The 120,456-nt window shown below is 45.7% G+C and overlaps 1 protein-coding gene across 1 annotated transcript; it reads left to right on the top strand.

Annotated features, from left to right (window-relative positions):
- The first annotated feature begins 7,589 nt into the window (after positions 1 to 7,589).
- Positions 7,590 to 119,333, top strand: Add2 (adducin 2). The gene is made up of 16 exons (XM_047523100.1): positions 7,590 to 7,891; positions 69,259 to 69,376; positions 75,164 to 75,380; positions 77,003 to 77,141; positions 83,431 to 83,582; positions 83,924 to 84,004; positions 87,524 to 87,673; positions 89,000 to 89,143; positions 91,029 to 91,127; positions 95,675 to 95,851; positions 100,009 to 100,266; positions 101,049 to 101,168; positions 102,370 to 102,459; positions 104,575 to 104,722; positions 105,968 to 106,093; positions 112,953 to 119,333. Exons 3-16 carry the CDS (start codon positions 75,198 to 75,200, stop codon positions 113,258 to 113,260), a joined length of 2,175 nt encoding a protein of 724 aa, XP_047379056.1. The 5' UTR covers positions 7,590 to 7,891; positions 69,259 to 69,376; positions 75,164 to 75,197; the 3' UTR covers positions 113,261 to 119,333.
- The last annotated feature ends 1,123 nt before the right edge of the window (positions 119,334 to 120,456 follow it).

Here is a 120,456-nt window from a genome sequence, read left to right as displayed (position 1 = left end):
TTAGTTGTACACATTATTGGAGTTCACTGTGATATCTCCACACATACACATAGTGTGCACTGATTAAACCACCTTGCCCCTTGCACCCTCCCAATCCCTAGTAATTGCTTTCAGGTTGACTTGTTTATTTCATTTCCATGTATGAGAGAGAAAATATGGTACTTGTCTGTTTATTTCACTTAGCACAATGTTCTCTGGTTCCATTCATTTTTCTGCAAATGACAGTATTTCATTCTTTATGACTGAATAATACTCCACTGTGTACATTTACATTTTCTTTTTTCATCTGTTGATAGGCACCACGACTGACTCCGTATCTTAGCTATTGTGAATAGTGCCACAAACACGTGAACATTTGGGTATCACTTTGGTATGTTGATTTCATTTCCTTTGGATATATACCAAGAAGTGGAATAGTAGGGTCATATGGTAGATCTATTTTTAGTTTTTTTGAGGTACCTTCATATTGTTCTCCATGTGGCTATACTAATTTGTTTCTACCAACAGTGTTTAATGGTTCCTTTTTCTCCACATCCTGACCAGCATTTATTTACAATAGCCCTTCTAACTGGGGTGAAATGATATCTCTTTGTAGTTCTAATTTGTATTTCTCTGAAAGCTAAGGATACTGACCATTTTTTGCCATTTTTTTCTTTTAAGAAGTATCTATTCCTATCAATTGCCCATTTTAAAATTTGATTATTTCATATATCCTGGAATAATTGCTCTGTTAGATGAAGAGTTGACAAATTTTTCTTTCTGTAGATTGTTTGTCTTCACCTGGTGGTTTTCTTTGCTGTGCAGAAGTGTTTTACTTTGATGTCCCATATGTCAATGTCTACTTTGTTTCTGGACTTCTATTCAGAAAATTAATGCTTATACCAATGTTTTAACGTGTTTCCCCTAGTGTTTTCTTCTAGTAGTTTCAGTTCTTCTTTTCCCTTTTTCTTGGGCAGTCCTGGGTATTAAACTTCGGGTTGCTCTACCACTGAGCTTTATCTCCAGCCCTTTTTATTTTTTATTTTGAGACGGGACCTCACCAATTTGCTTAGGGCCTTACTAAATTGCTGAGTCAGGCCTTGAACTTGTGATCCTCTTGACTCGACCTCCTGAGTTGCTTGGATTACACGTGTGCACCACTGTGCCTGGCTAGTTTGTTGTTCTATTTAGGCCTTTGATCATTTTAAGTTGATTTTTGTTCAGGGTGAAAGAGGTCAATATGTGAATATCCAGTTTCCCCAGCACCATTTGCTAAGAGGCTGTCCTTCTGCAGTGTTTGTTTTGATTCTTTTGTTGAGAATCAGACATGTGACAGGTTTATTTCAGGGACCTCTGTAGGTTCATGTGTCTGTGTATGCCAATCCCATGCTGTTTCGATTGCCAAGGCTTGGTTGAATGTCTTAATAGATGTTGTGGTGCTCCAGCTTTGTTCTCTTTGCTCAAGTTTCCTTTGGCTATTCTGGGTCTGTCATGCTTCCGTATGAATTTTAGGAATTTCTTTCTAGTTCTTTGAAGAATGTTTAGTTTTTTGGTGGGGATTGCATTGGATCTGTAGATCATTTTGGGTGGTCTGAACATTTTAACAACATTCTTCCCATCCATGAATGTGGGAGGTCTTTTCATTTTTTGTCTTCAATTTCTATCTTCAGTGTTTTGTAATTTTTTTATAGAGGTATTTTGTTTCTAGATATTTTTTGTTCTTGTCACTACTGTGAATGGGTTTGCTTCATGATTTCTTAACAAGTTCATTACTGTACAGAAAAATTAATATTTGTATATCACTGATATTCTGGTACTTTATTGAATTTGTTTATAGTCTTGGTTTTTCTATGTATGGAATCATCACTTGCAAAGAGATAATTTTACTTTCTCCCTTTCTACTTATATGCCTTTTATTTCTTTTTCTTGCCTAATTGCTCTGGCTAAAGTTTTTAGTGCATTAAATAGGTGTGATGAGAGTGAATACTCTTGTCTTGCTCTTGATCTTAGAGGAAATGCTTTCTGCTTTTCCCTATTCAACGTGATGTAGGTTTTAGACTCATCATATGTAGCCTCTATTATGTTGAGGTACAATCTTTCTATACCTATTCTGTTTAGGGGCTTTTTTTATGAGCATATGTTGATTTTTATCAGAAGCTTTTCTTGTACCTATTGAGATGGTGTTATTTTTATCCTTTACTACATTGTGGTTCCTGAGATGAAACCAACTTTGATGAATGATCTTAATATGCCTTAAATTTGATTTGTTAGTATTTTGTTGAGAATTTTTTCCTCTCTATTAATCAGGGATTTTGTCCGTAATTTTCTTTTTTGTCATGTCCTTTGATTTTGGTGACAGGGTAGTGATAACCTCTTTAAGTTTGGAAGGATTCTTTTTCCTTTAATCTATGGAATTGTTTAAGAAACATTGGTGTTCTTCTTTAAAGGTTTAGAAAAATTCAGCAGTGAAGTCACCTGGTCCTGAGCTTTTCTTTTTGGGAGACTTTTTTCCCTTACTGATCAGTGTCATTACTTGTTATTGGTCTGTTCGGTTTTCTTTTTAATGTCTTTATGGTTCAGTTTTCTAAGTTATGTGTGTTCATATAGATTAGTGTTCAGAAATTAGTTCATTTCTTCTAGGAGTTCCAATTTGTTAGCATGAGGTTCATAATAACCCCTAATGAGCCTTTGTATTTCCGTGGTATTGATTGTTGTGTCTCCCTTTTCATCTCTTATTTTTTTGGGCCTTCTCTTACCCCTCCCCAAACCCCTGCCTTGATTAGTCTAGTTAAAGATTTTATCTATCTTTTCATAAGAACCAACACTTTGTTTCATTGATCTTTTAGGACGACCTTTTTTTTTTTTTTTTGCGGTGCTGGAGATTGAACCCAGGGCCTTGTGGTTGCAAGGCAAGCACTCTACCAACTGAGCTATATCCCCAGCCCTCATTGATCTTTTTATACTGATTTTTGTTCTCTATTTGTTTATTTCTGCTGACTTTTGTTATTTCCTTCTACTAATTTTGGACTTGGTTTGGTTTGTTATGGCTTATTTAAGTCCCTGAGATGCATCATTAGGTTTGAATTTTTTATTTTAAATGAGTGGGCATTCATCGCTGTTAACCGCTTTCTTAGTACTACTTTTGATGCCTCTCACAAATTTTGGTATGTTTCCATTTGTTTCCATTTTCATTTATTTGGAGAAAATTTTTAATTTCCCTCCTGACTTCCTTGATGACCTACAGTTCACTCAAAAGGGCTTTTTTTTAATGCCTTCATGCATTTGTATAATTTCTAAAATTTCTTTTGTGTTGACTTCTAGTTTTAGTCCACTGTAGTCAGAAAAGATACAGGATTTGATCTTGGTGTTTTAAAATTTGAGTTGTTTTGTGGCCTAATATATGATCTCTTCTAGAAAGTTCCATGCACTGGAAAAAAAAAAGTGTATTCTGCAGCAGAATGTTTTGTAAACATTTGTTAAGTTCATTTGATCTACATCATAGTTTCACTCTTTTTTTTTTTTTTTTTTAAGTAGCAGGGGGTGTCTGGATGATCTGTGCCCTGGTGAAAGTGGGGTGTTGAAATTCCCCATTGTTAGTATATTAGAGCCCCTCACTTTAGGCCTAACAGTGTTTTATAAAATTGGATGCTCTGACATTAGATTTACAATTGTTGCAGTTTCATATAATTTTACAGTTGTTATAGCTTGCTAAATTGGTATCTTTAGTATTATATAGTGACCTTTGTATTTTTTTCACATTTTTTAATCGGTGCATTGTAGTTGTACATAATAGGATTTGTTGGGGCTGGGGAGATAGCTCAACTGATAGAGTGCTTGCCTTGCAAGCACAAGGTCCTGAGTTCGATCCCCAGTACAGCAAAAAAAAAAAAAAAAAAAAAAAAAGGATTTGCTACATATTTACACTAGTACCTCTTGCTCTTACAGATTTTCTTAGCCAATTTCATCAGGTGTAAGTATAGCTAATCCTCTCACTTTAGGTTTCTATATGCTTGGAATATAGTTTTCATCCTTTCAGCTTGGGTCTTTATTGGTGAAATAAGTTTCTTCTTTTTTCCTTTTGTGGCATTGGGATTGAACTCAGAGGCACTTTACCGCTGAGCTACATCCCTAGCCCTTTTTATATTTTGTTGTGAGTCAGGGTCTCACTAAGTTGCTGAGTCTGGCCTTCATTTGAACTTGTGATCCTCTTGCCTAAGCCTCCGAGTTGCTAGGATAAGAAATGTGCACCTCCTCACCTGGTAAAGTGAATTTTTTACTTGTGGCATCTTGTTGTTTTTTAAAAATCCATTCAGCCTGCTGTATCTTCTAATTAGGGAATTTAATTCATTCACAATCAAGGTTCTTATTGATAGGTAAGGACTTACTCCTGTTGTATTGTTTTCTTCTAACTTGTTTTGAATATTCGTGGTTGTTTTCTTCCCCTCTTGTTCATCTTTAATTTTTGATGGCTTGCTGTATTAATATTTGATTCTTTTCTGTTTTTCTTTTGAGGATCTGCTCTTCTAGCAGGCCTTATATTTTTACATGCTTTCATAATGGTAGTTATCTTTTTTCCACTTTTGGGTGTAACAATCTCTTAAACATCCTCTGTAAGTCTGATCTAGTGGTCATGAATTCCTTCAGTTCTTGTTTGTCTTTATTTTTTCATTTCTGAAGGGCAGCTTTGCTAGCTATGTAATCTTGATTGACAGTTGTTTTCTTTTAGGACTTGGAATATGTCTTTCCATTTTCTTCTTATCTGTAGGATTATTGCCAGCAATCTGCTGTTCATCTAGTGGGATACCCTTAAATATGACTTGGCACTTTTCTCTTGCTAATTTAAAAATTATTTCTTTGTCTTGTCACTAAGTTGCTTAGGGCCTTGCCAAGTTTCTGAGGCTGACTTTGAACTCGCAATCCTCCTGCCTCAACCTCCTGAGTCTCTGGGATAATGTTCATTTTTCTATCAATATTCTGTTCATGATTATTTGTGTATTTTTTAAGAAGATGGAAGCTCTTTAAGTCTCCTCTTTTCCTTTTGAATGCTTTGCAGAATTCAATTTTAACATGTTTCTACCAATAGTCCCTTGATGTCAATCTAAGCTTCTTCTAGTTTGTACCTAAGAACTCTTTCAGCCTCTACCCATTACTTGGTTCCAAAGCCACTTCCACTTGATATTTCCTGCAGCAGCACTCCACTCTCTGTACCCAAATCTGTATTAGTTCAAGTTCTCCAAAGAAACAGAACCAATAGGAGATTATGCAAATGTGGTGCTCCCAAGCCTGACCTGGGATCTCCTATGCTTTCCTGGTCCTCCTTAAGGACTGGGCCTCTTAGGCTTGCTGCGGTGAGAACGCTGAAGTCCTGAGGTCTTCCAGCGATAGTTGGGGCCAATAGCATGCTTCCTTTTCTTGGCTATCGGAGTTTGGGATTGAGAGTTGTTGGAACCTTGACGAAAATTTTGATATAGGCTGTTAATGTGGAACTTAATTGAAGTCATCTTTCCTTTCTGACATTTGAGCAATTCTTAAAGCCATACCGACACCACTATTCTCAGAACTCATATTCAGATCAAGTCTGGGAGAAGCAGAACATATTTTCTTTTATAAATTTCATGATACTTAGAGGGGCAGAATCTCTTCTTTAGGAAAAGGAGAGTGTATCTACCTTACCAGTGTCTTGTCCCATCATGCTTTTAAAATCTCTGGTCCCTTCTAAGAGGTCAAGCAGCATTGTAGTTAGGGCCCATAAGCTCTGGAGTCATAGGGCTTGAGTTTGGATCCTGGCTCAGCTGTCTACTAGGTGTGCAGCCTCAAATAAATTACCTAATCTCTGTGCCTTAGGTTTTTTTTTGTTTTGTTTTTTAAATCTGTAAAATGAGGATAATACTTCTACCACCCTCATAGAGGGAGGTCTTGTGAGGATTGAGTAAGTATAAATACAAAGCCTTTGGAACAGTACCAGGAGTCAACAAGAGTTTGCTGTTACTAGTTTGAGAAAACTAACACACTAGGAAAAAAAAAATTGATAGAGATGACTTAAGAGGATTTATGAAACCTGTTTTTTTGACAAAATTTCTGCTACCTTTTGGAGTTCTTTGATGAATAGAGCCCACCTTACCTGTGATTTCCATGTGCTGGAGAAGGGGTTCCTGGCTCCCCAGATCTAATCACTATTGGCACCAACAGTGACAGCCACCAGGAGCATCTCAATAACCATGTGACTTCCAGCGGTTCCTGGGCCAGCAGACCTTAGGTCCTGCAGGGTGGGAAGAGGGATGGGAGTTTACCTTGCGTGGCCGAGTCTGTAATTCTTCTTGCAGTTTTGCACAAGAGGATGAGGAGAGGGTTTGTGGACTCTGTGCTTCTGGGAGGCTGCAGGACCAAGGGTGCATGGGGGCCGGGGGGTGGGGGTTAAAGGGAGCTAAAGCAGGAAGACGGAAGTTACCCTGGCCTCTGGAATGGAATGCCTGCCAACTGCTTTAGGGTTATTGTGATGGGCATTTTCTCTTTGCTAAATCAGTAGTAGCTGGCATAGAGTGGCAATTCTTAAATGCTATCTTGCAGAGGGATCACTAGGGGGTACCTGTTAAAAATGCTGATGCCTGGGCCCACCTGCAGAGATTCTGCATTCCACTATGGTATGGTCCAGTGGTTTTGGGGAGATGTCTGAGAGCTTTGGTGCTCCAGATCCTAGAATGAGCAGAGATGCCTATAACATGGTTTGGGATCCATGGTCAGAGGCTTTTCTGGAAGCTGGATATTTTTTCCAAGCACATTTTTAAAAGCACCAAGTGTTGATTTAGGTGAGCTTTGGGGGAACTGGTGGAGATTGTGGAGGTGTACAGTCCCATGCTACCCCTTGCCATCCCTACTGAGTGCCAGACCTTGAGAAACACTGTCGGATAGTACTAGAAACCACCCAGGGGAACCTTACCCTGTCATCTTTGAGTGGAAGACAAAAAGACCCTGAGAGGTTAAGTGGCTTCATCGAGGCTACACAGCTGGCTAATGCCAGGTCCGAGATTGCAACCAACTGCGTGGGTTCTCATTTAGCTTCCCGCTCACTACACACTTGTTTCCTCTGGGATGGGAGATTGGGGAGGGGAAGGGGTGAAGGAGAATGTCCTACAAGTTGGAGCTGGGCCCATAGCCTGGGAGGGCAGGGCAACAAAAATTTTGTCCTAGTGGAAAATGAAGTCAGAATAAGTAATTTTGATTTGGAATTCAAACAATTGCTATTAACATCACTAATAGTCATCTTCCAAAGGCAGGATGTTCTCCTCCCCCTCGCCCAACTCGAGCATGGGTAAGACTTTTTTTTTTTCCTCCCAAACCCAGGGAGGAGCCGCTGCTTCAGTGTTCCTCCTAGTAACTAGGTCCTCATGCTGGCGCTGCACTGTCTGGGACAGTGAGCGGTGCTGAGCACAGTGGACGTGGGCAGAGCTGCGGGGTCTGCGGCAGCGGGCGGTGGCACTGCGGGCGCGGGCGGGGACACTGCAGCACGGCGGCCCTGGGTCGGCCGGCAGAGGCCCGCTGGAGGGGGCGCTGTGGGCACGGCGAGGCGGCCTTTTGTCAGCGCGCACGGCCGAGAGCTCTCATTTCCTCCCAGCCTCCTGCGGGAAATGGATTTAATTCTGACCGTAGGGCCGTAAGGGACGTGCGCGGGAAGGAGAGCCTTTTGTCAAGGAGTGGCAGCCTTGGTGCTCTGTCATTGGCACCAACGCGGAGAAGTTGCACAGCTGGTGGGATCGCCTGCTGCTCTGACCAGCGCGGGCTGCAGGATGGGTGGAAAACGCTGCTCTGCAGAGTAGCTGCATGGATTTATGAAGCGCATCCAAAAACATCCCGCAGAAAAACCCGAACCAACCCACGGTGGCAGGCCCGAGATGCGTCCGATACTGTGCCGAAGGTAAGACCTTCGGGCAGGGGCACGGTGGGCTCGCCTTGGTGGAGCTAGTTTTAACAGCATTTGGGACCCCTAAGCATCCTGCCACCGTGCAGGAGCTGGCTGGTCCCCCTAGGTGAGCCGCTATTTGCGCTGTGTTGGTGGAGCTCGGTTGCAGGTGTATCTTACGCCCATAGGTTTTTGGTGACGGTGTAATCTTTGGAAACCGGGTTGCAAGCACCGGCCCCCACATGTCGATGGTGGGACGCTTGTTTGGAGCGTATAACCTGGCCTGACCGGTGTGGCTTTTTCTCTGTCTGGGTCTGCCTCGCCGGGTGGGCTGCCCCTCCTTCTCCTCCCTTCCCTTCCCGCTCCGCCGGCCGCCGCCCTCCTGGCGAGCAGTGGCGGCTCCCGGGTTCCTCAGGGCCTGGCGCTCCGCAGCGGGGGCGCGCTGAGCAGGTGCGGCGCCTGCAGCTGGCCGCCTTTGAATTGGGGTAATCCGCACGTGAGCGGGACCTGTGGGGTTGGATTTCTACATGACTCCACCACTTGGGAGGGAAAAAAGGCCGCTGTCCCCACGAAGGTGTTCCCAGTCGGTTGATCTTTAGCTTCCATCTTCTCTTCCCTCTCTTTCAGCGTCTCCTCTCCTCCTGCAACCCTGGAGGAGGCCACCCTCGGTCCAGCTGGTAGGAGGAGTCAGCATAGGATTGTTTTGAAATGCGACCACAGCCTACCTGGCACTGGGGGGAAAGGCGGGAGGGGCACGCTGCTTTAGGATGCGGATCAGGCGCTGGAGTCTGGCCTATTGTCTCGCCTTTCTCTTCCCTTTCTCATCCCTAATCTGTCCCCCACCAAAAATATATAAAATAAAAAGCAATGCCCAGCCCACACCCTATCAAATTCTTTTTAAAATGTCATTAATCTATGACACACAATTATTACCCATCTGTTTCTTTACACCCACTCTTCCCTCCTCTGGCAGTTTGTCATCTAAAATTCAAGTGACTCAAATGAGCCTCATAAATAATAGAAATCAAACCTCAGTTTCCTATGCAGAGGGTTCTGACTAACCCCTACGGAGGGAATTGGCTTGGAGCAAAGGAACTGGAGAGGGTAGATGGGTTCAGCTCTTTACACAGTTGGGATTCCTGGGATGCTCAGCTTGTTCAGTGAGGTGTTTTTGCATTAATGGAATTTGACGTGAGGGGACTTTAAATGAATATAACCAGATAACTATGAAATTTTAGGCTTGCAAGTAACACCTTCCATTTACATACAATGTCAGATTTTGAAAGGGGGATTACAGCATTTAATATTTTTACTAATGTTCTGCCTGCCTTCTGTAGAGTGAACAGATTTTTCTCAATGCCTTTGAACCAGGACCTTGTCCAGTCCCTTTTCTTTCCCCACATAGGGCACAAGTAAAAGCAAACTTTTTCATGTGGCATCCATGCACTTTTTGAGAACCCACTAAAGATGAATTATTCTTTTGACTCCAAATCCATAACAATTTTGTAGTTAGCCCTACGTTCTTCTCCACCAAATTGCCCTAGCCCTATTAATACGTGCTTGTCCCTCCACAGTACTCAGTGTGTCTGAACCAAAATAACACCTGTGGTTACTGGGCTCGGATTGGATTTTGCTTTGAATATTAGTACAGTGCTGGAGTTAGCAAACCTCAGCTATTCTTAAGGTTTACTGATGATCAGATGTGTTTGTTGGCAGAGGGTTGGTATTGAGGTTTTAAATATATGTAAAAAAGATTTTGGAAAATATATTTATCTCTCCTACCTTGTTCCACAAGGGGTAACCAGACAGTTTACAGGGATTCTTAAAATATAATCCTGCCTAACTTAGAAAGGAAATAAAAAGGGAAACTCAGTGTAGAGACACTGGTTAGGGCAGGAAACAAATCTTGTTCTAAACCTTGTTAGCAACTCATACAAAAAGGTAATTGATCAGCCCATGGTACCTATGTTTTATTTAACTCGTTCACTCAACAAACATTCAGTGAGAACTTAAGTGCCAGGTTCTGTGAGAAGTACTAGAAAAAAAGGATGACACAGACATGGTCTCTGTCCTGATGGCACTTAAAGGCAAGAAATGAACATTCAGCATTAAATCTCTCAGATGAAGATATGATTACAAATTGTGCTAAGAGCTGTGCAGGAAAAATACAAAACATTACATGTTCAGAATAGAAAAACTTAAGCACAATTCTTTTTTCTGCAAAGAAACATGATTTTATTTAAATTTTTCTTTTGATTCCTTGTACACAAATGGGGTATAATTGTTTCTCTGGTTGTACACGAAGTAGTCGCACCATTTGCATAATCATACATGTACATAGGGTAATGTTTGTCTCATTCTACTTTCTCTCCTTCCCCCCACCCCACCCCTCATTTTTCTCCGTACAATCCATCCTTCCCACCCCCCATTATGTCTCATCCACTTATCAGAGAAATCCATTCGGCCTTTGGTTTTTTGAGATTGGCTTATTTCACTTAGCATGATATTCTCCAACTCCATCCATTTACCTGCAAATGCCATAATATTCTTTGTGACTGGATAATATTCCATTGTGTATACATACCACAGTTTCTTTATCCATCTATTAAAGGGCATCTAGGTTGGTTAATTCTTGATTCTAAGATCAGAAAGGAACTTTTCCCCAAAATGCTGCCATGTTTGGGATGATGTCTTCAGGCATCTCCTTATCAGACACAGGAGTCTCACGTACTTTTTCCCCCCCACCCCCAGTACTGGGGATCAAATTGAGGGCCATGGGCATGCCAACAAGCACTGTGTTGCTGAGCTACACCTACAGCCCTTTTAATTTTTTGAGATAGGGAGGCTGGAAGCGACTTGGTGAGACCCTAAGTTACTGAGCCTGGCCTTCAATTTGTAATTTTCCTGCTTCAGCCTCCCAAGATGCTGAGATTACAGGTGTGTGCTACCACATCTGGCTCAAAATACTTGATTTTTTTTTTGCAATGTCCCTCAATCTGAGCTAAAAATATCTCACCACAGTTCTCTCAGAACCCTGGTGTTCTGAGAATATATGTATTTTGAGGACTCTATATTCTTTATCATTGGAGTATAGTTATGAATTTTAATCTGAATAAAATTGTTTTCTGGATCATATTAATGGCAAGCCCAAGCAGACACTGGTGCCTATGTTAGCGTCTGTGTATTCCATTTGAACAAGGGGCAGGCTTGATGGGTTGGGTTACAGCTCCAAGGCAGGCAGGGGAGTTTGAGTATTGGAGAGAGGTTAGTCTGCACAGGGTGTGGCTTGCCAAGTTCAGAAGAACAGCTCCGGGTGACCACTGCTGTGTTGGCAAAGAGTGAAGATCTCATGCCAGTTCCACCTTCCTGAGGACAAAGCTGCAGCAATTTATGAGCTGCAGGTGTTGTAGTAAAAAGGCAATGAAAAAGTTGCCGTGGTTGGCCTTTGCAGTAATTGGATTAGCTCTCCATTTAACGTGGGTCAAGTAACTCCCCCATAAGTACCCTACATCCGAGGCAGGTGAGGTGGAGCCAGATTGTCCGACCTCAAATCCATGATGTTCTGCTTTATCAGCTGTGAGTTTTAGCCAGTTAATCGACACCTCTGTTTAGTGTCCTCTTAGGATGACATGGGGATAAACATGTGATATTGATTTCACAGTGATTTTGAGAGGATAAGTTATTACGTGTGAGACGCTTGGAGCGTAGACTTTTTGTTAGAATGAAATGACAGTTCATTTATGTAGGCGTTTCAGGATGGTTTGAAAGCAGAATGTTAAATTATCTGGTTATCTTCAAGTAGCAGACCTGGTTCTGAGGTGGTTAGTGGTGTGTGGCCCTCCATGCTCTGGGGCACTCCTCGCGTTAGTAGTATTGAAGTCAAAATTTTTAAAAAATGACAATATGTAGAAACCAGACCTGAAGCTATCCCTTTCTATTATTAAACCCTAAATGGTGTTTTAGTTTCAGCAAGACGATATAACCCGTTGTAGTAAGTCCGTTTTATTGGTTTGACATTTTAAAGTTTGACAGATGCATTTATTTTGATGTCTGAGTAATGTGAAATTGGTAAAGCACAGGTACTTTGAACTGGTCTTTGTGAATATACACATTTAAATAGTACTGGCGATTGAACCCAAGGTTTCTTGCATGCTAGGCAAGCACTCTACTGTTGAGGTACATCCCCAGCCCTTATTGAAGATTTTATTTTGAGACAGGGTCTCACTAAGTTACCTAGGCTGCCCTGCCCTTGAACTTGTGATCCTTCTGTCTCCACCTCCTGAGTTGTTGGGATTACAGGTCCTCAACCAGTTTTTAAAACCCTAGAGTCCATGAGGAACTTTTTTTCTTTCAAAAGGGATCTTCATCTGGTTTAAGTGTTTTCAATTACCTACAAGGGCATAACAGGGAGTCCTGAAGGGTAGAATTTTACATCTCTAGTAAAGAGATTGCAGCCCCAGTGTTGGACTTGGCTACCAAAATTTTAGCCTGAAAGAATTTTAAGGCAGTAACACTGAAAACTACTTCTGTTTTCAGCCACCACCAAATCCTCCAAACTTGAAGTACCCATGGAATGGCAAAGCTTTGTAGCAAAGATTCAGACTGGCCTCTTTCCTAAGACAAATTGCAAATGAAAGTTTGCCAGTGTTACTGAATGAAGTGAAAAGAAATTCTATTCTCTGTGGTGTGCAAGGTTTAATTATATCAATTAAAACAAATTTGTCATCTTATTAAAGTCTATTTAAAATAATTATACAAATTTACAGGGTACAGGGTACTAATTTAATACATATATACAGTATTTAATGATCAAATCAGGGTAGCTAACATCTAAATTGCAAACATTAAAACTTTCATTTTTTTAAAACATTTTTTGCAGACTGCATTTTGATTCATTGTACACAAATGGGGGTACATAATTTCGTTTCTATGGTTGTGCACGATGTAGATTCATACCATTCGTGTAATCATGCATGTACATAGGGTAATGTCTGTCTCATTCCACCATTTTTCATTCCCCCCGTTTTCATTTCCTTCTGCATAATCTAAAGTTCACATTAAAACTTTTTGATTAACATTATTATACTTCTATATGGGGTCCTGTGTGATATTTCAATATATATAATATATACTAATCAAATCAGGGTAATTAGCATTTCCATCCCCTTACCATTACTGTGTTGTTTGGAGCCTTTGAATGCCTTTTAGCTACTCATAAAATATATAATAGGTTATAGTGAACTACAGTCCCCAACCCCAACACCATGCTGTAGAACACTAACACTTATTCTATCTAACCTTATTTGGGTATCCATTATCCAACATTCCTTAATCCCCCCTCTTCCCCACCCTCCTTAACCTCTAAAAACCACTGTTATACATTCCAATTAACTTTCTTAATATCTACAAGAGACCATATGGTATTTGTACATCTGACTTATTTCACTTAATGAAATTTCCTCCAGTTCCACCCATTCTGCTGCAAGTGATAATTCTTTTTATGGTTGAATAATATTCCGTTGTGTATCTACAATATCATATGTACATAATATTTCATTGTGTACATATACCACATTTTCTTCATTCACCTATGGGCGGGCAGCTTGGCTGATTTCGTATCTTAGCTGTTGTGAACTGTGCAACAAACAGTCATGTAGTTGTCTCTTCAATACGTGGATATTATTTCCTTTGGATACATATACCCAGAAGTGGGATAGTTGGATCATACAGTAGAGTTGCAATTTTATTCATCAAATATTTTCCATCTGAGGTTGGTTGACTCTTGTTGTGGAGCCCACAGATAGAGAGGCCTGACTGGACAGTCTTTGATTAGAGATACACACACACAGTTGTATCTGCTGCTTGATCACTTAGGGCCCTGACTCTCCAGACCTGGTGGTTTTCCTGGATGGGGATCTCAGTTCTTAAGCCAGGACAGTGCCGGGCAAACAGTGGTGGTTGGTCATCCTATTTGACATAATCGCTTGTGACTCTTGAATCTCCATTATGGAATAAATATTTCAGATCTCTTTCATTGTATGTTTTAATTTTTACTGTGATGATAAAACTGAAATCCTGCTCTCTATTTAAAAATTTCATTTCCCTGTCATGCTCATTTTTAAAAAATTAAATTTCTTCCATGTCATTTTTATTTGTTTTTAATTTTTTGGGGTGTGTGTGTTGGGGGGTGCTTGGGAGCTGCAACCCCAGACTTTTTAAACAAGTTCACATTGATTACATATGATATATTTGATCTTGTAAAATTTTCTTTTGAAAAATAATTCCAGGCTATTTCTTCATACCCTCCCTTTTTTTAAAACTTAAATGTAGGCTAAGATTTCCTTGTTCTTGAGATAAAAGGGAAATTTTTTCAAATAGTCCTCATTAACATTAAAAAATAGTTGTCTATTATCACCAAAACAAGAGAATGAATATACTTTAATTTCTTACCTGTCTCCCCCATTCTTACTTTTGAAAAATATCTTTAGTTAAGAACCGAGTTTTTTTTTTTAAGAAAAGACAATGCATACTTTTGTTTTCCAGAATTATTTATTTATTTATTTATTTTAAATTTATTTTTATTGTAAACAAGTGGGATACATTTTGTTTCTCTTTGTACATGGAGTAACAGCATACCGTTTGCGTAATCATACATTTACGTAGGCTAATGATGTTTGATTCATTCTGTTATTTTTTCCTTCCCCCCACCCCTCCCACCTGTCTTTTCCCTCTATACAGTCCCTCCTTCCTCCATTCTTGCCCCCCTCCCACCCCCCATTATGTGTCATCATCCAGTTATCAGTGAGATCATTCATCTTTTGGATTTTTGAGATTGGCTTATCTCACTTAGCATGATCTTCTCCAATTTCATCCATTTGCCTGCAAATGCCATAATTTTATTATTTATAGGTGAGTAATATTCCATTGTATATGTATACCACAGTTTCTTTATCCATTCCTCAATTGAAGGACATCTAGGTTGGTTCCACTGTCTGGCTATTGTGAATTGAGCAGCTATGAACATTGATGTGACTGTATCTCTGTAGTATACTGATTTTAAGTCCTTTGGGTATAAACCAAGGAGTGGGATAGATGGGTCAAATGGTGGGTCCATTCCAAGTTTTCTAAGGAATCTCCACACTGCTTTCCAGAGTGGCTGCACTAATTTGCAGTTCCAGAATTATTTTTGTTGTTTGTTTGATAGCCATATTAATGGTTGCTGTTTAGACTGAGTCATGTCAGTGACCATGTGCAATCTTTTTTTATTATTTTTTTGGGGGTACTAGGGATTGAACTCAGGGGGCACTCGACCACTGAGCCACAGTCCCAGCTCTATTTTGCATCTTATTTAGAGACAGGGTCTTACTGAGTTGCTTAGTGCCTCACTTCTGCTGAGGCTGGCTTTGAACTTGTGATCCTCTTGCCTCAGCCTCCAGAGCCCCTGTTATTACAGGTATACACCACCATGCCTGACTCCTCTCTGATAAGATACAAACAGAAAACCAGATCTATTTTGTTTTAGAGAATAAAGACTATAAACCATGAGCCTAGATTCTCTTAGGATTCTACAGAAGACATGGTTCAGATAGTGCCAACCAATATCAACCAGTTCAATATCAACCCCTCCTGAGAAGAGGCAGGTGTGCCCTGGTTGAGTTCTGGAGTAATATAATCTGGTTCAATACCAAAGGGCTGGATGTGCTGTTGTATGAGCAATGGGGTGAGGGTGGGAGCTCCAAAACTCTACCAGCACTTCCATGTTGCATGGTGGACCTCCAATCTTGACGTGCTGAGAGAACTCCCAGGGACATGGAACTATAACATATCCAACTTCAAACAAAGCCAAGTCTGATCACCCAACAGATGCAGCTAAAAATAAAAACACATAAGTGTGTAATAAATACTGTTTGCCTCAGGAGTAAATACCCCTAACATATTTGATCTGACACGGGCTTCACCAGAGAAGGACCTAGAGGCCAGTGCATTCAGGAGGTGGTTCCCAAAGCAAATTTCCATGTTCCATTTGAGATCTAGAATGGTCTTCCCTTGCCCAGCCTTGAAGGGACTGAGAAAATCTTATCAGGACAGGAAGCAGATCCCTCTGGTTTCTCTGTGACTGCTCTGTTATTTGACACCCTTTAATCCATCTCTTATGCTTGTAGTTATTTGGACCTGGCATGGGCCTGTGAGGACTTGGACCCTCAGTGGTCACATGAGGCCACGACTAAAGAGAAGAGTTTGGATGAGAAGACAAGCCCCCATAGAGCATGGAGCACAGCCATAATCCCAGACACTTGGGAGGATGAGGCAGGGGAATTGCAAGTCCAGCCTGGGCAAGTTAGACTGTCTCAAAAATGGGCTGGGATGTAGCTCAGTGGTAGCACTTGCCTAGCCTGCTGAGGTTTGGGGCTCAAACCCCAGCAACCCCTCCCCCCCACACACACCAAAAAAAAAAAAAAAAAAATTAGACATGGAAGAAGTCATGGATCTTTCCTCCATTCTACTTGATGGCTATCTAGAGAGGAATTCGCATGGCTCCCTGAATTGACTGCAGTTCTAGCAGCTTGTATGAGACCCCACTGGACTTGGTTCCCATGTCAACAAGCCTACCCCTCCATTCTACCTGGGTTAGTTTGCTCAGGTTGCCGTGTCATTCAGCCACCTGGCTCTTGACTGCAACCAGGATTATTGGAGTACCCCACCTCTCCTCCGTGCTTCCAGCCTGATCTCCCTCCTTCCACAGTTGAGCTTACCATTCCTCTGCCCTCAGGATGTAGCCCCAACTGCCTTCCCTCTTCCTCCTTCGCACTCCATCCACCCCTGGGGAGGTAGAACCACTCCAACCTTCAGAACGGCTTCCTCACTGTCCTGCCTCAGTTCCTACACCTTTCATGGCCCATTCCTCCTCCTCATGTGTCTCCCTCTTTTGTCTAGTTCTGTTAGAAAGCCAGGAAAATAGACACATTTTGCAGGACTAAGAGAAAAAAAATGCCATAAATCTGGAAACAACATATGGAACAAAAGGATAAAAGATTTAAAATCATAGGAACACTGCCTTATTGAATCCTAACTTGTGAGGCTCTGGATGAAATGGGCAATTTTTCACAGAAAACATGAACGAACAATATTTACTCAAGAAATGGAAGGCCATGTTCCTGGATGGGAGGAACCAGGGTGCAAAGATGTAGATCCCCCACGGTTCCTGCCTCAGGGTGGCAGCTTCCTGGTAACCAGCAGCGGTGCAGATTTGTTCCTATTTTTACATTCTTTGGTAAATTTTGGTGGCATTTTGAAAGTAGTTAAGGACTTGTGCTCAGTTGTGAATCATTTTCTTGAAGGGAAAATCCATACAAGTGCATTTGAATGTCATTGAGAAATTACTTGAACAAATGAAGCTACTAAACTTGGAATTGCATCGGGACTTTATGAAGACAGGATTTTTTCACAGTGGACATGATTTTCCACCTGTGTCATTTCACTGGGTGTGGATGTCATCATGTTTGCTTGCTTTACTTGGCATGGAGTCCCCATCAGGATCTTACTTTAAAAAAAAAAAAAAAAAGGCTCCAGTGAAAAGGCACAGGAAGAGTGAGGGCGGGCTCGGTTCTTTCCTCTTCACTGTGTCAGATGGCAGAGCAGCCATACTGATTATCTCAGCAACCCTTTATTTAGAATTGATTCCCCTTCCCTCTTAACACCACGTACTCTTAGCTCTTTCCAACACCCTCATTTCTGTCCTAAATTAGCTGCATCTGTTACCATAGTTATGCAGACTCCAGCTTTACCATCCCATGCTTGTGCTGTGTGAGACTTCCTTTCTCTTATTTTATAAAATAGACTTATTTTTCTTTTTTTTCCCTTTGCCAAAATTTTTAATTTTCAGGGCAATGCATGCCCCCTAGTTCATAAATCAAATAGGTTCTAGCATCAAACAATTCCTGCCCCACCCCAAACCCCTTCTCCCAGGCAAACCTCTTGAGCTGTGTTTTTCATTTTGTTGTACTTACTTCCATTTGAAAATAATATGCATATACTGCTGTTTCCGAGTCTCTCTACTTCTGTCATCGTCTAGTGACTGCCATGAAAGTCAAGAAGGTAGCTTATTTGCAACACACCTGCACCGCCTTACTGCCCTTCTCCTGGTCATCCCTGCAACTCCAGACAAAGGATTTCTTAAAACTACATTTCTCACTCCATCTGCTGTTGATCGTGTGACTTGATTGTGCTCTGAAAGATGAGGCTCCTGCCACTGCATCTTCCTCCTTCCCGCTAGCTCTAAATTTACTTTTGCATTATCAAAGGGGATAAAATATTCATTCTGTTGCATATTCATCATTGGTCTCTCTGACTTGTCCATAAGGATTTTGTCAAAGCTGAAAACTCTTGGAGTGTCACCTGACTGGGTTGGTATTGTTCACTGTGCAGTAAGTAGCAGGATCCATGTCCTTCTCAGGGGCTCTAATAACCCTGGGGCCACTAAGTGGAAAGTGTTCAAAGGGTGAAGTTCAAATGGATTCTGTTTTCTGGGGCCCCCTAGGCAGCTCCCGAGAAGGACTCTCCTTTGTGGGGGTACCACACCATCACAGCCACCCTGGCTCTCCCTTGCATTGTGTGCAGTGGCCCTGAGACCCATCCTGTGATTGGAGTTGGTGAATTGAGAAACAGCAGTATATGCAGGCTATTTTGAGATAAAGAGGTAAATGACAGCTCAGTCCTGGGCGGTGGGCTGCTTTGTGTGCAGGTTGGGGGCTGGGCATGGTCTGCTGCTCTGTAGAGAGACCTGTAATTTGTGTTCAGCCTCTGATTTTTCGATCCCTGCTTCCGGTAGTACTGAGCATCTCATCTCCGAGTCCAGGCTCTGCCACACAGATTGGCTCTTGCTCTAGTCTCCTATGCCTGAAATCAAAACCACGGTTTCTTTCTCCTTCAGACATAAATCACCAGTGCTCCATCTGCTTTTTGTCTTCCAGGAATCTGTTGAAGTCTCTCCTCTGGTTGTGACCCACTTTTTTTTTTTTTTTTTTTTTTTTTTTTTTGCCATTATGGGTTTATGTCTTTATTCCCTTATGATCAATGTAAGGGGGTCCAAGCAGAGAGAGAAGCATAGGGATATGTGGGATAGGCCTACCATCTTGAATTTAAAAGCCAGAGGTGTGAATTTTCAATCAAATCATACACAACTTAAATTCAAGCCCTTGTGAAGTTGTCTGTCTTTGTTATAGAGATGCCCTCACACAGTCGTCATACCTCTTAATTCAGTCCCAGTATCTTTTCCCATCTAGAACAGTCCAGAAACGTTGAAAAATTCTTCCACCCCACTCAAGATGATTGACTTTTGTTTACATATAGTTCTGACAAGCATTGCCTAGTTCGCGTCAGAAACCTCAGAAAGTTGGAGGGGCAAATTAGAAGAATCTGAATAATAGTCTAAAAGGAATTGGAATAAAAATGAGGTTAAAAAGAAGCTTAATACTTTTAGGAATGGGGTGGGGGGCAGTTATTACTCAAGTGCCATGGACAATCATTTGTCAGGGTTGATTTAGACACAGAAAGTAAGAAATGAAGAGAAAATAAGGGAGCTGGCAGAGTGGATCCTCACAAGAGAGGGGATGCTGGCTTTTTCACCTGGATGAGAAAGAAGGATTTGGGGGAATCAAAGATTCTTTGTTCAGTAAATATGGAGTTATACTTTACAAAAAAAAAACTCTGTTGTCTCCATGTATCCTTCTCTGGTTGTCTCATTTTTCTGCTTCAGCTATGATCATTAAGACAATTTTTAAAATCCTGCCATAGAGCTGAACTCTTCATGCTCTAGGTTGTTTTATAAAATAGTTATTTTTCTTTGTTTCCTATGCCTAAATTTTTTATTTTTAAGGCAATACATGCACCCTAGTATGTAAATCAAACAGGTTCTAGCATAAAACAATTCCTGCCCCACCCCAAATCCCTTCTCCCAGGGAGAAGCTTTAGCTGGTTAGTTTTGAAGCTTATGTTTATTAGGTTTAGTTTCAAACTAAAGGCATCTCAAACTTAAGGGCATCAAAGAATTAAAATCTCCTCTTAAAACATATTTTAAAATACATGTTATATTATGAAGTAGTATAAGGTGTAGGATTTGTCTGAAAATGATCTTTTGTATGGAGGGATAAGTGGGGTTGAGATGGACTGTTCATCAGTTGATAATTGTGGAAGCTGAGTAAAATCTACCTAAAGTGGCACGCTCCGTAGGGTGAAGGGAGGGGCTATGCATAATTACATTGGAACAGAAGGCACAGCCTGGATCTCCTGGGCAAACTGCAGTCTACCATGAAGATACTAAGTGATGAGTCCTTGGGATTGATCAGAGCATGCTCTTTACTTTTGTAGATTTTAAAATTTTTCCATAAGTAAAAATATCTACTGCTTTGTACTGTTACTATTTCATTAAAATTGGAGATTTTCATCTTAAACCAGGATGCTAAACATGAGTCAACTTCAAAGACAAAATGAAAATAGAATATTGTCAAAGGATAAATCTATTAAGCTGATGTATAATAATGAGATAAAAATCCTAGATTCTGCAACTGGGACACCCAGCAAGCAATACTTAATTAAGTCGACAATGTTGTGAAACACATCTGTAGCTTTAGTTTATTCCTTCCATTTCTGTTGTGAATGGGGATCCTCAGGATGTTAAGGATGGGTGGAAGCATCCTTAGAAAGAGCAAGTTTGCTGGGAAATGAGGAGCAGGACCGAGAAAATGGGGTTTCTTGCTTGAGGAGCAAGTCCATGTGCCCATCTGAAATTATCTTAGTGCTTCTCAGGTTCTCCATGACCTCCACCTGCACAAATATACTTTTAAAGTGTGTCTGATTTTGAAAGCAAAGGTTTCTATTCATGCTTTGTAATTCCCATGGAATAGTCATCATGGGCTTAGTAATGTTTTCTTTCTTTCTGCTGCTCTACCTGTAGGATGGAGTTGGGGAGGGGGGAGCGCTTGGACAAGGCTGCAGGGCGGGGTTGGCCTTTCAGATGCCAGTCATTTTGAATCAGAGGTGGTGGTGGATTTAGAATGAGGTCCTTTGTGCCCTGTTTAAGGTGGGGCTGAGATGGATGACTGCCCAGCTCCCATATGGCAGGCAGCAAGAGGGCACCTTGAAGCCAACCTGGGTTGCCAGGCCAGGTACCACATCATTATGCGGGTTCTTTCAAGGCTACTGTAGATCAGATACTGGTTCTCTGAAGATGATTTGTTCTGATGCTCTGCTACTGCTATGATTTATTCCCATGTTCCCCTCTCTATTATACAGAAGGTTGCTTTTAAATTTATTTACCTGCGTTTTTTTAAAGAGTCAAGCTTATTGATATCTACTATTCACATGGTAAAGTTTATCTTCCTTAGATGTATAGTTCTGTGAATTCTGCACATATAAACAGTCATGTAACCACCACTCCAATCCAGATTGAAAAAGTTTCCTCATGTCCCTTTGTGTGACTCACAGGCCCTGGCAGCCACCCACCTGGTTTTGCCTTTAGTTCTGCCTTTTGCAGAATGCCACGTGATGGAGTCCTAGAGTGTAGCCTTTTGCATTCGACTTTCTCCACGCTGGGTAATGTTTTTGAGGTTCATCTGTGTTGTTACAAATATTAATAGTTCCTTTGGAATAGTGATTCGCATGCCTTTAGATGGATGTACTCCGGTTTGTTTAGCTGTGGGACTTTGGGTTGTTACCAGTTTGGGGTGATTATAAATAAAGTTGTATACATCGGCATACAGGTTTTTGTGTGAACGTAAGATTTTAAGTACTTTTGGGTAAATATGCAGGAGTGGGATGGCAGTGGAGTGTGGCGTGTGCTTAACTTGATAAGCAACAGTTTTATGCCAAACAGTTTTCACAATGACGGTGCCATTTTGCTTCCCACCAGCGACGCATAAGAGCTTTAATTACTCTACCCTTGGCTTTATTAATTTTTTTTAATTTTTAATTTTAGCCATCATAGCAGACATAGCATAGTAGATGGCTTCCATTTGTGTTTCTCTAATGATCAATGGAGCCGAGCATCTTTTCAGATGCTTAAATGCCACCGCCTCTCTTTTTTGGTCGTTTGCTTGTCTTTTAAATGTCAGCAAGGCTCTCCCATTTGCAGGCAAACAGGGCTGGGGTTTCCTTTAATCTCAAAGAGGGAGCAGAAGCATAATGGAGCCCTATTGGGACTCTATGGGAGGGTATGGGGTTGTTGCCTAAGAGGAAAGTGACATTCAGGGGATGAAGTCAGAAGCTGGGGGATCTCTTGCCTCCTGCACAGGCTGCCTCTAGAGTTCTCCCCTGAAGGATTTTGTGGTTTGCATCATGAGGGGCTGTTTGTTCCATTAGGAAGAGTAGGCAGGAGGGAGGGAGGAACATAAGCTGTAGTATTGATTCCATTTTGCTTTATTTGCTTACTCCAAGTTCTGCTTTTTTTTTTTTTTTTTTTTTTTTTTAAATCTTTAGTTCAGTAAATACCTTTTTAAAATAGGTAAGTGTGGCTCAGATTGCAGGCCTACTGTTAAGTTTTGCAGGGAGGAGAAAGGGATAAATGGAAAAGTTCAGTAAAATATACGTGTAAGATTGCTTGGGGTCTTCTAGCAGCAATGACGGAAGGAGACACAGAAGCCCACCATGCAAACAAACGAGTAAGCAGCCTGAGCCTGGCACCTGCTCCGCAGCAGGGACGTCAGCAACCCCTGGAGAGTGACAGGAGGAGGCCGTGGGAAGCGTGCCAGGGAAGGTCCCGCAGGGAAGCGGCCTGAGCTGGCTCAGGGGTTAGTGGGGGATGGAGGATGAGGAGCGCTGGCGGCTGGCAGGCATTCTCATTATGCCATCAGAGGTGACCGCGCTGACTGAGGGTGGAGTGAAGAGGGTGTGATGGGCATTTGAGAGAGAGACGGGCAGGTGGGAAACGAGCCTTTAGAATGATGCCAGGGGAGGGTGATGGCCTCGTAATGGGAAGATAGTCAACAGGGAGCCTCTTTAGTGCAGGAGAAGGTCGGGGTCAGCTGCTCCGGTACTGTCCAGGAAGGAAGTCGCAGGGTTTAAGCAAGGGCGGGGCTCTGTCAGCTGAGAGAGAGGGAGGGAGGAGGAGTTAGAGGTGTTTTGCACCGGACTGATTTACCCATCTGGAATAATTTGCGCTGAATACGGAGAGAAGGGAAGAGTGGAGATGGGGGGCGGGGGACAGTGAAAAAGTGAATAGGAGGTCCTGGGGGTGTTGGCTAATTGCTAGGTGGGCTGGAAAAGGACATGGAGGAGGAGGGTATTGCCATCCGATGCTGGAGGTGGGGCTCTTACTGGTGATGGCAAGATCTAGGGTATGACCGTGGGAGGAGGTGGCTGAGGCTGGGGCGGAAGGAGAGGTGGCTGGTGCACAGGCTGTGGAGATGTGAGGCTGGTGTGGGGCGGATGACCGTGTGGCCACTGAAGTCATCGGCAATGAGTGAGGGTAGTGATGAGAGGAAGATGGGACGCCAGGAGTAACACCATCGGAGAACAAGAGGAGTGACCAGAAGAAGGGTAGAGGAGAGTCACGGGAGGGATGATGGGATGTCAATCAGAAGATGCGCACTTCCAAGGCCAGGGGAGTTTGGGAGGGGTAGACGTAGGTGGAGACGGCTGCAGGGCACAGGAGGGATTTATACTGCACCCAGGTGGGCCCTCCGTGTGTGGGATGAGGAGGGTGCGGTGGGGCAGCATGTGCTCAGAGGAAAGCCAGGCTTTGCTGCAGCTGTTGCTTTTAAAAAACTGGTTCTTTTTAGTTGTGCGTGACAGTAGAATTCATTTGAATATAATTGTGCAAGCAAGGAATCTGTTAGTCTAGTTAGACCCCATTCTTATGGGTGTACACTATAGTAAGATTCACTATGGTGTATTCATATATGTACATAGGGATATTATTTTGGATTCATTCCACTGTCCTGTCCTTCCCTTCATTCCCCTTTGTCTAATCTACTGAATATCTATTCTTCCCCCCTCCCCTCTTACTATGGTTAGCTTTCACATATCAGTGAAAGCATTCACTTTGGCTTTTTGGGACTGGTTTATTTCACTTAGCATGATTTTCTCCAGATCCATCCATTTATTGGCAAATGTCATAAAGTCATTCTTCTTCATGGCTGAGTAATACTTCATTCTGTACATATACCACATTTTCTTTATCCATTCATCTGTTGAAGGGCACAGGCTTTGCTTCTCGATTTGTGTATCACAAATCAAACTGGGTTAGGGAGTGCTATAAAGCATTATGTTATTGTTCAATTTGTTTGGTTTCTAAGCAGGAAGGAAAGTAACCGAGGAGGCATTATTGACTTTGGGATGCTTCAAAACTCGATTAAAAACAATTAATAATATCTGGTGCTGTTTACCAAAGTTGTTGTCCCATGAGGGATCTCCTAGAAGTTCTTGTGAATTGTAAGAACAGAAGGAAAAGCTCCCTCCCTGGAGGCCTCTTGTGTTTTCCTGTCTTTAATTCCTGTATCACCCTCAGCCATAAATCTCCTGCAGGGGACAGAAGGCTCCTGTCCTTTTGTATCATCGTCTTGTCCTGCTCTGACTCCCTTGTCTAGCCTTGCTCTGCTGATGGTGACCTTTACCGTAATAAAATACTTACAGGAATAAGGAGAATTGATGGGAAGGATGCACTTTCTCATGATTCATGCCTCTGTGCATTGGTATAGGACTTTTTTTTTTTTTTTTTTTTTGAGGAATGAAGATGACTGTAGGAGAGTGTGGCTTTTTAAAATATGTACGGCCCAAAGTCTCAACAAAGTACCCTGGCCTACCCAGCGAGGCAATTACTTTCCAACTTCCCCAATGGCTGACTGACTCTTTTCTCTCTTTCCCGTCCCACCCCACTCGAACTTCACTGAGAAACAAGATGTGTGAGCTGGGCGCCCCCCATCTTCCCACCACGCAGCCTGCCTCCCTGCCTGCTCTGCTGGGCGGGCCTGTGTCCAGAGGGGGCTGATCTTCCTCCACGCCTGCAGGCCCCTTCTCCAGCACACCCCTGCAGCCCCGGCCTCGCTCTTCTCTGCATCAGCGGCTCTGCCTCTGCTGCCGTCCGCCTCCTGGTTGTAGGCCTCCCCAGCTGGCGGGCGCTCTTGTTTGCCCCACCCAGCCATCTCCAGCTGCTGCCCCGTTTCTCTCTCAGCTTCTTGGCTAAGAGAGAAACTCTCACTCCTTGAGTGATCTGCCTTTGCTCCCTGCCTCACTTCCTGTCCCCGCCTCCCGCCAAGTCCCCTGTGTGCACTGGGCTTCTGTCCTTCCTATGCCACCGAAGCTGCTCTCACCAAGGCACTGTGGCTCCCGGCGATGATGTACTGGCAGATCTAACCGACCGTCTGTTCTCCTGCTCCACCATTAAACTTGTTGGACCACTTAAGAACAAAGTGGCCACATGGAACATCTCGCGCTCCTGGTTTCCCTTTGCCTCCCTGGCTGTTCCTCCTCTTCCTCTATCAGACCTCTGGGTGTGTGAGGGCCCACACTCTGCCCGGGGACATTGGTCTCTCTTATGCACACTCCCTCCACCAGCTCATTCAGACCTTGATATTAGGCTCCACTTAGATGCAGTTGAGTCTAAAGTTTGTTTCCTCAGAGCTCTAGCTCCGTGTTTCTCAGGTTTTAGTGTCCACACAGATCACCTGGGGAACCTCGTTAGTGGTTGATTCCAGTCCCACAGGTCTGGGGTGGGGCCTGAGGGGGTGTGTGCCCAACTAGCTCCCTGGTGGGATCATGCTGACGCTGCCACATGGCTTAGTGTTGAGCAGTGAGGCTGCAGACAATGGATCAACTGCTTCCTTGCATTTTCTACCTGGGTGCCCTACGGTACTGGGCATCTCAGACGGAGCCTAAAGTGGCACTGTTAGAGCTCTTGATTTCTTTTGAATATTCCTTATATCATCTTCCCGGTTGTTCAAGCCAAACATGTTGGCGTTGTCCTTGGTTTCTGTCTTTCCTTCACACGCTCATCCAATCCATTAGCAAATTCTGTTGGCTCAGTGTTCCAAAATGTATCCCATCTTTCCACTTGGCTCTGTAATAATTGTAGGAGCTCATATTTATTCAGTACTTCCTACGTGTCAGGCTGTGGTAATGATAAATATTTATATGTATGTATATTTACAGTCTAATTATCATGACCACCTTACAGGGTAGATGATATTATTAATCTTATTTTTTTTTTAATGAGAAAAAGCAGATCCATAATAGGCAATAAATCTCTATAGACTGGGTATATGAATACACTGTATAACTTACAACTAGGTAACAATAATAGACCTATGGTATATGATTTTTAAAAACACAGTTTATTTTTCTCCTTTATTGTAAATTTAGTAGTAAATAGTCTATTGATATGCTTAGAGAATTGAGGAGACAGTATCTTATTTTAGGGTTTTTATGTCCTTGCCAGTCACAAATTATATCACAAATGTCCAAGGAGTTTGAGTATTGCAGAATTTATAGTCTGTTTGGCTTCATCAAACCATCTTTGACAGGGGATGTATGAATTTAAGGCACTGAAACTATTTATGTCAGATAATTACAATATCATGGTGCACCTTACTCAGATATTGTATCTAGTGTGTCCTTGAGAGCAGCAAAGATTCTTTGATTTCTCATTACATGACTGCATTTTCTGTAACCTGTGGGGAATACTGGCAAAATGACATCTGAACTCCAGGATACATTTTTTCCTAAGTTTCCATTGCGTTGACCAATTTTGAGAATATTGTCCTCTGTGTTGGCCAGGACACTTATAAAGCATGATGAGCAATGGTGGCATTCAGGAAAAAGCAGCCTACGTGGTCACATGGCAGACACCAGTCCGTGTGATGAAATGAATCTAAAGGACCTCGTGTTATTTAGACCAGAGAAGAGCAGGTTAAGCAACTTCTTTTGTATAGCATTTATTTGAAAGGAAATCCTTAGTCACCTTTTTCATAAAGTCATCTTTGGTAATGTGAATAATTTACCTACTTTTACCAGTGTAAATTTCTCTTAAGAATGGGCAAGGAAGATACACTCTTTTTTTTTTTTTTTTTTTCCTAGTAATTTCAATTATAGCCTTTTCTAAAGAATCAGTCTACTCTTAGGTGTTTCTGGGCAAACCTAACCCTAAACATAGCACCGCATTCCCTCTTGTAGTTCCATTGTAAGAGCTACCTAAGGGCTAGGGAGATAGCTCAGTTGGTAGAGTACTTGCCTTATAAGCACAAGGCCCTGGGTTCGATCCCCAGCACGGGAAAAAAAAAAAAAAAAAAAAAAAAAAAAGCTACCTAAGAAGGGAGGTTCTTCTGTACCACTGGCCTCGATGTCCCGTGTGATAGGTTGACTTGTGACTTTTTTCTGTTTAGGAGGCTGTGAAAGCCATACACATTTGGTAGAAGCTTGCTTTGAATTTTGATCTCTTCCCAGCTGAGGGATGTGTGGCAGGATACTCTCTTGAGATGCTGGGTGGCGATGGCAGGGTACCCCCGCTCCTCCTCCAACCATGTGCTCATGGCAGTCAACAACCAGAGCTCTGCAGGGGGCTGTGTTCTAGAGACTGCAGTAGCTAATCAACACTGCAGCACACACAGGCTGTGCTAGATGATTTTACCCAGCCGTAGGTCATGTAAGTGCTCTGAGCATGTTGAAGGCAGCCTGGGCTGAGCCATGCTTTTGATAGGCTATGTATGTTAGGTGCATTTTTCAACTTGATATCCTAAAATTATGATGAGTCTTTCATCAGGACGTGGCCCCATCCTGGCAGAGGAGCATCTATAAGAGTGAACTGGGAAAAGCTCAAAAGGTGCACTGAGCCTTAGCAGGACCAGACTCTGACTTCTCATCTCAAGCAGCCTGCCCGTCCTTGTGTTTCTAAGTACAAGGGTCAGAAGTCACACATGCAACATTCCCACTGGAATTCCAGGTACCAAAGCGGAAGTGCCATAGAAACGTGCCAGTCCAACCCCTTAGTTATGGAGATGAGACAAATGAAGCAAGAAGGGAGAAGGCACTGACCCCAGGTGAGGAAGCTAATTAATGGCAAATCCAGGGTTCCTGTGAAGTTGTTCTTTAGGGCATTTCTATTTAAAGTCAACTTTCCTTTTTTTTTTAATGTCAGAGTTTTCAAGATGCTCTTTGATCTCAAGGAAACATGACAGGAAGAATATATATTCCTTTCAAGAATCTAAAATGTGGGGCAGGGTGGGAAGAGGCGGTTTCTCTTGATGTCTGGGCTTCAATGTTGACCCTTAATTCTCCTCCCAGGACATGGAAAAAATTATAATTCAGATTTTGTAACTATATAACAAAATATGCTAGTTTCCCAGAACTGCTTTAAGGAAGTACCACAAACCGGATGGCTCAAAACAACAGAAATCTGTTCTCTCTCACTGTTCTAAAGACTGCAGGTCTGAAATCAAGGTGTTGGCAGAGCCATGCTCCCTTTGGGGACTGCAAGGGAGAATCCTTCCCTGGCTCTTCCTTCTTTTGGGTGGTAGCCAGCAATTCTTGGCATTCCTTGACTTCCAATTTCTGCCTCTGTTGTCACATCACCTTCCCCTTGTGTGTCTCTCTCCTCTCTGGCCTAGGATGCCCACATCTCTCTCTTCTTATAGGATGCTTACCATTGGATTGAACATTCACTCTAATCCACTCGGACCTCATACTAACTTGATTGCATCTACACACACCCTATTTCTAAATAAGGACACATTCATGGGTTTCATATGGACATAGATTTTTGGTAGATGCTCTTCAACCCAGTATGCACGGTTACAATGCTTATGTTTCCCTTTTTTTTTTTTTTTTTTTTTTTTTTTTTTTTTTTTTTTTTGTGGTGCAAGGCATGTTTCCTTGGTAAGGGGGGGGGAGAGAGAGAGAGAGAGAGAACACACCCGGAGCACGCTTTCCCAAGGTATATTTGGTGGAACACTGTTCCCAAGAGATGTAACATGAAATAAAAGTTTCCATGGTGAACAGCACTTGAGAGACACTGCCTCCACCCTTTTCTTGGAGCATCATCAGGCAGCTTGGATATGAGAGGATCAGAAAGGTCTATAACAAGGACCTGTGTTTACCCTTCTGATTCTAAAGCTTGTTGGACAGGGAACTCTTTTGTCTGTGTAACACTTTAAATTGGCTAAGAATTGCCTCCAGCTGCATGAAGCAGAAACCCAGCCACAGTGGCTTAGCCAAGTGGGGGTTCATCTCCCTCACCTAGGAAGTCGGCAGCTGGCACAGCAGCTCGTGACTGACACGCAGGGCTGCTGTCTCTGCTCTGTCATGATCAGCAGGTGGTGTTTCTTTCTCTTGGAAGTTTGCAAACTACCTACTCCATTTCCAGGCGCCTGTCTACCTTCCAGACTGGGAGAAGGAGGAGGACATGGTGAGGGAGAAGAGATAGTATTTCCATCAGGAAATTAGACTTTCTCAGAAATTCCCAGCAGATTTCTGCTTGTACTTTATTGAACCAGGACTGTATCAGATGGTTGCTTCTAGCTTCAAGGAAGGCTAGGAAATACATTTTTTTTTAAGTGGTCTTATTATTTCCTGGACAAAATCAAGGTTCTGTTAGGGAGGAAGAAGGGGAGGTGAATATTGCCAGGCATCTGGTCTTAGTGGCCAGGAGCTTACCCCTGTTAAACTCTTGACCTGACCATCCCTCATGAGGGTGCTTTCTATCAAATTCTAGTTCTCTAGCATCAGCCTCCAGTTTAATCCTGCCAAACATTTCAGCCGAGTACAACTCAAGCAGTTTCAGCGTGCCTGTGTTCCTATGGACCCATGCTATACTAAGAGCTCTTTAAATTATTTAATGGCTTGATGTATGTTCGCACTCCTAAGCCAATTTTATTTTCTTTAATGTGCTTTAATGGAATTTGGAATTCACCTCTCTACAATCTTCCCAAATCTCTTAACCTAGTGCTGCCACGTTTCAAATAATGTACTCAGAATGCATTACAGAGGCAACACTGTTTCTTCTGACTGACATTTAAAGCAGCCAAGAAGGAAGCTTCCACCTGCCCAGACAATGGATGCCTTCAGAGTGCCTCAGGAGACCTCATCAGTGGCACAGTCTTCAGCGATCACTTCTGAGGTCACACATTCTCATTACCAGGGAAGCCAAAGTGCCAGCCTCCATTCCCAGACGGGAAGCGCCTGTTTCAGGTCTAAAATGGACCCTCAGCAAACTCCCTTTTCTTTTGCTTCTCCTCCATTTCTTTTATTTATTAATTTATTTAACTTTGTGTAGTCAGGGAGCCACACAAGACCAAGAGGAAGGAAACTAGTTCCTGCAGCAGAACTTAGCTAACCCTGACAGACAGTGATGCCCAAATGATAGAGGCACGGATTGCTAAAAAGGCTTCCTGTATTTAAATAGGTGCCATTTCCCATATTGTCTCTGGAGACTTGGGGTGGAAAGGAGGGCAGAATCCATAATCATATTATTAAATTCAAGGATAGGAATGTTCTTCCCCAGTCAGAGCGTGGTGTCCTTGGAAAAGTCTCAAGGGATCATGCCATTCCCCATAGGAGGCTGTGGACCACAAGCTTGCTCCGTAGTTCTGGGTGGAGATAATAACCTATCAAGGAGGACAATACCCCTGTTTCTCCTATCAGCAATACCATGTTAGATTTTCTTTTAAAGCCATTAAAATGTCATATTATTACAAATTTCTAAGAAAACTCAGGTCACCGCAGCTTCATATCCAAATGTGGTAGGTGAAAGAAGCAAATAAATGTCTTTTATCACTTTGATAGTTGACTTACTATGCAAAAATTTTGAATTTCAAATGGTAACCTCACTGAGCATCAGGGAAACACTTTGTTTATCGCTCAGTTAGAGTGTAGAATGGTCAGTCTGATAACCTAAGTGGTTCCCAAGCCTCTGACGCATAGACAGATACAGTCCCTGGAACACAAAATGAGCGTAGAAGATATATATATTTAAGAAAGGGTAATGTGGCAGAAGACGGAAAGATGTTCTCTTGTCTGTCTATGCTGTGGCATGGCGGGAGAGCGCATGGCGAGATGGGAGAGCATTGATCTGTGTTGTCACCTTGAGGCTCAGGGCTTCCTGTTTGAAAATTCCACTGTTGGAATTTTAGCTCTTGAAGTACCAGAGCCATTTGCTAAGTCTTAGCCCAGAGCCTCATTTGGTCTTAAAAACTCTGAGGTGAGTAAAGACACTAGGAAAGCAATGATGCCCAAGTAAATCCATCCAAAAACATCTAATCTCATCAAAAGCATTTAACTCAAATGCTAATCAGGCAGCCCCAGGCTGTGGGTCAGTAGTAGGAAGCCCAGGAAGGGAGTACCATTGTTTGACCAGCACGTGTGGATGAGATCTGGCAGGGAAATCCCAGAGACCAGGGGTTTTGGTGAACATCCCACGACTACATAGCTTAAATAAACTGCCAACTAGACTTGACTCCAGGTATTTTGCCACTTAGGCTGGTGTTTTCCCATCCTACCCATCTGGAAGGTGGCAGAGTCAGGCGGGCTCAGTTAGAATCCTGATTGCCTCCAATTACTAGTGGTGGACTTTGGACTTGCCTTCTCCCCGACTTGCTCTTTCCCCTTCTTGCTGTGGTCCTACTTCACCAAGGTGACTGAGAACTAGCACGGTTAGAGGTTGGCGTGCACGCCTGGTCCTGTGAGCTGGCACCTGGGTGCCAGCAGCTGCAAGCCCTACTAGGGCTGGTGCTTTCTGCATCTGCCTCTCCTTTAAAGCTCCCGAATGAAAAGGAAGTTGAGTGGCGTGCTAGGTACTGTAATCAAAGACGACCATCTGACCATCGGAGAGATTTACCATGATAAATAATTCCCACAGACGAGGGCCCTAAGAGCTCAGAGAGGCTTATTAATTCTGCTCCAAAGATCAGAGCAGACTTCACAAAGGGGTTGACATTTGAGCCCAGCCTTACAAAGCAAGATGGACTCTTCCTGCTCTGTTCGATTCTTTTCTGGAAGAATCCTTTTAAGTGCAAACATGATTTTATTTATCGGGGGTGATTTTGCAAGTGATAATCACGACTGCAGACTCACTAGTGCATTATTATTTGGCTTCTGAAAAGAGTCTGTCTATTCTTTACAGATTTTTCCTGTCATTTACATAACCCTGTAGGTTTGTTTCACAATGAATTTAGGTTAAAATTGTCCTTATTTTGGCCATAATCTGCAATGAGATTCTTACGTAATATATACAGTTAATTTGTTTCTTCATTGGTTACAGGGGTTGGATTCAATTTATCTCCTCTCTTCAGGGTCTTTGGTTGTCCTTGGATACTCACCTCACATATGTCCCCGAGTGTATTGCAACTGATTAATCATAAAAATGGTGACATTCCTTGGGGTAATTGGACATTATATAAAAAGCATCTGCTGTGCTTTCCCAAGAAAGGGACAGGCAATCTACCAGTTAGCACAGACAGCTGCTCTCCTGGGAGGATTTGTGGTGAGCACCGTCTGCCTTTGGATGGGATCTGGTCCCCCCAACCACCCCTCCCTAGCACATGGCACTTTCCTGCTTTGTGCTGGGATGTTAGACACATTGTGCTAACCTCAGCGTTGTGGCTTGCGCCTCAGGTGACCAGCCATTTCACATCTAAGGATGATTTCCACACTCCAGAGGCCCCTCCCACGGCATGCATGCACACACACAGTCTCTGGTTTTTGAGCCCCTGCTCAGAAAGGAGTAAGGGAAGAAGAAAGAGTAGAAGCAACCCTAGCACAGGATGGGTAGCAGTATTTGATAGTTCACCTTGAACTCTTAGACCCAGTTCTATTAATGGATCCAGAGCTTGGAAGAAGAGAACCATAGAGCACATCCAGGTCACCACCAGGTCACCACCAAGTCCTGTCGGAATTTTTGTCTCCTAAATATCCCTGACCCATTCCCCATGCCCTCAGTCAAGGCCCATGGTCCCACCTGAACATCTGCCGCCTCTAACTGACCTCCCTCAGGCCCACTTGGCCCCAGTGTGAGCTTTCAATATGCTAATCGGACCTTGCCATCCTCCTTCTCAAAGCCATTAGTGCTTCCTGTTATTCAAAGGAAAAGAGGCAAAATTCCTCTCTGCTCAAAGCCCATAGCACTTAGCTCTTTGTCCACTGGGCTTCAGCCATGCTGGACTTCCTTCTACTCCTTCAACCCACCAAGTGCTTTCTGGCCTCAGGGCCTTTGTACTAGTTGTGCAAATGCTTTTTCATGGGTTCTTCCTTGCGAGTTCCTTCTTATCCTTTGTATCTCGACCTCACTTTTACCTCTTCAGAGGGCTTTTTCTCTCTTATTGCGTACATACACACATCTGTACGTAGGCACACACACAACATTTTCTGAACTGTTTAATAAAACGCCAGTATTAATACTGCCCATTTACCTTGAAAGACTTCAGTGTGTTTCCTAAAGACAAAGATATTCTTATATAAGCAAATACAATTCTTGATAATTGCAAACCAGGCAATTAACATTGGTACAATCCCATTATTTAATCTACGGACTATAAAATAATATAAAATGATTTTTTTTCCTGGTCCAGGATTTGATCAGGGATCAGTTCTCTTTGGAATCCTTGAGCCTGGAACCATTCCTTGGTCTTCCTTTATGTTTAGTAATCTTGACACTTTTTAAGGGTCCCGGACAGTTCTGCAATTTGGGTTTGATGGATTCTTAGGATCCAGGTTCAGATTATGCATTCTGGGAAGAAATGCCAGGGAGGGGCTGCTGTTCTCTTCTCCATGTGTCCCATCAGGTGGCACATGTTGACTTCACTTGGTTAAGATGGTGTCTGCCTAGACTTCTCTACTGTAGAGTTACTGTTTATCTCTTGGAATTACTAAATATCTCTTGTGGAGATACTTTGAGATGGTATAATCGTGCATAGTTTCTGCGTTGGGTGATATTTATTGTTTGAAACCATTGGTATCCTAAATGGTGAACACATTAGCCTCCTTTAATGCCCTTCATAGTTCTTATCCTGGGAACTTTAAAAAGTCTGATGCTGATTGTCCATCTAGAGTGTAAACTCTGGAAAACAGATAAAACAGTCCCCTAGTATCTGGAGCAGCATCTCACACTATTTTAGTCAGGTTTTTGCTGCTGTGACTAAAGGAATCTGACAAGCATAATTATAGAAAAGGAAAAGTGTTTTTGAGGACTCCTGGTTTCAGAGGTCCTCGTCCATAGAAGGCCGGCTCCATTCTTAGGGACTCCAGCTGAGGCTGAACATCATGGCGGAAGAGTGCGGCTGAGAGAAATAGCTCACATGTTGATCAGGAAGCAGAATGAGAGACTCCACTCTTCAGGTACAAAACATATACCCCACAACCATTCCCCCAATGAACACTTTCTCCAGCCATACCACCCCCGCCTCTACCGCCAGTTACCACTCAGTTAATCCCATCAGGGATGAATTTACTGATTAGGTTGAGACTCTCACAACCCAATTATTTCTCCTCTGAACCTTTTTGCATTTTCTCACATGTGAGCTTTTGGGGGATGCCTCACATCCAAACCATAACACACACATAAAAGTTTTGTCAGTAAATATTTAATTAATGAATAAGTGGTTGAATGAATGAATATGACCCAACATAGTTTGGCTCCCACTTGTTACTCCCACTGATCACTCTAGGCTCCTTAGCTCTGCTCTGGTCATAGTAGTCTTCCTTTGATTCTTTATGCTCAGCATGCTCTGGTCAACCACAGGACTTTTGCACATGTAAGGGCCCTGGCATCCTGGAACACTTTTTTTCTTCCTGTTTCGTTGTTGACTCTTATTCTTCCCTGCTACATCAACTGGAATGTCCCCTCCTCAGGGAAGCTGTCTCTGACCTTGTTGTAGTCAGCTTTTTGCTGCTGTGACTAAAAGACCCGTCAAGAACAATTAGAGGAGGAAAAGTTTATTTGGGGGCTCATGATTTTAGAGGTTTCAGTCCATGGATGGCCAACTCCATTCCCTGGGGCTTGATGTGAGGCAGTGATTTAAAAGCAGTAAGAATACAGACTTCTCCTGGGAGGGAGAAGGGGGCCATAACTGATGTTCTAGAATCCCAAGTGAGCACGCCCTACATCTTTTATAGGTTAAGGTCTCTTTTGTTCTCCAGTTCTCTTCCCCCTTATCTCTCCTTCCTGCCTACGTGGCTAGGCCTGGTTTTGCAGGTGAGATGGGCAGGGAGAGGGCCAAAGTGATTCAGCCAGGTAAGGGCCCAGGGGACCTTAATTAGCAACTCTCTGCCTGTAGTCCCTAACAAGCACAGGTAAATTTGGTAATCAGTGGGCTCCCGAGATCCTTGACATTCCTTCTCCCAGGGGCAGTCTCCAACTTCCAGAGGCAGATGGCTTTCGTGGCCTCCATTTCCTTGTTTTGACCCAATCCCCTATTTCTACACTAACTGCCTGTCCCCATTTCTGGCTTCAGCAGGACATCATGGTAGAAGGGTGTGGCAGAGGAAGGTGGCTCGGGACATCACATCAGGAAGCAGAGACTCCTCTCACCAGAAACAAAGTATATACCCCCAAGTTACAACCCCAGTGACCTACCTCCCCCATCCACACCCTACCCACCTTCAGTTATCACTCAGTTAATTCCCATCGGGATTAATTCACTGATGGGTTAATGCTCTCATTACTCAATCATTTCACTTCTAAGCCTTCTTGCATTGTCTCACACATGAACCTTTGGGGGACACCTGCTGTCTAAACCATAATGGACCTCCTTAACTAGGAGGATACGTTCTCCAATGACAGTGTAACAACCTATCAGCTGACAATCGAGGTGTGTGGAAGGCCATACTAAGTTTGTGTACTTACATGCTATGATGTTTGTACAATGACAAACATTTCTCAGAATCCATCCCCGTTAGGAGGCGCGTAACTGTATGGGCATCCTGGCTGCTTTGCCCTGTCCAAACCCTAACCCCTGCTTGCTGCGTGTTTCCTGGTTTCGCTACCCATTATACTTATACATAGTATTCACCAAATGCTTTTTTCCTGAGAAAAATCACTGGGAACATCTGATAACACCATTCATTTCTTTTATGCGAGTGTTCAATTTGGATACAGTTGATTGAATGAGGTTCTCAGACAATTAAATCATCAATGTTTGGCAGAAAATTCTTTTCCGGGTGATTTTAATACCATGAGATGCTCAACAAGGCTACTCAATTTCCCCTTAGCCTTTACTTCTGTCAGAGATTTACTCACACTTTTGTAATAATAAAATGTAATTTATTTGGAATGTTTGGTCTGAATGTTTTTATTGTCAATACTACAGGAATTTTTAAGCAGGTAATATTATGACCCTTAATTGCCAAATTAAGCTCATTTACTATATTAAAAATAGCAATAAGATATATAAGTGAGGACATTCTTGCTATGTTTTAGCAATGTTCAGTAAGAACTTCTTATCAGGAAAATAATATCAGAATAACCTCTGTCTCATTTGAAACACTTCAACCAACTCCTTGCCTTGGGACAGGCAGTAAATTTGCAATGAGAAACAGATATTCTGAAATTCACTGCCTGGAGTAGTACAAATAATTCTAAGAAGCAAGTCATTTAAAGACAGTGTCTTAACTTGCCTGGAAAATTAAAACCTTGGTATTTAAGTCAGGTTTTTCATCACTGACCAAAAGACTTGACAAGAACAATGTAGAGGAGGAAAAGTTTATTCGGGGCTCACAGTTTCAGAGGTTCAGTCTATTGTTGGCTGACTCCATAGCTCTGGGCCCAAGATGAGACAGAACAACTTGTTGGAAGGGGGAGGAAAGCAACTCAGGACATGGCAACAGGAAGCAGAGAGAGCTTTGCTCACCAGGGACAGACTATAAACCCCCCCAAATATGCCCCCAGTGACAGATTTCCTCCAGCCACACCTTACCTGTTTATGGTTATCACCCAGTTAATCCATATCAGTGGATCAATTAATTGGTTAGGTTAAAGATCTCATTTCACTTCTGAAAATTCTTGCATTGTCTCACACATGAACTTTTGGGGACCATCTTGTATCTAAACCATAACATTTGATTTGAAAGATACTGCCACATTTTAATAGCTTGTTCTTATCTTGATTATTCATTTTATTTTTTCAGTGCTGGGGGTGGAACCCAGGAGTGCTCTACCACTGAGCTATATCCCCAACCCTCATTATTTTTAATTTTGAGACAGGGTCTCAAATTTTGAGACAGTTGCTGAGGGTCTTGCTAAATTGCTGAGGGTGGCCTCAAACTTGCGACCCTCCTGCCTCAGCCTCCAGAGTCCCTGGAGTTACGGGTGTGCGCCACCATACCCGGTTTGTGTTTGTCTTTAAACATGATGCAGCTGCAGCTCCCAGGAAGCTGCCACTCCGAGTTTATTTAAAAGTCAACCAACGCATCTTTCCAAATTATAAGCTAATTTGAAATTTTACACCCTTACGAGGGAGGAAACATTTTCTCAAACACTGTTAAGTATTTTGAAGCAAGTATTCTCCCTTATAAATGGTTGATCATAAATACAAAACCGCAGCTTAGAACCACAAGATATCACGAACAGTTCCTGCAGAGCAGAGGTGCCTTATGCTCACATTCATCTCATGGTGATCCAACTCCCAGGGAAACGAGTGAAGGTACAGCCAAACCCTATTTTGCACTTATCTTTTTACACGTCAGATGTTAAGTACATGTTATGTAATTACACATGCACATGACTCTGTGGGTGAAACATGCAAACCATACTCCATTCTTCATGACTCTCAAGGAGATGTTTGAGTCTAATTCTGACTACAGTCATTTTTGACCTGGTTGACGGACTGGACTCTAACCCATCATAAGATGTGACTTTGCTGTGATACTTTTGACTTCTTTGGCTAATTCATTAGACACACAGTCTTGGATCTCATGTGGGTGGTATTTGAAAGCAGTACCGTTAGTTTCAAAGCAATTTTCTCACTTAACATGTGTATAACAAGGTCCACAGGATAGGATTTAATAAGCTTTTCAAAGAGAACCTGTGTTTTCCCCTATTGGGCCAAGTTAAACATACATTGGCAAATTTAAATACTGTAACTTAAAAAAACATGCAGATGCTTGTTTTAGAAGTGGTGTAGCCCAGGAACTCATTTTTAGACTCTTAGGGTGCTGTTCAAGTGATGCTCGATGGCAGGGAATGTAGCATGGGTTTACCACGTTTCTTTACACAGAGCATCTCAAGGGCTTAAGTGGATTTTATTGCCCTAAAGAGAGAGCCCCAAAGATACACCAGGGCTGCTGTGTTTTCTTGTCTTTGAGTTTTTATAGCATTCTCCTCCTTTGGTTCACTGTTGTTCTGTAGCCAGTAAGAGTTGCAGAATCTGTAGGTGCCACTGGGATCGAACTTGACATTTCCTCTTGAGCTTGACCACTTTGATCACGGGCATCATCATATTCTCTCTTAAAATTCCCTCTCTTCTCACTATGAACACACAAAAAAGATTTCCCTCTCTTCAACCAGCATCTGTTCCTCTTTTTAAGGATGATTTCAGCTGGGCGGCATACACATATAATCCCAGTGGCTCTGGAGGCTGAGGCGGGAGGATCACAAGTTCAAAGCCAGCTTCAGCAATTTTAGTGAGGCTCTGTCTCAAAATTTAAAAAAAAAGAGTTGGGAATGTGACTCAGTGGTTAAGTGCCCCGGGATTAACCTCTAATTTAAAAAAAAAAAAAAAAAAAAAAAAAAGAGGATGATTATTTCACTTCACCTGAAAGAAACTGTATGTTATGGTTTGGATGTGAGGTGTCCCCCAAAAGTTCACGTGTGAGACAATGCAAGAAGGTTCAGAGGAGAAATGATTGGGCTATACCTTAACCTAATCAGGGAATTAATCCCTGGTGGGATTAACTGGAGGCAGGTGGGGTGCAGCTGGAGGAAGTAGTTCATTGGGGGCATGGCTATGGGGGTATATGTTTTGTATCTGCAGAGTGGAGTCTCTCTCTCTCTGTGCTTCTTAGTCATCATGTGGGCTGCTTCCCTCCACCACTCTCCCGCCGTGATGTTCGGCCTCACCTGGAGCCCCAAAGAATGGAGCCGGCCTTTAGTGAACTAAGGCCTCTGAAACCTAAGCCCTCAAATAAACCTTTCCTCCTCTATAGTTGGGCCGGTTGGTCTTTAATCACAGCAGTGAAAAAGCCGACTAAAACACCGTATCTATAAATATTAAAAGTTAGGTAAGCCAGGGGCAGTGGCACTTGCCTATAATCCCAGGGGCTCAGGAGGCTGAGGCAGGAGGATGGCAAGGTCAAAACCAACCTCAGCAACTCAGTGAGACCCTGTCTCTAAGTAAGATATAAACAAGGACTGGGGATGTGGCTCAGTGGATAAGTGCCTCTGGGTTCAATCCCTGGTACCAAAAAAAAAAAAAAAAAAAAAAAAAGTAATACCCAAAACTTTGTTCTCCTCTCTGAAGAGCTTGCTTTGAGTTGATGTGGCTCAGCTGATGGGTGTCACTGGGCCTGTGCTTGTGTTCTCGGGTGGGGTGCTTGATCGTCTGTTTGCATGTGAGCAGAGCGAGCAGATAAAAACAGACTTTACTCTCCATGAAACCGATTTAGAGGATTTTCAAGGCTCTCAAATCTGCAGGGTGAGGCAGTGTCATGAGCAGTGAGTAAGAGAGGAATCAAGTTTGGTTCCAACAGGTGGATTTTATTCATGCAGCGCATACTCAACACTCCTAATAATAACAAGTCACATATACACTGAAGATTCACTCCCTTGTTCACCTAGAGTCCAATCCCCATGGACTTACTCAATGCAACGTCTCTTAGTCAAGAAGTCAGTCAGCAAGACCGAGGGGATTCTTCTCAGCCGTAGCCTCTCTCAGTTCCTCAGATGTCTTTGGATGTCCTCGGGTGTCCGATAAGCTGGAGGCTGGGTGGCAGCTGTTGCCTCTGGAGAGGTGATCAGTCGTCTGGCCTTGGTGACGATGGTCGATCAGTAATCAGTGATGGAGTGGACAGCAGACGGGGCAGTCAAGAGACAGAGCGACGTGGAGTCCTCTGGTCGCGGTGCTGCTGACAGTTTGTCCAGAAGTCCAGGGGTTTAAGTGGTGATCTTCAGCCCAGTCATGCTCGGGTCTTCACTGACAAAGGCCAGAACACGACTAGACTAGGAGCCCCCACTCAGGTCATCGATAAAGGTTCATGTCGGCATGGTTCAGGAGTGTCATCCTGCCGCACAGCAGGTTTGTCACCAGGCGCCTTTATTTTAGTTTTACAAGTCCAGGCAAATACCAAATACAGCTTATTATTACTGCATAACACACAACTATAGCAATTCCTGTTATTTCCTTGTCTCATTACAGGCAGGGAAGCTTCCCCCCCACACCCCCTTAAAAGAAGAATTAGCACAAGGGATTGCTGGTTTCCATGTATCTGAAATGGTAAATTAAAGGTGTGGCTTATTATGGTCTCTCAAATAGTTAGAACATGTTGATCCGAGTGCTTACAGATCCTATGTGCACTTCTTTGGAACCTTCAAGGTTCTCGAGACACAGTTTAGAAACTTCCAATCCAGTCTGACGTCTGTTGCGTTGCCAACTAGAGAGATCTCAAAATTTGTTAAAGGAGCGTCTGTGGGAGCCATGTGACTGGGTGGGACGTGAGTGAATGGAGCTGTAATTATGATCCTGGTCTCTGGACTCCAGCGTGGTTAGGAATAGTATGATGCGCAAGGGAAGCGAGAGAGTACGGGAGAGAGGAAGTGAAGAGAGGAGTGGTGGGTAGGAGGAAGAGAAAGATGTGAAATAAATGCCGAGGGAGGGCCAGGAATTGCAGTTCTTTAGCTGGAGTTGCAAATGACGTTTACTAGTTAGATTTTACATGCGGGTTCAAGTTGGGAGAAGGGGCTTGACCTGACCCTAGAAGGACTGAGGCCTGGATACTGACCACCGCAGAGGGTTGGCACGTCCCTGTCGTACCACATCTTGAGGCAGGTTGTTGCCAGGTGGCCTGTGGCTCCCTGCTCCCTCTCCAGTAATTAGAGGTACTTTGTAAACCAGTTTTGAGAGAGGAGACCATCCTGGTCGAAGCCAGAGGGAAGCATGATGAACCGCTCATGATGTTTATTTCCTGCCCAACAAGTGCAAAGCCCAAACTGGGTTCTTTCCGAGGTTTAGAATTTTATTCCTTGGAGGTTCATTATGTATGGGGTTATAGAAGATCTGACTCTCCAGAAGTCGCCAGTTTAAATGTTAACAACCAGTGCATTTCTCTTTTTTCTTTTCTTGTTTTAGTACCAGGGATTGAACACAGGGGCACTCAACCACTGAGCCACGTCCCCAGCCCTTTTCGAATTTTATTTAGATGGGTCTCACTGAGTTGCTTAGGGCCTCACTAAGTTGCTAAGGCTGGCTTTGAACTTGTGATCCTCCTGCCTCAGTCTCCCAACCTGCTGGGATTACAGGCCTGTGCCACCGCCCCGGCCTAAGTGCATTTTTCTAAAGCATTGCCTAGTAACATGTGCAGTTGCAGGTGGTCTCCTCCTGTTCCCTATTCTCACCCCCTGTAGCCCTCATAGATGTTTGTTTTATCTATGAATATTGATATATTCCTGTGTTCCCATTCCACTTTATACATTTGCTACTTTATTGAGTTGCTAAGAATGTTTCCTTCTATTTATAACCAGCTCTGAGATTTATTAATCAATTTTCTGTTTTGGTTTTTCATTAATTAAAAATAGTTAATTCCTTTCCTCTTTCCTTAGGTTCGTTCTAAGTCTTTTTAACTTTTAAAGTTGAATGGATATTTTATTTTTATTGCTGTTAATAAAAAGTATTAAATGTTCTAAGTTTGTTTCTAAATATGACGCTGGCTCTGGTCCCTAATTATTGAAATATGGTGACCTTTGTTTTTTTCTAAATAATATGACTTTGCAAAGTTAGATCTGCTTTCTGAACAAACATTACAATCGAGGGTCAAGTTTTAAGATGTTTAGGTGGCAGGCTTTTTGTTCTAGATAAAACTTATTAACTAGTTTCAGTGTGTTGCAGTGAGAGAATATGTCTTTCTCAATTTGGGGGATTTATTGGAAGTTCCTTTGTTGCCTAATTTGTAATAATCTTCAGAAGTGCTCCATTACTGTATAATCCATTCATCTCTAAGATCTCCAACTTGTTTTTAATAGGTAGTTTGCCTTTTATGTTAACATGCAACTAAAATGACTCAATCCCCACTTCTGTAAACCGTGGGCAGGCCAGTGCCTATGGGAGTTTCTTCTCGTTTACAGTGGAGGGCTGGTGCTTCTCCATCTACCTGTTTGCTTTTGAGATGGGGCCTCACTGTGTTGTTCACACTGGCCTGAGACCTAGGGGCTCCGGTGATCTTCCGTCCCAGCCTCCCAAGTAGCTGGGACTCCAGGTGTGTGTGTCGCCACGCCCATCTGTACCCCTTGCTCTGTTGCTGCAGCTAACCATGAGATCTGTTTGGCTGTTGGTCATGACAGGCTGGGTATAGTGTACTCTGATCTCCGTGGCCGAACACACCAGAGATTTCTCGCTCGCTCTCACTGCCCATCTGTGAGTTTTGGTAGCGAGTCCTGCCCCAGGTTTTCTTTACTGAGACGAAGCTGACCGAATTGTCACCATGGAAGAGGATGGGGAAACATCCTCCTTTTCTACAGGAGAAGGTGGAGAGGAAACAGATATGGCGGACAACCGCGACCCTCATGCTGGAGAGCCAGCCTCCCAGAGGGGCTGCCCTCTTTGTGAACACATCTGCCCTCACTAAACACTGTCCCTTCTGCTTCCTCCTCCCAAAGCCAGGCTCTTCTGCATGTCAGACTCGCAATCGCAGGGTTGGGCATATCACAAGGTAATTATAGTACAGGGCCAGAAACATTCAGATTGAGTGCCAGGTATCAGTGGCTCTCCAAATTTATTGGTTATTCTCCATCACAGGAAATTTCTCACTGGTGTTCCTTTCTCTAGGTCTCTGAGTTTTGCAACATTCATGTCTTGGTGCCCTTACATCCTACCTCTCCCATTGTTTTCCTGCTTGCTGCTGATTTTTGTTTTTGGGGGTGCTTTCTCTGAAGGGCGGGTAATCCCTTTGTTTGATCCTCCTCTGCACATTGAGGCTGGTGAGGGTTGGCATGGGAGCCAGGAACTCACTGTTTGTTAAAACAAAGCAAACAAAACAACAGCAAGAAAACAAAAACAAGGCAACCCCACCATCGCTCTCTGGACAGCTGATGCCTTTTCCAGAATGAAGAGATGTTTTGCTGAAGTGTTTGCTTTTTCAACTGGCATTTCACCCAGTTCTAGATGCTTGTGGTGAAATTGCTTACTCTAATGTAAATGCTCAATGTACACTTTGCTGCCTCAGTCTGTTGGGTTCCTGATTCATTGTGGTGAGAATGTGTATAAAGAGGAGTACTTTTAAATCTAATTAACCAGCCTGTTCAGATTCTCTATACCCTTCCCTCCTTTAAGTCTCTTTAATCTGTCAAGGACTAAGTTGTATAATAATATGACGCATTATTGTGGGGATTCTGCTATTTTTTCACTGATTTGCTAGAGTTTTTGCTTTACATTTAATACAGTCTATATGAGTGAGTAATTATTTAATTAGGTAATTATTGTATCTAGTTATGTGACTATATAATTATTCAATATGATAGTTTCATTGTGGGGTTTACTATTTTTTTAAAGCATAGTCTTTGAGAGCTGCTTTTTTACCTTGAATTTCATTGTCTCTGATTAACGCTATAACTCAATGTGTTTAGCTGCACATTTTTCCACTGATTATTTTTAATCATATTATATGATTTATCACATTATATGATTTATGATTTTTAATCATATTATATGATTTATCTTCATTAGTACTTAGAGGTGGATCTTGTCTGACTCTCATACCCATTCTGGCACAGCCAGGTCTTATTTGTGTCTTCAAATCTCTGGCCGTGACACAGCATCAGAGCCCTGGTCTGTCCCTGGCCATGTCGCATGACTGACACTGTGATCGTGGTACCGATGAAGCATGACAGATGTGCACAGAGGTGATATTGGTGCCAAATGGTCTGGTCTTGCAAGGAGCATCCTTTAGCATCCTGGTGAGCAGGTGACGAGGGTCCTGGAGCTACAGACCTGAGCCAGGAGGCAGCCGTGCAGAACATCTTCACCTTCCAGCCGCTGAGCTCAGCCCTGCACATGGGGAAACAAGCTCTGCTTCGGTCACCATCCACACCTCCGCTGTCAGCCTCATGGGTCTTGTGATGAGTCACACTGTTCATCCATCATCTGGTTCCAAGACAATGACCAGCTGACATTTTTGGAGCTCTTATGACCTCTGCTTTGATTTTGTGTGCCAGTCAACATGGGTTTTTAGTGAAGAGTGGGAGGGTAAGTCATGACTTGCCAGTCAGACACCAGGCTGAACTGGAATTTCTTGTGATGCTTATGATCATTTCAAAGGACTCTGGCCTTTCCTCACTGAATTTTTGCTTTTGTTTATAGATGTCTCCTGAGTAGTGTTTTAACTTATTTTAAAAATTAAACAAGCTTTATAGAAACATCTGGAGGCCTCATAGGGGATGGCTTTGAAATCAAAGGTACCCAGGTCCACTTATGAGCTGTGTGTTCCTGAGCAGGTTCCTGGAACTCTGTGGGTGGGTCTCAGCTTCCCTTCCTATAAAATTCGGATAATAATTTCCACTCTAAAGGACAGCAGTGAAGTGTAGAGGCAATCTGAGCTGTGTTAGCCAGGACTTGCTGTGGCTTTTGCCTGACAGAGATGTGAGAAGCCAAATCACAATCAGGAATTCTTAAGAGAGAGATGGAATCAGGCTGGGGATCTTGGATGAATGAGTGTCTCACAGCAGTGTCAGGGCTGTGTGTAATAGGGTGACCTCTCTCCCGAATTGTGCTTTTTTGAGATCCAGGGGGGAGCGAATGATTCCGATGGCTTCAAGCTGATATTATTTAAGTATTCACTCACTTTTTTTTTTAAAGGAGGAGTGTGGAGAAATAGATTTTCTTGGTGTCTAAAAATAAGGAAAGCATTAATAAGATTTTCTGAACTGGGTAACTTCTTGAAAGGCATATGAGAAGTTCTAGAAGTTATATAATAGGCTAAATAACTTATCTCATTACACAGAACTGCATCAAGTCTTAATCTGGTTTAGAAGTGTCAACTGAATGTGGTGACAGTCTTCAGGGGACTGTCATGCTTATACCAGGAAACCTGGAGGGGCCCTTTGCAAAAATACCTAAAAATTCTAGGTCAGCACAGGCCAGGAGCCTGTCTTCTGTCTCCTCAATGAGAGCAGATGCAGTTTAGATCTCGCAGATGCAGTTTAGATCTCCTGAGGAGGGAGTCAGGAGAGGGTCCTGCGCTAACTGGAGCTGTGTTCTCATACCAGTGATATGTTAATGCTGCTCCATGATCAGAATCTCAGGCCTCTGCCCGGCTGGCTCCCACTTTTAATCCAGCTCCATCCACCCTCGGCCCCTCGGCCTGCCTTTATGTTTTCATGCTGGTCCCATTCTCCTTTCTCTTGACATAGTCTTTATGTGGGAGGACAAAAGTCATTACCATCTATCTCATTGTCGTCTGCCTTTCAAGTCCCCTGGCAGACTTGGGTTTTGTGTCCTGTGGCTGCAACTTCCCTGCTTGTCCTACCCTCTCAAAGTGGGAGAGGCTTGTCTGCCTGTGTGATGGGAAGTGGGGAGAATAAATGGGGCTTGGAAGGAGAGGTGGGCAGGGTGGGGGAGGAGGGAGAGATTGAAGGGGCTTTCACATTTGCATAGCAATGTCAAGGTTGTCTGTGAAAGTGAGGGAGAAGGGAAATGGGAATCAGGCAGAGCAGCCTGGGGCAGAGTTTTGGGGGAGGGAGGGTGAGGCTGGAGGGAAGGGCCCCTGGGTGACTGTGTATGGTGTGCAGAGAACAAAGAGAACAAAGCGGGGGGGGGGGGGGGGGGGGGGGGCGGCTTTAAGAAGCACCACTGGGAGGATCACAAGTTCAAGGCCAGACTCAGCTACTTAGCAAGACCCTCAGCAACTTAGATCCTATTTCAAAACAAAAAAATAAGAAGGGCTGGGGATGTAGCTCAGTGGTAACGCGAACCTGGGTTCAGTCCTCAGTACCAATAAATGAATAAACACACACACCCACACAGACACACACACACACACACACACACACGAAACAAAAAATGAAAAGCATTGCTGACATTCTCTATTCTTCATGGCATTTGAGAAATTCTAGCAAAGGACTTGAGATATTTTGGATTTCAGATTGCATGAATGGCATCTCCATGACAGTCACAGCCCTCAGAACTGACCCAGGTGTGAGTGTGTCTAATTAAGGCCCAGTCCCACTGGCCAAGCAGTCGTTTTTTCTCTTCATTTAATTGTTATGCAAATCTCTGCCCCAAGCATCCTGTGTGCTGGCAGGGCTTCAGAGGGCTCCCTCAGTCCCCTCATTTCTCTGTTCAGGTGTCTCACCGTACGTCTCTGTGCTGACAAAAGTGTTCACTGTCAGCTTTAATAATAGTGATGACAAAAGGCAATCTCAGTCATTGGGACAGTTGGGTAAAGCACCAGTAGAAATGAAAACCCGGCTCACTCTGTTTGAAATTCTAGAGGTGAAAAATCTTCAAATTCTTTCTCATAATTACTTCACAATTCTGAACACTTTCTCTAGGTGATTTCGCAGCTTCTAAATGAGACTTCATCCTTTCAGGAAAACTCGAGAAACCTTCATCAGCCCTAGCATGGTGCAAGCTGTTCTTCCGGGCCGTGGAGGTGGGTCGCACGTGACTCCTTAGGGTTCTTGGTTTGAAAAGACTTTAGGTAAAACACGTATCCAAGTAGGTATATGCAAGGTTAGGGGTGTGTGACAGGGCACGGAAACCCACTGCCCTGGAGTTCAGAGGACTGGGTGCAGAGTCGGTGCTTAGCAATGGGACGTGTTCTGAGAAATGCACTGAGTTGATTTGGTCTTGGCGGAGGAGGGGTGGCGGATGCACACCCACCCGGCTGGTCTAGCCTGCTACACCCCAGGCTGCAAGGTGCCGCCTGTTGCTCCCAGGCCGTAAACCTCTACAGCATGTGATCGTGTTGAACCCTGTAGCCAGCTGGACTGTAGTGGACAGTATACATCAGAGATGTATCTGAACATCTCTACACATAGAAAAGGTCCAGTAAAGCTGCTGGGTGACAGGAATTTTCCAGCTGCATTTCAACCTTATATACCTGGGTACATACCTGGGTATATGTGGTTTGTTGTTGATGGCAATGTCCTTCTGTGGAGCATGGTGACACGTGAATTTGGAGTTTGGGTATCAAGTCCATGGGTTGCTTTTTAGGCAAAACTGATCTTTAACAGGTATCATTTCAGTGCCTCCTTTCATTTATTCCCTGTCTGCCGATTCCGCAGAGAAGATCTGCCCCAAAATACTGTCGCCCTCTCTCGCCTCCTGCCAGCAACTGGTTCACTCCTCTGTCCCGTACTGTTTCCGTCCTGACTCTTCCTTGTGGGTAGTGACATTGGGGTCCTCTCTCCTCTCCTCCCAGATCCTTGTGTAATCCTGACTCTCTGAATACCCCTCCTTCAGGGAAGCATTTTGATCCCAAAGGCTTCCCTGGGCCACACTCCCTGCCTCTGCTCAGGCACCAGGTTTGGCTCATTGGTGGATGCCTGTGGTTTAAGGCTGCCATTTGGAGAAATGAGGGGGCAGATGTTTTGGAGAGAGAAAATGCTAGGCCAGCACTGGGTGGCCAGTCCCACCTCTCTAAGCCGCTGCTGATAACACAGATCGCTCCATCACTTGGGACTTCCCAATGCCCCCACCAGTTGTTCTTTTCCTTTCTGTGTAAACTCATTTCTTCCCATGGATTCCTGTGGCCTGTTTCCCTGCTTGCTGGTTGGTTTGGCCTGTGAATGGAGCCACTATTTTCTTGGTGTACTAGAGATTTTGCTAGAGAAAGGGTCTGGGGGCATCCCAGGGTGTGTGTGGGGTGGGAGAGAGATGGCAGGCTCCATCAGGAGGGGTGGGCGGAAGGCACTGTGGGGGCCAGGCCCAGCCTTTCTATTCTAGAGCTAAGAACAGACTGGTTTCCTTGACAACAGAGATGAAGTCTGCTCATCTGCTGCTCGGGGTAGGCTTTTGTGTGTCTGTGGAAAGCTCTGGGACTTGGGGACAAGAAAGGCAATCCTTTCTTTATCATCGGTGCAGCAAGCCATTTCTGAAGATGTGCCAGCCCTTACTGTATTATTAACAATATTAAAACCTTCCTCAGTGTCACAGTGATATCAGTTATGTAACCTGCAAATTTGGAGTCCAGATATAGAATCTTCCTTCCGCTGCATCCTTGATGTATTTTGCCAGACCCACAACACCCTTTTTGATAACATGTTTTAAAACGTCAGTCAAATATATACTCACCTCTGCTGCTCTGGAAGGCTGAATCAAAAGCATTTCTTCCTTCAGCTAGTAAGGATTTGTGTGGCCAGGCTGCTAGGAGGAGATTAAAATTAGCACTTGACAAGCTGACGTTGGCTCAAACCTGCACTTGTCAGATGGCATCCTTAGAAAAGGTTTTGGGATCCAAATCTCCATGCTTGATGCAGACCAGAAGACTCCAGCTAAAAGCTGGCCCTTTCGCCATCACCACCAGCCTTGATTTCAAGGCAGCGGGTCTTGGTGTCGTGGCTTGGTGCTTTATTCCTGCAGCACCTTCCCTTACTATGCATTATTAAAGCCTCCTTAAAAAGCAGCCTGGGGATCACTGGGGAGAAGACAAGCTAGCAGTGATTTCAGTCTCCCTTCAAGAAGCAGCATCCACTGCCGGAAAAACTCAGAAGATTCTGCAAAATTGTAGCCTATGGCAAATCTAAAGAAGATGGCCCTTGGACCTTGGTCTTATAAAAGTAGCTAATTTGATCAGACATGTCTTTTTGTGTGTATGTCTATGTCAGTGTACCGACTTCTTGAATGCTGAATTATACAGATGGGACACTGTGAGCAGGGTGTAGGTGCTGCGAGTGACCGTGACGGTTTGGGGGAGTAATTAGCAGGGGAAGGTGGATCCAGACAGATGTATGAATGAACAGATGGTGGCCAGGACCTGGTACCTTTTTCTTCAGGCATTTTCGCACTTCTTTTTCTTGTGATATTCAACAGGGATTCAAATTTAGCTCTGGCATATTCCTCTGTCCCCAGTAAACAGGGGTGAGCTGTGACATTATAGAGCAGTTCCTTTGTTTCCTTCATGTCCCCAGAGGAGAGCCACTGACTTCCCCAGGCAAACAGTGGGCTCAGCTTAGAGGTGGCTTCAGTCTACTGAGCTCTTTGTCTGGAGCCACCTCCCTGCCCTCGGGATTTTGCTACTGTGTCTCTAGATGACAGGATCCTCCTCTCTCCATCCCACCTCCCTCACACAGCAGAGCCATCTGAAGATGGCTGGGTAGATCCAGGACCAGACTGCGGCCTGGTGCTTTTTATTTGCCATGACGCAGTCCCCAGAGTGCCAGCTTTGTGGTCTGGCTTCTTTGTATGACGTGTGGTGTGAGGGACGGGGCCTTGGCCTGTACCATCCTATTCATGGAGCTGATTCTTACTGAGATATGGTGATGACAATGTCACATGAGTCTGCCCTCTTGGAACTTGCAGTTTAGCAACAGTGACAGCCTATTCTAGTTCTTTGCTATTTTTAGAATTTCAGTAAAGAAGTTTCTATACAGTAAACTTTTCCCCAGTTACACATGGTCTTTGCAGTTAACTTTTACCCCCTGACTTCGCATTGGCCTTATTGCTTGTATCTCCTTCCCCATGAAGAGGAGGCAGTCCCACATTGGTAACAGGTGTGGGTGGTGCCACCTGTACAGGCAGGTCATTCATAGCAGACCCTGGGGTAGCAGGTGTTTTCTTTCCCTCCTTCTTTGGTGTCCATCAGCTTCTAAGGACCCTGGTCCCCCAACTGCCTGGGGACTGAGGCCCCCTTGTTACACTAAAGACAGGCATTCTTCACACTCTTGGTGTCTCCCTCACTGTTCTATGTTCTTTTGGGTCCTCCTGCCTGTCACCCTCACCAGGAGGAACACTGTCTTATTGGATCACACCGATGTGGGAAGGATTAACAAATATCAACTCTTCCAGGAGTGCTGGCTTTGAGAAAAGAGAAGACATATTAACCAGATAAATTTCCAAATGCTCCAAGTTGAGGCAAAGAGGAATGGGGCAGAGGGCCCCCGCTCACACTCCATACCCATGGTCCACTTGCCTGGCCCTGCAGGTTCACACAGACCGTGGCCATCTTGCCCTCCACATGCAGTGCATGTATGTGTGCATGTGTGTGTCCATATCTTCTTATTAAGTAACTTTAACTTACACGTATCCTTTTAACTAATCTTGACCCACAGGCCCATGGTGGGGTTGTCTGCCTTTGAAGGGCATTCTCACACGTCCCCACGCTGACCCCAGGGAGCCACACCTGACATCTTTCCCCACTCCACTCACACGGAGGGGGAGAGTTGTGATATTTCACATATACTATCCCAGAGCTGCTATTTGGGAAAGAAATAGGATTCATTTTCTTGCCACTATCTTTCACCACTTACAAATGGTAACAATTGCCTATGGGACTCTTGAGAAATTATGAAGTGTTAATTAGCAGAAGCACTGTGTATTTAAAATATATGGCATATTTAAATAACTATGAAATCAAACCTACTTTGCAAAGTTGCAAGACCATCTGGTCCAAAAATCTGAGGACTTGAATTTTTCTGCATATATTAAGAGACATTTTTAAACGCTTCTGGAAATGGTGATTTCACATTAATTTTGTTTCCTTAGATATTGAAACTGGGGCCTGGAGCAGGGTGTGACCTTGTTATGGTCATCCCCTGGGATCTCTAATTTCTCCTAATGTCCAAAGGGCCTGTTTAGAGAGTGAAAGGACTATAATGGTGGCTGTGGTTGGTTTTCAAATTCACACATTTCCAAATGACTTGATGGTTGATTCCAATGACTCTTGACTCTTCTAGACTAAAAATAAAGAGGAAGCATTTCTTGCCAAATTTTGCAGAAGTGTGGAGGGTAGAAAGCATGAAACCCAGTCTAGCTAGCAACAACTAAATGATATTTGTTTTTTTTTTGGACAAATAACATCCCCTTTGGTCTTAAGGAAGCAGGCAGGGGAGTGTGTATCAGTCAGGATCTAACAAGGGAAATAGGAACTTCAAGTATCTCAGCAGAGGGAATTTAATGCAGGAAATGTGCCCAGGTAAAGTAGGGGTTGAAAACAAACCAAAAAACAGGGTATGGTGGGATGGCCCAGAGATTTGTCCCAGCAGGATACACTCTCCCTTCCCACTCCCACCTCTACCTTGAAGCTGGTGGGGGGGGGGGGGCAAGTAGTGTCACCCAGCCCAGGGTCCCTCAGTGGAAGCTAGAGCACGGTGGGCCTCTGTGGTAGGAGCGGGACTGTGGAGGAGAGGCCACTTGAGCCAGAGCAGCACGAGAGGAGATGCCCTGGCCTCTCCCCCATGCTGGGGTCAGTGCCTCCACTGCCCTCAACCTAGCGGGAAGCAGCTAACATGGGCAGCAGGGAAGGCTGAGGAGTGGTCAGGCCAATATAGGCCCAAGCTAGGTGGCTACTGAAGTCCTGTGACTGATATTCAGTGAGTTAGATGCTCAACATGTCTTTGAGGGTTTGCCAATGGGAAAACCGTGCCAATAGGATCCCGTGGTCTTTAATGAGGCTCCCCTTCTCCCGCTGTCCGAAACGAACATTCCCAAGGTGCACCTGCCTTTCTCTGCATTGGACTTGCCTGTTTGGAGGAAGGCAAACCTTCAGGGAAGTGTCTCTGTGGGGGACGGAGGGGAATAGACGGGGTGGGGAGAAGATGGGAGAAACACTACATGAGGGCCCAAAGGCCAGAGGTCAGAAGGCTTCATGCATGACTGGGGATGGTTACTGTCGGCCAAAGGGTACTTCTCACCATAAGATAACTCACAACAGGGCAGTGTGCCCAGCAGTATCTTTCTAGATTATTTCACATATTTTCACACAAAGTATCTTTTTCATAGAGTGTCTGCAATAATACCTGTCAAACTAGATTTGATAACCTGGAGATGATATTTGATATACCTCCTCCCACAGGAGGGCAAATGGGATTAGCAGTCACACTCTGACCAACTCCTTAGGCAGGTGTTTCAGCCCCAGGGGAATTTGAAGTGGTAACTGATTCTTCTTCTTGGGTTTTGGGGATGAATATACTTTAAGGGCCTTCCCAATTCTGTCACTCTGCAACCCACCTAGACCCTGGCAGACAGATATAGGAAATGGCCCTTAAAATCATGTCAAGAAGAAAATGCACGAAGGGTTAACATAATGCTTACACATAAGACCACACCACGAGAGGTTCCGACCAAGAGCAGTGCTGCGGCCTCAGGAATGGTGTTATGGGTTGGGTATGAAGCATCCTCCCAAAGCCCCTGTGTTAGACCACGCAGCAACATTCAGAGGCAGAAGATGGGATTGTGAGAGCTGTAGCCTCATCAGTGGATTTATCCATTTGATGGATTAATAATTTCAGTGGACTACTGAGTAGCGACTGTAGGCAGATGGGTGTGGCTGGAGGAAGTAGGTCACTGGGGACATGGTCTTGGACTATATTTGTTTCTGGCCCTTTGCTCGCTCACTCTCTGCTTCTTGCCTGCCATAAGCTGAGCAGCTTTCCTGTGCACACCCTTCAACCATGATGTTCTGGGCTGGGGATGCAGTTCAGTGGTAGAGTTTTTTTTAGCACACACAAGACCCTGTGTTTGATCCTGAGCACCACCCAAAATGAACAGAAAAACAAAAACAAAAACAAAAAACAAAGAAACCTCCAAAAAAACTAACCATGAAGTTCTGCTTTACCTCAAACCCTGAGCAATGGAGTCAACCAATCAAGGATGGAGACCTCTGAAACTGTGAGCCCAAAATAAACTTTTCCTCCTCTAAGTTATTATCTAGCGTCTTGCTCACAGTGACACAAAGCGGACTAACACAGATGGACTTCAGTGACCAGCAGAGGCTCTTAGTAATAACTTGAGGTCTTTACTTGCTTTTCTTGAGTGTGAAATGGGGAGTACATAGACGGCAGCATTATTTCTCATAAATCCACTTTTCTTTGCCATCTACTGGCCTCAAACCTCACAAAGCTGCTGCTCTCTCAACACAAGGACCCTGAAAAACCCCACATTTCTTCGAAGATATGATCCTCTTGCTCTTTCCCCATCTCCCTTCCCTGTCAACTCTGCATTAGACCAAAAAAGCCAGGGAGGCGCAGCAGGCTTTTCCTGGAGTTAAGGAAGGCTGTGTGAGTATAGTTTCTGCTGCTGTAACAGGATGCCACAGACTGGGTAAATTATAAACAATAGAAGTGTAGTTGGCTCTCAGTTCTTCCCAGTCTCCAAAATTAAGTGATCCCTTCTGTTGAGGGCCTTTGTGCTGCACAGTAACCTGGCAGGAGGCATTGCATGGTGAGAGCACAATACAGAGAAGAGTTGGCAGGCTGGGTGTGGTTCAGCTGTAGACTGCTTGGTGTGCATAAAGCCCTGGGTTCAATCCCCAGCACCTAAAAAAAAAAAAAAAAAAAATCAGGTAGAACATATCCTTTCTATTCCTTCCTTTTCTCTTTTTCACTTCTCTTTCCTTCTCTTCTTTCCTCTTTCTTTTTAACAAATGGAGTTTTGCTGTGTTGTCCATGCTGACCCCAAACTCCTGGACTCGAGTGATACTCCTGCCTCAGCCTCCCAAGTAGCTGGAACTACAGCCACATGTGACTGAAAACATCCTTTCTTAGGAGAGGATTAGTTTCTGAGACTGGAGTCCTCAATGACCTAATGGCTTCTTAAAGATCCACATCTTGATACTGTCACAGTAGATGTGAAATTTCAAACTGAGGTTTTTTTTTTTTTTTTCCTAATTTTTAAATTTTGAGACAGGGTCTTGATAAATTGCCTGGACTAGCCTCCAACTTGTGATCTCCTGTGTCAATGTCCTGAATAGCTGGGATATAATCTTGCGCCACTGTGCCCAGCTTCAATATAAGTTTCAGAGAGGACCTTCAAATCATGGCAGAGGAGAAGGGTCTCAAGGGAGTGGAAAAGCTAGGAAAGCGCATCCATTAATCCTCTTTGTTCTGACTCACAGAGATGAGTAACAGCATGAAAAGAAGGCAGCAGGGTGATGAATGGGAGATCGCAGCCTGAGGAGAGGAGAGAGAATTAGGCATGAGAGATCGGAGCGACCTTGACCAGGGGAAGAAGGAAGGTCAGGTCTCCGCCAAGCCCCAGAGGCAGCGTAGTCACGAGCTGTGGAGTGTGGGTGTTGGTGTGGGCTGGAGAAGGCAGTCCCCTTAGTCTGGAGGAGAAGAGTGGGAGGTTGTTTCGGAAGAAAGAACCTAAGTAAACTCTCTAGCTTCACTTGTACCCCCGTACCCCTCAGTACTGGGGCTTGAACCCAGGGGTGCTCTACCACTGAGCCACATCCCCACCCTATCTATCTATCTACCTACCTACCTACCTACCTACCTAAGTCTCTATCTATCTTATTTATTTTGAGATAGGGTCTTGCTAAGTTACCCAGGGTGGCGTTGAATTTGTGATCCTCTGCCTCAGCCTCTTCTGAGTCTCTGGGAGACTCCAGGCCATCATGCCAAGAGATTCCACTTGCTTTTACTTGACTTAGAAATGATTAATTTTGGAGGTCACACGCCTGGGTGATACATTATGAGTCCTCCACTGGCTTTGCTCTAGATCACACCTCTTGACTTATGAGTTGCAATGGTAATGTTTGTCTAGGTCACTCTTTGGAGACTTGAAGGCCTCTTTTGCCAAAAAGCTCTCTTCCCTTGGGCCTGCAGATGTCCAAGGGATGACTGGAACAGGATGACATGCTTGACCTCGACCTTCATACTCTCCCTCTGTGTTGCCCTAATGGTGGCTCAGGTTCTACTCGGCACTGCACCTAGGCTTGCTGATCATTTGAGACACAGTATGTTCATCTGAAACGATGATATAGGGTTAATTTGACCATGTTGACCATGACCAGAAACACCAGACCATGAGAGGAATGACAAAAGATGACATCTGAGTTCCTGGAAGATCTCCACCCATTTCCAGAAGACATACATTTTCCTCCCATTTATTAGCTCATTATTCCTGTCTTATATCTGTAACCCCTTAACCCCTGGACTTGAGAAACTGATTTGTGAGCAAAACTTGCTCTCCTTCATTCTTTGGCCACTGAATAAAGCCCATCTTTCTCCCCAAGGCTCTCTTTTGGACTCTGGATTTCCATGGATAAGCCTCTGGACCTGGGTTCAGTAATGAGATGACACCTGCATGGACACATGAGGAGACTGAGAGTCAAGATGACTTCCCTCTCCTCCAGAAAGAAATGGCACTTTGCCACTTACCCTGCCCTGAGCCCCGGGCAAATCCTGGAAATCAATCCCAACATTCTTCCTGATTAGCACAGCAAAGGGCTCAATCTCCTTAAGGGAGTTGCTAGCAATCAGACTGGGGTCAGTGCGTGATATAAGGCCTTGGGACCATCTTGGCCATGAACAACAACGAGTCATGGCTGATGTGGGGGGAAGCATTTTAGAAATATAATTGTGTAGGGGATGGATAGGTGAGGGTGGTGCTGCTGCAGAGCATCCAGTGGGAAGCACAGTGAGGACCGAGGCGGAGCAACGCCTGCCTCTTCTCCCTCCTCCTGCACTGGCTGCAGGGGACCAACACTTTCTTTTTTCTTTTTTCTAAAACATAGGCTCCGTTGGTGTGTGGAGTTACTGCCATCCTGGGGCATGTCTGCCTGAGGCCTCTCCTCTTTTCCATCAAGCTGAGCTTCTCAATGCCTAATCGTGGGAGGGCCTAAGCCATGTTAGAAGCAAATTCTTATCTCCTTTTAAAATCAAGTGTTTTTTTTTTTACCCCATAAAAACATTAATTCAAAGATAATCATTCATAGTTTCTATCAAGTTCATTGAAATTAAGATTCTACCAACAAAGTTTCTGTTTTCCTAGGTATTGTCCTGGCTTACAGAGGCCAGGATGAGGACATCTTTTTTTTTCCCCCCTCTGTCAAAAAGAACACAAGACCGTTCTTGGTTGACCCTGTTAGAGGGTGATGAACTGGAGCAGTCAGAACCCATTAGCACTGCCTGGATGAGCTGCTGTTCAATTCAGAAGCATCGATTGAGCCCAGGGACAAGTGCCACCAAAGGTCAATGACTTGCATCCACCCTTTATGCTACAGCTAAAAGCTGAGCTTCTAGCCGCTGTCACAGGGGTGCAGCATTCTGGCTGCTTGGCTCTAGAACCTCTACTGCTTCGTTCCTACAGTCTTCCCTCATCATGAGGCTCCTGGTGGCAGTATGTCCAGATGGGAGTGTGATGTGACCTGCACAGCAGCATCCCTGAGAGCCTTTGAGGAATGCAGAATCTCAGGCCTCACCCGGACTTATCGGATCAGAATCTGCAGTCAGCAAGATCCTCAGGGGATCTGGGGAAGCACCGCGACTGTCCTGGAGGCTAGCCGCCTGGAATCACGGTGTGGCCAGGGCGGTGCTCCCTCCGGTGGGAGGGCCCTCCCTACCTCTTCCAACTTCTGGCCACTCCAGGGGTTCCTTGGCTTGTGGCCGCATCGCTCCAGGCTCTGCCTCCACATATAGCCATCCCCTCTGTATCTGTCTCACCAGGATGCACGGGGAGGGATTTCAGGCTCATACGGAGAATCCAGGATGGTTTTTGCCTGAGATTAATTACATCTGTAAAGGTCAATTTCCTAAGTAAGGTCATTCTCAATGATTCTGGGAGTGAGGACATGGACACATTGTGTGTGTGTGTGGGGGGGGTGGGTATCACAATGTAGCCCATCACAGATCCCCTTGGATTGTCCCCAGATGGTGCTCATCCTCTTCAGCTCTTGCCACCATTTCCCAATTCACCCACACTTGCAGAAAACTGCCAAGCAAGGCCAGCGTTGCTGAGTGCTGCTTCTGTGACAGGCATCATCCTACATGTTTGACATGGATGAACCCATTTGTTTGCAACAGCCCCTGGGGGTAGCCAGAATTACCATCCCTACTTTATCGATGAGGAAACTGAGGCACAGTGAGCTTCGGTGACTTGGGTTCCGTCTCCAGCTGGTGGAGGTGAACCTGGGCTGTAACCCGGGCAGTCTGCCGGAGTCTTCATTCTTCACCGTCAGGTAATAATGCTTTTGAAATTTGAAAGGTTCAAAAGGTTATCCTCCAGACAGGGAGGAGAAGAGGCGGAGGAGAGAAATGACCTAAGAGGCCTTTGTCCCACTTCCCAGGGAGGCGTGGGCACAAAGAGGTCAAGATCCAGGGTGATCAGCTTTCCTGTCCATACCCAGCACTCCCCAGAGGTTGGGTGGCTCCCTGGCTTTTGGCACCTGGAGGATGCAGAGCACATCTCACCCACAGGGGAGTGGCTAGCACCTAGCATGGTGCCTTGCATTTGTGTCAAAGGGGCACATGCTGGGTTAGGAGCTGGCAGGGGACTCTCTCCACCACTTTGCCAAGGGGGGATGCTTGGATCTTCTGAGGGTACAAAGCTAAGTCCTGAGAGAGGGTCCAAGTCAAGGAAACCTGAAAGGTAAGACAGCCCAGCAGTGGGGCCAAAGGGAGATGACACCAGGCCTCCTTCCAAGGTGCCTGGGTGAGCAGCCGGGGGACCACACAACCTGGCTTGAGCCGAGGAGTGCCGTGTGGGTGTTAGAGTGGAGGTGGGGGACAGAGAAATACGTGATGGAACAGGGGCCCGGCTTCACTGGGAAGCCGGCAGTCAAGCTAAGTTCTGAATCCCTGGTGAAGAGGCCACCCAGAAACAGGTGAGACACTTCTCATGAGAGAGGATCTGCCATAGCTGCCGTGTAGAAATGAGGCACATGGTGGTGGAAGGACTTGCCCAGGGTCACACACAGTTGTCCCTCCCCCCACAGCACAAAGTGGGTTCCGGAATGGCAGGCGTATGGCAGGACAGTCCCTAGCATGGTGCCTGGACATAGCAGGCACTTGAAAGTCTATGTAATGATTCTGCCCCAACAGCTCTTTCATTAAAAATCACGTAGATTCATATTTCCCCACAATTGCATTTAATAGATGAAGGCCACCTGGGTGTTCTTCATCAAAGACAGTTGCTAGGTGAGTGATGTGCCTGTCACTCAGTGATCTTGGTCTCTGCAATGCCTTGGCCTAACACATTCCATTTGTTTACTAACCAGTATGTGAGGCCTCTGAAATTTCCTTGAGATGCCCACCCCGCCACCCCTGCTTTTTTCGCATGGTGAGAGGTGGGGTCCTCCTTGCATTTACCCTCCTCATACCCTTCATGTACTGCAGCCTGGGTTTGCAGTCCTTTGCTGCTTTTATTTTTCCCAGATTAAAAGTCTCACCCGGAGTCTTAAATTCCAAGCTTGACTTCTGGAAAAGCCTGCAGCCCAATCCAGGTGTTCTCACCGTGGTGCAGGCAGCGTCGCAGCCAGCATGGCAGGCTCTAGATCACCTGCTGTCTTTGTTCATTTTCTGCTGCTATGAAGAATACCGGAGACCAGGTCATTTATAAAGAACAGAGGTTGATTTAGCTTATAGTCTGGGAGGTCCAAGGGCATGGTGCTGGCATCTGGTGAGGGCCTCGCTGCTGCTCCATAGAGGGCACCGCCTGGCAAGGAAGCACAAGCAAGACAGAACCAGCCAAACTCATCCTTTTGTCTAGAGCCCACTCCCCAGACAACCCATGCAGTGCCCTCGGGCCCAGTCACCTCTCAAAGGTTCTCCCTCTTCATACTGTTACAATGACAATTAAATTTCAACAGGAGGAGGAGGGATCTTTCAAACAATAGGGAATGCCCAGAAGGAAAAGTGGAGCGAACCATTTAAAATGCTAATTCGTCAAAAATCTATCAGTGTATTTAGTACAGAAATCCAGCAGCAGACATAACCTGCCTGACTCTGTCATGCTCAGTCTCGTAGATTCATTGACATTCCCTTGAGAACACTTGATGGGAGAGGCAGCCAAATGCAGGCTTTCTGGTAGGATGGAATTCCGAATTCAGTAGTGGTGTTTTTCTTTTCTTTTTTAATTGTTACCATGTCAATAAAACAGGTGAGGAGTGATTTAATAGTAGCATCCATCATCTGTGGAGTCCTTACTATTTTTCAGGCCCTGTGCAAAGCCTGTGCTTTCATATATTATCCCACATAATCCTCAGGAAGCACTGTTCCTCTCCACATTGCACAAATGAAGAAGTCAAGGTTTAGAAAAAGTAATTTACCCAAGGTCATAACTAAAAAGATGCAAAGCTGGGATTCAATCCTTGACCTTTAATGCCTGGATTCTTGGCCATGATGCTCTATGATAGACCCAATTCCCTGGATCCATAATGTACAAAGATAGTTTTGTACTCCTGTTGAGAATCCAAAACTATTGCAGAAGTCCAAAACTATACTGCCCTCCACAGTTCTTAATTTTGTTTGCTGTCTCTAGTCCCCACTTTGGGGAAATACAGGGCAGAACTGAATGGCAGATCTGGGAGGGTTTAGGGAGAGACTGTGTAGGGGATGGGATGTTGAGCATCTACCATGTGCTAGTCCCTCTGGAGAACATTCTACCCATCGTGTTTTTTATTGGCTCAGTAAATTAGAAATCCAGGTAGTGGATGCATCTCCATTTTGAGCTCGTCTTTTCAGCTTTGGGCTTCTCATGCCCGTCTAGTCTTGCCTTATGACACACTCCTGTTTCACAGAGGAGGAAGAGGGCTCCTCATCAGAATGTGGATGTACACTGAGAGAAAACCTGTTTGAAAGCTGCTCACATCTGTCTGCCTATTGTTCTGAATGTCAGGACACGGTGCTGGGCAGAAGTAGAGATGGACAGCCAGCACACCTTGTCTTCTGACACCATTGCCTGTTCCTCCTGTGTCCCCTTGGCTCCTTGACCCAGGGGATGGCATGCTACCCACTAGGTGAAGCCGATGTCCCTAACTTCTCACCTGGGTTCCTGTACCTCACCAATTCCAAGACACAGTTCCCCCACATTTCAGTGTCTCTGCTATTGGGATGCGCGCTTCAATCAGTGATGACTTATAACTGGCAGTTTTTTCTTTCTTAGTAATAAATAGTGGTATATCAATCAATCAGTGTATCTTAGATTTGAAGAAACATGTTGATGCCAATATTTATTTTTATCCCTCACTGTCAAATCAATTCCTGACTTGATGCCTTTTCCCCCACTTCTGAGACCAGTCTTAAAGGTCTTCCTTGTGCTCGCCTGTGTGACTCACTCACCTGCATTGTGCAGCTGACTTGAGCCACAGAGATTCGATAGCCCTAATCGTTATAATGACATTGATCCCTCCACCTCTGTCTTATCAGTAGTTTTACAGCTTCTCGAGAAGTTGTGAATTGGAAGATCATATTTTAAGATTTGTGGGTTCACTTTTTATTTCCTTGAATCTGATATTAATAGCCCAATAACTCCATCTTCTCGAAGTGAGTTTGGTTGAACTTTATTGAGTTTACTTTAGAAGAAGTACCCATTTTCTAATTTGGACGTGGGAGTGGGCTAGCTTCCTTGATAGTAGCCTTTTCATGTCTCTGATGTTAGTTGGGCTAATCAATGAGGTGATTACTGTGGCTGTGTTGATGCAGAAATTTCCTGGAGGCATTAAAAGTCACCACTAATTATATGTGTACTACACTTCATTCCCAGAAAACATGTGACTTCCTGATCATCTTTTGCTAGAAACTTTTTTTTGAACCCAGGGTTCAATGGCTTTACTATTGAGATACATCCCCATCCCTTTTTAGATTTTTAAATTCTAGATAGGTCTTGCTAAGTTGCCCGGGCTGGCGTCAAACTTTTTGATTCTCCTTCCTCAGCTTCCCGATGATAGGTGTGGGCCACCATGCCTACCTTAGAAGCTGTTTTCCCTGAAAGTCATATTTAAGGGTCTTAATTTCCCCTTTTCTGAGAATTAAGTAAAGTAAAAATGATTAGAAATGTCTTGAGAAAAGACACTTCAGAGGAAAATAAACCATCTGGAAAACTCAAAAGAATCACCTCTTACATTTTGCTACAGCAAACAGAAGAAAAATGTCAGAAAATTATTTGGTGTATTTAATATAGTCAAAAAATGCATGTGTCATAGAGAGGAAATAGAATAAGACAAAAAGTTCTGAGGTAAAGATAAAGTAAGCAAAGTACTCAAAGAGATAAAATATTAAATATCAGAATTAAAATCCATATTAATTTTGCTAAATTAAAATCATTGAAGTGGAGCAAACTATCAGAAGGCAAGGAAAATGTCCTTAATACTAGTGAGAGGAAAAGTGACAAATTTAGAGGACAGAGATTCAACACACAGATAATTGATGATCCTGAAGGAGACACTAGAATAAGTGGAATGGAAGCAATAATCACAGTTAATAGAGGACTATCTTGAGCCAGAGTAAAGATGTGACTATGTTCTCTAGGTTAGATTACCTGCTATAACAACAACCTCAGAAATGCCAGTCAGGTGCTCAGTGGACTACTTACCACTGAGTGACTGCATTGTCCCCCAGGGTGGGGAGTGTCCCCTGGATCCTCTGCATCCAGCTGGAGGCAAGAACTTAGAGAATGTGTGGAGAAGGTACCCCCTCTCTTAATCGCTATGTTAGTCAGCTTTCTGTTACTGTAATAAATGTCCAAGATATATCAACTAAAAAAAAAAAGGTTTATTTTGACTCACAGTTTTGGAGGTTTCAGTTCAGGATCAATTGGTCCCATTAATTTTGGCCTGTGGTGGCAGAGTACCTCATAGCAGGAATGCATGGCGGAGGGGGCTCACTTGCCTCATGGCTGAGTGCAAAACAGAAGAAGAGATAAGCACCCCATAACCCCCTTCAAGGGCACATCCTCAATGTCCTAAAACCTCAACTAGCCCCTCCTCTTCAAAGTTCCACCACCACCCAATAGCACCAAACTGAGGATCGAATCTTAACACATGAACCTTTGGGGGACATTCGAGATTCAAACTACAGCAACGGCCTAGGTCACAGGCAGTGCCCATTACTTCTGCGTCCTTTCCATGGGTTTACGTTCCATAGGGCCCTATGCAAAGAGAAGGGGGCTAGGAAGTATGGGTGTCTAGGTTGAAGAGGAAGTGGGTTTGGGGAGCACATGGCATTGTCTCTGACACACGAACATGCAAATACACATTCAAAAATATACAGAAGTTGGAGTAGCTCTTTCCTGAATGTCTCCATGGTAAAAATCTAAACCCTACAGCACCATGAGAAAGGAGTAAAGTCAACAACATACATCCTATTTTTGCCATCTTATTTCTGACATGACTGCTTCAGCCTCACTGATCAGGCTTCTGGAATGTTCCATGTGGATGTTCTGGAGGCCAGCAGTTCCCCACAGGAGCCACTAGGCCTCCCACTGTAATGTATTCCCTCCAGCTCCTACCTTCTTCTCTGCCTGGAGGCACTAACTCTCTTCCTCCTCAGTTCCCAAAAGCCAAGTCCCAAATCTCACTTGAGGTGTGTTGTGAATTTTCACTTTCCCCAGTCTGGAGAGGGGAGGGATGGTGTCTCATTCCCCTCCAATCTCAGATGCCAGGTCTTCTTATTTTAGGCACAATTTTTTCTTGTGCCTAATTGGTGACCCGCCACCCCCCACCCCCCATGCAAATACCTCTAAGTACTAATAAAGCAAAACCAACAAAACAACCTGGACCCTGATGTGCTAAAAGAGCACTTAGTTCCATCTCTTGTGACCCAGAGGATTTGGTTTGTTCTACTAGAACACAGGACACATCGTCCAAGAGCTGTTCCTGGGTCTCTTGGCTGGGAGTGGGGCTGTGGGACAAGGGTAGTCCTGCCACATGGTCATAGGTTACACTTCACTTTCCTATCGAAGAACAAATGGTCTCAGACTGGACCAAATAGAAGATTCACTGTTTTACATTTGAACTTGATGGAGTGGAAACTTTTGAAGATGTAGCTTCATTGGTTTAAGGTACAGTCTTGCCTGAAAGCAAAAGATGTCAAGGTGACTGCTTAAAAGTATCTGTGACTGGATTCCCAGACAGCCTGAGGTGTGGAACAGTGAACCAGAGTGCGAGTCAGCTCCATTAGACTGCCTTTTTGATGAGCTTTTATCTGCATAGTCTCCAGGTTTGGCTGACCTTTCCACTGGGGGTCTGGGCCCAGCCACCCTGCTAATTCAGCAATGCCTCTGCATCACCGGGGCTTCCCAGATGCCCCTTCTTTCCCCTTCATGAAGGCAGGAGGTCCACACGGTTTTGTCTCCGGTGGCAGAGGCTCTGACCAGGGTTAAAGCCCAGTGCTGGAGCCTTGAGGTTGGGAACCACCTAGCCACCTCCCCCACCCTTCCCTGAAGCACTTTCTACACCTCCCCCATCAAGGACTGTAATGACATCAGGTACAACCTCACGAATGGGATCTGAGTTGGAATAAGTTATACTCCATGTATGTGTACCCATTTTACACTATTTCAATAGTGCCATCTGCATTCATAGTTCAGCTGCGAAAGAAATAAACAAATTGGGGCTGTTTGGTTCCCTAAAAAAAAAAACAAACAAAAAAAAAACACTTTACTGTCATGTATATCTAAAAAGAACAAATTAAAAAAAAAAAAAAGAATTTAGGGGCTGAGGTTGTGGCTCGAGTACTTGCCTGGCATGTGTGAGGTACTGGGTTTGATTCTCAGCACCACATATAAATAAATAAATAAATAAAGGTCCATCAACAACTAAAAAAATAAAAAAATAAGAATAAATTTAAAAAAGAATGTAACAATCATATTGGAAAAAAAAAAAAAAAAAGCATTGTAATGAGCTCCCTATGGGCTGCCCATCCCATCGTGGGCCCTTGGAGAGCAGGGACTGTGAGTTATACCCCCTGTATCCCTAGCAGGTTTTTATGGAAAGGATTGTCTTTGATTCCAGTTCAGGCAGGTCTCAGAGGTGAGTGCTGCCTATATTGCACTGACCCACCAGAGGAACCCTCGTTACCTACAAGCTCAGCCCAGCTTGTCAGAATGGGTACCAGAGGTGCCCGCTTCCTCCTTGCTTGCCTTCTATTCTCTGTTTTCTTCTGAACAGAGCTGGGAACAGCTCAGCTCTAAGCCCATGTGCCAGAAGCAGGAACCGGAATCATCCTTTCTGGTGCTGGCCAAGTCCTTGAGGCTTCTGCCAGGAATAAGAAGCCTGGGCTTTGGGCCGTGGCCATTGCAGATTTTCATTTCCCACCTTCCTACATCCTGTCATCCGCTCATCCCTCTGAAGAAGGGGAGGAAAGAGGCTCTGGGGTTAGATGATTTCAAACCCAGGCCCTTACCATTGCTATGGCCTGGATCAAGTCACTTGGTTTCCTGGAGCCTCGATTTTCCCACCTGAAAAACCAGGATGCTGGTCCTTCAATACAGGACTGGGAGAAGGGCTCAGCTCTGGGCATTCATAGCTTCTGTTGATTGAATGAGGTCTTTCTGCAAGATCTGAAACAGGACCTTAGCTTTCATAAGTGTGGACTCAAAGTTTCCAGGGTCTCGTCTCAAGAAGCTTTGAACAGAATGTATTTCAGAACAATCCTGACATTCATTTTAGTGCCCTGTATTGTGCTGACCTTGATAGTTGGCTGCATATCTGCATACATGTACATATGTAAATATTATGTTTTATTTGTATTCATGAATTACAAACATGGCTGTGGTCTCCAGCAGGCAGGGACCGAGCCTCATTTCTTTCAGACCTCTTCCTTCTCCTGTTCAATTCCAGCTCTTCCTTACTCCCAGGCACCACAGGTACTCCACAAATAGATGTGCTGTGTGAGAGGGAGTGGATCTGAGTCCGAGTGTGGAAGAAGGAGGTCTGGGTCCACTCCTCACAACAGAGCCATTCCTGGCTAACAGGAGAAAGTAAAAAACCTGCCTACTGACCACTAGGCTGAAGGTCCTTTGAGGAAGGGTTTTAAAATTCACTGGCCTTCTCTGAGAAATTAGGCCTAGGGATGGCCACCAATAAGTACTTCTGGGATAGTCGGAGGTTAAAGGATTTTTCCGGCTGATGGGGTTTACTTTGCTGCCTCTCTCCTTCCACCTTTTCTTCTTTTAAATTACTTTTGTCCTGCCAGATACTGTGGTGTACACCTGTAACCCCAGAAACTGGGGAGACTGAGACAGGAGGATCATGAGTTCAAAGCCAGCCTCAGCAAAAGTGAGGCACTAAGCAACTCAGTGAGACCCTGACTCTAAATAAAATACAAAATAGGACTGGGGATGTGGTTCAGTGGTCGAGTGCCCCTGAGTTCAATCCATGGTACCCACCCCCTGCAACTGCTTTTGTCCTGAATGATCACAGTGATTAATATCCAGTGTGAAAATTTGAAAAAATTCAGAAGAGTGTGAAAAGAAGATGATAAGCATCCCCCATGATCCCGCCACATACGCCTGAGCTTCTTTATCTGAACATACCAGGCAGGGTGTGGTCCAGCCCCTTGTTCAACTGCCTCCATTTATTCTGCCAAACAGCAGCGGTATAGCCATGAAGGCCTTCTGTCCCATTTGGGGGATCTCATTCATGGATCGGTGAGTTTGGGTTCTGACTCTGAGCCTTAAGCTTGCTGAAAATGCTGTGCTGTCCTCCTGGGAGCTCGACTATGGCACTGGGGCTGGGCTTTCAGAGGTTGGCAGTGCCAAGGGTGGTTGTGCCTTTGGTAGTGGTAGGCAGCCAGGGATGCCAGCTTGTGGTGACTCTCTCCTTTGGGCTTCGGGTGCCAAGCCATAGAACTGTCTGTCCTTGTCTGGAGACCCACAGCCTGGGAAGTGGCAGGAGAGCCACCCATCACTCCTTGGGATGCACGGAGCTGAAGCAGATTTTAGCAAAAAGGCAACATGGGCGTCTCTGATTCCCCCATAGACCTCCTGCTCTCTTTACAGCCACAGGAGCAGTCCACAGAAATGTGATTTCATACCTCAGTGGGTGCACATACTGGGCCGTAGTGGGGGAGGGAAGAAAATGCTCTGTGACAGGAAGCCTGTGTCATGCCCCACCCCCAGCTGCCCTACTGTCAGGGTGGGTCCAAGGACGGTCTTGCTGAGGAGGTGTGAGGATGTGAACTGGTGGCTCCGAGAGGGAGCTCCAGGGCTCCCATGTGCAGAGTGGAGGGTCCGGAGTGGGGCAGGTGCCGGAGGGAAGAGGTAGGAGGGGCAGAGGAGGGGGCGAGGCTGAACTCGGGAGAGCCAGGAGGATTGTGTGCATCAGCGTGCTACGTGATGTTACCTTCCTGTCTCCACATCCAGCACTGCCCTGAGTTGGACTTGTTAGTTGCGCACAGTTGCTGGGGTGCTGCTTCAAAACAGAAGAGCATAGTGGCTGGAGGGGTGCGGCCAATGGGCTCTATATCAAATGAGTGCTGTGCCTAGGAGGAAGTGGTGTAGGCACCAGGGTGCCCGCCATGCCTGCCTGTTAACACCTGCACTGTACCCTAAACCGGTGGCTTAGAGTTGTGTCTCCCACACTGTACTATGAGCTCCCCTCTGGCCTTTCTTGCCTTGAGGACCCCAGAGCCTGGCCCCTGCTGCTTTGTTAAGCTGAACTCACTTCCCAGTGTCCCATGAGTTGCATTTGTTTGAGTTCAACTGATATTTATTCAGCACCTACCTGGCACCAGGCCCCATGACAACACAACATGGGGACAGAGCAATGCCTGAGACACAGGCCCTGCCTGCTAGGAGCTCAGGGTAATGGATAGTTGCTGTCCACCTGCAAGTGGAATGAACAAGGTTAGTAACAGTAGTGTGACAGCCAAGGGAGGCCAGACTGGGGACAGGCTCCAGGACAGAGGACACAGCAGCCTAGCTGAAGGAGCGGGGAGATGAAAGTGTGCTCCTGGCAGACACCAATGCTGACAAAGAATCTGCCTGCCCCAGGGTCCTGTGAGTCACCCCTGGAGCATGATAGGCAGGGAGGGGGAGGCAGTGCTGCCCATAGGGTGTCGGGACAGAGCTGGTACCTCATCTTGCAGGTGGCCATCCTTAAGCAGATGGGGTGGAGGGTGGTGGGCAGAGAGAGAAAAGTGTAGCTCCCTGGTTGGGGGTTGATGAGTTTGAATTTTTAACATGGACCATACATTTGGTTTGAAAAGGAAATTCAGAATTAAAATGTTATATTCAGAAAAGGTGAAAAGAATAGCTGTCGTGTTTGTAATAGAATCTGACTTTGACAAGGTTTGGGTTGGAGGTTCAAGAATTTAAGAAAAGGGGGGAGGTCACAAGAATATTGCCCCTGGTGAAGGAGGTGGGGTTTTAGCAGGGCAGTGGCGGGTATGGACCAGATATGCAATTGTAGACCAGTGATTCTGGCCACTGATTGGATGTTGGACTGGAAAGAGGCAAGACCACGGGCCAGAGCCTGTTGAAAGGATGGAGAGAGATGGAGGTGTCAGGTCTTTCTCTTCCTTTCCCTCAGCAAACTTGCTAATCTGGTGCCTGTCCTGGCCCACGGCCACCTGATTCTGCAGTCAGATTTGACCATTTTGTTGCCACAAAATAACGGCTTGCAGATGATGCGTTTGCCTCCGAAACCTCTCAGGGCTGTCTTCATTTTAATTGGGATAACAGCCTAATCCAAAGAATGGGGCTCCCATAGAGGTGAACATCAGTGAGAGCTGAATACCAGTGGAGACTGGGATGGGAATTATTTTGTTCATCTGGGGGACAGATGTCTGCTTTCTTACATGAATGAAACACATCACTTCTGGGGACAAAGGGCTAATTCTATTATTGCACATAAGAAATAGCGCAGACCCTGACAAATCAAATCTTAGCCCGTTGTAGGCACAGGACAGCCTCAGACCTCCATGCCAGAGGCTGCTGGGAAAGTGGGGAGCAGGTGCTTGGGGTAAGACAACTTGCCTGGACTGGTCCTTCGGGAGGGCAGTGGGGGTGTTCCAGTAACCCCAGGCTGAGTTGTCCTGGAAGGGAGGACTACTCTCATTTTGGTGGACACTGGAAAGATGTAGCGTGAAGGGGCTGTGACTCTGTTCTAGATAGAAATAAAAACACTGGAAGGAGGACACCAGCTGGCACTGGACATGCGGAGCAACGAGCCTAGTTTTGAAAGCAGCTACCAGTGCCCTAACTAGAAGGTGCACATCTGGACTGCACTAAGCGACCTCCAGGCACTGAAACTCAGAGCCCTAGGACCCCTGGCCGAGTGGAGAACAGGCTGTACCTCAGTGGCATGCCACTATCCTGGGCTCCCACAGACGCTCACACCTACCAGGTCCATCCTCCTTGTCTCTCATTGGTGGGTCAGGTGTCTCTGAATGGTTATATCTGGGACAGCATCAGGTTAAAGGATGGAGCTGAACTGAGCCAGAGCCATGGGCAGGGGCCCAAGGCGGGCAGTCAGGGATGCTGCCAGCCTTGGGTGAGACGGTCCCAGAGGTCTCACCAGGGCTCTCAAGTGAAAATGGAAAACTGTCACCTGTGGGTTTTACTTTGTTTTGGTAGCTCTAGGGATTGAACCCAGGGGCTCTCTACTACTGAGTTTCACCCCAGTCCTTTTTTATTTTGAGACAGGATCTTGCTAAGTCGCCATGCTGGACTTAAACTTTGTGATCCTCCTGCCTTAGCCTCCCAAGTAGTTTGGGGTACAAGGTCCTGCACTGTGGGTTTTAAATATATAAATTTTGATGATTAATTTTTTGAAGAACTCAATCCCCAGGATTTTTGGAGTAGTAACTTGCTCATTGTTGTTAGATATTAACCACTTTACACTTCCTCTTTCAGGAGTACTTTAGAACTTATTACCCAGGTATCAGCTGGGTGCCTTTCCTCCCCTGGAATTCTGGGTGAAGGTGGTCTGAGCCCACCATTTCATGGCCTGTATGGGTTTCAGGCCCTTCCACTTTCCTGGGTATAATATTTTTCAGACTATTTCTGTCCCTTGACTACTTCCAAAAATCACTCACACCACCATCTGTTGGGAAAGTGTTGTGGGGGGTCACAGGAAGGGGTCTTATCCCTTCCAGCCCAGGCGCTTCTATAGGGGCCGCCACAGCGTGCTCCCTGACCATGCAGAGCAGCCTCCTTGTTCTGAGACCTTGCTGGCCAGCACGCAGCGAAGGGTTTTGCCAGTTCCCCTCTTTATAATTTGATCCCCATTGTAAAATACTAGTGTTCTCTTTTCATAGACATAATTTGCTTTTAAAATAAAATTAATTTCAAGTTCATTTTGAAGAGTTTCTCAGCAGTCCATAAAATAAATTGGGTTGCGTCACGGTGGTAAGATGAGACCCTGATGTTTGCTGTATTTGTGTTTTCCAGTTTCCACTTGGATGTCTGAGGTTGTGTAGATGTGGTTGGCACCCCAGAGAGTGGAGCAGGGGGCGAAGACCCAGCACTGAGAGGAGAAAGCCTTGGAGAGGCCTGGGCCAGCTTCCCGGTAAGTAGCCAGTGGCTTTTGGAGGTGATACCACTTTAGAGGGGGGTCCATAGGACGAGCATGAGCCTCCAGATGCTCAGGCTGTTGCCCTGAACTTCCCTATCTTGCTGACCCAACAGCTACTATAGAATCTGCAGGACCTTTGAGGTTGCTGGTTGCTAGCCACCCCCATCCCGTCTTTAGCAAGGGCAGGAGCCCCCTCTGTAGCACCTGGTGGGCACTTGGACTCTAGGAGAGAGAGCCCCTCACAAGGGAGCTGCCCCATCTTCCCAACAGTGAGCTGCTCCTGCTGTTAGAAAGCTCTTTCTCAGCCCCCTGTCATATCTGCCTTTTAGTAGCAAACCCTGGGCTTCCTAATTTTGGCCCCCTGAGACTTGAGGAAATCAGCCAATTCTCTGTCCCACAGGGTGGTGCGACAGATATTTGGGGACAATATGATAGAGTGGAGAATGAGGATCTGGGGCCAGAAATGGTCCTGAGTAAATCCAGGACTTCTGTAACTGAGTTTCTTTATCCAAAAAAAACTGGGACAATAATATCTCCCTCATTGAGTGGTCCCGGGATGAGAACAAATCACGAATAGAAGCTGCCTTGTGCTATTACATCACCAACTGGCTCTCTTATAATTCAGTTCAGTTGAAGGGTTATATGTCTGAGTTAAAGGGCTGCAGATCAACTACCACAAGTTAATGGTCACGGTCACCAACAAGACTGCCCCTACTTCAGACACCAGTCGCAAGTGGGATCACAAGGCCACCTGCACTTCTGACTGACTTGATTATAAGTTTGGGGGTTCCCACAACCCTTCTTCAGGTCCAGTGATTCACTGGAATGATTCTGAGAACCCACGTTGCTGCGCTGGTAATCGTAGTGCTAGCATGAAAGAGCTAAGTCAGGAACAGCTGAGCGAGACCCAGGGTTGGGTGGAGGAGGGCACACGGAGCTCCCGTGCCCTCTCCTTGGGGAAGCTTTCCAGGTTTCTCCCAGAACATCAGTGTGTTTACCAAGCCAGGGTCCAGAGATTTTTGATTTTTTAACCAGGGCCTTCATTACAGAGGCCTGGTTGATCGAATCACTTGCCCTTTGATGGAACTCCTCTCCAGCCCACTCCTTCCTGGGAGTGTGTGGTGGCAGGGAAGCTCCAACCCGCTAATCATTTGCTTGGTCTTTCCAGAGTCGTCAGATCCTCCCTTGAAACTATCTGAGGGCCCTGGGTGAGTCACCCCATTAGCATCAACTCAGGTTTGGGTAAAAGGTGCTCATTATGAATAATAAAAGAGACTTCTGCCATCTCTTGGACATTTGAAAACTTCCAAGGGTTTTGAAGTTCTGTGCCAGGACTTGGGGACAAAGACCAGATACTTCTCTTTCTTCCATCACAGTTGGCCCAACAAACGCTGGCCTCCGCTTACTTCAGCATCTGGCTTTGCCTCTTCCTTGTGAGCTCCAGGTTGACATGTTCCCATTATCTGGTCAGAAAACTAGGTATTCTCTTTGATCTTTTCCTGGATGTTTGTTCTTCCTTTTTGTTAACATTGCTTAAGACTGAATTGGTTCTTTGTGCTAAAACCACATAATTACAGTTATTTAATGTGCACCTGTTTAGAGTTGAATCACAAGCCACTTATTACTCAAGTTCTTAAAGCTAAGATGATTCTAGCCCCTAAATGACACCAAATAAGAGCAAAGAGTTGATAACACTTGCTACAGGCCAGGCCCCATTTATAGTATTTCATATACAATAACTCTGCTGAGCTTTACAACCACCTTTTGGGGTAATTATTACAATCCCCATTTTATATATTGGGAAACTGAGGCACATAACAATTAGGTTAACTAGCCTAAGATCACATAGGTAATAAGTAGCACAGCTGAGATTTGAACCCAGAGCTCGTTCCTGAGTCTATGCCTTTAACCACTAAGCAATATTTTGATCACCTCCACAGCATTGTGGGAAGGGAAGAGGGAGCACAAAAGGATGCCACTGGTTCATAAAGCCAAAGGGCTTTCCCAGGTGGCCATTGCTATGGCAATGGAGTCAGGGCATCCACATCCTATGCCACCCCCATGGGCCCACCTCTGGAACAGCCCCGTGGGGTGGAACTCCAAGAAGCAGGGGTGGAACTCCAAGAAAGGGAGGTGGCCAAGGACATGGTGGCTCCTCTCCCTTAGGCCCAGACTTCTTTGTTCCTCATGTTCAGGGAGCTGGGAACTGCCTCACAGTTTTCACAGAGCTGTTCCTGGAAAGGGGAGAGGGATGATAGCTCCTCTGGGACAGTGCTAGGAAGCCTCAGTACCAGGCAGAGCTGGCTCAAAATATTCCAGTCCTGGAGAAGCTGAGGGTTCCGGTTCTGGAGCTGGCGGGCCTGGAGGCCTAGGCAACACAGGGAGCTCACTGCCCCATGATCACATCCAGGGCACTCACTGGAGGGTTGCTTGCTACCTTTTTTTTTTTTTTTTTTTTTAAACATTTAAGATTCAGATCTTTGAAAGTGCCAAAGAGAATTATTTGCCACGATGAGTCACTAAGCAGAGAGGTGGTGGAGTCAAGCCAGGTAATGCCTGTGGAAGAATTCTGGTCTGCACTGCTGCCTGCCCAGGACAATCTGGTGGTGGCTGCACATCAATATGGCTCCAATACAGTCCTGCTGTGTTTGACCTTGCAGCTTTTTCTTACCCCCAAGCTCCAGACTGGGTGGGAACATGATAGAGGTAAAGTATTCTTTACCTCTTTACCTCGTGGGGAACTTTACCATTGAGTACATCCCCAGTCCTATTTATTTTTTATTTTGAGACAGTATCACTAAGTTGCTTAGAGCCTCACTAAGTTGCTGAGGCTGTATACTCAAACTTTTGATCCCCCTGCCTCAGCCTTTTAAGAAACTGGGATTACAGGTGTGTGCCACTGTGCCTGATGAGGTGAAGTATTCTTAAGCAGCCCTGTGCACGTAGACCTTGATCCACCAGGACACTATCAGTTGCTCAGGTATGTTCTTTGCAGATGGTTCTATTTTGGCATCTGACTTGAGTGACAGGCCATGGCGAAAGCAGGGAAGTTCCTTTCTCTAGAGAACAGAAAACCCTGATCCTCTATCCTACTGCCTTTTCTTTTCCTTTTTTTTTTTTTTTTGTAGCAGGGATTGAACCCAGGGATGCTTAACCACTGAGCCACTTTCCCAGACGACATTTTAATTTTGAGATGGGGGTCTCACTAAGTTGCTGAGGCTGGCTTTGAACTTGTGATCTTCCTGCCTCAGCCTCCAGAGAAACTGGGACTATGGGCCTTTTTACACAGATCTTTCTGTCTACAACTTGGATATACTATATAGTGTCCTATAGTGTCAACCATATAGTTTCAGAGCTGGAAGGGAGCCCCAGGGGTCATTCTCTCCACACCCTCATTTAAAGATGGACAAAGTGAGACCCAGAGAGGGAGATGATTTGCCCAAGTCCATGTAGCTATTGAGTGACAGAACTGGAGCAAAATTACAGGCCTCTGACTTCTGGTCCAGAAACATCCCTGACAGGCCCAGTTGCTCCTTGTCCGTTGGGTTTAAATGTTACTAAGTGCAACCTGTAGTTGTTCTAGTAACCTGCCATATCTGTTTCAAAATCTTTCTTTAGAGATATTTTTTGACTGCCACGCCCAACAGATTCCTTCCACCACCGCAGTCCCTCACCCCTCTCCTGTTGTCAAATATCTCATTGGCAGAACTGGTAAAGGTGGTGCTGACGGGGGGAGGTGAGAGGGCTTTCCTGGGGAGATGACTAATTAGTGAAAGAGATAAGATGAGAGGTCACACGGTTTGAGAGCCTTGCAGAAGCGAGTCATGAAACCATATGGAGCACGGCTGCTGTCCAAGGGCAAGGTGGTGGGTTGAGTAGTCTGGACAGCTATGGGAAGTGACACATGGCATGAGTTTAGAAACATGAGGTTTTATGCCATCTCTGTCAGGCTTGCTATAAATGCCAGCACCTGGGGTGGATGTCACATTACATGTTACAATAGCCATTAACATATAGCCTATAATATTTTACCCCTGCTGCTTATTAGAATTACCCAGGGAGTTTTTAAAAATCCTGATGTCCAGGTCACACCCAAGACTAATTATATTAGAATCTCTGGCATCAGTACTTTTTAAAGGTCCCCTGATGGTTCCAATATGCTGAGAACCACAGCTCCAGGCAAGGGCTCAGGTCATCTCACCAACCAACCCTTGAAGGACTCTACCCATTTGCTTTCCCTTGAACTTGCTATTCGCCTTTCACTAAAGGAAGCATGCAAACACGATACCAAAACACCTGGGTGTTCTAGGTTGACGGGATGGGCTCCCACTTGTTCTCCCTAGGCTTACTGTAGCATCCTCCTCCACCCACTTCTCCTGGAGACACTGCAGGGGATGAGGGTAAGAGACCTGGCAGACGATGGAAGAAGAGGCCACAGGCAGCTCAGGGCAAGAATATGCCCTACTGACCATCAGCAAGGCTTCCTTTGTAATGAGCTGCTGGCTGGAATGAAGGTTAAGGCTGGGTCACACAGGACTGCTGAAGCAAGGCTGGAGGTCAAAAGCAGAGCAGAACTTGGGAGGCCAGGAGATTCTCCCAAAGAAGACAGCCCTCCATCTCCACAAGGGGGAAAAGCGAGGGAGTGTCAGGTTATGGGTGAGAACCTAGGATTGCAATCCCAGTTCATGTTCTTTGTAGCTCACACATATGTTCAAAAACTATGGTTCAGTCAAGATGCGTGCCTTCTGCTGAGAAGGGACTCAGGCATCAGGCAGAAGGCTAACGCACTGCGTGTTAGAGGGGCCTGACCCAGACTTAAGGGCCAGCAGAGCTGACACAGAGGGAGACCCCTTAACCAAAGTCCCACAGCTGGGAAGTGAAGGCTGGACCTGCAGCCTTATTCCTCAGAAGGGCTCCATTACAGCAATAAAAGGCCTGTCCTAGTTCTTCATTCATGCATTTAAAAAATCATGCTTGAGTAGATAAAATACATTGGTTGCCCTAGTCCTCACTTCAGGGATCTGGCCTCAGTATGTGGGACTCTGGACACAACATGGCTCCCTTCAAACAGTACTTATTCTTTTTTTCTCAATATATGCTTAGTGGGATTTGGGAGAGAATAAATTTTCCTTTAATAAAAATTACATGCCTCTTTTCAACTTGGAAAGATCTGATTCTGCAGTAAGACACATTTTACTAAAACAGGTTCACCCATGATTCCTTTCCAGGAGGGAGAGCACTCCACAAAGCGTTTCCCATATTTTAGTGTTCTTTTGTAAACTTCCCCACCATAATTTTTGAGGAGGCTTCTAAAAAGGATTTGCATTTATTTATTTCGTGTGTTGCTTTGGATCTAACTCAGGGCCTCCCACATACTACGCAAATGCCCTACCACTGAGCTACACCCCTAGCACCATAAGAGGCTTACATTTTATCTAAATTACTGAGTCCCAGAAAATAACTTCTACTACGTGATATGCAGCAAAGAAATGCTCAAAAAGATTTGCAGGTCTTGTTTCCACTGGGAACTATCTACTTCAACCCCAGTGTAACCAGTTAAGCTGGATCCGTGTTTTCAGTCCGTGCAATGATGCATTAGTGCCCCCTAACCATCGGCACTCACGGGAGGGTCTCGCCGTCTAATAGGCGCAGCCGCGCGTGCACCCCACCACAACTAGCTGCATCCCACTGCGAATCCCACAAACCCAACCCTCTGCCTTCCGGAGCATGTGTCCCAGTTGGGAGCATTAACCTGATGCTTACCTTCTCCTTTTCCTGCAGGGTTCCAGGAGCAGATCGCAGCCCCAGCAGGAAAATGAGTGAAGAGACGGTCCCCGAGGCCACCTCCCCGCCGCCCCCACAGGGGCCGCATTACTTTGACCGCTTCTCTGAGGAAGACCCTGAGTACATGCGCCTTCGCAACCGTGCGGCCGACCTGCGGCAGGACTTCAACCTCATGGAGCAGAAGAAGCGCGTCACCATGATCCTGCAGAGTCCTGTGAGTGCAGTCTGACCCAGTCGGTCAGAGAGATGGAAAAGGAGGCCGGAAAGGGAGGGTGGGTTGATTCTCCAGGGGACCCTAAAGATCAGTCACTCCACTTTGGTGCCCAAGGTTGTAGCAATTTAGGCCCGCCAGCAAGAGGAATCTTGTCCCATGTGTATTTGATTCTCTACGTGATCGCTGGTATTTGACATAAGCTGAGTGTTTACAGGTAGTTTGGCTCGGAAAGTGGGAGACAGACAGGAGCCCCGCCCCAGTTTCCTGCGACCGACCCTTCTGAGCTTCAGTGTCCAGTTTTCTTTTCCCTCTCTACTGAGAACTTTAACAGTGAACAGACAAACCCACATAGGCTGGTGGCCAGCAGGGGGCACCACTGGGAAGGCTCGGTGCGACCTTATAGAACACGTGAAAGAACTTACTGTGGGGCTAAGGCTTGAATGCATAGGGCAGGGGAAAAGAGGACCTGGAAGCCCAGGAGGTGGGCAGAGTGGGAGACTCAAAAAGGCACAAGGGTATGGTACAGGAGCAGAGGAGGGGAGGCCTAGTCGGGATGGCTCCGGGTCTCTGCAGACAGGTGCCTGCCTGGCACCACCATAGAATTTATCCTTGAGGCAGGTGGTGATTGAGAAGGACAGCTGGTCTGATGGATGACTGAAGCCGTAGGTGTTGGGTGGGGGGGAGAGCAGTGTAGAGGGAGGCAGGGAGGCGTCTGGGGAAGTAGAACTTGGGGCTCCTTAGGGATCAGCACATGACACTGAGTGTTGGGAAGCTCAGGATGGAGTGGAATCTCCAGGTACTTGGTGGGATGGGTTCAGAAGGGTGCACCCAGCTCTTCCTCAGCTCCCCCTGGGTTTCAGGGAGCCAGGGCACCTATGTGGGCTGTGTGTGACCCTGGTGGGGGGAGAACAGTAGATGCTCACACCCCACTGATGAGCATGGAAAGAATGAACCTGAGGTCTTAGCAGCATCGTGGGGGAGCCTGAAGGAAGATAGCAGGTGCTAAAAGCACTGGGTGAGGAGTCCCTGGGAGGAGCCCCAGCGTGTGATGAGGGTTGGCAGAGTCAGCACCAGACCTGGTTTCGGGCCTCCTGCAGGAGATGGAGGCTGGAGGAATTCTGCTTCTTTCTGTGATTTTGTACGACTGCCAGTGTCAGGTGTTTCCTGCTGCCACCTGGTGGGCAAGATACCAAGTTTATGGCCTTGGTCTATGAGAAGCTAGGCTTAGGGTAGTGTATCAGAAGTGGAAGTGACCTCAGAGGTCATCGGATCCTTTGGCCCTTCCTTCTATTTCTTTTTTATTAAGTACATGAGGAAACTGAGGCCCAGAAGAGCCATAGGTATAGCTAATGGAAATCAGGATCACTGTCCTCAGGGCAAAGAGAACACAGGGTTCATTCCCAGCATCTCCTTGGTGCTCCCCACACAGCAATCCAGAGAGATTTCTGAGGGCCTGGAATTGCTCCTGGGACCCAGGAATCCCAAGCTTGATCTTTACTTGACTGACCTGGGGCTGGGAGTGGGTACTTGACAGAGCTCATCATTCAGCACCTGGGGTCAAGGACCCTCAGTCTCATATGTGAGAGACTTTGGGGGAACCAGCACCTTGCGGCCTGCTTCAGTCTTTCAGGGAGGAGCTGGAAGGCCTCATCCAGGAGCAGATGAAGAAGGGGAACAACTCCTCCAACATCTGGGCCCTACGGCAGATCGCGGACTTCATGGCCAGCACCTCCCATGCAGTCTTCCCAACATCTTCCATGAGTACGTGGGTGTCTGGGGAGCTGCCAGGAGCAGAGGAGGAGGGGTGTGATGGGGAAGAGAGGAAGAAGCAGTAAGAAGCAGCTTGGTTGCCAGGCGACAGCACCAGTGTGCAGTTGCATTAGCAGGCCTGGGGGAGATCAGCATAGCCACGGAGGTGCCTGGCTCTGCTTTTGATAATGCTGCAAATTAAAGACTCACAGAATTATTCCTGATGACAGAAATGGGCGTGGTGGGGGTAACTTCAGGGGATGAGAGGCAGCCATCGAAGCCATTGTCTCGTGCTGTATGTGACAGGCCACCTGAACCTGATAGATTAACCAGAGGAGCCAGGGCTAAGCATGAAGCCAACTTCCTGAGCTATGAAGCTCTGACCATGACCTTTAAAATCCAAACATCGAAAAGGCTCAATATGATTAATATAGGAGGGTGATTGAAAGATTATTGTACCAGGGACTGAACCTAGGAGCACTTAATCACTGAGCAACATCCCCAGCTCTTTTTTGTATTTTATTTAGAGACAGGGTCTTGCTGAATTGCTTATGGCCTTGCTAAGTTGCTGAGGCTGGCTTTGAACTTGCAATCGACCTGCCTCAGCCTCCCAAGCTGCTGGGATGTACTGTGTTCTTGAAACTTGAACACAACTACCTATCAATATTTTGGTGTATATCCTTTTTATCTTTTTCTCTTAACATATAGATTATGCAAGCAAAAATATAATCACATCATATATATCATTTTAATAACATATCTTAACTAATTTTTCACATAATAAAATATGGTTCTGGCCAGATATAGTGGCACACAGCCATAATCTCACCTGCTCTGGAGGCTGAGGCAGGAGGATCAAAAGTTCGAGACCAGATTAGGCAAACTTGTCTTAAAATAAAAAATTAAACTGGGTAAGGTGGCACATGCCTGTAATTCCAGTGGCTTAGGAGGCTGAGACAGGAGGATCATGAGTTCAAAGCCAGCCTCAGCAGAAGTGAGGTGCTAAGCAACTCAGTGAGACCCTGTCTCTAAATAAGATACAAAATAGGGCTGGGGATGTGGCTCAGTGGTCAAGTGCCCTTGAGTTCAATCCCTGGTACCCCAAAAAAATAAATAAAAAAAAAATTTTTAAAAATTAAAATGACTGATGATGTAGCTCAGTGGTAGAGTGCACCTAGGTTCAATTCCCTGTAACTAACATGTACACATTTTGGTTGTGCAATGTAATTTTTTTGGTGGATGTATGCTTTTTAATCAATTTTCTATTATTGGACTTTAAGATTATCTTCAATTTTTTGCTATTATAAACAACAATACAGTAAACATCCTGATAAAAAAAAAATCTGAGGATGTATCCTTGACTATTTTCTTAAGTTACAAAATGTAGAACTGGTGGATCAAAGTATGTCCACGTTTCAAGACTTTTGTGCAAAATGGCAAATTTTATACTTTCTTCATTCTGGAGAAAGAAAGATGAAATCAATTTATACTTCCAATGGCAATGCGACAGAGTATTCATTTCTCCACCCTGATCTGTAATATATCTTACCATTTATTTCATCCTCCTGATTTGACAGTGATAAATAGTACTTTGCATTTTAATATGCACTTATTTTATTATTAGTGAGTAGATATAGTAGGCATTTTAATATATATTGGATGTGATTTTCTTTTTGTAGTAAATTGTCAATTCGCATTCTTTGCTGATATGCCTATCAGCATATTTTTTCTTACAGAATTTGGAATCTTTATATTGAATTCTATTTCCCAACCGTCTACCAAACACATTGCAAATTTTTCCAGTTTTCATTTGCCTTTTAAATTCATTCATGTTAATTTCTGTCTTTAGAATACTTTAATTTTCATGTATTTGAATCCATTGTTGTTTTCCTTTGTGTATTCTGGTTTTGTTTGCATGCTCAAAAATACCTTTCCTTGTTTTATCATCCAATGGAACAAATGCCCTTAATTTTTCACTTGTCATTTTTTTCCCAAATATATGTTTGTTCTTTAAAATACCTTCAGAATTATTTTGTCAAGCTCTGCCCTCTTCACTCCGTCTACCTTAAAAAACTCATTTTGGGATTTTGCTCAGGATTACATTACATGAATAGATTCATATGGTAGAGAATTTATAAATGTATAACCTTACATTAAAATATAAGCTCAATGGGGGAATTTTGTATGTTTGACTCTAGAATACTATATTCTAGAAGAGTGTCCTGGACTTAAAATAGCATTGGGTAAATGGGATTTAAAAAAAATATTTGCATGAATTAATTAAATCTTTTCAGATATGAGGGATATTCTCTCCATATATTTAGGGGCTATTTTCATATAGTCCCTATGGATGTTAATCCAGGAAGTTTTGTCACTTTGTTATTTTAAATGAATCTTTCTGTATTCAGTTTTCTTTTTGATTATAGCTCTCAAGGGAGATGGATGGATGGATGGATAGATAGATAGATAGATAGATAGATAATCTCTTGGAGTTTGTATATAGAACATCAGATATCTGCAAATAATGCTTATTTTTGCCTTCATGATACATGAACCCTTTGGCTTATTATTCCATCTTTTTCATTTCATCCATTAGAACTTTTAGAGCAATGTTGAATAATAGATTAGAAAGTAATCATCCATGTCTTGTTTCTGACTTTAATGGAAATTCTTTTGCCACAGAGTTTGAGGTACTTATTCTTTTCCATACTGAGGAAATATGTTTTCATTCTAGTTCATTATAGGTCTTTCTCAGAAGTGGAGGTTGAATTTTATAAACTGTGTTTGGGGGCATTTATTGATTTTTGTTTCCTTGATTAGTTGTTGTGATGAGTTATAATAATAGATTTCTGATTACTGAACTCTTTTCATTCCTAAAATAAATCATTCCTGGTCTTGATGTATTTTATAAAAAAATATTCTTTGGATTTGATTTGCTGAAAATTTTTTCAGGATCTTTTATATCCATCCTTACATGTGAAACTATCAGCAGTTCACTTTTGGGGTGGTCTTTATCCAGTATGGGGATACAGGCTGTGATTTCATAACATGATCCAGGGCACACTTACGTTTCTTTTTGCCCTGATGGATTTTGAATTCAATAGGAAGTCTTTGTTCCTTCAAGATTCATTACTCATTTATAAAGCCATCCAGATCTGAGAACTCTTTAGAAGTTTTTTTTGACACTGAGTTTTATCTTTATTTTGCTGCTTATTGAGTAAATTTTTGTCAAACATTTCATATAAAATTAACCACTTCCTAAATCTTTTCAAAATTATTGGTTGCTATTTTGACTTTATCTTTTGATGGTGCTGGGGACCGAAAACAGGGCCTCATACATGCTAAGCATGCTCTGTACTACTGAGCCACATCCACAATCTCCTTATCCTAAGAGCTATCAGGGATAGCTCTTTTCTTATTTCTAACTGGTTGAATGCATATTCTTTTAAAGATTTGTTAACAGTATCGAATTTTATTGCATCATGTTCAGAAAACATGGCCTATTTAATTTCTGTGTCAAGATTTATTGAGTTTTTCTCCTGTGGGTGTGGCCTAATGTTTTCAAATGATATATGGTTATAGGAGATCTTTAGGGCATGACATTTCACCCATATTTCCATTTTCATTTGATTTTTGTAAAAAATGAAAGCTGCATTGTCTCCCAGTGTATTTGATTTCTGTTCATTTCTCTTTGTATTTATGAGAGTTTTTACTTTGTGTATCTTGATAAATGTCCAAAGCACAGTGTTCATTATGGTCATAGTTTTATTATGGATTATACAACAATATTCTCTTTAGTAGACCATTTTAAAGAGAATATTGTTGTACTTGAATGTTAATGTTATGACTTGTTTATTTTTGTTTTTATTTGCCTGGTGTACTTTAGATCTTCCTTTTATTTTTACCTGTTTTGTGTCACTTGAATGCTTTTTGCCTTTTTTATTTTAACCTCCTATAGGAGCATTTCTTCTGGCTTTCTATGGCAGTAATAGAGAAACTTGAGACAGGTTTTTGTTTTTGTTCCTTTGTGGGTAACCAAAAGTAATTTTTTTAGATGTTTCTGGATTTTCCCCTTATTCGTGTATTTCAGAAATGTTGTCTGTAAGCATATAATTTTTATGGAAATATTAATGGACTTTTTTGTAAGTGTTTACAATTTGCATACATAAATCTTTATTTCAGTTCAGAAAATTTTTCTTCTATTATTTCTTCTGTTATTTCTTGGAACACTAATTGTCTAAAAGCAGGCTCTCTGGTCTTTGTCTACCATGTCTCTCATATTCTGCGTCTTTATCTCCATGTCTCTGTCCTTATACTCTTACCTTTGAGAGACAAATAGGACTGAGTAGCATTCCCATTACCTCATCAATCAGCATCTGCTAGGGAGAAAGATGGATGCCTGAAAATGCAATGAGTACATGTCCAGAGGTAGGGGTGTGGAGAGAAGTTGCCAGTGCCATGAGTTACTCTCTGTGTAGCTCCATTTGTCTTAGTTTTTGTTGTTGTTGTTGTTTTCCTTAGTGTGCTCTTCACTGTTACCTTTCAGGGAGGTCAGCAAGTTTCCATCTGGCCCAGTTAGATCTGTCATAAACATGGTGTTCAACCAAACTAACTTATGAAGCTGATCAGAGTAAGCATCCTTTACATTAAGAGAGCAGAGGAGTGGGGACTCTTATAGAGCCCTACTACTCTTGTCTCCTGCCCCTGGGTCCTGTGAGTAGAGGAATCCACAGAGATGAAACTCCTCAGGGTCAGGGAAGGGAACTTTCTTTGAGACCAGACACACAAGATGTGATGGAGTGTTTTCAGGCCTCTTTTGGCCTCTTGGCCATCCTATAACTTACAGAGTTCTTTGTAAGAGAAGAAGTGAAATAACTGCGGGTCTGAAGCAGTACCCCCACACCTAGTAGGCCCACTTGCCTGGCTTTGACTAAGGCCTAATGTTCTTCCCTTCTTACTGCTAGGAATGAAGCAAAGAGGTAATTTCTTGTGTGGGAAACCCATGTAGAGGAGGGAGGGATCTAAGACTCCTCAATTTATATTAGAAATCCTTGACTTTGAAGTTTTATTGTTGTTCTTGCTTGTCTAACTGGGCCCTTGGAGCACTGCTGTCCCTGGGAATGCTACATTCAGTGGACACATGCCCTGGAGGGGTGTCGTATCTGGTCAGTACAGGCCCTTTGCGTGTACTTCCTGACGTGAGATATCTGAGCATGCTCTGTTTGCTGGGTGGTGGCCTAGCAGCCCCCATCCCTCTCTTACATCTACAGACCATCTCATTTTGACTAATGGCAAATATGAGGTAGGAAATACATCACCTTGTAGATGAGAGAGGATTACAGAGATGATGAAAGTTTCCAGAGAGCCTTTTAATTCATTAGAGTTTTAATGGGCAGCTGGAGAGGCAGCTTTGGGAGACTCTTAGGCAGATATCATTGTAAGCTAGAATCCTTATTTATTGATTCTCTTACTGGTTCCTAGACACTGAGTAATCCACGTGCAGGGAGCTCAGATGCCTTCTTCTGACTTTCTGAGTTACCATCATCATGGTTAATGGAGTAGACAGGACATCAACTCCTAGACTGTCTGGGTGCTCTGAGACTGAGACCATCAAACCTTCTAGGCCTATTTCCAAGTCCCTTGTACTTTCTCCAAAAATCTCCCCAAAAGAACCATCGCATAACGAAGGGTCTATATCTTCAGAGAGGAAGAAACATGCCCTAATGGTGGCCTCAAGCCCATTGGTCAACCTTGACTTCAGGGGTTTATGACGCCTAAAAATGACTTGGGAAAGTCAAGTACTTTATTTCCTGACTACTTGGCTTTCTAAATTACAAAAAAGTTCTGTTACATGACATAGTTAAAACGGCATAATAATATCAGGTCTAATGACCAGTAACTTCTTCATTAGAACTAACAGATGAGATAGACCTATATTTTCACTCAGAAACTTGTTTATGTTTCATTCAATGTCCATTCTTAGGATTTATGGTAACCTTGGCATTCTGAGAACCCTTCGTTCTGGGACCTGAGTTTTGCCATGATTTGTTTTTTAATTAAAAGTAATGTCATGTTTACCTAAATGAGTAGAGGACTTTATGGGGTACAAATATCTATTCTATGGACTTTCACCCGCTGGATGAAGATTAAAGAACATTTGCTTACCTACCTAGGGATGTTTCTTGTAAAGCTGTAATGCCAGTGAGAAGTTAGAAAGGCTTAGGGCAGGAATAGGAGGGTTGAGCTATGGGAGCTCCTGACCCCAAGGGAACTGCCCTGTCCCCACTGCTGTCCCCTGCAGACTTCTCCATGATGACACCCATCAATGACCTCCATACTACTGACTCCCTGAACCTGGCCAAGGGGGAGCGGCTCATGCGCTGCAAGATCAGCAGTGTCTACCGACTCCTGGACCTCTATGGCTGGGCCCAGCTGAGCGACACCTACGTCACGGTGAGAAAAGCACCCGGAGCAGCGTGGGACATGGCTTGCAGCCCCCACAGAAGCCAAAGGGGGAACTTAGGTCACTAAAATAGCTGAACTACCCACTGGGCACTTTGAGTGGGGACCAGGATTGCCTGGACCCTATTTCTGAGGCCGTTCTTGAACATCGTGAGGTTCCTCTTCCACTCTGTTTCCCTGTTTCCACATACAGGCTGAGTCCTCTTCATCTATTAATGGCTGGGGGAGAGGTTAGGGGTCATTAAAGTGGATTCAGGAAGGGGGAAAATCAAGTGTCCTTGGAAATGTCCCCTTTCCCTATTTTCCTCTAACAATGTGTGTTTCTCCTCCAGCTGAGAGTCAGCAAGGAGCAGGACCACTTCCTGATTAGTCCCAAGGGAGTTTCCTGCAGTGAAGTCACGGCATCCAGCCTGGTGAGTACCACGTAGCATCTCGAGGTGTCTCAAGGACTCTTCCCTGAGCTGACAGCATCCCTCCTGCTCCTTCAGTGATGGGCTATCTCTACATGAGCCACTGCTGTCCTGTTCCTCATGGGGCTCAAAATGTAATGGGGCAGGAAAGACACATGAACCGAACTGAGCACCCAGAGCATGGTGTGAACAAGAGACCAAATGTGAGGCGTGGGCAGCAAGCACAGCAGGAGGGAGGAGGGAGAAGGAATGACCTGGAGTCCTCCAAGTGGACTCACAGGGTGCCTGAGTCTGGGAGTAGATCATAAATATTGGGAGCGGGAGGCTCCCAGGTGGGGGACACATTGGAATGAGAACCAAAGAAATGTAAGACCTAACTGCTGCGGGGGCTGTTGAGGTTGCTCCTGGGTCCCTCTCAGTGCTGCTGCTTTTAGGTGGGGTAGGAAGAGACTTCCAGAAGGTGGTATAGATCAGGAAAGATTTCTGGGTGGAAGGAGGACAGCAGTAGAAAGGACTGTCTTCAAAGCAGCAAGGGCCCAGTGCTTCTCAGAGACATGGGCCGTGGCTGCTGTTCCAGGTGGTGGGGAGGGGAGGACACCGCCTGGAGGCTTGAGTTGTGTCCAACTGTAGAGTCCAGGTGCTCAGTCCAAAGTTCAGGCTGACAGCCGCAGAATATTTGAGCAGAGCAGGACCTCAGGGTTGGCCAAGGCCATTTTTATAGGCAGAAAAGGACACTGGTGCCCAGAGAGGGTACACGTCCCAAAGAGGTGATCGTCCGGTGAGAGCTGGGATCTGAGAGACAGGAACAGCACAGGCTCTATTTTAAAGACTTTGTGGTCTGGTGGGGGAGACAGGTGAGGAAGTCAGCGATGACAGCGTGACAGCGTGGAGTGAAGAGGACTCCAGGAGAGCCGGAGGAAGCTTTGGAAGCCGGGGAGGGGCACTGTGCTCTGCCAGCAGCCACAGGAGTTGGAGGGGTTGAGGGAAGGGCCTTCTAATGGAAATGATGGTGCAGAGTGGAGTCCTCGTGAGCCCATAGGATAAGCAGACTTAGGCCAGGCTGGCAGGGAGAGGGCTGGCAGAGGTGTCCCGACCTGGGCAAGAGCATGGCATGCACAAGCCCTGACGCTCAGGGGTCCCAGTGTACCTGGGAGGACAGGAGAGTAGTGAGTCTGGTGCAAGTGTTCAGTGTCTAGAGGTGAGGCTGGAAAGAGGGTAGGGGCCATGATCAGAGGCATGGAAGAGCTCGTTACAGCAGTTTGGCTTTATTCTACTGGATATTCAGAGTTACTGAAGTGCTATAAGCAGGTGTGTGATATGATCAGGTTTCCATTGTATAAAGGTCACTGACAGGGATGTGGAGGCCAGCTGACATCAGGACAACTGGTTGGTGCTGTTACAATAAGCTGGGAAGAAAATTTTGGTCCTGTGTGCTTCCTGGGCCTGGTGGTCAACTGGGTTGAGTGAGACTGAGCTCGAGGAGCTGGTGGGACATTCAGGAGGACATTCAGTTGGCATGATTATTCCAGGGTTAGAAGGGACCTAACCTTGAGATACAGGCTTCAGAGTCACGCGCTTGAGTCGCTCAGGGAGTGTATGGAGTCCTGGGGCTGCTGTATATGGTTGTACAGTTTGTGTACTGCACAAGGGAGCCTGGCTGGCGAGGAAGATGGGAAAGGTGAAATCCAGCCTCTGCGCCACTCGCTGATTTGTCCAGGCTCTTGGCTTCTTCATATTAGTATAAAAGCAACAGTCATGTGCCAAGCCCTGCATCCCTAGGGCTACTCTCAGAGGGAATATTTGTTTACTCATTTCTACAAAGGCACCTCATGGGTCGGTGGCTGTCCTGTTAGCTGTGGAGATTCTTGAGTGATACAGATCACATATCCAAGGATGAGACAGGAAACACATGAGCTCAAAGAGGGACCACTCCAGAGAGGGAACTCTGAACTCAGCACACATCTGAGCAAGTAGGGAACTGGGCTGAAGGAACCAGAGGTTGTCACTGGACACTCAGGTTCAAGGGACCTGCAGGGGAGGCCACTTTGAAATGTCTAAGTCACGTTCATTTTGTAAAATTCATTTAGAAAAGATTCTTAGAAGATTTGCTGGACATCTGACTGAGGCTTCTGCTGAAGCACAGGATGTCAGTAACACATTCCTTCTCCCACACCAAGGCCTGTCTCCTTCCTTTGGTCCCCTGCTGCTGGGGCTTTGAGGGATGGAGAGGCAAGCAGTTTATAGAGCTGCCTTGTATGCTAGATGGAAGATGTCTCTGCCGCTTCAGTTTTAAAAACCCAAGTTGTGCCTTATAGAAACGATAATCTGGCTTGGTAATGTCCAGTGGGTGTCTGTAATCAGTAAGTAGAGCAGCCATCAGCCAGAGGGAAATTGCCCTGGGCATGTTTTCAGTGCAGGTGTGAGGAGGACCTTGTTTCAGGATTGGGGTTTGTGTTGGGTGATGTGGGGGTGTAGCCTTGGAGTGTGTGCTGCCTGGATGTGGGGGCAATTCTAAGATCCGGTATTTTCCCAGTTGCTCTCCAGGAGGAGGCCCCCCGCCTGCCCCAGAGTGAGGCTTTAGCTCTTTGGTAAAGGAAGCTGCAGTTCCTCTGTGAGCCAGGAGAGGGGGGTGTTGGCCAGCTTTGCACTTGCACTGTGCTGTCTTAGTCTGTGTTCAGACATGCTTAAGGAGTGGTCATTTGTCTTCTATCAGTCACAAAGCGACCTTCCCTGATGCTGGTGTTATGTGAAATTGTCTATGTCAGGGATGGAACACTACCGCCAGCCACAGCTTGTTCTCTCCCTCTTGTTTCCTCTTACAAGAGATTGGATACACGCACGTGCGGGCACACGTGCACACAACCATGTGATTTTTTAAAAAAAAATTTTTTTTAGCTGTGATACCTACTAGCCCTTTAGTTTCAAAAGCAGATTACAAAGCCAGTGACTTCTTTCTACTCATCTTTTAAGTTCTGGCTTCTGGGTGGTTGGTAAATGGTGTTCAATATACTATGCTCTTTACCTTTGTGTATGATTTTTAAATTTTTCAAAAAATAAAAAAGCTCAGTTTAGATATGCCTTCCTCTGGGAAGACTTCTGATCCTCCTATTCTGCTGGGATGAAAGACTCCCTCTACCTAATTCTAGAGAATTCTGTGAATGACTGTCTTCTAGCTCCTTGCAACTCAACGTGGGGTCTCTGACCCATAGTGTGGGTATCACTTAGGAAAGTGCAAGAAATGCAGAACTTGCATTTTGACAGGGGATGCACATGCACAGAAAAGTCTGAGGAACTCTGTTCTAGCATTTCCCCTGATGAATTCTGTCACCTTATGATCCCTTAAGATTGTTCACTCGCTGAGGGCAGGACCTGGGTCTTCGTCCCCCAACACCATGCTCAGCCATTGCTCCTGGGGTCTGGAATGAGGGAATGGAGGGGTTGGCAAGTGCAGGGCTCACCTACTGGGGGAGGAGGGAAGGCCTTGCCTGTGCTGTTGCTCTGAGACTTTCTTCTGTGGCACAGATCAAGGTGAACATCCTGGGGGAGGTGGTGGAGAAGGGCAGCAGCTGCTTCCCGGTGGACACCACGGGCTTCTGCCTGCACTCGGCCATCTATGCCGCCAGGCCTGACGTGCGGTGCGTCATCCACCTACATACGCCAGCCACGGCAGCGGTGAGTGGGGCTTTCCTGGCACTCTGAGCTCCTCTGAGCTCACCTCCCTGAGCAGCAGCCAGACCCAGGGCACCTGATTCTCTAAGATTCTCCCTGAGGGAAGACATAATCTCATCTGAGGTAGCAGCAATCTTATGATCTAAAACAGTCCTAGAAAGATCTGGAACTCAGGCCAAGGTGAGGAGAGAGAATCTCTAATGCAGGAACCTTCATTCTGTTCCTATTTCTAACTGCCGACGTCCTGGTATAAAGTGAAGATGTGGAATGTTCATTTCATCACTTCCGCCAGGACCATGCACCCAGGGCTGTGTCTCCTGACTTTCTGCTCAGCATTGTTAGGGCTGGGGCTGCGTCTGCTACCAGCCCAGGCTCTGGGAGGAGATTTGACAGAGGATAACAAACTGATGGGAACCTAGGCTGTTCCCACTTCTCCATAGGGTGGGTTAGCTGAGAGCTGGGGGCAGGTGTAGCCCAAGGAGGGGAGAATAGGAAGAATAACCTTGAGGAGCAGGTTGCCCCCAGTGGTCTCTGGTCATTTGTCCATATGTACCCAAGACGCCGTGATGCCATTTGGAGAGAGTAGAAAACCAGGTGCCTGAGTTCACCCCATTCTGCTGACCTCCAGACCGTGCTCACCAGGGTGGGCAGACTCATGGCCCCTGTTCTCTTCTCAGTGAAGCTCACTGGTTATGAGCAGTCAGACCTGCCAGAATTTGGACTAACACTTGACGAGGGGTTCGTGCCAGGCATGTGTGTCTGGAGGGCCCGAAGCCAACTCATGGAGTAGAGTGAGGGTTCCCTCCGTGCTCCTTGCTTTTCATAAGAGGTGGGCGTCAGGGTCACAGCCTGTGTTTTCACCCTGGTTCCTGGCCTCGTGCTGCCCTAGTGCTGGAAAATGGTTTCTCCTTGATCTTCCTTGCTAGTGGGATGTGTCCGTTACTGCGCTGAAACCAAGGCTGAGGGTTTTCTCCAGCCCATCCTGGGAATCTTGAACCTGCTCCACCTGGTACAAACTCCATTGCTCCTTCCTGGACCCACGGGACAAGCCCCAGGCTGGGGCAGAAAGCAACAGCTCTCTTGAATGCTTTCTTTCACATTTCTAAAAGTGGGTACCTTGGTGTGCAAACTGACGGAAGGACGTTAGAGCCATTAGAGCCAGCAGCGGGAAAGCAGACCCGAGCTGGTGGAGGAGGCGTCCCAGGCCTTTCTCTGTACCTGCTCCCCTGACCCTGCCAGCCCGGAGCAGAACTGGACCATGCTGTGCTGCGGAAAGGGCCAGTGGCACTGGGGGCTGCAGGTGCCAGCCATTCCATCGTCTCCCTACAGGTGTCAGCCATGAAGTGTGGCCTCCTGCCTGTCTCCCACAATGCCCTGCTGGTGGGGGACATGGCCTACTATGACTTCAACGGGGAAATGGAGCAGGAAGCCGATCGCATCAACCTGCAGAAGTGCCTTGGCCCCACCTGCAAGGTTTGCTCAGCTTTTCTGGGAAGGTGCTCTGGAGTGGCGTTGACAAACTGACATCACAAAAGTGACATTTGTTCATTGGAGAATGTTTAGGTGTTGCCGATAATTTTTTTCTAGAGAGAAAGGAAAAGGAGAATCTATCACACTGCTCTGAGGTTTTGGTGCACACTCCACGTGTTTTCATTTATGCTTATAAAATTGGGATCCTTAAATATGTCCTCCCTTTTCCCCTTAGCAAAATATAGTATTCTCATTAAATATTTTTCTGTCACTATTTAAAATTATTTAGTTATGCCTTATGTGAATAGCTGACTGCCATTACCTGAATTGTCCTCTGTGGTTGGACATCACCCCCTCAGATTTTCTCTTCACATAAACAGCATAGTGATCAAAATCCTTTTGACTAAATCTTCATGTGCTTGAAATAATTTCCTTAGGACAAATTTCTAGGGCTGCACATTTTATAACTCTTGCTTCATATTGATCAATTGCCTAGCAACTGTTCTGCCCCTGCCCCATATCTAATATAGAGAATGTTGTTTCCCTGCAGTCTCCCCAAACTTGAGTGTTATCACATTTGTTCCTCATCAACGTGCTAGAGAAAAGTGGGACACTGTTATTGCTTGGCTTAAGTCTAAAGCCCTATCATACACCAGCACACCTGAGCTTGGAGCAGAGCCCAGGTTGGTGGTTGCTTGCTACCATCTTGACAAGGCACTCATTGTCTGTTTCCTGAGTCCCTGTCTCCCTGTCTCTAACTCAGGTAAGAAATCTTGCCACTCTCTCTCTCAACATCCTCCAAAGTATCATTGGCAGCACCGGGATGGGATGTTCACACCTTAAAGTGCTGCTTGAAGAATTAAAGAGAATTTGAGAGAGGGGGTATTCAATGTTTGCAGGATCTTTTGTGGGTCAGTCATTGTCTCCATCTTTCTGGACTTGAGAGGAAGCATCTCTAGCTGTTTTAAGCAAGAGAGGGTATGCTGTCTAGAGCCTCGAGGCCCCAGCCTAGGCTCTGCAAGGACAGATCTGACACACAGACTTGTATCTCAGCTCCCAAGTGGACACTGTCTGGCTGCAGAGTGTTCTCAAGGGTAAAACCAGTCAAGTAAACTCTCTGGCGGGAAGATGCACTTGGCCCTTGGGGACTGGAGCTCTTGGTATAAATTCATTTCTGCCTCCTGCTCTATCCACTTGCTAAGTCTGAAAAATTGCACCAATAGTGAGAACCTTGGGGTTCAAGTTCATATTTTGCCTCTAAGTAGCTGGGAGACTTTCAGGTTTTTAAGATTTCTTTTTCACATCTATAAAATCAATTCAACTGAGAGACCCTTATAGCCTCTTCCATAGAACTGTGGCATCCTGGGGCTGCCAGGGCCTCACTGAGTTCACGGAGTGAAAACCGGAGGCCCAGAGAGGGGTTGCCACTCACCTGCATTTGTAGAGCCACCTCGGAGAACTTTCCTCTTGGGTTTTGGTCCCAAGTTGACTGATTCACACGGGCAAGAGACTGCTTTTGAGGTTGAACCCTTGTATGAGACATCAAATAATTTCATTGACTTACACACACACACACACACACACACACACCCACACCAGTTTTTCAGACTAAGTTCTCTCACACCTAAAAATTCAGGTATTGTTCCCTCCAAACTGACCAAGCTACATAATCACAGTTTTAAAAAATGCCTTTTCAATTTCTTAGGGTGGATACTTTAGGTTAAAATCAATGCAAGGTGGCCTTGGGATGTTTGATTAGGAGAAAGAACGAAGAGCTGGGGGAGGGGCTCGGGGAAGGGATATGGAAACTGCTATAAATAAAACGAAAAGTCTCTCCCTCTTAAGTTTTGAAGGCTTGAGGTTTCACTGGCTCTTTCCTCCTCCACAGATCCTGGTGCTAAGAAACCACGGAGTGGTTGCTCTAGGGGACACCGTAGAGGAGGCATTTTATAAGGTCTTCCACCTGCAGGCTGCCTGTGAGATACAGGTGAGTGCGTCCCTCTGAGGGTGGGCCCAGGAGTTGGCTCTGATGGGTGTCTGTGGGTGAAGGCAGGGGCCCTGATGGCTGTGAATCGGGGAGTCCTTTGCTCCTGGCCTTGTGACACTCTTGCCCTATTCCTCTGAGGTAAGATTCACCCTTAGTTCTGTGGGTTGCCAGAACTGATCACCATTGTCTGGCCACCCTGCTCTTGGGGGTCAAGCCCAGGACAGGCAACTACTTGGGCTCCTCAGCTAGAAGAGGGAGAGACTGTCATCATGAGTATGCCGTGCTCACATGTCACCTGGGTGCACCTGCTGCACCCAGCCATGTCCGTTTGGTGTCCTGTTTGCCCCTTCCGGCCAGCCCAGCAGAGCGGTGCTCGGAGGAAGACTGCCTGCCTCTCTCTGAGGCGGTACTCTGGGAAGAACAAGGCCAGCCCAGAAGAGTGTCTTGTGGAGGCACCAGCGACACCCTATCAGTAGTCTTGAGAGGACTGTGTTGAGAAGAAAGTTGTGAAGCAGGTGAAACAGAGGTGTCACAGGAAGTGGTGTGAGACTGACCCCTGCCCCAAAGAGCCAGATCCAGAGACCAAGGGACCGGTGGGCCCAGCCCAGGTGGTGCCTCCCTGATGTGGTGCCCTCCCCCCAACCAAGGATGTTGGCACTGAGCTCTGACAATCGCCTGGTGTCAAAACCTAGCAGAACCTCTGCTAGAGAGGGAAGCAGCTTGCCCTTCCCCACACCTGAATACTTATGGGCTCCCCATCTTGCATCTGGTGAAGAAAGAGGCTTCCATGAGGAAATAGCTCATGGGACAACCTCATCTTCACAAAGACAGCTCAGCCCTAAAAATGGATGGATTCAGATGCCTCTGAGTCCCCCTGTACAGTGAAGTATGTGTCTCCTAGGCTCTAGATCCTGGAAGTGGACCCTGGGCAATTTAACCAAAGGCAGAGTGACCATGTGCGATCAGGGCCTGACAGCCCCCCCCCCCCCCCGACAACCCCCCTGGCTGCTGTCACTTTCTGTTCAAGACTGGTTTGATGTGACCTTGTTAAAGTACCTTAGGCAGTGTGGGCAGCTAGCCCCCAGAGAAGAGAAGCTCCAGTGGCTTTTTCCCAGCTGTTAGGGCAGAGAGGCTTCCAGAAGGAAGAATGGAGCTAGAAGAAGTGGAAGAAACCCAGAGAGGGTTAGAGCAGGAGGTGGTGGATGAGGACACGAGAAAGCACAGGTAGCAGCAATCTGCGGGCCCCGTGGGGATTGCCCTGGGTTCACTTTAGGTAGAGGGGCCAGCGCTGAAGTCCTGTTTCCATGCTGGGCCTCATTTTCTCCCTCAGGCACCTTGGTAAACAAGCAGACGTGTCTGTGGTCATGTTTGCAGTTCAAGGCTGAGTGCATGTTCAGCTCTCCCGGGAACTCTTCGCTCCCCATCAGTTTGGGGTTCCAGAAAACTGGGTCATCCCGCGCCGAGAGAGGCAGTTCCCTGCTCTGCTAACAGGCAGATGGGAAGATGGACAGGCAATTCTTCTCCATCTGTTACCCATCACCATGGAAACCAGTGGAGGAAGAGGGAGGTGGGAGGAGGCAGCTCTTGCAAGGTTCTGGGCAGTTCTTTCCCTCCCTTCTTCTACATTAATGACCAGTCCTAGGGGAGGTTGCCTCTCAGAATTCATTTATCAGCAACATTCACATGGCATGAGGGACCAGGGGCTGTTCTAAGTGCTTTACAACCATTGCCTTAAAGATTCCTCGCAAGGTAGGTATTGCTGAGTTCATTTAGCAGATGAGAAACTGAGGCACAAAGATAATAAATAGCTGCCCAAAGTCACACAATAAGGAAGTGGCCGAGGGGTTCAAACCCGGTACCTGGTACCAACTCCATGCCCATAAACACTACCCTGCACTGCCTTTCCAATAAGAGTCAGTGGGAACTGTCACAGGGGAGCAGGCACATGTGTCCTGGGTGAAAAGTGTATGGAAAATGTTCTTACTTCCAGCTCTTCCCAGGGAGATGGGGTTCACCTGGTGACCCTGCCTGGCTGACCTTCAAGAAGTAGCATGGGGACCCTGGTATGTCGCACACACTCAGCCTGTCCAGATCCTCCTGGGTTTATGGGCCTGCATTTGTCAGCAGGGTAAAGGGATCCTTTCATTTTCAGTAAGAAATACATGTCACAAACACCAACACACTGCAAGTTTGTGTACTAGAGCAGCTTTCCTGCAATTAACAGGCTTACGTGTGGTATCCAGCCTCATTCAGGGTGCAGACGCGTATATTAATGGGCGGCGTAGAACACTGGCTCACTTGTGACACTACTCAGAAGCCACTCTCTGTCTATGTAACCAGACTTATCCCTCCCAGTCCTAGGTGGGAGTCCATAGAATATGCCAGTCAGATAAGCATGGAATTGGAAAATAAGATTAGTTAAGTAAACAAATGGTTTTGTAGGGTTATTCTAAAATTGCCTGCTTTACACGCATCCCTCTTCTAATACTCCACATCCATTGCCTGCAGCCACCTACATCATCCCCTCCCCATGGGGCTTTGACAGTGCGACAGACACTGCAAGTCTGTGGGTGAGAGCTGCCTGGCCCCTGCACAGTACCTGACCATACAGTAACACTTAACCTGTCTTCTGGTTTTGGATTTCCTTGACTAGTTAAACTTAACATGGAGGATGCGTTCTTTATTTAGACCTGTTAACCCTTCCCATCAAGTTTCACTGGTCTACAAGCTACCCTGTTTTTTCAAGGGACTTCACACTCACACACACACACACACACACACACACACACACACACAGTTTAAACACACAGAAAAAATATGGAGAATAATAATAATAGACATCCACCACTTAGGTTTAACAACAACAAAAGAACACTTTTTTTTGTACGAGAGATGAACCCAGAGGCACAGCACTCTCCCACTGAATGACATCCCCAGCCCTTTTTTAAAAACATTTTTAATTTTTTAAATTATTTATTCTATTTAGTTATACATGACAGCAGAATGCATTTTGATTCATTGCACACAAATGGAGTACAACTTTTCATTTCTCTGGTTGTGCACGATGTAGTCACACCATTTGTGTAATCATACATGTACATAGGGTATTGGTGTTTGTCTCATTCTACCATCTTTCCTTCCTCCTGCCCCCTCCCCTCTCCTCATTTCCCTCTACACAATCCAAAGTTCCTCCATTCTTCCCTTACCACTCCCCTGCCCTCCCATTTTATGTATCAGCATCCACTTATCAAAGAAAACATTTGGCCTTTGGATTTTTGGGATTGGCTTATCTCACTTAGCATGATATTCTTCAGCTCCATCCATTTATTTGCAAATGCCATAATTTTATTGTTATGATTGAGTGCAATATTCCACTGTGTATATATACCATAGTTCCTTTATCCATTCATCTACTGAAGGGCATCTAGGTTGGCTCCACAATCTAGCTATTGTGGATTGAGCTGTTATAAACATCAATGTGGCTGTGTCACTGTAGTATGCTGATTTTAAGTCCTTTGGATGTAGGCCAAAGAGTGTATTAGCCACATCCCCAGCTCTTTTGGCTTTTTAGTTTGAGGATAGGATCTTCTTAAGTTGCCAAGACTGGCCTTGAACTTGTGATCTTCCTGCCTCAGCCTCCCAAGTTGCTGGGATTAGAGGCATGCTCCACTGTATCTGGAAAATTTAACAAATATTAATAACATTTTTGCTTCAAATATTTAACTCTTCAAGAAATAAATTATTACAGATAAGAATTGAAGTTCCCTTTGGAACCATTTCCAATCTCATTCTCCCTCCTCAGAAATAATCACCATTCTAAGTTGGTCTGTATCCCAAGTAAATTTTCAGTCCCCTGTACTATTTTATTCCTAAGGTTTAACACTTGCTGTTCCTTGCTTCTTCTCTGTGGTCTCTAAGAACTGAGATTAGGAAAGGAATTGCTAATACGTCATTCCCCAGAATAGTTGCATTCTAATGAGTTTTGAGTAGCTTTTCCTCAGTTTCCCAAATGTTTCTAGTTCTAAGTTCCCCTCTGTTTTAGTCAACTATTTCACTGCTGTGACTAAATGACCCGACCAACACAACTGTAAAGGAGGAAAAGTTTATTTGAGGGCTCACAGTTGCAGAGGACTTAGTCCATAGAAGGTCGGCTCCATTCCTCGGGGCTCGAGGTGAGGCTGAACATCATGATGGAAGAGGATGGTAGAGGGAAGTAGCCTCAAGGTGATCAGGAAGCAGAGAGAGGAGACTGCACTTGCCAGGTATAAATATCTATACCCAATTCCCACCTCCTCCAGCCATACCCCACCTCCCTTCAGATACCACTCAGTTAATCCCATCAGGGTTTAATTTGCTGATTGGGTTGAGACTCTCATAACCCAATCATTTCTCCTCTGAACCTTTTAACATTGTCTCCCATGTGAGCTTTTGGGGGACACCTCACATCTAACCCATAACAACCTCTGTGGCCCTCAATGTCCTGTTTCATGCTGAAGCAGAGGCAAGTGCAGGGGCCCCCATATGCACGTGGTTGCTTCTTGCTGCAGGTGTCAGCTCTGTCCAGCGCCGGGGGAGTGGAGAACCTCATCCTCCTGGAGCAGGAGAAGCACCGGCCCCACGAGGTGGGCTCTGTGCAGTGGGCTGGGAGTACCTTTGGGCCCATGCAGAAGAGCCGACTGGGAGAGCACGAGTTTGAGGCCCTCATGAGAATGCTGGACAACCTGGTGAGTCCCCTGCCATTGCCCTTCCAGTCCTGGAGCCGGGCAGTGCAAGGCATGAGGTGGGCACGGAAACTGCTGACATCACAATCAAGTCATTGGAGGCTTCACTGATGGGCAATTTGATTTGGAATTTGTGGTCCTTCTAAAAATAGTTGAGTTTCCTTCGACGACGGCCTTTGCCACTCCCTACTAAGCGCTGTGGATGTCATAGCTGCATCATACTATGAGAAGTAATAACCCAGCAAAAATCAGAGCATGTCTTCTTATAGCCAGGGTCCCTGTCATATTGGGACATGGTTCACACCTCTTAAGTAGTGAGTCCTTCCTGTCTAATCTCTTGACATGAATGCAGAAAGCACATGACATTATTAATTTCCTTAACCTGGGTTGTAGCTTTATAATAATAACCTGTTGCAATGATGAATCAGTCGTGTAAGGAATTAAACTGATATGTGTCTTAAAGTGGTCTGTTTCATTAAAGGACACAAAAAATTTTTTTTAGACATTCTTCCTCCTAGGGGCAACAATTTAGTTGATGATATGGGATAGAAACAGGAGAAAATTTAAGAACAAGAGGAAGGCGCTTACAACTACGAGGAACTAAATGTAGCAGGAGACAATAACATCTTAGATGCTCAGAGAAGTAAAATAAAAGATGAAGTCTGTCCTCCTTGCACTGCCATCTGGTTCATTTTCCTGCTCCCACTGCTACCTCCTTGGACCCCCTTATCATGTCAAGGACGTTGCAATAATTAAATCTTTTCTTCTTGCCTTCATTTCTTCCAAGTCATCTTCACCTCATTTACCAGATTGACCACGAGGGTCACTTTATAATGATGAAAGGTATAGTCCACAATGAAAATGCAGTTCCTATTACCATTTGTGTACGGAGCGATCTCCATCTAAATAAAGCATCAGGACTAGATGGTTTTGTACAGAAATTCTTTCAAACCTTCAAGAAATAGACAATTCTCGTGCTATTTAAATGGTGTCAGAGAAGAACGACAGAAGGATACTGTTTTAGTCAGCATTTTTGCTGCTTTGACTAAAAGACCTGACAAGAAAAATTAGAGAAGGAAAAGTTTGTTTTGGGGGCTCACAGTTTCAGAAGTCTCAGTCCATGTATGGCTGACTGCTTTCCTCAGGGCTTGAAGTGAGGCAAAATATCATGGCAGAAGAGTATGGCAGAGGAAAGTGACTCAGGACATGGCCAGGAAGCAGAGTGAGAGACTCCACTTACCAGATACAAAATATATACCCCAAAGGCATGTTCCCAGTGACCCACCCCTTCCAGTCACACCCTACCTGCCTTCCGTTACCACAGAGTTAATCCCAATGAGAGGATTAGTTCACCAGTTGGGTTAAGGCTCTCCTAACCCAATCATTTCACCTCTAAGCCTTCTTGCACTGTCTCACACGTGAGCTTTTGGGGGACACCTAATATTTAAACCATAACTGATACTATGACATGATAATTACATTCAGACCAATTTACTTTGAGTGTTGATGAAAAATGCTATCTGAAAACTAGCAAGCAGTGTGGAACATAATGTTAAAATAACAACACACATTAACTAAGTAAGGGCTGATTCCAAGAATTCAAGGATGGTTTAATGTTATACATTTGTAAATATATTTCCGAATATTGAAGAGCCAAAGGATAAAATCTTTTTGAACATTTTTAAAAACATCTTTTAGTTGTTGATGGACCTTCATTTTCATTTATTTATACATGGTACTGAGAATTGAACGCAGTACCTCACACATGCTAGGCAAGTGCTCTACCACTGAGCCGTAACCCCAGCCACTTTTTGAACATTTTAATAAACATCAAAAGGTATTTGATGAAAATTTAACATTAATTTATAAAAATAACAGCTGCCAACTAGAACTGGAGGATACTTATTTAACATGATTAAAATGATTTTTCTCAAAACAAGAGCCAGTATCATGGTATAACCATAAAAGTATTCCAATGAACTTTGAAATAAAAATGATTCCTACTCTTACACAATTATTTAATATTGTTCTGGAATAATATTGGAACCCAATTCCAGGCAATGAGATATGAGAATAAGAGGCATAAATATTGTAAAGGAAATAAAATGACCATTCAGAAGAGATAATTTGGTTATATGCCTATAGAGTCCCCCAAAAATCAACTAAAAAATTAGAAGCAATAAGGATATTTTAAGGTGGTCAATTATGAAAATACACACAAAAATCAGTAATTTCTATATCTTCACATTAAATACTTTGAAAATATAATGGTGGCTAGGGGTATAACTTAGTGATAGAGCCCTTGCCTAGAACGTATGATGTCAAAGCCCTGGGTTTGATCCCCAGTACCACACGTGCATGCGCGCGCACACACACAACTCCTAATAATATAATGGAACATCCTATTCTCAAGTGCAACAAAATCATAAGCATTAAACAGACCTCTTTTAAAGGAAACCACAAAACTTTAACAGTAGACATCAGAAAAGTTGAAATCAGTGTTAAGAAATATAACATGCTTGGTTAGGAAGCTTCAATAGGTAAAGTGGTCACAACCCCAAGATCAACCTACAAACTCAAGGTAATTCTGTCAAAAATGAGGGAAGGTACAGGGACTTAGAAAGTACTTCCAATGTGAAATTCAGAATGGTTAGGAAAATGTTATAAAAAGAAATAATTAGGGATATTATCTCCACCCCATGGTAAAGTATGATAAAGCTTTAGTAACTGAACAGTTACTGAATTGTTGGAACAAGTAAATCCATGCGACAGCTTAGAGAATCCAGAAACAGACCCAAAATACATGAAAATTCACACAGGTAGCAGGCACTTTATAAATCAGTGAGAAAAAGATAGACTTCTGGCCATTTTGGAAAGAACAAGGGCGAATTGCTACCTCATTCCTTTCAAGCAGATAAAATCCCAATTTATCAAAATTTAAATATAAAAGTAAATTCGCAGAGGTATCAAAAAACAGATTTATATTTGCAATGCTCTTATGTTGGGAAAGAGACCTTGTCAAGCATGGCAAGAGTCTGAAATCATAAGGATAAATATTGACAGGTATGATCACATTAGAAAACCGAAAAGTTGCATTTTTGCAAATTATTCCTCTATCATAGACAAAGCGGAAAGTCAAATGAAGGGGAAGATATTTGCAGTCAGTTGACAGCCAAAGATTAACATTCTTAGTGTTAAAAGAGATATATCCATATGAAAAAGAAAAACAGCCCAACAGAAAAATGAGCTGAGAACATAAATGATTTATGAAGGAAGAGTTCAAGTGGTCAATATATGTAATTAAAACTATCCAATTTTACTAATAGTCATACATACCTGTATACATATATGTACATAGAGAAGACCAGAAAAAAAAATTTGTTGTTGTCTTATGAACTTTTATGTGAAGTTCACTTTTTTTTTTTTTTGTATTGCTTACTTTTTTCCTACATGGGTCCACATTTTCTTTATAATCAGATAAATACCTTAATGTCATTTTAATTTTAAAAAGTAGTAGGAGAAGAAGACAGGGAGAGCTGAGTGTCACTCTGGCAGATGCCAAAATCCCACTGAACCGCAGTCAGTGCTGCCCTCATGGACGTGGTCTTGCTTAAGGAGACAAAAATGTTCTTGAGTCCCATCTCAGGGCTCCAGGAGGAGTTCAGAAGCTTCGGAGTTGAGGAAGGAAGGGAGGAGTGACTTAGAATCAGCTGAGAAGCTTTTAACGCTCCCATAGCCCAGGCCAGCCAATCGTCCAGTCACGTCCACGGATCTGCTTTAGGGTCCTGGACACCAGTATTATTTGAAGCCCCTCGGAGATTCCAGTGCGCAGCCAGGGATGCGAATCAACAGAGCAGATGAAACTGGGGGTGCTCTGTGTCCACATTCCTAGGACCACAAAATCCTAGGAATTTTCTCTGTCCTGACTGGAGACCATTAGGAGGGAAAAATTCTAAAATAGCTCAGGAGAGTGGCCAGGCTTATGTCATCTTATGGAAACTTGAGTTGAAACTGAGTCCTGTGAATGGAAGGGGGCAGAGTGTGCACATGTATGTGTGTGTTGTGTGTGTGTTTGTGTGTGTGTGTGTGTGTACTCACGCACAAGTGCATGTTAGGATCTTTCTCCTCTACAATGAGTGGCTTATTTTTGTCCTTTCTAGGGCTACAGAACAGGCTACACATACCGCCACCCCTTTGTTCAAGAGAAAACCAAACACAAAAGTGAGGTGGAGATCCCAGCCACGGTCACAGCCTTCGTGTTTGAGGAGGATGGCGCCCCTGTCCCCGCCCTGCGACAGCACGCTCAGAAGCAGCAGAAGGAGAAGACCCGCTGGCTCAACACGCCCAACACCTACCTGCGGGTCAATGTGGCCGACGAGGTCCAGAGGAGCATGGGCAGTCCCCGGCCCAAGACCACAGTAAGGGAGAAGCCCGGACAGGCCTGGGGCAGAGGGGCTGCACTTGTGGGTGTAAGCAGCTTTACAAATGGTCCCTCTCAGGGCTTCCTATGGGGCCTCTGGGAGCAACTGCTCAGCACTTCCCACCCTGGCTCAGACCACCTCTTTCTTGCATCTCTCTTCTGAGTTTTTGATCTGAGGGGCAGATTTCACTAGAGGGCAACTGGACCAGGCCACTCTCAGCCCCATAAGACCCTGGAACAAACGATTTTTATTTCTTGCTCACATGGCCAGAGGGGGTTGCTGGGAAATAACCAGGGATGAGGAGCCAATATTTCAACTGCAAATCTGAGGCAAAGCCAGGAGGTCAGTGGGCTTGTCTCTTGTGTTAAGTTACCTTCCCTCTCACTGCCTCTCTCACACACACACAGACTCTCGATTTGATTTTTTGTTAACCTTAAAGTAGCTGGCAGCCATATAGAACAGTTCTCCATGAAGCCCTTGAAACTCAAATTGAGTTATTTAATACTGAAACCCAAGTGGTCACCTGTCTAAGCTGGTTACCAAGGTTCTGATCCCTTCCCTCCAGTGTTTGCTGTGACCTAAAGGCCTTCTTTGGCAGCTGCGTCATCTGTCACCCATCTGTCACACATGTCAAAGAGGTCCAAGAAGAGAGAATGTCTATAAACAGTTTTGCTGAATTTCTGCGTAGGCTGGTGGGCTCAGGTCACAAGGAATGGGTTGCTGGGAAGGGCCTGTGGCTCTGTTCCTTTACCTTACCCTCCTGGCCTTGCCTCTTGCAGTGGATGAAGGCTGACGAGGTGGAGAAATCCAGCAGTGGCATGCCAATCCGGATTGAAAACCCAAACCAATTTGTGCCTCTCTACACTGACCCCCAGGAAGTGTTGGACATGAGGAACAAGGTAAAGTGGTGTCTGCTTGCCGCATTCTCTCTTCCCACAAGGTGACCTCAGTCCTGCAAGCACAAGCTGAGTTCCCAGACATGCCTACCTTTTTCCAGCACCCCCATGTGTCCCAGGAGAAAGAAGCTACCACATATGGACAGTGTTGTAGGCACCATGCCAAGGGCTGAGCTGTGGTCCTAGGTAGCCCCTCCCACAGTGGACTGCATGCACTGGTCATTAGGTATGTCTGCAAGACCTTCCTGCTACATGAGTTTCTATAAATTTTATGCCATTTGTCTTATTTTTAAAATTTCAAGAACTTTGATATTTACTTTTGGACCTTTTTTTTTGAGGGGGGGTGTACCAGGGATTGAATTTAGGGGCACTTGGCCACTGAGCCACTTTCCCAGCCCTATTTGTATTTTATTTAGAGACAGGATCTCACTGAGTTCCTTAGTACCTCACTCACTTTTGCTGAGGCTGATTGTTTTTTTTTTGTGTGTGTGTGTGTGTGTGTGTTTTAGTTGCAGATGGGCACAATACTTTTATTTTATTTTACTTATTTTTATGTGGTGCTGAGGATTGAACCCAGTGCCCATGCTAGGCAAGCACTCTACCACTGAGCCATAACCCCAGCCCTGAGGCTGGCTTTGAACTCATGATCCTCCTGCCTCTGCCTCCTGAGCTGCTGGGGTTACAGGCATGTCCAGCTATTTCTGGACCTTTGCCTGACAGTTCACTCACTTATATTTCCAATGTTACTTTAAAAACTGGAGTTGTAGCTGACCACAGGCCAGTAGTGCCCAGAACAGTGTGCAGTCCGTGGCCCAGTCCCCTGCAGCACTTGTCTGATTCCTGGGTCACTACCCCCACCCCCATCAAGATTCAGATTCAGTAGGTGCATGTGTGGGGAGGGCCAGGATTCTGTATTTGAAACCCAGTCCTCATGGGAATATTAAAATATTAGGAATATTAAAAGTTGAGACCCTCTCTCTGTGTCCCCTTCTCTCTTCTGTTCTCACAGCTAATGACATTGGTGTTTCACATGAACTATGAATTCACTCCAGAACAGACATGAGACTTTCTCTTAGAGTGGACAGGTTCCCTCACCCTGCAGGGCCTTTCTAGATGCCAGTCACAGGCCACACTGAACCCCAGTAGGTCCTCTGGCAAGCTCCACTCTCTGATGCCGCACCCTCCCTCTCCCCTTTCCATGCAGATTCGAGAACAAAATCGACAAGATGTGAAGTCGGCGGGGCCTCAGTCCCAGCTCCTGGCGAGTGTCATCGCTGAGAAGAGCCGAAGCCCGGTACAGCAGAGTCCGCCCCCGGCTGGAGGGGAAACGTGTTTGCTTGCTGGGGCTTCGGTGCCTGGGGCTGGGCAGCAGGACCTCTGAGTCCTCGTGCCCGTCCTCCTCTGTGATCTTGGGCGCCCATGCTCTTGCTGCAGAATAGAGGTCCACCTCACGGGGGCTGTGAGGTCCTGGGAGGACAGTGTCCTCCTGCTCCCTGCAGGCAGTGGGCAGGGAAGCCGCTGTCCAGCTTGTTCTTGGGAGTGCTGCTGGCCAGCTCCTTACCTTCCACTATGGTCCCCTGCTCAGGCCTCTATTAGTACCCTGTGGGGAGCTGGTGACTCCCAGGTGCACCAGGCTTGCCTGGCCCTGAGTGTTTCTGACCTCTGTGTGGATGTGGCATCATCTGGCCCGAGTTCTGGAAAGATGCTCCTGACCCACAGAGAGAAGGCGTGTACACAGGATGTGTGCTCCCGCAGGAAAGGAAGGGCAATCAGTTGCCCACACGACCCCACTTAGAGTTAGAAAGCATGAAGTCATTGTTTTGTTTTGGTGTTTTTTCTTTTTCTTTTCTTTTTTTTTTTGGTACCAGGATGCTTAACCACTGAGCCATGCTCTCAGCCCTTTTTATTATCATTATTTTTTATTTTGAGAAAGGGCCTCACTAAGTTGCTGCATCTGGCTTTGAACTTGCCCTCCTCCTGCCTCTGCCTCCTGAGTTGCTGGGATTACAGGCATGTGCCGCTGTGCCCGGCACAGTCCTTGTTTTTGTGCTTGGGCTAGAATGATGTAGTGTTTAGCAACAGGGGTGAAGTTCAGCATTCTGGTTTGTTTGAAGTCATTGCTGCTCATGGCAAGGCGGCAACAGGCGTGGCATTTTCCTTAGTAAGAAGTGGGGAAGTCCAGAAAATATTCTCTACAGAGAAAACTGAGATGATGTGACAGTTTCAAATCAGGCCGCAGCCCACGAGGTGGGGGTTCGCTGCTGGGAAAAGTGTGAATGTGACATCCTCACATCCAACTCCCACCCTCCCCAGCTCAGCCAAGATGAAGAACATGCCACAGGGTCAAAGATATAAATAACCCATGATTCTGGGGGAGGTGAAAGGTCAATACAGCCTTTAAAAGTGTTAAGAAAACAACTCTGCCATTTATACCAGGGGCTCTCCTTGGAGTCCCTCATCCTGGTATCTGGCTCCTTTGACTCTGTGATTCCTGCCATAGGCCTGCTGCTGCCTCCCTTTAGGAAGGAGCCCCCGGGCCTATTGTCAGAAGACCTGGTGGCTCTGGGCTCAGTGCCCTCTTGGCTTCACTTTCCTTTGCTCCAGAGCACTGCATTCTTAAAGACCATGATGAGGATGCTCAACTAGGACAAAGGGCAATAGAGTCTGAATTTTTGTCCCTATCTTGGGCAAGAGGGGCCAAAGGATTCCCAAAGCTCACACAGTGTCTGTTTGATCAGCTCCCCAGAGCTGAGGGTCCCACAGGGGTGGTAAAATGGAACAATTTTGCCAATGTCCCTGAAGGTACCTGCACCCCGGGCAGGTTGGAAAGCCAAGACTCAGGACCTTTGCCCCTTTGTAACCTATGACCGTGTGCAAAACAGAACTAACTAATCGCTTGGACTGAGAATCCTGGGGCTGCTGCGTTTGCATATGATTACTGCTGTGTGTTGTGGTTCGCTCTGCTGTTGGGGGTGGGAGGGGCTCCGGAGGGGAATGGCTGGCATGAAGCTTGCTCAAGCCAACGCTGCTTGCTAGGCTTGGGCTGACTGACTTTGGGCCACTGACTGTACTTGCATAGTAATGGCTTGGAAGTGTCCATAGAAGGGATTGCAATAAAGGTGTGTCTTCCTCCTGCTTGGGAGCATCCTTTGATTTTATTTCAGGGAAAGAGGGTGGCCTCCCTGTATTATTTATCCAGACAGTTGCAAAATCTGGGTCTGGCGACAGGGTAGCAATGGGGAGGAATGCACAAGCCCTACCGCAAGGCCCTGAGCTGTTTCCAAGGAGCTGCATGCCACGCTGTGGCTAGCAAGACTGCTGGCAGCCACCTGAGTGTGAGAGGAGGCCTGGGCCCGGGCCCCAGCTGCGGCGTTCAGAGAGCGACACACACTCTGTGGTTAACTTTCAGTCGACAGAGAGCCAGCTGATGTCCAAGGGCGATGCGGATACCAAAGATGATTCAGAGGAGACGGTGCCAAACCCCTTTAGCCAACTCACTGACCAGGAGCTGGAGGAGTACAAGAAAGAGGTGGAGAGGAAGAAACTAGAATTGGATGGTAAGTAACCCGGGGGCACCATGGCGTGGGAATCTCCCCGGGGAGAGGGCAGAGCTTTGGGATCCCCGAGGGAGGACTTCCTGCTGCACCACCAAGTAATATTCCATTTATTTGTTGGTCCCAGTAATGAATCTATTGCTCTGTGCCTAACAGTTACAAGGTGGCTTCATGACCTAATTTGCCCTTTCACCTGGGTATAAAGAGATAACATTCGTAAAGTACCTGTAAATATGGCTTAGGTTGGCAGACACCAGCTTAACGTTAGCTGTAATAAGATAGGCATGAGAGTCATGATCATCAGTAACGACCTGTCAGCCTGGTGTAAGCTTTTAGCTTGGTCCTTTTATGTCTTTTCTAACTCCTCCTTTATTTCAGAGTCTTCACTCACACCCATCGCTCCATCTTGACTCCCGGATGTTCTCCCTCATGATAGCTTGCAAGCCCTGGTTCATGGCCGTGTCCCTTCCTGGCACGATTTTCCTTCTCGCTAGCCTGATTTAAGGTCATCAACACTGCCAGCTCCCTCTCAAATGCCCCTCCAGCCAGGAAGGCCTCCCTGTCACCCTCCCCACTCCAGCCAAATTGAGCTGTCCCTTCTCTTTGCTTTAAGAACACCTGGAGTCTGAGACACGTACTCCAGCCTTTGGCAGTGTCCACTGGGGTAAGCTGTCATTCATCAGGGTAGTGTCTTCCTCCACCACCTCTCCCCACCCAGGGTCAGCCATCTTCCAAAGCACAAAATGGAAGCTTCCCTGGCTCGCTTGCAGTTCTCCTGGGCCAACTGGAAACACAGAAAGACATGGTGCTTGTTATCCCTAGGGACTGTTTGCACAGGACAGTAAATTAGCTAAGTTAACAAAGTAGCTACACACGAACAAACCACGGGTGTTTTTAAAGGGAGTCAGTGCTTGTTTGGGGGGTGCTTGCCCATTGATGTGTTCATCTGGCTGGTCCTCTTCAGAGACAGGACACAGAGGAGGGGGCATTCTGCTGTCCACTCAGGGATGACCTAGTCCACTGGTACATAAGCTCTGATGAAGGAAACAATATCACTCTTCTCCCACTTTCCTCCCCAAGGAAGTAGCAGAAATAAAAGAGCAGGAGCAGCTGACCTCAGCCAGAAGGTTCGTTTTCAACCCGGAGAAATGTGGAGCAAGTAGAAATGGCAGTGTTGTTAACATCCTCTCTCTCCACCCGCCTCACCACTATTGATCTCTGTGCTGAGGTGCTTTTCTATGTTTTCAGGAGAGAAGGAGGCTGCCACAGAAGAGCCGGGCTCACCTGAAAAGTCAGCACCTGCTTCTCCAGCGCAGAGCCCAGTGAAGGCAGAGACAAAGAGCCCTGTGGTCTCTCCTTCCAAGTCTGCAGAGGGTGAGTGGAGCTGAGCAGGTTGAGGTGCCCGCGTGGAAGGCAGGACAGGGACGCACACTGGGGCACCTGCCTTTCAACAGGTGTAACCCCCCAACACACCGTTTGAAAAACTTTACCCTCTGCTATTTCTAGGGAATCTGAACAATTTTCAGATTGTTTCCTTCATAAGCTCTGACAGTACATTACAACTTAAGCCCTGCTAAGCAAAGCTGAATGAATGACGGGCCCATAGTCTCCTCACCTGCAGTGGAGGCGCAGCTGGCTGGTGGGCGTTTGCAGATGTGCTAGCCCAGTTCTCAGACTTTACTGTGCTTAGGGACTACGTGGGGATCTTGTTCAGATGAAGATTCTGATCCGTTAGGTCTGGGATGGGGCCTGAGACTCTGCGTTTCCCAGGTGAGGCTGATGATGTCATTCTCAGCCTTGACTGTGCTTGGATCCCACCCACAGCAGCTCTGACTTGGGGGACCTGGGGGGAGGCAGGGGAGGGCCTGAAACCTGGAGTTGAAAGAGCTCTCCAGGGGGATCGAGCATGTAGACCAGGTGGAGAACCACTTCATTAGAGAGACAGAAGTTCAGAGAACCCAGTTCTAGGCCCATCTGAACTGCTAACTGATCACATCTGAGCTGCTAATTTTACCAAATCAGACATCTGTGTTCCCCCGGGTCCTGCCTGTCAAATGGAGCTAGTGTTATTTTCTCCCTTTAAGGATCTCACATGTATAAAGGAAGCATAGATGAAAACATACTTTGAAGGAATAAAAGCATGATTTAAATATAAGATCTAATCATGGTTATGAATAAGAATATACATATGGTAGACACTAATACTATTAAAGTCCCTAAATTGTAAATATCTTTAATGAGCTCCTGGAATCACTCCAGGATGTGAACACTCCTCCCGGGGTCCCCCAGATACACAACCAGACAGGCTGCCCTGCCACCTAGAGAACAACAGCTTGGTGGCAGCTGGACTTTTCTCTCTCCTGGGTAGAATGGCCACCTATGTGGATTCAGATAGAATCCCCACCCCCAGCCTGTCCCCTGAGTTCCCTCCATAAGCCAGTTGCTGCCTTGATCTCAGGCCCAGAATTGTCAGAGGAAACCTGTCTGCTTGAGGCCAGAGCCCCAAGTGGATGTCCCCAGCGGTTTGTGTTCATTGTCTCATCATGGTGTTGTGTTGTCAACCTGTCTCCACAACGTCTTCCTTTCTCTTCCCATTTGTGCCTTCATCAAAGGAGTTTCCTCCGATTCTGAATACTTGTCTCTGTAGTAAGTATAGAAAGGCTGTTTACTAACTCACTCCGGCACTTGCAATGGGGGAGGGAGGAGATTTTCAAAAGAAATGCATTTCTCCCAATTGTTTCTTTTGCCGCTCTTAACCCTGCCTTCCAGAGCTTTTCTTGATATGAAATTTATGACCAGTTCCACCTGCATTATGCATGGACGAGGCTTCCCTGAGGGAGACACAGATGTACCCACAGAGCGCACGTACCCAGAAGCCACAGCCCAGTGGTGAGGGTTGGGGGTCAGCTCCCGGCATCCCTGTGGTAGAGTGCGCGTGGCCCTCAGGAGCTCACCTCCACCCCTGTTCCTAGTGCACGGGTATCTCTAAGGAGCCTGTGGCCTCTTCTAGGGCTGTGGGCCTGAGGCTGAGTACCCCAAGGGGGCTGCCGCGTGGGGGGGCGTAGAAGGCTGGGCCTGACTGGAGCCCGCAGCATCTGTGAGGGCATGTGTCCCCATTGCAGGAAGGAGATCTGGGACTGGAGAGGAGGCTCATGGCAGGAATGGGACAAAGAGTGGCAGTTTGTTATCAGCTCCTGGGAGGGACAGAAGGCAGGAAGACTTACTTACCATGGATGGGCTGACAGTTGCCCAACACCAACATCATCATACCCACTGTGGCAGGGTTCCTCCTTCTCCCTGTCCAAATCCATGCTGCCGGAGGGCACTGACGCTGAGTTGTTAGTCACTGTCTTCCCTGAAGACACATCCTGGGCCACAGACAGCTGAGAAGCAGACCCTGCACCAGGAAGCATGAGCTGCAGCTGTGTGGGGTGCCTGTGTGAAGTGGGGGACCAGTCCCTCGGGCTGACCCACTGGGCTCTCATATTTAGCTCTCATATTCATCGGATCGGGGTGGTTTTTTACAACCATTTGTCACTGTGTCCTTAAATCCACATGTGCTGAGTCACTGTAGCGTCATTCCTTATCTGTGTCCCAGATTCCTACTCCATCAGCCTCTCTGAAGGAGACTCTTTCAAATCCTCTTCCTTCACATCTGGCCATCTGTGCCCTCTTCTCTTTGACTCTTCACTGACTGACCCCTGTCCCTGCCAACTCTACCCTCCAGCACCCCTCAGAGCCGCTGACTGGGCCCGCAAAGACACAGTCCTGTATTTGAAATCAGACCATCAGCTGCCACTAAATAATTGAGCCATCTTAAATATGTCACTTGAAAACACTGCAGAAGGGGGAATAACATGAATGCTTGCACTTCCTGGCTCACCCCATTGTTGTCAAGATAAAAGGAACTAAGGAATATAAAAGTACTTTGTAAGGTACTTACATCAATTAGTTCTTATTATGTACCGTGTTCTCTGAATTGTGAGAACTAATACATCACTTGACTTTTAAGCCTCTAAGTTGTGGGGTAGCACTAGATAATTATTAAATCATGGCATATAATAAGAACTGGTTTCTGGAAATTTGTTCTTTGGTGGATTGGCTGGGCTTAGCTTGACAGTTCTTCTGCTGCATATGAGGTGGCTGGGAGTGTGACGAGGCTGGAACTTCCATGTTGCTGTACTCAAGTGTCTGGTTCTTTGTCAGGGACCAGGAGAAAACTGGGCTTAGCCAGGATCCTCTTTCCCCTTCCTCCTTCCTTCCCTCCCTTCCTCCCTGTCCCTAACACACACACACACACACACACACACACACACACGAACCAACACCACCCCCCCCCCCCACCCCACCCCACCCCCGGTTTCGGGGCTTCGCCATGTGGCCTTTCTGTGTGTTCCCATCAGGGCAGTTGGACTTTATACAAAACCATAAAAGTAGAAGTTTCTAGGCCTGCTTCATTGTTTGGCAGGAGGCTGAGTTTGCAGCATTTTGTCTGTATTTAGTGTTATGGTGAGCCATGGGGCTAGCCTGGACTCAGGGACTGCACAAGCACGTGAATACCTGGAGGCATCACTCAGAGGGGCCACGTTTGCACACCAGCTGTCCCACACACTGAAAGTACATTTGGGTGTCCAGGGGAGCTTCTGCGTCCTGGCTGTGGTGAGTGGGTGGCAGTCACAGAGAATCCACCTGCCCCTGGTTATAAGAAGCTCTACCTTCTCTCCTATTGGTGGTGCTGTCTCCTTCCTTGGGGAGGTAAATGTGGGAGGCATTCTGAACCCTTGTTTCCTGCTGTGTGGCCTGTGGGCCTTTTGCATAGGGGACTTGTTAAAAGTATAAATTTCTTGGTGCACTGTCTGTTTGAAAGTCTATCATGGAGGTAACACAGGGAAGCTATATTTTCATAAGTTCCCTGTGATTCTTTCACTGATGTTTAAAAATTGAAACCAGGACAGAAGCACTATTGCAAACCTCTCTGAATGGCCAGCATCCAACTCATTGATCCTCCATGAGACATTCTGTTTGTTGGTCTTCTGCTCCTTCCTCTGCCCCTGGAGCACCCTGTGGTCTATTTTGATTGTTGCTACATGATCAGCTCTGTGTCAGCATAGAGCACAGATGTTTTTTCAGGGCCTTTCATGAACCTTTCTTTGGCTTCTTTGTACAGAGGTGCAGAGCTTCCTCTCAATAGGAAAATAAAAACAGCAGATGGCAGTCACCAATTTTCCATGCATTTTAGATACAGTTGATGATCTGTCTGGTTGACCTTGAGCTCAGAAGCAAGTCAGCAAATCCTTCATGAAGGCCTTTCCTCTGGTGTCCGCCCTGCTGCAAAGACAGGGCCATTCTAAGTTGTGGGGCTGGGACATGGCTCCTCCAGCTCCACACTCCATTTGCCACTACCCCCCAAAACAATGTACCATCAGAGAGCTCCCTGAGGTCAGAGTGGAGACACTGGGGGTGGCCCTTGTTTTCTGCATGGTGCAAAGAACTCGGGTGTTGTTCTTTTAAACCAAGACTTGCACTATGGTCTGAAGTTGTAGATGAGGTTGATGGCAGAGCGGGTGTGGGGAAGAGACATGGATGGGGAATGAATGAAGGGCACATTTAGAGTAAGAATCCTCATCATCACCAGGCAGGAAATGACACTAGAACAGAAAGTGGAAGTCTCCGATCCACAGTTGTATTTGTGAAGCTAAAAAGCAAGTCCCAAAGTCATTTTAAAGAGCACCAAGGGTCAAACTTGAGACTATAACCTAATGCGTCATTTAAGTGGGCGCCTGATGTGAGGCCCTGGATTTAAGTTGCAAACCTTGAGAAGTACAAGAGTTCAGGACAGTGGGAGTGAGGATGAGGAGATAAAGTGTAGCACCTGGCTGGCATTACGTGATGGATCATTAGAAGGCTCAGGCTGTCCTGGGGTAGACAGGAAATATGATGAGGGGATAGTATTGGCTGGGTTAGCATAAATCCATTCACAAGTTCGTTTATCTGCTCATGCATTCAATTATTCATGGATTCCACCGACATTTTTCAAGTATCTTTTAGGAATTATTTACATAGATAATTAGACAGTCTTGCCCTACTTTATTTCAGTTTAGAGAGGGAGGAGATAAGCATTAAAAAAATAAGATCTAATAGTTTTACAGTTGCAGTGATTAAAAATTCTTGTAGTGGAGTTGGGCGTGGTGGCACATGCCTGTAATCCCAATGGCTGGGAGGCTGAGGCAGGAGGATTAGAAGTTCAAAGCCAGCCTCAGCAAAAGCAAGGTGCTAAGCAACTCAGTGAGATGTTGTCTCTACAAAAAATAGGGCTGGGGATGTGACTCAGTGGTCAAGTGCCCCTGAGTTCAATCCCTGGTACCACCCACCAAAAAAAAAAAAAAAAAAAATAGGATGGGTTTGTGGCTCAGAGGTGGAGTGCTTGCCTAGCATGTGTGAGGCACATATTCTTTTTTTAGATGTTGATAGACTTTATCAACATCTAAAAAAATATTTTTAAAAATTCTTGTATTGGAGGCAGAAAAGACAGTGGTCATTTCTACTTAGAAATGGAAATAAGGATTGGGAAAGACTTTAAGGAAGATGATACATTTAAGCTGCCTCATTGTATGAGGTGAAGGTCGTGGTCACAGGGGAGAGAATGGCCTTCCAGAGAGCAGAAAACAGGCTGGGATGGCAGGGCGGGCTGGGAGACTGAAGAGGCTAAACAGCAGGTGAAGTGGGAGGAAGAAATAGGCAGAAGGCTGTGTCCAGACTGATTTAGGACATCCAGGAGCACTGCCAGGTGATGGCCTCAGGAATTCCTGGCAGGGCTGAGGGGCCTGAGCACCGGCCATAGCAATCAGGAGCTGGAGAACTTGGTAGCTGGATGATGGCAGGACACGGGCTGGGCAGTGGAAAGAATGGGAGCCAGTGGCCAAAGTCTCTGGTGCTGGGAGGGAGTCTCCCAGCAGGGGCCTGGGACAAGACTTTGAGGTGCCAGCCTCAGAAGTTACAAAAGGCCTCACCTTAAGGAGATCTTGCCCAAGCCATTAATCCAGCCCTTCCAACCGTCCTAAGTGTACCCGCTTCCTGCCCGTCCTGCATGTGATCCTCCACGTCACCGGACATTCCCCTCGTCACCCCTGTCAGAACCCCAGGATTCTCTAAAACGTTTTCTTCGCCCACTTGGTGACCCTGGCTCTGCCTTCCCCAGTGCCCGCATTCTTACCTGGAGGATGTGGTAACACACTCAACACACCCGCCACACACTCACCCACTTACACCGCGCACACCCCACGCACGTGCAGCTCACTTTAACACTCACACCACACGTACTTGCCCTCATGAGCTCGCGCACACGCCACGAGGGGACACTCCTTTTGGCTCGTGGTGAAGTGAGGCCTACCCACTACCCACTGTTTTACAGCTTCGCTCTGTTTTTAGCTACAAGGTGAGGAGGGAGCCAGACAGCCTGTACGGCCCGTACACGTCTTTTCAAAGTCTGTGGTTTTACACTTCCCGGCCATTCCAAAGCTTGCATGGAAGGAGGGTGCAAAGAGGGTGGGAGGGGAGGAAGGGCCGCGGGAGGGTTAGTTTCTGGGGTCTGAGTGGCTCTGCCCTTGCACATGGCAGCTGGCAATCCCCAGATGTGCTGGAGCCCTGGTGGCCACTGGAATGGGTGGGTCCCTTATGGCTAACCCTTATATCACCACCCAGGGAATGCCATCCTCCTGGCCTTCCCCTCTCTGCCCCTTGGGAAGACACTCTCCATATTTCCCTAAGCTCCTCACTGGTGTAAGATGTGAAACCAACGTGCAATTTCTGTTTTTATTAGCGAAACTGAACTGCCTTCAGCAACTCTCGGACACCTCCCTGAGGTGTACATGACACGTCCTCCCCTTCCATCAGCCTCTCTCCTCCCTTGTGTGTGTCCCTTGTTCCGTGCCTAGAAATTTCCTGAGCTGAGTCTCTGTTGGGCTCCCTGCCACGTTTTGACCTCCACGCCTGTTAAATGTATAGATAGGAGCCCAGGGTTACTGGGAAGTGTTCGCTGGGGCAGGCCATGTGGAAAGGGGTGCAGTGTTTGGATGACAGTCTTGTCCTGCCATTTGCCTGAAAACCCTATTCTGCACCCCATGTCAGCCTGCCTTCCCCACATTATTCTAGACTTAACCAGGAGTGTTTTTTCCCAGGTGGACACTCTCACCTGAATGAAATCTTATGGTCATGTCTTCTGGTCTTTTTCTAGAAGATGCTAAGAAGACCGAAACAAGCAAAGCCACCACAGAGCCTGAGACAGCCCAACCAGAAGGGGTGGTGGTCAACGGGAGGGAGGAAGAGCAGACTGCAGAGGAAATCCTCAGCAGAGGCTTGAGCCAGATGACCACCAACGTGGACACGGACGTCGATACCTCCAAGGACAAAACCGAGTCAGTCACCAGCGGCCCCATGTCCCCAGAGGGCTCACCTTCCAAGTCTCCCTCCAAGAAGAAAAAGAAATTCCGAACCCCCTCCTTCCTGAAAAAGAGCAAAAAGAAGGAGAAAGTGGAGTCCTGATTCGTGGCACCCAGGGACTCCCATTTGCATCTTCTCCCTCCTCCCTCCCCCTTCTCCCAACTGTGTCCCTGGAAGCACAGGGCCAAGAAGGGATAGAATAGGACCCGGGATCACGCTCAGAGGGGGAATTTAAGATCACCCGACCAACCCCTCATTTTACAGCTACACCAGAGAAATCAGGTGACTGCCCAAGGTCACACAGATAGTTAGTGGCAGAGCCCGCACTGGAACTCGGGTCTTGTGACCCCCAGTCTAGTGCTTTTTCCACTTCACAACACTGCCTAGCTGTGGGACACCTTTGTCAGGATGTTTCCCACCAATCTGAGCCCAGGGCAGAAAGGCAAGAAATGGGCCGTGAGCGCTCACAGGCTCAGACTAAGTCAGACAGGTCAAGACTTCCCCTGAGTAAGGTCCATTTCTTCCCAGAAAACCCATCTCCTGCAGCGGAGATAGTGCCACATGGAGAAATCTTGCTTCTCTTGTCCATTTTGGGTCCCCGCTCTGCTGCTCAAAGTAACGAGACAAGTTGACCTTCCCCTCCAATAGAAGCTAACCTTTATTCCCCAGGCTGATGGCTTAGCTTGCACTTCCCTGAACACTAACCCTGAGCTGTCTTCATGGAACCATTTGAATGACGAATAGAAGAGCTTAAGTGTTGGCAGACATGAGGGCAAGCCAAGTAAGCCTGACGATCAGGGATGGTCTAATCCGCGTAAGAAGCCAGGAACTTGACCCATTGTATTGTGCATCTCGAGCGCTTCAAAACTAAAACCAAACTTAGCATAAGAAAATGTTGTCTCATGCTCAGGGCAGAAATTTGGGGAAATTTAAATCCTCTGTTGGCTTTGAGTAGTAGAAGGAGGATCAAGATGGCACAGGAGATGCTGCCTTTCTAGCTTTGCATGACACACAGAGCAATGCACTGCACCTGCCTCACTCCTGTCCAGCAGCCAGGTGTCCCCTGACCTTCCCTCAAACCCAGAAGCTCACAGACCAGAACTGGCATTTTACTCTTGGCTTCCTTGGGGTTCCAACTCTGAGTCACTCTGGGTCTAGCAGAGGAGAACCAGAAATGTGTCTTTAATCCTCTTGGACCAGCTCTCAGAGAAATGCTTGGGTGTCCCCAGCCCTGCCACTCCCTGTCTATCCTGGGGCCTGGTAATAGCTATAGCTATGGTTTTAAATGCCAACACTATTTTTTCATATTCTTCCATGGGCCATGGATTCATGAGCATCGTTGACTCCTAGACAATCCATTGTCTTTAAGCACAGTGTCTTCGAAGAAAATTTCTCCTTTTGGTCCTGACTATTGTAAAAATACTTTTGGAAGTTCTTAATCCTAGTTTTCCATTTTTGAGCATTTCAAGTCCATCAACACTGTGCTGGCCTCACATACATAATACCCTGTAAGCCTCACGACAATCCTGTGAGTTGGGTAAGATTATTCCCATTTGATCATCAGGAAGCTGAACTTGCAAAAGAAAGACCTGAAGTCTGGATTTGAACCCAGGTCAGTCTGAGTCCTGAGCCCTTGCTTTTAGCATCTCTAGTGAATGAACAACTTTGATCCTCGAGGGTGATTATTTTAGTCCATGAAACATTTCTGAGACTAGTCTCCACTGTATAATGTTAGCACTTGAAACAAAGGTAGGACACTACCTATGTCCACCCTCACTGATGCATGTGAAACTGCTGGTGAGCATAGACTGTGGCATTGTGAATGTGGACCTCTGGCAAGACAGGCCTTCTGGATGGGGCAGGAAACACCATCCATAGTTGGCTATTTCTTGAGAAGGAAGGAAACTGACATCTGGTCAAGGAAAGTCCAATGCTGAAAACCTAGCACTGATTCCCAATTGCTAGGGCCCCTCTCTCCACTTACTTCCTGGCTGGGTCCTTATGATGGACACCCCAATGGTCAGGGACACTGACACCTCAGAAAAAAAAATCTGTCATATGGGAAATGCCTTTAAAAGTTAATCCTTTGATGCCTTCTTTAAAAAATAGATTTCCATTTTCTCATTCATCCTTTCATAGTATTTGTTAAGCATCCACTCGGCATCAGATATTATGCTGATGTTAAAAGAAAGCAGTCATTGTTACCAGAATGATAAGTGGCAGATCACGGTAGCAGAAGGGAGGAATGGACGTGACCTGGGGTGCAGCTTTGTGTGCGAGTTGGTTGTCGCTCAGCAGTATCTATTGACTGCACCCAGCAAACTCTTGTGCCTCATTTAGGGGGGACAGTGTCAGAGCCTTGCTGGAGCATCATCAGTACGCTCTGAGTCCACCTCATGTCTGCCAATTTGTTCATTCCTTGTGTATTTTGAAAGCAGGTACTGAGCTTAGGTCGTGCAGGTGCGAGGGTAGGACAGAGCACCCACCCACAAGAAATCCACTGATACAGGAGGCATGTGAACAGATGACAGAACAGGCAGGTGCACAGAGGTGGCATAAGGAAGCAGCGCTTGATTTTCTTGGGGGGGGGGTGCAGAGAACCATTGCAGAAAGTGATGATGGCCGAGTTAGGTTTTCAATACAAAGAACAACTTTCCAGAAAAAGAAGAGTTCCCTGTTCCAAGATGAGGGAAGACTCTGAACAGAAGGAAGGAACCGTGAAGCTCCATGGAGTTCCACTGGGCAGTTGGTTCTTGCCAGAGCACGGGGAGGCAGGGCTGGATCGTAAGGGCACACGTAGGAAGTGTGGAGAAGCTAGACTCTCATCAGGCCGGGAGTCGGGAGCCACTGTGTGCTTTGAATCAGGCGAGAGTCCTCTTCAGACTTGCACTGTAGAGTTCCTCTGGTGACTGAGTGGAGAAGGTGCTGGAGGTCTGGGGATGTGAGGAGGCTTGTCTGAATGTCAGTACTGAAGCACACTTGATGGCCCGCCCCACACCACACTGACCCCTATAGCAGATAGTGAGTTTCCAGCCCAGAGTCCCTTTCTTTGAGATTTGTGACAAGGAGGGAGAAATATTCAAAGAGCTGACATTCCCTACTCAGTTTCCGCTCTGTTTCGTCTCGGTGTGGGTTGGCTGGGAAGGGCTGCGGACTCCTGGCAGTGTCCTCCTTCCCGTGCCCATGAAGGACGTGGTGCATTTAGTTTTCAGGCTGGAGGCTGCGCACCGAGTGCTGTAGAAACAGACATGCCGTCCAGACAAAACTACAGGCTGAGAGGGTGATAGAGTATTTTCTTTGGCTCTGCGTAACAGTTGGCTAAAAATTTGGTATGTGACTGGAGAAAATGAATATTCATGAGCTCCGAATTTATAGACAATGGATTTGTTTCTGGTCGAGCCCTCTTGCTGGGACAGGACACAGAAAGGGATAAGAAAATGTGAACCAGTCTGCTTCACTGTGAGGGACTGATCTGGGCAGTTTCCATGGGAAGGCAGGCAGGAGTAGGGGCAGAGAGGAAGAGGGGCCAATGGTGTTGGAGGGATAAGCACTCTGTGCACTGGTAGCTGGCAGCCAATTGTGGTATGGGAGAACCAGCCCTATCATGTGACCTTCTCCCAAACTGCAAAAAACACTGCCAAGAGACTCCCCCACCTGTCCCCAGCCTAGATTTGGGCTACAACAGAGCCTCCCGGCCCACAGCTGACCCAAGTTACCATCCTCCTTCAGCCACATGAAAATAACCCCCGTCAATACCCCTATAAGTAATATGGGTTTCTTCCTCTGTGGACGGCTAAGTCTAAAGGGCTTGGGAGGATTTGGGTGAGGGGTTGCAGTTTCTTATAGTAGGAACTCCACCATAAAACCCTGCCCCTCACCATCACATCATGTAGGCCAAAGTGTCAGATCCTGTCCCCTATGGGATAACGCTGTCACTCACCCATGGTGATGTGAGATGGTTATTCAGAGGTTGTCTGGCACTGTTGTAACAGGGCCACGGCTCTTGTCAATGTGGGAAGAAATGCTGTCAATCCACTTTTTTGGTTGCTGTGGATTTGAAGGAACCATTTACCCCATGGCATGATTAACTTCTGAAAGTATAAAAGATGAGAAGTAAGTTTGGATTTTTCCGGGATGCCCATGCATGGGGACAGAAGGACACGTAGCCGACCATAGGCCAGGAGATCATGCTTTTTCATAAGTGTGAATTGTATGTCCTAGGCCAAGAGGAAGCCCTGCTTGACTACTCAACAGATGAGGAAACGCTTACTCACTTCACACACGTGGGTCTGCAGAGGCCCTCGGTTGGCACTGTCGCAGTTGACTCTGAGCATGGAGGAAACGGGTCTTCTTACATCTTCTCTCACCACTGAGCCCAACTAAACCCTCAATCTAAAACCATAAAATTCAAAGAGTCTGAGAAGAAATGAGAAGATAAATCTATGCTCTCCATTCCCACAGAAAGGACAGGGCGCCCAAACTCTGAACCTGGCAGGACGTCATGTCTGTCCCACATCTATTCTGAAAGGGGTGATTTAATGACACAAGAGCACGAGTTACCATCTGTGCCCTCTCGACACGCACCACAATCTGAAAAAGCATACGCACCATAGCATAATTATCCCCCAAAGTCCTGTCCAGCCTGCTGATCTACTTGGATGAGGTATGCTTTTTGTCAGGAATGAGAGGTCTTATGAAAGGCTCTGCCATCTAGACACGCCTGACTTCCTTTCACCTCTCGAAGTGAGAAGCCACACTCACCCAGGAGTCAGTGTGGGGATTTCAGGTGGGGGGTCCTTTGGCAGAGAAAGTGGCTTTCATTGTATTTACATAGGCAATTCCCTGGAGAATGTAGGCATCTTAGGAGCAGTTAGGAAGAGTCTCCAGTTGGTGGTGGTCTTTTAAAAATATGGAAGAATTTGCCTACTTAGGTGGTTGTAGGTTTTGCCAGATGGGTGTCTTGGTGCCACTTACCTTCAAGATTTTCCCCGAAGTTGGGTCATCACTCTGAGAAGTTGGGGCCTGAAGATGGAGGAGGGAGACGGTGACTGAGCAGGGAGGGATTCTGGGGCAGCTGGAGTCGACCCCAGCCTGGGAAGGCTCTGGAGGTCCTCCTGGTAGCGTCAGTTCCTCAGCTCCCTTCCCACCCACTCTTTCCCAGGCATCAGGGTGAGGCAGGTCGTGATGGGGGTCTTCCCTTATCGCCAAGGAGGGTAAAAAGACATTGCCAGAGTTTACAGGGGTTGGGAGAATAGTTCTAGGAAGACCCGAAACTCTTCTCCCCTCCAGAAAATCATCTTGTATAATTTAAAAGCCCAAAGGTCAGATCTTCCCTTTTAAAGTGAATCAGAAGGATGATGAAAGTCGACCAAGGACACAGGGGCCTCACTTGGAAAACATCACAGCGCCTCAAGTACAATGGGAATATATTTTAGGGAACCACTTACACCTCATACCTGTTGGTCCTGCTTTGACACCTGGGACTGCCTCACCTTTAAATTCCCATGATCTGCTCTAACTAGAGAGTCCCAGTGTTTGAGAGGTGGGAAGAGCAAACAATCGGAAGTCTGGGGTGGCCCAGCTGGGGCGCGGGGCAGCGGGAACCCAGCCTAGGTAGGGAGTAGGGAGTGCAGTGTTGTTTAAAGCTGTGGATGGTTTCAGTGAGTTGTCTGTGTCTGACAATCGTCACTCGGGAGTACTACTTATTGTCTTCCCTTGTACATACATTGTCTGTGTTTAGCTTTTCCTAGTATCGTGAGGTTTCAAATAGGGGTTCCTTGTAAATACTCTCTGCTACTGAAATGCCAGCCCCCTGGGTCACGCACCTTTCCCACAAACAGTTTTGCCTTTCTCTGTGCTAACACGTATTGAGCCACCGATGTGCAGATGGACGGTTAGTCTCTTGGGTTTTTATTTTGCAATTTTATATATATACACATATATAATATATATATATATTTATGGGATGGTTTTGTATAGTTTTCTGTTTGAATCTCTGAGCACCAAAGCTGCCCTTTGATTTTCACGAGAACTTTCCAAAGCCACTTCCTGAGCCCTTCTGCTGCTTTGGTGTCTGACTGTGTTGCTGGGGTGGTATCTCTGCCTGTGGATTTCTGTATGTATGTGCTGTTATCTCACCTGCAGATATTACCCTAGTAAATCTAACGTGCTTGGCTTCCCGGTGTGTGTGACCCATCTCTGTTGGCTACTCAGTTCTCCAGGATCCCAGGAAAGCAGAAGTCAGAAAGGGGGTCTGTTTATGGAAACAGTGACCACAGGAGACACCTTTACCCTCATGACCATTTCTCACATGTGGGAAGCAGAATACACCTATAATTGAGTGCTGACGTGGGAAGGGAGGTCACAGAATTCTAGAATCCCCTGAAAAGGCACATGTCTTGTGGATTTGGAAACAGCTCAGTGGAGGGAGATTGATAGAGGCAGATTGACATGGGGACTGTGAAAACAAAGGTCCTGCAGGGAGAGATGTGGGAACCGGAATGGAATAGGGTGCTGTGCTAGAGTCAGAAGGCTGGGGAGAGGTCAGAAGTCACCCCAAAGGCAAATGGAGCTTTGAAGAGAGAGAAGAGAAGCAAGTCCATTGGCCCCCTCCCAGTTGCTGCTTTACTAAAAAAAAAAAAAAAAAGGGTGTACACTCAGGATCTGTGGAGCACCCACACAGATGCCAGGTGTCACTGAAGTGTAATGCCTCACTGAATCCCCACAAGCCCCAGAGGTGGATCTATTATTATCACTCACTTTGCAGATGAGGAAACAGGCTCTGGAACAAGGAGACTTTTTTTGAACCACAAGTTAATAAGCTCCAAATCAAACTGAGGTCTCTAGGTGACCAAGCCCATGCTCTTTCCACTACTTCCCATGGCCTGAGCACCCCGAGCAATGCTTCTCCATCCCAGGCCCCCACTCCAGGCAGACCTGTTCCCCACATACTGCCTACACCCAGGGTCAGAGCCCCCACTGCCTCCTCTTACCCCCAGGTTCCCTGAAACTCCCCCAGGCTCCCGTGGACCTAGCGGCCCTCACCTGCCTGAAGTCTTCAGTGTCGCCTCTGCTGAAGACACCCAGGAAACCACCCTCCAGGAGCACGACTTCTCGGAATTCTCACAGCCATGTGCACTGATCAGGTCAAAGCAAGAGACAAAGTGCTGCTGCCATTTAAGATGGGGATGCAAACCAACCCACAAGTGGAATTATCCTCCTCCTCCATTTCCACTGTGGTGGCTAAAGGGGTGCAGATCTGGGAGCAGAGTGCCCCCTACTTGCCAGCAATGCTGAGA

Source organism: Sciurus carolinensis, chromosome 13 (genome assembly GCF_902686445.1).
Source record: "Sciurus carolinensis chromosome 13, mSciCar1.2, whole genome shotgun sequence".
Taxonomy (NCBI): Eukaryota; Metazoa; Chordata; class Mammalia; order Rodentia; family Sciuridae; genus Sciurus; species Sciurus carolinensis.
Note: the sequence above shows the minus strand (reverse complement) of the source record. Positions and strands in the feature narration are given on the sequence as shown.

Bases quoted from the DNA above. Each gene is read 5' to 3' on its own strand.
- Add2 (XM_047523100.1), top strand. From the start codon at position 75,198: ATGAGTGAAGAGACGGTCCCCGAGGCCACCTCCCCGCCGCCCCCACAG. The intron at 77,142-83,430 runs GTACGTGGGTGT...TGTCCCCTGCAG, and splicing joins CTTCCCAACATCTTCCATGA to ACTTCTCCATGATGACACCC. The intron at 83,583-83,923 runs GTGAGAAAAGCA...TTTCTCCTCCAG, and splicing joins TGAGCGACACCTACGTCACG to CTGAGAGTCAGCAAGGAGCA.